Source organism: Saccopteryx bilineata, chromosome 2 (genome assembly GCF_036850765.1).
Source record: "Saccopteryx bilineata isolate mSacBil1 chromosome 2, mSacBil1_pri_phased_curated, whole genome shotgun sequence".
NCBI classification, from domain to species: domain Eukaryota; kingdom Metazoa; phylum Chordata; class Mammalia; order Chiroptera; family Emballonuridae; genus Saccopteryx; species Saccopteryx bilineata.
In genome coordinates, this window is record NC_089491.1 from 282,271,227 (window position 1) to 282,387,453 (window position 116,227).

Consider the following 116,227-nt stretch of genomic DNA (forward strand, 5'->3'; position numbering starts at 1 on the left):
TCCTCCAAATAACGGTGCCGGTCAAATGCGGATATAACAAACTTCCTACACATCACTGAACTAACACACTCAAGTTCTCTCTCCCCCTACTTCCTTCTCTCTAAAAGCAATAAATAATGTCTTTAAAAATAAATAAATAACATGGAATGGGATGCGGCACAGAAGTCAGAAATAGCCTACAAATGTGACGGTGGCTGGAGCCAGACTCGCCCTGAGTTCGAGGGATCAACAGGCCCACCTGGACTTCCTGCCCCACCCCAGGCAGCAGAGCCAGGGGGAGGTGGCAGTCATGCCTTGCCCAGGCTCCATGGCTCTGGAGGAAGACTTGAAATGTGAATCCACTGCCCTGACAAGGAGGAAAGGGTCACTATCTCTCAGTGAAGACTAAAACCAGTTCAGGCTGCAAAGTGACGGCAGTGAGCTCTCCCCAGTGATGACATGTCACAGGAGAGGAAGCAGAAACCTTATCACTTGAGGCACTTAACTGGAGCTAAGGAAAACACACACACACACACACACACACACACACGGAGCACTTTTGTGGCTCAAAGGCATGGAGTTTACATGCCCAAAGGAGCATGAAGAGGTCACAGGCTTGTCAGAGGTCCGAAACAAGTCAGACAGAGAGCCCAGGCCCCACCCTTGCCTGTCTGACTTGCCTTTCAGATCAGCGGCTTACAGCCCACTTAAAAATTCTGAGTTTAAGCATATTCTTGTATTCCTTCATTCTTCCTCAGATCAGACTGAAAGCAATTTCTAAGAAGAGAGAAAAACACCTTTTATCTGCTTATGACAGAAAAAGAGTCAGAGCCCCACGCCATATCAGAGAAGCCTAGGGCAGAAAGAATGGATGTGGGTGTTGTCTGATGTGAGAGGCTGTAGGTCCCATCCTACCAAGTCGGTTACTGCAGAAAGACCAGAAAAAAATGGTGGTCAGAAAGGACAAGGTAGATGTGTTTGGACGTACAGAACAAACTGTATCCTAGTAAAAAGAGACATGGGCATAAATTTGGAAAAACATCTTCAAGTTACTAAACTTGAAGGAGAAAGAAGCAATATGAAAATGTCTAACACATAAGCAAAACAGATACACAGGTCACTTACAAAGGGCAAAAAAATCAAGCTGGTCTAATTAACCATCACAGTGGTCCATACTAGAAGACAGTGGAGAAATGTCTACTAAACCCACAGGAACAGAAGTAAGACCAAAGATTTTTACTGCTAGACAAAGCATTGTCCAGGTACAAATGTGAAAGACACATGTTTCCAAGCTTTCAAGGACCCAGAGAAGACAGCTCCCATTAGAGCATCTTAAAATATACTCCTGGACAACATGTAGCCAACCAAGACCTCAGGAATGGAGAAGCCAAGATACTGGGACTGGTAGAAATTAGTGACTCGATTTAGATACAGAATTAGCACTAAGCCACTGTGAAACAAACTAAAAAACAGGATTCAAACAGCTTAAATTTTGACATGGTAAAAATAATAATTAGCAAAACCCTTGAGTAAATTATTTTTCCATATCATAGTAGACAATCGTTTCACACTGTCTAGCATTAAGTAATACAGTTTTCTAATGTAGTATTTCAACTTGGTGCTTTTCAGAATCCTGTGTCTCAACATTAGGAATATGACGAAGTATTAATAATAACTCTATGGAAAGATAATTATCTGAAGCTCATACTTCTTATCATTTTACTTTGCTTTTAAATTTTTCTGTTATATTCATATAAAAGTCAACTTAATTCCATTATCTGTGTGATGCACAATAAAAAAGACCAACGTTGTAAGTTTGTGAGATTAATGACCTGGCTAGTTTGACACAGTTTAACTCTCTGGGGAAAACGGGTTGTTAACTTACCTCCCACCACTCCCCACGTGGTCTTCTCTGCTAAGGATTCTACTTTCTTGCTGACTTGTACTATCTGTAATCAAGTGGGATTTGAGGAGGATTTGCTGTTCACTAAATAGTTTATGATTTGCTTTGAACCACTTGTTCTGGTTATTCTTGGCAATTTTTTCAGCTGTCGTTTGGAGGGAAAAAAACGTGAATAACCATTTGTAAAGGAGACAGCCCTCATTTTGATTTTTGATCCTATGCTTAAGTGTTTCTCAGAATCTGTGGACACAAATGCGGGGAAGACACTCTCCTAGAGGTACACAAGCTTGAAACCTTAATGACAGAAGAAGGAGAAAAGTTGCCCTGTGTAAAGTTGTTGCCAAGGCCAAAAAAAGGGGGAGGGCATTCAACACAGCCAAAAGCTCCCAGATGACAGAAAATCAGCAAGGGGGACAGACCATGCAGCTAGTCACTGTTGTCCTCCTGTGTATGTCCTCATTTCCATGGACACGTCTTGTGATTGAGAGCACTTTGGGGACCACTTCTCTCAACACTCCTTAGTGGTCTCTTCTCTTCCTGGGACCAACTAATATTCCTAAGGACTCTGTCTCAGTCAGGAATGCTGTGGAAGTCTTGTTCTTGAGTGTAGATTGTTGAGCAAAACCACTTTGAAATAAGTGATTTCTATTAATATATAAACATGTGCATGTATAAATCCTTGGGTTTATAGTTCTTTATAGATCTATTTTTAATTCTGTCCATACCTGAAGGTCTCTTCTACAAAATACCCGATATGATGACAGGGGAGGACAAATGTTAAGTGGTCATTTGGGGCTGAAATAATATCTAGAGAGAAACATAAATAACTAATTGATAGACAATATTAATGGTAATGTATTACAGTCTGACTTCTCTGGGCACATCCTGTTGTTTAATTCTGAGTTTCAGAACCATGGCAATATGTCCTATACCTTCCAAATAAATAAATAATGAGGTTGACTGGACTGTAGGGGTAAACCTAAAATGTAATACAAAGAATAACAAATGAGCCGCGCTATATAAAAAATGTAGAAAACACTGAAAAAACAATTAGCCTAAGAACTTTGGAAAACAGAATTTGAGTAGATACTATAATAGTCAATGGGGGGAAATGTAGCACATGTTGTATTCTAGATAATAAATTTGTTTTGCACAGGGGTATGGGTTAGAAATTCTGAAAATGCCATATGTGTTTTCTAGGATTGAGCAAATAGGAAAATATATGGTGGATAATGAGAGCCAGATCTCTCTCTCTGTCAGAGAAAGGAGTTATAAATGAGGAAAGAGCCAGTCTAAATAAAGGACCCTGTGGTATTGGATTAGAATGGGGGTATCAGTATGAACTCAAGGCCTTTAACAGGTGCCCAATGATTGACAGATAATAGAGAAATAAAGACAATTTTAAGTGCTGTTTCTGTGCTCTCAGCAGGTCCAACCTGCAGGTGCCCTGCAGAGTCACCTTCCTGCGAGTACACTTTCTCTGACCTGAAACAGGTACGCACAACCCTCACTATGTATTACCTATTTATTTGTGCACAGCCACTGACTTCCAAAGACCAGCATCAAATATACACAACTTACTTCTTATGTGAATGGGATGAGGATACACTGACTTGTAATTTATTTTTAAAATTTAAAATGCTATCTCATGTTCAGTCACAAAAAAATTAATAAACAGAGCTGTAGTTTACCTATACCAGGGGTCTCAAACTCAACTCAGCATGTGGGCCGCAGAGCAAGATCACAGCCATTCGGCGGGCCGCACTAGGTCTACAAAAGGCAACTGTTACGCAACACTTTTCTCACTGCAGTTGAAAACAAAAAAAAATCAGTACAACAAGCACAATCGTACATGCAGTTTACTCAGTGTCACAAAACGACCAGAAACTGTAGTTCGCATCACAACTGCTGTTAACTAAGCTAATATCTAGCTAGGATGCTAGAGAAATGAAAAATACAAGTAGGCCCCTACGCTTACTTAATTTTATCCAAAATATTTTGAACTTCGTGGATTAGTCTGCGGGCCACACAAAATTGTTCGGCGGGCTGTGGGTTTGAGACCCCTGTCCTATACAATGAAATACTCGGCAATAAAAAGGAACAAACTACTACCACAATACGCAAGAACGTGGATGAATCTTTACAACATGAAGAGCAAAGGAAGACAGGCACAGACAAATATAGTAATACAGCATGACTGAAAACAGCAGGGCCAGTGAGGCTGCCCCAGAGCCAGGAGGCCCTGAGGACAAGCCCCTCTTAGCTAAGCAGCTCCACTCTGTGCCAGTCTGCTCTGCTCTACTCTGCTTCAGAGATATGCCCCAGTGTGTCAACGACAGTCGTCAGTGTTTGGTGCACAGTGTACTCCAGGAGCCAGAGGGGAGCTGGCTTATATAGACAGAAGTCCTGGCCCCTGGTCCCTGATTGGCCAGAATAGAGCTGCTCCAATTGGTCAGAGCTGTGTAGCTCCAATTGGATGGGGAAAGCCTCAGTCCTATTGGTTGAAATAGGACTCCAGGAACTCCTTTATAAAGGCTGGCTCAGGGGGCAGAAGCATACAGTGCAGGCAGGCAGTTCAGTGCAGGGGCTTCAAGGGGAAGTGCAGTTTGTGTGAGAGCTCCCTGTGCAGCTATGGCTTCTAGGATATACTTGAAAGCACACTTTAGAACAACATTAACATATTTTTTTTCTTTCTGTGTAATGGTATCCCACAAGTTTATAAATCCTATCATGGGTAACCAAAATATTTCAAGTGTTTTCTTGGAAGTAGAGTTGAATTTACCAGATCAAGTGACTTATCTTTGTGTTCTGAGGGGTGAGGAAAATACCTCCTGCTTTTAGACGCCTTTTCTCACCCTCAAAGTTCCACCAGCAGGTAGTCATTCCAAGTTAATGGCCTGATTCTTAAGTTAAAACTATGGCTACTTGTTGGAGAAAGAACACTTCAAGCCACTATTGCTGTCTACACCTTTATATAATACATAGAAATGAGCAGCTAGTATGCAGAAGGTCTCAAGGCAGTTGTGCAGTCAAGCTTTGAATTTGAAGGACACAAGGAAGAAGGCTAAGCTGAGTGCTGGTGATTCAGAGTGAGTATTGGGCAGTGAGATTAAACCTGGCATCTGGGGTTAGGGCGACAGGGCATCAGAGTACATACAATTGCTGGGGACACTGGAGCATGGAGCTGGCCCTATGTTCTGAAAGAGCCATTTTCAAGGTTGAAGGCAAGACTTCTAAACTTGTAGCAAAGGGTTTGAGATTGTCAAACAAAGCTTTTGTTTCCTCTGTAATTACTAAAAATTCTGGGCTCCCCCCAAAATGATAAATTATTGTTTGTGTTAGGAATTTGGGGGTGCCCAGAGGTTGCAGCCCATCTGGCTGAGTATTTCCTGGACTGTATGTGTGTCATTTTGATTTTCTATAGAAGGGCTGTGGGGACCCAGAATGGGTGTCCTTGGGCAGTTCAGAGGGACTTTCTGCCAGTCCAATCAACTACAGCTCTGGCTTAGTTAGCTTGTTTTCAAAGTCATAGGCACAGTTGTTCCAAAATTAATATTTTTGAATCTTTAACACATCCCTGAGGGAGAGCCAAAGGCCTCCCCACCTTTATTCCTTTGCAAAACAAGTCAAGATGAAGTCTTTGCTGATGAAACTCTTGGCTTCCTCTTGCTCAGCTGTGCTTTATCCCTGTGGCTTTCCCTCTTGAAAATCCCAAAATAGTCACATGGGCTGGCCTCCAAGGCTCCAGTTGACCTAGCCTGTCTGGCTGCCTGCCAACAAGGATTTTTCTGAAAATATTGCTTTGTTTTTTCTCACCAGAGACTTGGTTTTTAGTATTAGAACCCATGCAATGCTGTGTCCTTCCCCCCCTTATGATAAAATAACTTATCTCACTGGCTTATATCCCACAGCCCTACATGGAAAAGATAAGACTTGATTGAATACAGGATAAATCCAAATCCCTGGTTCTTAACCATAAGAAAAACCACCCAACACCATGACAGATATGGAGGGGAGGTATGGAGAGTAACAGCCTTTTGTTACAAAGGGAGAAAAGTACAAACATTGTTTACATGCTATCAGTATAGCCGCAGTGAAATTATGTACACCTAGGGGGAAAGACCAGAAGAAAATACAAAAATCAGTGTTCATAAGAGACTAAGGGGATTTTCGGTTAGGAGTTTATCAAAGGTTTTGTCGGGTGAATTTCCTTTGAGAGGTACAGGCAAAATCCAGGTTGAAGAAGGTTAGCAGTGAAGGAAAAGTCAGGGCGGCCTGCTCGTTCAGAGCTTGGAGGTGTACAGGAGAAACGTGCAAGTATGTTTGTATGAAGAGAGGCAGGATCAGGGGATTGGACACAAACCAGGGGAAGAAGCAGGAGAGGGAAGGAAAGGTAGACAATAGAAAGGAAATGAGAGGACAGGGAAGAAGAGGATAGGGGAGGAGGAGGGAGGAAATGGCCGGCAGGATGAAGGAATCAAGGCTCTAGTGCCTTGTATGTAATAGTTACTCAAAACAGGTATTCAATTAAGAGTTAAGGCTATTGGTTGGATACTGAGGTAATCAGGACATGGTTATTATCTTGATGAGCTCATTTTGTTTTGTTTTACTGTGTGTTTTGTGTAAACTGAAAGTAGCTTTATTTTAGTTTTCTGAGTATATACAAATATATTTATGTATACTCCAAAAGCACAATAAATAATTGAGGGAAAAAATCATCTGTTTTCTTATCTAAACAAAAACTAGAGTTAGAATTTCAGTATGTAACCTTCTTGATAACGTCTGCATATATATATGCACACATATATATTGATAATTCATATATCTTTCTAACAAAGGCAGCAACATTTGTAATCTCTTTGTCACTTAACAATATGCCATGAACATTCTCCATGTTAATAAATATCTTTGTCTTTAATTGTATTCTTTCATGTGGGTAACTATAACTTATTTAATCAATTCCCTATTGGGATGGACTCCCGGTTATTTTGAATTTTTAGTTACTATTGAAGAGCCTTGCACATACGTCCCTGTAGAAAAGTCCATAACAATGTGAGAATGCCTGCATCCCCTCATCTTGCCACCTTGGGGTGTCAGCCTTCTTTCTACTTTTTCAGAAGGCCGCTATTGAAATGCACACTCAAAATCTCCCCTTTGTTATTATGTGTTGTCTCGTGAATACATAATTTGTCTTAGAAAGCATCTAGGAACTCCTCTGCTGGATATTCTTAGTATAAGGAAATAAAACTTGACTTGATTTTAGGTTTTTTCACAGGTAGCAGAGGAAGCTGACGACCATCAAGGCCATGCTTCATGGCTCAGGCCCTGATAGCCAGCCTTGACTGGGAGAGAGCAACTAAGCCTCTGGAGATGCTTCACAAATACGCAAAAGTAGGTCTGGAGCAACCAGGGAGTCATGGATTTTTGACTATGTGAGTCTAAAATTATGTCAAAGGCTTTTCTCCTTTACTTAAAAAAAATGATTATAAAAGCATTGTTGTCGCTCAACCATTTAAAAATAAGCATGGAGGCCTAGCGTGCGGAGGACCCGGGTTCGATTCCCAGGCAGGGCACACAGGAGAAGCGCCCATTTGCTTCTCCACCCCTCCGCCGCACTTTCCTCTCTGTCTCTCTCCTCCCCTCCCGCAGCCAAGGCTCTATTGGAGCAAACATGGCCCGGGCGCTGGGGATGGCTCCTTGGCCTCTGCCCCAGGCGCTAGAGTGGCTCTGGTCGCAACATGGCGATGCCCAGGATGGGCAGAACATCGCCCCCTGGTGGGCAGAGCGTCGCCCCATGGTGGGCATGCCGGGTGGATCCTGGTCTGGCGCATGCGGGAGTCTGTCTGACTGTCTCTCCCTGTTTCCAGCTTCAGAAAAATGAAAAAAATAAAAAAATAATAAATAAATAAATAAAAATAAGCATGGAAATCACAAAAGTTCCACTCTGAATTCCAATCTGAGGTTTGGGCAACCATGTAGGTCTTCATTTAATTTCAGACAAATAAACTACAGAATTCTAGCAATTTGTTATAGGCTTAATTTGCAATAAGGAATACCAGTGATATTTCTACCAGTATTTTAGTAGAAATTTAAAATGTACATGTTTAACATTTAGTCACTTCCCTTTAAAAGTAATACCTTTTCAGACTGCGTGGAAAGTGGCCAGGTGCCTAATTAGTTTACTGAGACTCAGCTGTACTGAGTTAGTAAATATCCGTGGCAAGTATTAGTTGAAATATTAGATTAAGAGATCCCATCCCTCAACTATTAGGAAAAAAATACTTGTAAGTTCAGAAAATGAGCTAAGTGGTTTGATAAATTTCTATATAAAACCATTATATAGAAGACCATTTCATTGTTTGAATCCAAATGAAAACTTATTAAATGACTGACGTCAATTATAATTAAAAAAAATGGTGGCAGGGCCCTAAAAAAAAAAAAGACCATTAAATTTACATGTTCTTGCTAACCTACACTGTGATAAGAAATCAAACTACGCCCAAATTTATCTTCCCCTCCCCTTTTTTCTATTTTCCCTCAATCTCTACTCCCTGTTCCCTAGAAATATATCTATTTTTTTGATCTGGAAGAAAAGTTACTGATTATTGAAGTTTATGTGGTTTTTGGTTGTTTCTTGAAGGACTCAAAAATTAGCTAGTTTTGAGAAGGCTATGTAGTAAAAGACAGAATCAAAATGGATAAAATTTCAGTAATTCTAATTAGATATTTGGCCACTCTTCCCATAGCTAAAAGTAGTTATTTTTAAAGAGAAAACAATAAAGAGTTAAAATATATATTTTGAATTTCTACTAAAATGCTGAATGCCGTACTTTATGGGAAAAGATGCATGCTCTCACTATACTGAGTAAATTACTAGCGTCTGGAGATCTGTCATGTTTGAAGTTAAAGCAATAAAACCATGTTCACAAAAATCTCTATGCTTATTTTCAAGAAGTCAAGAGGGAAATGCATTTACATTTTGTTAAGAAAGGGAATGAAACTATTATAGGAAATAAAAGCAACATAAAGGAATGGTTAATACTGAATTCAAATTGTTGGCATAAAAATGAACTACAATGCCTGCAAAGGGCACATACACACTTGGCGCACTCGGGCACTCAGTGTCAGCTGCTCTTGTACATGGAGTCAGTTGCCTGCCACAACCTGGCTACTTACATCCTCCAGATCTGTTTCCTCATCAATAAAGTGAGGACAATAATAGTACCTACTCCTCAGGATTGCTGTGAGGATTAAAGAAATGCTTAAAACAGTGTCTAGCCAGCAGGAAATTCTAGCCAAATATTACTTTTTATTTTCAACTGTTAGTACCCAACATAAATCATCTTGCCTGAATTTTTTACTAGTAGGATGTGTGTGTGTGTGTGTGTGTGTGTGTGTACATATCCTTCTACTAATTAGATTGCCAAAATCTTGGCCAATACAGATAGGGTCTCATTTTCATTTTGTAGCTCCCTTCTTTTCAGCTTTGCACAATAAGCATGCAATCCACAGTCTGTAAGTGCCACTGTTTCCATTAGTGTTTTAGTGAGTTAATATGGAAATTCAAGAGCTATGAGTTCTGGTTAAACTGGACAGTAACAGAAATAGAGAAAACAATTCCTTCTCAGCTCATCCAGAGATGAATAGAAGGAGAAAGTTAGGTATGTCTTGCTTTTACTAACTCTTGTGCTTGAAACTCCTGTCACAGATGTCTCCTCAAACACAAAGGGCTTCCGGAAGGAGGAATGTGGGTGCTCCTAGGGCTGCATCATTCTATGAACAATAGGTGCAGTTAAAACAAAAACAAAACCTTCGATGCTGCAGTTCTGAGGCCATTTGTGGAACAATAATGCCCCCTGTGGGATAGAAGCAAGCCTGACACAATTTTCACTGCACAAGTGTTCATTTCCGCCTCCTCTAGGCAGTGCGAGCTGTTGGGATCCAGCAGGAGAAAGGAAGAAAAATGGAAAACGACGAAAGGTTGTTTCCACTCACAGCTCATGGCTGAGTCTCCATTTTAAAACCCGATCTTTTTTCTTCCCAAATACCCCCACAAGGATCACATCCTCAGTCTTGGCATTTGTGCCACGGTTCCACCCAATGTTCACTCCCCTTTGATGCGACCACTGGACTCTGACACCTGTCACTCAACTAAGAGGAGACATTACTTTCCATAACTCAGATCATTGTTTAACGAGACAACAAATATGGTTCTGTTCATGGGGCTTTAGTCACAAGTCTCTGCAGTGTCAAGAAAGAAAAGGTCCGAGTTTGATACTCTGATGGCAAGCGGACATGAGGATCTTAGTCCCTGGCCTGGAAAATCAAAACTGTTTCTTTGTTTGGGACAGTTTTAGAGTGTTCAGAGTTGGAAGTCTATTACTATCCCTCAGGATGGCACCCTGCAACTACTGGGCATCAGCCTAGCACAAACCCCTTGATGCCACTGCTTTTCCGTTATCAGCGAGCACATGATGACGTTAACTCTAGGCTGGGCTAAAGGTGGCAGAGAAAATCTGGAATTACTTGCTGTCACTGCCACATTTTAAAAAGAAATGTGAATGATAATGGCAGGTGGAAAACAACAGTCATATTATCAAAGAATAGAAGGTGTCTAAAAAAATAGGCCCTTCTGTTTTTTATCTTTGGGTGAGGATACTGTCTGTGACACCTCTTTGGATTGATTTCCTGGCTACAGAGACCAACCCAGTAGGGTGAAGAAAAAGGTGTGTATTTAGAATAGCAGCTACCAATTGTGTGTATGCACAAGAATGGCAGATATAAGGCAGCGTGCGATGTCTTCTGAGTGGCATGAGTGATTAGGGAGCTGGTAGGTTCTAAATATTCTAATCAAGATAAACAGGGAAGACCTACATGGAAAAGCTCAAATTGGAAAGGTGAAAGGTGGCCAATCTGGGACCCAAGCCAGGCTGTGGGAGTCATGAAGACTAGCCATGTTTTCCACTTCTTATTCTCCCAGGCACAGTTGCATTGTCCCGCCTCACTGGTCAGGCACGGTATGTAACTTACATGGAAGAGTGATGGAAAATTGTGTGTGTCACTTCTGGGCTTTAAAAGCCAGCAGAGAATTTTCCAAGCATCCTTTTCCTGTCTCAGCAACTGTGTGGACTAAATGTTGAAAGCATCTCCCAGGCTGGTGTCTGGGTAGCCTGCTGATCCCCAATGAATAGATATATACACACACTTTTATGGTATTAAATCATCAAGATTTCAAGGTTGGTTTGTTACTGCAAAATTACCTAGTTCCTTCTGACAAATACACAGGGTTCCCATGGAATACATAAAATAATTAGCTAATAAAAGTAAAACTAAGGAGGAGAATCTCAAAGGACCTCAAATTAGAAAGCATTAGTATTGAGGGAACTAGTGGACGTTTTTGTTTAGTAAGCTGCTGAGAATGTGTAATGTACAAAGTACATTCATGTATAATGTACAAAGTAAATACATGTTTTATATAATCTATACTATATACAACATATATAATCTACAGTGTATACAGATTATAGATACGTATCTATATAAATTGGCAGATAATTTGGAAAACACTGGGTTAGAAAAGTGTTTCCGAATCTGAGCCATCCTCTCATTGAATGACATGTTGTTTCTCTTGTTTCTCCAATTTCAAAAACACCCCCAATAACAACAGCAACAACAACAAAAAACAATGTAATTTCTCTATTATCACCTTCGTCTGTCATAAACATTCTTTTTCATTCCCAGACTGAAAATTATAGCATCAACTGATCTCTGCTTCTACCTTTTCCAACTGTCTCCTCATAGAGTAAGCAGAGCGATATTTAAATATTCTAGGATTAGCTATTTTACAAGGTAGGGATGGAAGCCAAGAGAGATGCCCTGCCTCCCGCAGGTTCACAGACCCAGGTCTGCATTCTCTACACAAACTCCTCCCTCTGAGACCTCCAAGGATAAGACCCTCCCTGACCTGGAGTGTCCTGATATTTGCTCCTTTGATTATTAAACACCTTGGGGCTTTAGTAGAAAATCAAGGCCCCTCTTTCTCATTTTTCTTTCTTTGTTCCTTCCTGAGGGGAAAAAGTTTAGGATCAATATTGAATACTTTCATTTCTTGCCTAGAAATAAGGACTACTGCCATGAGTCAGAATAAAAGAATGGGTACTTTTTTCTTGATAACTGCACAGGGAGTAGAGATTTTATTTTCTCCTTTTTAAAATTTTAGTAATTTACCTAAATATGACTTTGTTGTTCAAAACAACAGCAACAACATAAAAGTTCATAGAATAAAATAAAAATCCCAACACCCAGAGAAAAACTACAGTTAACAATTTTGTATACTATATTCTTCCAGATATCTTTCTATGCATTTACATAATAAGTTGTATTCTAGGAACAGCATGTGAAAATCTTGTAAATTTGTGTACTACCCACAATATAATCCACTCACCTTCCTAGCTTTCAACCTGACACTCTCTTCCCCCTATTAGAACTGACTTTCTTAAACTCTGAGTTGTGGGAAGTACACTCCTGAATGTCCTATTGTCTGGGCACCTCCTTGGCTGTCTTAGATGTTGTTTTGTATACTTCTCAAGTTCTGTGTGTGTGTGTGTGTGTGTGTGTGCACATGCATGCATGTGCACATGTCTGTGTTTTACAAATATCCAACTAAGCTCTAAACTTTACTGTAGGCCAGACTTGTCTCAATGTATTTATTATTCCCCAGCCAGAAGGTCGGCACAGTGCCCAATGCCAGTTAAACACCGAATGTCTCCCGTGTTGACTTCTGCTTTTGTTTATTCCCTTTCTCAAAAATCAATGAAGCTAAGATTGCACAAGCTGTTAATACCCATCCTGGGTATTATACGGGCTCACGAGATCCATTATGTTTTTGGTTGTCTTGGCATCTGGTCTATACCCAAACAGAGAATGCCAAGTCTGTCCCAGACCATAGTCACCAAGGATGCTTTCCACAGCTGGCACAGAGAATGTGATGTGCTCCCTTGGTAACAGTCATGGCCCTGGAAAGAAGGTTTAAATTTTCATGAGCCAAACAGTTGATTCGAACACCTTCCCACCACTATTAGGTCCTCATTTCTATATTCACACCATCTGGGCCACCAGCATAGACTATACATTGTGACCACCATCAGTAAACTCAGAAAATCAGTGAGCTCCGTCAGATCAAAGAGACCTTAAAGGTATCTTAACCCAGTATCCATCTTCTTTATAGTCGATATATTGATGACTGCTAGTCATTTATGTAATACATTTATTGTTAGGAAGTTTTCACACATATGAGGAATTAAAATCTCCCTTCCTCAAACTCTGATCCATTGTTTGCTTCTTAATTAAGATTTGAAAATTGAGCTCCTTATCATATGTCAGGTTCTGTGCTATGTGTTGAGGCTAAAACAATGAGTGAGGCTTAGCTCCTGCCTTCAACCGCCTCATGGTTGGGTTGGAAGGTAGTTATATAAATATGTAATTAATAGATAGTAGGTGTGTGAAATGATACAGTTTTATATCAAAACAGGATAGAGGAACACCTACCCCAATCTGGGCTGGCTAGGGAAAATAAGGGAAGATTCTTGAACTATGTAATAAGTCTCTCTCTCTCTTTCTCTAGACTAACCTCTCTATAGTTCGTTAAGCATGCAACTATTTAATCAGCTACTAATCAATCCAACTATATTATCTACCAGTGGTTGTCAACCTTTTTACACTAGGGACTGGTAAAAATAGAAGAATTATTTCTGGGACTGCTAAGGCAGAAATCACCCTAAGCATAAGCGAAATTGACTAAGATCATAGGTCTATAATTTCATACAACATCAAGGTAGTTCACTCTTTCATGGACCAGCAGGAAATTTCTGGCGGTCCGTCCACAGTGCAGCAGTCGAGAAACACAGATACAGACCAAACTTCTACAATTGTTTCCATTTTCAACGAATATAATAATCCCTGCTGGGGACATGGTACCAGAATCCTTTCCCCACTGCACTCCCACCTCTGTGAAGAAGCAGTGTTTGAGGACCCTCTCTCCTGTCGTAATACCACATGCCCTGTCAGAATCCCCAATCAAAGGCAATCTGTGCCTCACATTCCACCAAGGACAGTCTCTATTTAAGGAGTGGAAACATTACAAAGAGAAAATGTCTGCTCAGTGCTTGGGAATGGCATGCTTTCATTTCTTTTCTTCCCAGAAGTGACTGAGGGAAAGTCACATATTTTCTACCACAACATCCGCTCATGACGAAGCCAATACTGTTATCAGAACATAGAGCCAGAAAGAACCTGGATCTTTGATCACTTTACTGAACTACCGGACCAACTAATTCTGATACACACTCCCGGGCATGTAAGTCAACATACTCAACATCCTTACTCTTGAAGTCAGTTTGATTTGGGTTTTTTGTCACTTGCATCTAAAAGCATTGTAAGTGTTTAACTCACATAAAGCCTTTATTAAAATGAAGAGATATGATGTCTACATCCCCCCTCCTCAAACAACCAGTCTAACAGTAATAAGAAGGGATGGGCAGTTTCTTTGGTATTCCTTATTTGGGGAAATTAATTATGGTTCCTTGTGTCTAAAGTCACATTTTCCTGGGGAAATGTTCTTGTTTCATGTACAGTACAGCTAACAGTTGGAAGCAATTCAGATCCCCATGTACTGATTACAGACAGCCCTGTGCCCTGCGCGTGCCAGGCAATAAGGTGTGTGCAGACTGGTCCTGAATAAGATACGGCTTCTTTCTTCAAGGAGCTTAAAATCCTGTGGAAATTAAATGTAATATAAGGAGCCTGAGCTTTGGTGTCATATACTCAGTTTCAAATCTCGGCCTGCCTATTACCCGTCTGGCACTATACATATGCTGTCTCATTTAATCTTCACATCAACCGTTAAGGTCATTATTTATGAATGAGGAAATTAAGTTCAAAGAGGTAACTAACTTTCCTAAAGTGACTTGTCAGACACGATGGCGCTGAGAAATGAATACAGGATGGAGTCCAAAACCAGAGGTATAACCAATGTCTAGGTGGGATCTGAATGTACCATTCATCGGCACGCACCCCAGACAGCAATTTATGTCTATTGTAGTTCTCTGTCTTGAAGATCTGCTCTGAAGTCCAAGGTGGTACTCAGTTGGTTTGTGAGGAAGGGGGAGAAAACTCTCTTAAATCAGGTAAAAGCTCCATCTGATGACGATTAGTGCAGAAGGCAAGAGCACTGAACAAGCTTTTCGGTTATCCATCCCCTCAATGAAGATTTGCTATACCTAATATACGACAGGCATTGTGCTGAGCAGAACGAAGAACACCAAGGTTTGTGGGGCTCGGGGTGTGCTCTGAAGGAGCCGTGGCCTTTAAGTGACGAAGCTGCATGTACTAGGTGTCTACTAGCTCTGAGGCACTTTTCATAAACCACCTGTCTTCCTTAAGTGGCACTGTGTACAAATATTTTTGCTCCTGTTCTACAGATGTGGAATCTGAGGCTTAGAAAGGCTACACCCACATCACACACACAAAGTCAAAGTTGGAAAGACAGTCTGAGCCCAAAGCTGGTGCCCTGTGCATGGTGTCCCTCAGTCACACCCATCAGACACCTGGAGTTGATTGAGAGAAGCAGTGTCCAACAGAAGTTCTCTTATTCTCTACTCCAATCACTTAATTCCCGTTCACCTGGGCACCGAGCATCTGCCGCAGTGCTGTGTTCACTTAGGCACTCCGTGCATTTGCATAACGTATTATTTTCAGCTCTGTGGAAGAGCTGGTACCATGCTTTCCAAGTAACTGACCTTGAGAAATCTGAGCACTGGGCTTCGAGTTCTGTTAGCCATAACGGGGAGGCACTCTTGCCTCTCTTGAAGAACTACTGCAGTTATAGGACACAGATTCAACACAAACGTTTTCAACACTGGCTATACAAGCTAGGCACTTCCACATAGGTTATTTTATGACTGTCCTTCTGCAAATTACGAATTTGAACTTGTAGTAAATTGGCTGGGGTCACTCCCATTATAAGTGTAGGTCCAAAACTCAAATTCCAGTTCTCTCTGTCCAGCACAGTTTAAGTGTATATCCAAATTTTCAGTGTCTTTGCAAGGGTATGCCCAAGTTTGGTATACTTTCTGTTCTCCCAGATGTGAATGCTGTTGAGTGTTGTACGGTGAGAGCTACTTTTATTTAAAGCATACACTTCCTTTCTTCTCTCCGTCCACTTCCGTTATGGCTTCTGGAATATTTTACGTCCTTGTTGTCCTGCAATCACTGGTCCTGGCTCCAAGCTCTATCACATAACTATCCCCAGAGGCCATCCCTCACCATGCCTGTCTCTCCGTTAAATTTTCATGAGAAGTGTCTCCTTTGTGGCATTTACCAAAGGGGGGGAGGGAACTTCCAAGTATCTCTAAATAGCATAAAGTCATGCTTTTCTCATAGGGTATTTTTTCTTTTTTTTTTAACTTGTATGACTTGACTCATCAGTAGGACCCAGACAGTTTGCCACATGAAAACTATTTAGCAGACTTTCTTCAAGGCTTTGGTATGACTGAGACTGATTTACTCTCCTTAGCCCCAGGTGATTTCCTGGGGCTACATTATTATTTTCAGAGAAAAGATCCAGTGAGATTTATTTTTAAAGTTAATGTTTCTGATAAAACTCAATAGAGGTAAGGACCTCATTTGGATAAGGCCACAGTAGTTTTAATGCCTGTCACCTTATGAAGTGCTCAACAACAAATTAGAGATTTCTGTATTTCTTGCATACACCTATTCTGCTTAAAGGCTTCAGTGTGGTGACCATTCATCTGGGAAAGGAGAATGTCAATAGGAAAGGAACAGGGGTTGCTCATTGCTACACTCAGAGGCTAAGTGGTTCTGGAGTTCTATCATGGGAAAGTAAGACCAAGACTACCCTCCACTGTGAAAAAGACAAGTAAACAGAAAAGACATCTTAGGCTTTTGAGACCAATGCTTTTAACCAACACCTCTCTGCAAAGGAGTGAAAGCAACGAGCAAGGCGTCTGAAAGGCCAGAGTTCAAATCCCACATCAGCTACTTAACTGCAAGAAGCTTACCATCTCTGGGGTTAATATTCATTACTACCTCACAGAGTGTGGGGGTTTAAGTGGAATAATGCAAGTAAAACACGCAGTGCAGTGCCTGCTAACCCTGAGTTCAGTAAACATTCTCACGCTATTATTATTATTATTACTTTATTTTCTAGACGTAAATCTTCAGTGACGTCTATCTGTTGTAACAGGAGGATAGTTCTACTTGGGGATCCTGTCACCACCTCAGGTTTGAATCCTATACAGCAGAAGTAGAGTTCTCTGAGGTCAAGATGAGAGGACTGATCAGACAAATAGTATCACCCTAGAAACAGACTGAAACTCCTCATTGACATCAACCAACTAGGCATTCTCAGTGTGTGCATGTCTAGGCAATTAGTCTTTGGTCCCTACAGGTGAAGGAGGATAGATTTCCAAAATGCAGAGAAATTGTATCATTCAGAGTTCCAGCATTCACAATCTCAGCATCTATCTTTAGAAAGCACATGATATAAATCTAGTATTTTGAGAGGAAGACAGTTTGGCAAGAAGAATTTGGAAGCCATTGGGTGACAATGGAAGTGGTTTGGAGAAAAGTTGTAAATCGAACATTTGACTAATTATCTAGATTCTGAAACACAGACCTTGCATCCAGAAATCTTTCATTTTAATCTTTTAGTAAAATTTATTAAAGTCCTGTATTTATCTAGCATGGAATTAAGCAAAAGGATGATTGGAAATATCCTTTACAAAGGAGCTTATATGATATTTTAGAATATGAAAAGCATAGACAATCCTAAATTAATCTATAATCCCAGACAATTTTTAGTTCATTTATCAGGTTTTGAAGATTTTCAAACCAGAAATAATAGCCACCATACCCCTACCCCTCAAATTGTGTCAACTTGTTCTTAATTTTGAAAAGCAGAGTTTCTGGTCCAACGAGCAGGAAATAAACTCCAAGCTGAGGAGGGCAGCTGGAAGCTCCTGTGCAGACACCATGGGGACAGGGAGGGGGCCGGGAGCTCCTGTGCTGAGACCATAGGGACAGGGAGGGGGCCAGGAGCTGCTGTGCTGAGACCATAGGGACAGGGAGAGGGGGCCGGGAGCTCCTGTGCTGAGATCACAGGACAGGGAGGCAGCCGGGAGCTCCTGTGCAGAGATCATGGGACAGGGAGAGGGGGCCGGGAGCTCCTGTGCTGAGACCATGGGGACAGGGAGGGGGCCGGGAGCTCCTGTGTAGAGACCACAGGGACAGAGAGGGGGCCGGGAGCTCCTGTGCAGAGGCCACGGGGACAGAGAGGGGGCCGGGAGCTCCTGTGCTGAGACCACGGGGACAGGGAGGGGGCCGGGAGCTCCTGTGCAGAGATCACGGGACAGGGAGCAGCCGGGAGCTCCTGTGCAGAGATCACGGGACAGGGAGGCAGCCGGGAGCTCCTGTGCAGAGGCCACAGGGACAGAGAGGGGGCCGGGAGCTCCTGTGCAGAGGCCACAGGGACAGAGAGGGGGCCGGGAGCTCCTGTGCTGAGACCATGGGGACAGGGAGGGGGCCGGGAGCTCCTGTGTAGAGACCACAGGGACAGGGAGGGGGCCGGGAGCTCCTGTGTAGAGATCACGGGACAGGGAGGGGGCCGGGAGCTCCTGTGCAGAGGCCACAGGGACAGAGAGGGGGCCGGGAGCTCCTGTGCAGACACCACAGGAACAGGGAGGCGGCCGGGAGCTCCTGTGCTGAGACCACTGGGACAGGGAGGGGGCCAGGAGCTCCTGTGCAGACACCACGGGGACAGGGAGGCGGCAGGGAGCTCCTGTGCTGAGACCACGGGGACAGGGAGGGGGCCGGGAGCTCCTGTGCAGACACCACAGGGACAGGGAGGGGGCCGGGAGCTCCTGTGCTGAGACCACGGGGACAGGGAGGGGGTCGGGAAGGCCATCTCCCACTCCACCCTCTTCTGCTCTCTAGACACCACCACTTCTTTTACAATGTCTTAGCTTTGGTACGATATTTCTAAAGGACAGACAACCCCTAAATGCAGTGGCTTCAAGGCACAGTCACTGATATTCATGGGCCTTTGGGGTGGCAGAGCTGGTATCGATGGAGGGAAAGGTGAAGAACTGGGATCAATCTACCAACCTGAATCACCCTCAATCCCCAAAAAAGTCCTTTCACTTGAAGAATTCAAAGTATCTCTATTAAAAGGATTTTTCTTCAACTTTTTATACCATCATTCAAGGTTCTAAATACCTATACTTCTCCCTTAGCCAGAGTCCAGTATTCTCTCTTCTCTCCATTTCTTGCCTCAAACTGGAAACTTTCTCCCTTCCCTCTTGCCTCTGCTCCTACCATTGATCACTTTTTGAGCCAAAAATTTTAAGCTTCTTTGGGAATTGATCTGTATAGTGTTTTCTAAACAAATCGCATTAACATTTGCGGTACTGCCTAAGTTCACTCCCCATAAGTAACAAAGGATATCACACACACAGAGAGATCGATCTGAAATGAGGAAAACTAAATATTGGGCAAGGCTAATCTGAACATCTACATGGAAAATTTGAATACTGACTATAAACTTAAAGGAAATTATTAAGCTTTCGAAGGTCTTAATTACTCCAAAAACTTCTTAAAAAAAAAACAGTTCAAAAGTTCAACTGCAACATTCCACTCACCACCCGTATGATAAGGAAAGAGGTGTGTGGACTGGTCAGTGTTTTGTGTCTTACTTGTACGGGACCCTTTGTCCAGCCTTCTCAGGAACGCAGACCATTAGTGCGTTCCTAGAGGCAGATGAGTGATTCCGGCACAGCTCGCCCTCATCCACCACTGGACAGAACCCAGAGCCTAGGCAACCACGCTGTCAGTCATATAGCCCAGGTGTGTTCTCCATGTCTCTGCCCCTCTGTGTGCACATACGCATGAGTACAGAGAGTCAAAAGTAAATTTCTGCTGTACTTACTCATCATTAATGCCCAATAATGCTCATTAAATTGTACTAGATCAGCCTGATTGCTACTATTGTCATTCAGAACCATGAATCCATCAAGTTTGAGTTGCTATGGTGATATATTGTGCAGCTGCTTTTCTCTTCTGTGTCTAAAACCAAGTTTTAGATAATAGGGGAGAAGCCACTTCTTGGGTCAAGTACCCCCACGCAGTGCTTTTGTGACACTACAGCATTCACCATCCTGTACTGTATTTGTTGACTTGTCTCTACTGGCCACTGGATCATAAGCTCTAGGGGGCTAGCAGGCAGTTTTCTTTGCTCTAATTTTTTTTCTCTTGGTACAGTGTCTGCCATGCATTAGCTACTCAATAAGTATTTACTGCATTGGCCAGTTGGCTCAGTGCTAGAGCGTCGGCCCAGCGTGTAGAAGTCTCGGGTTTGATTCCCAGTCAGGGCACAGAGGAGAAGCGCCCATCTGCTCTCCACCTTTCCCCATCTCCTTTCTCTCTGCCTCTCTCTTCCCTTCCTGCAGCCAAAGCTCCACTGAAGCAAAGTTGGCCCAGGCACTGAGGATGGCTCCATGGCCTTCTCCTCAGGCCCTAGAATGGCTCTGGTTGTAATGGAGCAACGCCCCAGATGGGCAGAGCATCACCCCCTGGTGGGCATGCTGGGTGGATCCCAGTCGGGTGCATGCGGGAGTCTGCCTGACTGCCACCCCCTTCTAACTTCGGAAAAATACAAAAAAAAAGTAAGTATTTACTGAGAGAAATAAACATCATTCTGATATGTTATATAAGACAACACAAGTGAAGCATTCTGTAACTTGTCAATGTTATACAACTATCATTAATTATTATAATCTCCATTAAAAAGATCTACTGACAAAAAGTACAATAAGCCGACCACCGATTACAAATGAGCCAGCCCAGGCAACCTGCCAACTTTGCACATTATCTAATTTGGGGGGTTTATGTTTAGATCTCTGCATGAACGTGTACAACGTGGGCTACAGGGCATACATGCATGGTTCATGGTGGGGGGTGGGCCAGTACTCATGCCTACACACACCCACAATGACAGCCATGTCAGTGACAAACGACCTCTGACTTAACATTGAAATGGTTTCACCGTGAAAGCTCCTCAAGGTTGTGAAATCTAACTAAAATTCAAGTGCAAAATACAGTTTTCCTTCTCTGCATTAAAAAAATATATATATACATATATATGTATGTATGTATGTGCAATGTAGGACCATAATGATTCAATTTCTCTTGCGCCAATCAGGATCTGCCTGTGAGATCCAGACCTGGCACATGGAAATTTCAGCCTTAAGTCAAATATTATTTCAAAGTTAATGACAAAATCTATTTTTGCAGTGGTCTTGTTTAAAATATTTCCCCTTAATACTCTTGAAATGCTGTAATTGAAAGCAGTTATTTGAGATGCCAGTGCATACTTCTTTAATTATGTCCTGGCCCATCTGTTTCCAATGAAAGGGCAGTGTCTGTTTGCAGTTACCAGTCTTATGAAAAACAGGCTTGTCCCGAAATAGATTGGAACTAAAACCAGAAAGCATTTCTTTCAGAGGCATCCTTTCAAGCCAATTAACTTTAATCATTATAGAAATGTTTATTTCCCATCTTAGTCTCTCTTCACATGTAAATTCCTTCAGGGGAAAAGATCTCTTTTTGTGACTGCTTGACTAGTTCCAATTTGGATTAATCAGAACCTGCTGGCCTGTTTATGTTCCAATCGTGAATGCTGGCAGCCCCGTGGTACAGGAGGTGCACGGCTCCGAGCAGAGAGGGCCAGACCGAGAAATGTGGTGTGCACCTACCAGTCAGAGCAAGTTACCTCCGCCTCCCAGTCCCACGCTCGCTCCTGTGCTGTCTTCTAGGGTGGGCACTGGCGAAGCCATGTGATGGGTGGGGGAACAGGAATTCTAAGCCACAGTGTCACTTTGCGACCTGTCTGCTCCCAGGAACCAGACTCTCTCTTGGACCACACATTCCCATGTCACTCTCATAAAAGCTGTCAAAAGCTTGGTGACCTTGCAAAACGCAGCATCTGTGGTGGTGGCTTACAGTGACATTACACTATCTAGGGAAGAATTAATTCTAAATTTCTTCCGTTGTTCAGGAAAATTTTCAACCCACAGGTTTAAAAATAAATGGTTTATGGCAAATTTTTAGCTAGTGCTATCAAGACACATCATTCCTACCAAATGTAAGTCCCTCAAGGGCAGAGATTTGGGGCTGACTTGTACACTGATACATCCCCAAGGCCTAGAACAAATACCTGGTACAAATAGACTCACACTGAATATTTGATGAACTTTTCATTCTTCTAGACAATGTTGAGGTTAACATACAGCAAAGTCTCTGCTCTTATTGGTGTCTTTGAGATGAAAACAAAATGGTCAAAAGACAAGACATGTCAACCGTAAGTGTCATGAGGATAGAAAACAAAGTTATCTCTGTGCCTAGACAGTGTTTGATGCAGTGTCTGGGTCTAAGTTAGTGTTTAATAAATATTTGATTAATTCAGCTCAGCAAGCCTGCATGTCTTGACTTCCACCTCAGAAAGCTACCATTTACTGAGACTTTAATAAGTTTCAGTCACTGTGATGAATGTTTCACACTTATGAACACCACTAATTCTCAGAACAAACAAATACCCTGTGAAGTAGATTTTAAATATCTCCAATGTTGGCCCTGGCCAGTTGGCTCAGCGGGAGAACGTCAGCCTGGCATGCGGGGGACCCGGGTTCGATTCCCGGCCAGGGCACATAGGAGAAGCGCCCATCTGCTTCTCCACCCTTCCCCCTCTCCTTCCTCTCTGTCTCTCTCTTCCCCTCCCGCAGCCAAGGCTCCATTGGAGCAAAGATGGCCCGGGCACTGGGGATGGCTCCTTGGCCTCTGCCCCAGGCGCTAGAGTGGCTCTGGTCGCGGCAGAGCGACGCCCCAGAGGGGCAGAGCATCGCCCCCTGGTGGGCAGAGCGTCGCCCCCGGTCGGGCGAATGCAGGAGTCTGTCTGACTGTCTCTCCCCGTTTCCAGCTTCAGAAAAATACAAAAATATATCTCCAATGTTTAGATACAAAGCTGAAGCTTATATATGGAAAATAACTTACTGGAGATAATCACTTAGTAAATGCCAACATAGGATGAGGAATTCAGGCCCGTCTTAGCTGTTAAGTCGGTGTTCACGCATGCTCTCTACTGTCCCTTACACACTGTTCACACTCTTCTCTAGGGCATGCCTCTAACACAGCAAAGCGCAGGGATTTCATGGTCACATATTGAATACTTAAAAATCTGAAACCACATTATCATCATCTGGAAAATAACAATTTTATTCCCATTTCTCCCTGCCTGGTGTTACACTGATCGAACCTCCTAGTACCAATGCCATCCTTCAACTCTGGCTTCCCAAGGCTAGAGCGTCTGTAGCTTTTGGATCCCATGGGATCCATCCAAGAAGCAGATATTCTCCTGTTTCCCAGGAATCATGAGGGTGAGTGATTTTTTTCCCTTTGTAGTTGAAATGTTATCCTGTCATCCTGTCAGGGTGGATGGACTTGGCAGGCCTGAATTAAAGAAAACCACCCATCCATCCCCCATGTTCTCTTCCTCTGATGATTTAAACAGAAGTGTAACAAAATCCCTTAAACCTTCATAATTGAGTCCCATCCCCAACTTTCCAGAAATCAGACAGCAATTCCTTTGGGAACATCAAGTGAGAGGCAGTATGGGGTGACTCAACAATGGGAAACATGGAAAGGAAAGATGGAAATTTAGGACAGGGAACTGAGACACAGATTATGCAGTGACCAGGCATCTGAACACGCTCATATTAACAAGTGGCTTCTGAAATTCTGTGGTCAAGGAGGAAGCTGGTCTCTGTGCCCTGGAGCCTGGCATTCAGGGGCTATGACTCATAGGCTGGGTCTGGAGCAGACTAATGAGCTATAAACAAACTACAGGCTCTAATTCTGCATTCATGTGTCTAAGATCTATTTGTCAACTGTCCATTTATCACTTCATAACATCAGCCACCACTTCCCAGTTTTCATGCTACCCTAGCAGCAAGGGAAATGGCTCTCTACCCAAAGAATGTTCCATTTAAATTCACTGAGGCCCTGGCCAGTTTGCTCAGTGGTAGAGCATCAGCCCAATATATGGACATCCTGGGTTCAATTCCCAGTCGGGGCACACAGGAGAAGCAACCATCTGCTTCACTACCCCTCCCTTCCTCCTCCCCGCCCCTCCCCCCCACAGCCAGTGGTTCGATGATGGTTCAAGTGTGGCCCCAGGCACTGAGGATAGCTCTGTTGGTCTGAGCACATCAGGCTAAAGCACTAAAAATAGCTCAGTTGATTCAAGCATCAGCCCAAGACAGGGGTTGCCAGGTGGATCCTGGTTGGGGCGCATGTGGAAGTCGATCTCTCTCCCCTCCCCTCACTTAAAAAAATAAAATATCTATAAAATAAAATCATTGAACACACACATATACAAATATGGGATAAAGGTAAGAGCTCCCTCAAAGAAAATAGTAGTGTCAGGCTGGGAAAACATCAGTGAGTTAAAGTGAAAGACACTAATAACAAAAATATCAATAGTAATACCATTTACTTAGTTTCAACTATCGGCTGGAAACAGTGCTAAGAGCTCCAAGTGACTTTATAAGGACCCTTTGCAATGAATATTCTTATTTCAATTTTTCAGATGAGAAAATCGAGGCTCACAGAGATGAACATTTTAAGTGCACGAACTGATAAATGAAAGGAGCAAATTTAGACCCAGCTCTTTCTGACTCCCAAACCTCTGCTCTTACGATATTAATGCAGCATATCTAAGGATATTAGGAAAAAATGTGGGACAGAGAACTCTGTTCGTTGAAGGTAGCACTGAGAAAATAGAGAAGTTAAAAACTCAACATAGGCCCTGGCTGGTTGGCTCAGCAGTAGAGCGTCGGCCTGGCATGCGGGAGACCCGGGTTCGATTCCCGGCCAGGGCACATAGGAGAAGTGCCCATTTGCTTCTCCACCCTCCCCTCCTTCCTCTCTGTCTCTCTCTTCCCCTCCCGCAGCCAAGGCTCCATTGGAGCAAAGATGGCCCGGGCGCTGGGGATGGCTCCTTGGCCGCTGCCCCAGGCGCTAGAGTGGCTCTGGTTGCCGCAGAGCATCGCCCCCTGGTGGGCAGAGCATCGACCCTGGTGGGCGTGCCGGGTGGATCCCGGTCGGGCGTGTGCGGGAGTCTGTCTGACTGTCTCTCCCCGTTTCCAGCTTCAAAAAAAATTAAAAAAAAAATAAATAAAAATAAAACTCAACATAGGATCCTGGAAATATTCCTGAACTAGAAATTAGATTTAAGTTCTATTTTCTGCTACTCCACTAATTACTTTATATCTTGGGTAAGTCACTACCCCTCTCTGGGCTTAAGTTGTATCATCTCTTCTATCAAATTAAGGAGATGAATTTAATGCTGTTAAGGATTTTAGTGGGACATTCTGGTGTACAAATCCCACCCCACCCTTACCTCAGGGCTCTCTGTTGAAGGCGAGATTTGAGCAAAATAGCCTGGCACTGGCTGTTTGGCTCAGTGGTAGAGCATCGGTCTAGATGTTCCAGGTCCAATTCCCCATCAGGGCACACAGGAGAAGCATCCACCTGCTTCTCCACCCCTCCCCCTCCCACCTTTCTCTCTCTTCCCCTCCTACCCATGGCTTGGTTGGAGAGAGGTGACCCTGGGCACTGAGGATGGCTCCATGGCCTCCACCTAGGTGCTAAGAAGCTTGGTTGCTGAGCAATGGAGCAACATCCCAGATGGGCAGAGCATTGCCCTCTAGGGGGGTTGCGGGCTGGATCCCAGTCACGGCACATGCGGGACACTGTCTCTCTGCCTCTCCTCCTCTCACTGAATAAAAAAATAATAATAATAAAGATAATTAAAGTATGCCATGTATATATGAAATTTTTTAAAAGTTTGAAAAAACTGATGGGTTACAAGAGAAATCATTAAAAAAAACAAATCTATTAACAGCTAAATAATGATGACAATACTGAATTTTGGAATTTATTGGGCTATAGCAAATGTGCTACTTATGTAGAAGCAAGTATGAGAAATATTAACCTCCAAATGCAACAGAAATGAAGAAAATTTGAGAACAAGACAATGAAAAGTACCAGACAGGAGGATAGAGAAAATTAATTTTTAAAGAACAAGATGATACACTCTTTATGCCATTTTAAATAAAATACCCAACATTTCCTTTTACTTTAAGAAGAAAAAGAAACAGAAATTGCTGTATGGGAGATAATTTTTTTTTTTTTTTTTGTATTTTTCTGAAGCTGGAAAAGTGGAGAGACAGTCAGACAGACTCCCGCATGCGCCCGACCGGGATCCACCCGGCACGCCCACCAGGGGCAACGCTCTGCCCACCAGGGGGCGATGCTCTGCCCCTCCGGGGCGTTGCTCTGCCTCGACCAGAGCCACTCTAGCGCCAGGGGCAGAGGCCAAGGAGCCATCCCCAGTGCCTGGGCCATCTTTGCTCCAATGGAGCCTTGGCTGCGGGAGGGGAAGAGAGAGACAGAGAGGAAGGAGGGGGGGGTGGAGAAGCAAATGGGCACTTCTCCTACGTGCCCTGGCCGGGAATCGAAACCGGGTCCCCTGCATGCCAGGCCGACGCTCTACCGCTGAGCCAACCGGCCAGGGCCAAAAAATTTTGTTTTTGAGATCTCATTTTTTAAAAAGTCCTCTAACTGTAAAAGAAATATATGAAGAATATTATTGGTGTCATTGTCATTAAACAAACCCATACAATTACAATTTTAGTCCATCTTTTTCTCTCTGTCATCAACATTGAAGCAATTGGCATTACTACACTTCCTTTGTCCTTGACCTTCCTATTTTTTTCTTTTTTTTTTTTCTTTTTTTTTTTTTTTTGTATTTTTCTGAAGCTGAAAACGGAGAGAGACAGTCAGACAGACTCCTGCATGCGCCCGACCGGGATCCACCCGGCACGCCCACCAGGGCCACTCTGCGCGACCAGAGCCACTCTAGCGCCTGGAGCAGAGGCCAAGGAGCCATGCCCAGCGCCCGGGCCATCTTTGCTCCCATGGAGCCTTGGCTGCGGGAGGGGAAGAGAGAGACAGAGAGGAAGGAGGGGGGCGGGGTGGAGAAGCAAATGGGCACTTCTCCTATGTGCCCTGGCCGGGAATCGAACCCGGGTCCCCCGCATGCCAGGCCGACGCTCTACCGCTGAGCCAACCAGCCAGGACCTTGACCTTCCTATTTTTGTTGCTTTTATTATTTTTACTTGATTTAGGGTTATAATACTTATATTGTAATTCCTGCAATTGTTAAATTTTGTTCCATTTTTAAATGGATTCAATACGCACTGGTGCTTGTTTTTGTTTAATTTTACCACAATTATCCATTCTTCTTAGTTTCTTTAAAAATCACTTAGTTGGCTGGTTTTTTATTATTGAACGTTTTAGTCAAGCAATCTTCACTGAGTGCCCCTGGCTGGTTGGCTCAGAGGTAAAGCGTCGGTCTGGCATGTGGAAGTCCTGGGTTCAATTCCCAGCCAGGGCACATAGGAGAAGCGCCCATCTGCTTCTCCACCCTTCCCCCTCTCCTTCCTCTCTGTTTCTCTCTTCCCCTCCCACAGCCAAGGCTCTATGGGAGCAAAATTGGCCCAGGCGCTGAGGACAGCTCCATAGCCTCCACCTCAGGCTCTAGAATGGCTCCAGTTGTAATGGAGCAACGCCCCAGATGGGCAGAGCATCGCCCCCTAGTGAGTATGCTGGGTTGATCCTGGTTGGGCACATGTGGCCATCTGTCAGTCTGCCTCCCCCCACTTCTCACTTTGGAAAAATACAAAAAAAAAAAAAAAGAAATCTTCATTGATCCCTTTACTTTTTTTTTTCCACATATGAGGTGCCTGCGTTTTCTCCTCTTTCATCTGAATTGGCAATTTGATGGGTTAAATATTCCAGGGTTGACATGTGTTCCTATAGAACTTTGTAGATATTGCTTCATTACCTTCTGGATTTTCCCCCTCCTTTGATGACTTGCTTTTTCTGCCAGTATCTAAAGCAATTCCTAGTGACGTCACGGAAATGGCGCCGTGAGCAGCGCGTCCAACAGCTCTCCCCTAAATCACAACAAATTTATCAACTAGAAACAGAAAAATTTATCCTCGGAGCATTCCGGAGTTCCACACAAACTGATAGCGAAAGGACTGTTATCACTTGAATCTGAGAGACGAGGGTGTGGAGGAATCGACCACAGGGACGTTCTTTCAAACCGCAAGGAAGTGCGCCTGTGGTGAGTCAGCCCATATACTTGGGAACCGCGAGCCCCCGCGAGCCGCCGCTGCGAGCAGAGTGGCCGCCGCGAACCGCCGCCACGAGCCGCCACCGTGAGCCACCGCGAGCCGCCGCGCGCGCCCGGTCCGGTTGAGCACCGCTGACGTTCCCAGCGGCCCGCACACTGCGAGTGGGGGTCGCTGGCCACCGGTGCCCGGAGCACCCCATTCGCGCGCGTGCCTTGGGCATTCCAGGTGCCCAGGGCGCCCTGCTGGCCCGCACACCCAGGGGGCTCCATTATCCTGCGCCTGGTGCGGTCCAGCCGCCAGCGGCGGGGCAAGCGGGAGAGGCTTGGGAGATTCTCTCCGTGGGCGGGGCACCTCACCCAGCCATTCAAGCTAACAATCAAGCGTTGGGGGAGGGGCGCGCGCAGGCAGCCTAAAATACCTTCGGAAGCACAGCTGCGACCCAATCACTGAAATTAGCTTAACCCATGAAATCTGCGCACCCTCGGTTCTAATTGATAAGATCTCTCTCAATTCAGCGTTCCAAGACAAGAGGCGTGATATTTTTTAGTGCCTCTCGCTAAAGGGGCGGGGGCAACTTCTGATTAATAGAGCCTCCATATTTAGGGATAAACGCTAACAAGAAGGACTTGGCAGATAATAAGGTCTATACTACACTAGTCGTAAGCAGAGACTAGTGCCTCTTCTTCCCTGCAAAAACAGGCTACAAAGTGTGGAAAGCCTGGGTTGAGAGGTCCAACTAAATGATAGGTGCTGAACAGTCACCTTGACAACAATTGACTCCCACCCCCACCTGATTACACTGGAGGCCCTGACTGTCAGAGCCTTTCCCAAAGCCTTGCACTGAGTGGGGATAGAGTGGGGATTTCCCAGCTCTTTGAGCCTCTTACTCCCCAAGCAGAAGCAGTTGCAGCCTTATAGCTGGATCACCAGGCTGCTAATTCAGAAAGGGGGGACTAGGAGAGAGAATCCAGGAAAGCAAACTCTCTCATCGTTGGACCCTGCAAACGCCAACAAGCCTTTACTTCCAGCAAGACTAAAGCCAATTATATGACATTGCCATAGAATCCCATCAACTGCAAATCCCTACCTAAGAGTGACACAGGGGCAGAGCCTGGGGTACAGAGTCACCGACCAGGAAGAGGGAGAGAAAAGAAAAAGGAAGAAGTTAACCTCTCAAAATCAAGAAAAACCCACAGACTTTACAACTTGATCCACTATTTTTTTTTTGTTGTTGTTGTTGTTGTTTGTTTCTTCTATCTTTTTGCCTTTATTTCCTCCACCTCGGTCCTTCTATTCTATGCCCATCTTATGCTTCCCCTTTCTTGAACTACACTACCCATGAGTGTTGCATTTTATTTTTCTTCTTCATCCTCACCCTCCTTTAAGGTTATACTCCAAAACACTTAACTCTCACTCTCTCCTCTTTTTTTTTTTTTTTTGTCTTGCTTTATTTTGTTTTTTTCTCTTCCTATTTTATTTCTTCCTTCGTTTTTCTCTTTTTCTTATTTTTTCCTTTCTATTCGTTTTTTCTTTTCTCATTTTACTTTCCTCCCATATAATCCTCAATCACGAACAAATTAGTTAATTTGGGACTCAAGGCTTTTTTTTGGCTTTATTTCTCTTTTTTGCTTTTGTTTTTATTTTTTTTTCTTGTTTGTTTATTTTTGTGGCATTTTGGGTCCTCCCAACCCAAGGTCTCCATTGTATTTAGTCTTCGCTTCACTTAATACAACAGATTTTTACTTATTATTTTTATTTTTTCTTCTTTATTATTCTTTTTTGGTCCTTTTTTCTGGTTCCCTCTTATCCCTCTCATTATATCTCTTAGTTGACCATCACATACAAGCAAATCATCTTATGCTTGTCTAAGATTTTCTTCCTCTTTTTTTTTTTTTTTTTTTTTTTTGCATTTAGTAGGTCCCTACTCCCTTTTTTTTGCCCCTTGAACTCTTCATCCCAAATCAGGCCCTCCATTATAGGCACGATATTTCCCTGAGGAGGGGAGAGGAGGGAAAGAGAAGAGAGAAAAAAAGGGGGAAATAATAAATTATTACTGTTTTTTTTTTGTGGGGTGTTTTACCTTTTTTTTTTTTTTTTTTTTTTACTTTTTACTCTTTATTAATTCTAATTAGTGCTATCAATAAGACCACCCTCAGATGCCGATAAGAAAGAGGAAATCGAATATTATGGATACAAAAGAAAGAGAGGTAACACAAATAGATGTGGAAAAATCTATGGAGAAAAGACTTAACATATTGGAAGCCTTGGAGCTAAATGACAGAGAATTTAAAATAGAAATCTTAAAAATACTCAGAGATATACAAGAAAACACAGAAAGGCAATATAGGGAGATCAGAAAACAACTCAATGAACACAAAGAATATATTACCAAGGAAATTGAAACTATAAAAACAAATCAAACAGAAATGAAAAACTCAATTCACGAGCTGAAAAACGAGGTAACAAGCTTAGCTAACAGAACAGCCCAGATTGAAGATAGGATTAGTGAAATAGAAGACAAACAACTTGAGGCACAACAGAGAGAAGAAGAAAGAGACTCAAAAATAATAAAAAACGAGAAAGCCCTACAGGAATTGTCTGACTCCATCAGAAAGAATAACATAAGAATAATAGGTATATCAGAGGGAGAAGAGAAAGAAAATGGAATGAAGAATATACTCAAACAAATAATAGACAAGAACTTCCCAAGCCTGTGGAAGGAACTAAAGCCTCAAATTCAAGAAGCAAACAGAACACCAAGTTTTCTTAACCCCAACAAACCCACTCCAAGGCACATCATAATAAAGATGACACAAACCAATGACAAAGAAAAAATTCTCAAGGCAGCCAGGGAAAAGAAGAGTACAACAAATAAAGGAAGGCCTATTAGATTATCATCAGATTTCTCAGCAGAAACTCTACAAGCTAGAAGAGAGTGGACCCCAATATTTAAAGCCCTGAAAGAGAGGAACTTTCAGCCAAGAATACTATACCCATCAAAGCTATCCTTCAAGTATGAAGGAGATATAAAAACATTCACAAATACAGAAAAGATGAGAGAATTTATCAACAGAAAGCCCCCACTCCAGGAAATACTAAAGGGGGTTTTCCAACCAGATTCAAAGAACAAAAGAAAACAACACCACAAGTAACAGCTCCACCAAGAACACAATAAAACCAAACTTAAACTGTAACAACAAAGGAAAAAAAGGGGGGAGAGGATGGAGATTAACAGTAGCAAAGGATGATGAAGTGCAGAAATACTTATAAGATAGGGTACTACAATGAATATGGTAGGTACCCTTTTCATTACTTAATGGTAACCACCCTTAAAAAAACCACCACAAAAACACTTGACTTAAAAAAGGTAGCAACAGAGGAAAGAAGTATGAAACACAAACAAAATCAAATGATAGAAAAACAAAAGAGAAGAATCAAACTAGATACAAAACTAACAGAAAGCAATTTATAAAATGGCAGTAGGGAACCCACAAGTGTCAATAATTACACTAAATGTAAATGAATTAAACTTACCAATAAAAAGACACAGAGTAGCAGAATGGATTAAAAAAGAAAATCCAACTATATGCTGCCTACAAGAAACACATCTAAGCAACAAGGATAAAAACAAATTCAAAGTGAAAGGCTGGAAAACAATACTACAAGCAAACAACACCCAAAAAAAAGCAGGCATAGCAATACTCATATCTAATAATGCTGACTACAAGACAGAAAAAGTACTCAGAGACAAAAATGGTCATTTCATAATGATTAAGGGGAAGTTGAATCAAGAAGACATAACAATCCTTAATATATATGCACCAAACCAAGGAGCACCAAAATATATAAGACAGCTACTTATTGACCTTAAAACAAAAACTAACAAAAATACAATCATACTTGGAGACCTCAATACACCGCTGACGGCTCTAGATCGGTCATCCAAACAGAGAATCAATAAAGATATAGTGGCCTTAAACGAAATACTAGAACACCTGGATATGATAGACATCTACAGGACACTTCATCCCAAAGCGACAGAGTATACATTTTTCTCTAGTGTACATGGAACATTCTCAAGAATTGATCATATGTTGAGCCACAAAGACAATATCAGCAAATTTAGAAAAATTGAAATTGTACCAAGCATATTTTCTGATCATAAAGCCTTGAAAGTAGAATTCAACTGCAAAAAAGAGGGGGAAAAACCCACAAAAATGTGGAAACTAAACAACATACTTCTAAAAAATGAATGGGTCAAAGAAGAAATAAGCACAGAAATCAAAAGATATATACAGACAAATGAAAATGAAAATACGACATATCAGAATCTCTGGGATGCAGCAAAAGCAGTAATAAGAGGAAAGTTCATATCACTTCAGGCCTATATGAACAAACAAGAGAGAGCCGAAGTAAACCACTTAACTTCACACCTTAAGGAACTAGAAAAAGAAGAACAAAGACAACCCAAAACCAGCTGAAGAAAGGAGATAATAAAAATCAGAGCAGAAATAAATGAAATAGAGAAAAACTATAGAAAAAATCAATAAAACAAGGAGCTGGTTCTTTGAAAAGATCAACAAAATTGACAAACCCTTGGCAAGACTCACCAAGGAAAAAAGGCACAGGACTCAAATAAATAAAATCCAAAATGAAAGAGGAGAGATCACCACAGACATCATAGATATACAAAGAATTATTGTAGAATACTATGAAAAATTATATACCACCAAATACAACAATCTAGAAGAAATGGATAAATTCCTAGAACAATACAACCTTCCTAGACTGAGTCATGAAGAAGCAGAAAGCCTAAACAGACCAATCAGCAGGGAGGAAATAGAAAAAACTATTAAAAATCTCCCCAAAAATAAAAGTCCAGGCCCAGACGGTTATACTAGTGAATTCTATCAAACATTCAAAGAAGACTTGGTTCCTATTCTACTCAAAGTCTTCCAAAAAATTGAAGAAGAAGCAATACTTCCAAACACATTTTATGAGGCCAACATAACCCTCATACCAAAACCTGGCAAGGATGGCACAAAGAAAGAAAACTACAGACCAATATCTCTAATGAATACAGATGCTAAAATACTAAACAAAATACTGGCAAACCGAATACAACAACATATTAAAAAAATAATACATCATGATCAAGTGGGATTCATCCCAGAATCTCAAGGATGGTTCAACATACGCAAAACGGTTAACGTAATACACCATATCAACAAAACAAAGAACAAAAACCACATGATCTTATCAATAGATGCAGAAAAGGCTTTTGATAAAATACAACACAATTTTATGTTTAAGACTCTCAACAAAATGGGTATAGAAGGAAAATATCTCAACATGATAAAAGCCATATATGATAAACCATCAGCCAACATCCTATTAAACGGCATAAAACTGAGGACTTTCTACCTTAAATCAGGAACAAGACAGGGTTGTCCACTCTCTCCACTCTTATTCAACGTGGTGCTAGAAGTTCTGGCCAGAGCAATCAGACAAGACAAAGAAATAAAAGGCATCCATATCGGAAAAGAAGAAGTAAAAGTATCACTTTTTGCAGATGATATGATGCTATACATCAAAACCCCCAAAGAATCCACAAAAAGACTACTAGAAACAATAAACCAATATAGTAAGGTCGCAGGATACAAAATTAACATACAAAAGTCCATAGCCTTTCTATATGCCAACAATGAAATATTAGAAAACGAACTCAAAAAAATAATCCCCTTCACGATTGCAACAAAAAAAATAAAATACCTAGGAATAAACATAACAAAGAACGTAAAGGACCTATATAATGAAAATTACAAAGCATTGTTAAGGGAAATCGAAAAAGATACAATGAGATGGAAAAATATTCCTTGTTCTTGGATAGGAAGAATAAATATAATCAAAATGGCCATATTACCCAAAGCAATATACAAATTTAATGCAATTCCCATCAAAATCCCTATGAGATTTTTTAAAGAAATGGAACAAAAAATCATCAGATTTATATGGAACTATAAAAAACCCCGAATAGCCAAAACAATCCTAAGGAAAAAGAATAAAGCTGGGGGCATTACAATACCTGACTTTAAACTATATTATAGGGCCACGATAATCAAAACAGCATGGTATTGGCAAAAAAATAGACACTCAGACCAATGGAACAGAATAGAAAGCCCAGAAATAAAACCACATATATATGGTCAAATAATCTTTGATAAAGGGGCCAACAACACACAATGGAGAAAAGAAAGCCTCTTCAACAAATGGTGTTGGGAAAACTGGAAAGCCACATGCAAAAGAATGAAACTCGACTACAGCCTGTCCCCGTGTACTAAAATTAATTCAAAATGGATCAAAGACCTAAATATAAGACCTGAAACAATAAAGTACATAGAAGAAGAAATAGGTACTAAAATCATGGACCTGGGTTTTAAAGAACATTTTATGAACTTGACTCCAATGGCAAGAGAAGTGAAGGCAAAGATAAATGAATGGGACTACATCAGAATTAAAAGTTTTTGCTCAGCAAGAGAAACTGATATCAAAATAAACAGACAGCCAACTATATGGGAACTGATATTTTCAAACGACAGCTCAGATAAGGGCCTAATATCCAAAATTTACAAAGAACTCATAAAACTCAACAACAAACAAACAAGTAATCCAATAAAAAAATGGGAAGAGGACATGAACAGACACTTCTCCCAGGAAGAGATACAAATGGCCAACAGATATATGAAAAGATGCTCAGCTTCATTAGTTATTAGAGAAATGCAAATCAAAACTACAATGAGATACCACCTCACTCCTGTTAGATTAGCTATTATCAACAAGACGGGTAATAGCAAATGTTGGAGAGGCTGTGGAGAAAAAGGAACCCTCATTCACTGTTGGTGGGACTGTAAAGTAGTACAACCATTATGGAGGAAAGTATGGTGGTTCCTCAAAAAACTGCAAATAGAACTACCTTATGACCCAGCAATCCCTCTACTGGGTATATATCCCAAAACCTCAGAAACATTGATACGTGAAGACACATGTAGCCCCATGTTCACTGCAGCACTGTTCACAGTGGCCAAGACATGGAAACAACCAAAAAGCCCTTCAATAGAAGACTGGATAAAGAAGATGTGGCACATATACACTATGGAATACTACTCAGCCATAAGAAATGATGACATCAGATCATTTACAGCAAAATGGTGGGATCTTGATAACATTATAAGGAGTGAAATAAGTAAATCAGAAAAAAACAAGAACTACATGATTCCATACATTGGTGGAACATAAAAATGAGACTAAGAGACATGGACAAGAGTGTGGTGGTTACCAAGGGTGGGGGGGGGGGAGGACATGGGAGGGAGGGAGGGAGAGAGGGGGAGGGGGAGGGGCACAGAGAACTAGATGGAGGGTGACGGAGGACAATCTGACTTTGGGCGAGGGGTTTGCAACATAATTTGACAAAATAACCTAGACATGTTTTCTTTGAATATATGTACCCTGATTTATTAATGTCATCCCATTACCATTAATAAAAATTTATTAAAAAAATAAATAAATAAATAAAGCAATTCCTTAAAAATAATTTTTTTTTTAGTTCAGTAATTTAACCAGGATTCTAGACAGCACTGATTTTGTACCATTTTTTCTCATGTATGCCAAGGGCAATGTCAAGCCATAAGTCCAACCCATTCTCCACATCAGGAAGCTTTTTGTTACGTGGTACACCTTCAGTGAAGGTCTTTATCTCAAGGATGGCAAGGGCCTCCAGTGGAGACTCCATGTGTCCTTCCTGACTGTCAGCCTTGCTCTACTTGCTCAAATCTCTCCTCTGTGATTACTGTGATGTCTCCCCCATGGCACTGATTTGGTTTGTAGCCATGCCTATTCCTTTCCTTGGCCTTCCTAATCTATCGATGAATTCTGCCAGGCTGTTATTTTACTTTACAGTCTGTATCATGGTCCCTACAATGTCCCTTTCCATCCCCTTCTTTGGCCCCCTCCATGGGCTCCCATGGTCACAGAGTCGCTTTCTCCAGTCAAGCACTCTACAGCACGATACCAGGTTCTGACAGCAGAGAGAAGCCAGGCGGCAGGCTTCCCCTCCCATGACACCTAAAACTGAATGAAAGTTATTTCTGAAAAGCAGAAACTCTACATAAAACATATATTGTGTGTGTGGTTAATAAAGATGAATTGTTACATCATGAGATGGTGTTAGCCTTGGTCCTAGAGGTAAAGGGGAAACACTCAGAAAATTGCCATGTCTATTCCAAGCAGAAGTACTTAAAAATTAATTTAGATAAAGCATTATATTATCTGAATTTCATAGTTGCACATTGGTCTATATAGCAAGTTACCTGTTTCTAAAGAGAAATTATGTAATCCAATAGAATTTCTTTTAACTCAGTTAGTCCATATCTATCTAGCTCAGGTCAGATCCCCTCAGTTGAATTTCCGTGAATGCTATGCTTGCTCTCCTCTCGGTCCACTCTCACTGAGGAAGTAGAAACCTCGCCCCAAGTCACAGCTCTGCTGCAGTGTGGGCTCCAGCCACCCCCGGCCCCGCCCCACCTATACACTTGACCAGCTGTGTCCAGCCCTCATCTCTTCAGCCTCTGATCCTTTGGCTTTGCAGCCCAGTTGCTATTACCTGCTTTAGATCCCTCTTTGTTTTGACAACTTATTTGGACCAGTTTCTGTGTCCCACCAATTTCAGTCTGTTTCACTCAGTTGTTGACTTCTTATAATCCATTCTATTTTGGCAACTGCAACTTAAAATAAAAGACACTTTGGTAAAAGACTAGTCCTGAAAAGTTCACCAGACTGGGAAACTATACCTTGACCTCCTTACCAGTATATAATGCACTATGTTGCAGGGAGACATAAAATGGCAGAGAAAGACCATGTATACTGTGGACTAAACACGCAGCGAGGCCTCTTGGTCCTTGATTGTTTATGCCCTCGAGCTTCCCCTAACTGGAATGAGCTAGAAAGGCTGCCCGACCCAGAACCCTTCTATAAAGTTCCTACAGAACATACCAGGAGAGGCCAGCACATAACTGAGTACCAGCATCAGTCCACAGTTCTCAGAATGGATTACTTTCCAAACAGTTCAAAGAGATTTTTTTAAACAGGCAGACAGACCTGCACAACTGGTAAAAAGTTGGTATCAAAGGCAGATGATGGATTTGAACAGCAGTTTGCTATATTTCTATGCTTTGAGTGACAGCATAAGTGTCCTCCTGTTATTCTTGGCAAAGCAAAAAACTCACATTTTGCCTTTGGTTGTTTTTTTTTCTTTATTATTTTTTTGGTAATGCAGTATTTTCCTAAACTGAGAAAAAGCATTAAATCACCTTCTCAACTGCTCTGGCCAAGGAAGAATTCCCTATGATAAGTACTCTGGGACTTCTATGAATGAAGGTGACAACCTTAAACTACGGTAATGCTCTCACTACTCTCTCTGGGACATGTCTCCCAAATCCAATGATTCTTATTGTTAGGTATTTCTTTCTGGTTCTGATTTTCCTTTCTTAATTTCCAAAATTTCTACCCATATTTTCCTGAATTACATCTGCCTATATCATGCTATAATCCTGATACAAGGTATGGCCTTCATATTAAGAATGGCACTCAAACATTTCCCTCAGTTAATGTACTGGGTGTGGGGCTAATTGTGTACAAGGGCCTGGGATGTTATAGAGTAGTGATGGGCAATCTTTTGAGCTTGGTGTGTCAAAACTCGCCAAAAAAAAACGAGCATAACTCAGGTGGTGTGTCACTTCGAGAAAAAAACATAACTTTGTGATATTTATAGTTTAAATAACAAAAATGTATAATTGTAATATATAACTGTATTTAATAAACCAAAAACTAATTATTTAACTTACCTGCTTAATGACTTCTTTGTTCATCTGTCAGGCAGTTTCTTTTGTTGGTCTTGGTATCATTTACCTTGAACTAAGATAAGTGAAGGGGAGGGGAAATTCTTTAATTAACCTGTCTATTAGTGACTTTTTTGTTGCTGAATTTCATTGGCTAAATCTTCAATTGAAGGTTGGTATTTTGTACACTTCAAGCCCAAGCAAGCGCTACTAACTTCATCTGTCAATCTGTTTCTTTTGTTGGTTTTGATATTATTTAACACTGAGAATAAGGTCTCACAAAAGTATGTAGAGAGAAAAATTGTGAGTAAAGCCATTGCTGTATTTTTCAGGATGCTAAAAGTGTCTGGTAATCGGTTCCAGGCACTCCAAATTTCCTGTTCGTAGTGGCACTCCTCTTGATTCTCCAAGCAGCACCTTTCCAGATTCTCAAGCTTTGACCTAAAGTCGACAAACACCTGAGCCCAGATGCTGTCTTGAAATTATGCAAGTTGAATCTTATGTAAATTAAGATGGCTGCTGCTATTTCTAATGGCGGGAAATGGCACCCATAGCACAGGCCCTCGCCTCTCTCAGCCTCCTCCTCACTTATCTCAGTAATGATGGTCAATTAGAAATCCACGACACCCCAGAACAGTAAATTGGATGATGGTTGCTGTGGTTATGTGGTTGCTGGTAATGGCGATCACAGGGCCCCCAGAGATGCGTCCCCCGCGGCATTCCACTGCTCCCTGCTCCGCCGGCCGGAAGTGAGGTCAAAGATCCCCTAACAGCCTAACCGGAAGTCCCAGAACTAGACACTCTGTGCCGTAGTTCTGTTGTTTTGGCCTACAGACCTCCGGCACAGAGTGTCTATACTACAGCAAATGGTTTGTTCTCGGCTACTAAACCTGGCCGTGCAGGAGCCAAGGATGAAACGTCCTTCTCGGCATGTGGCCCCATACTTCTCTGGTATGCAGCCACATGTGGCTGCGTGTCATTGAAAATGGCTACGCGTGTCAGTGCTGACACGCATGGCATAGGTTCGCCATCACGGTTATAGAGTCTGACTTAGGACTTCCTAACCTCCAAGATGTGACATCTGTTCAAAGTAACATTAGATGACACCTTGAAAGGAAAATAAAACATCAAAAGGCAACATGGTGGATGTGTGTATGAGGACAGTTACAACTCTTCATTGTGGTGGGGACAGTAGGTCACCAACTAATTAGCCTACCATTTATTGGGTCTCTATTGGATTCTCAGGCTGTTCTAGAAGGACTTTCCATCAAACCTGGCATATTTTTCGCTCCTGTGTGAACTCTGGTAGGTGCTTAGCTCATAGCTTCTCAGTAGCTCTTCTTCCTCCAGGAGCTGTCCTTTCTCCAACCTTGTAAAACGCTGCCCTGAGCATGTGCGGCTTAGGATCTGGCCAAAATTTCAATACGGATTTCTGGTGCTGACAAAGAATGATATCCACCTTACCACTCCTACTCAAAATTGTACGAGAGAGCCCAGCTAGTTGAATAAGGCAAGAAATGTAAATAAAACACATATATCTTCAACAGGAAGATATAAAACAGTCTTTTTTCACAGGTGAGATAAACATGTGCATAGAAAATCCTAAGCAATCATCAAACAATCTATTATAACTAGTATGTAAATTTAGCAAGGTCACAGGACATAATTAAAATAAAATTCTAGGCCCTGGCCGTTTGGCTCAGTGGTGGAGCATCGGCCTGGCATGAGGAAGTCCCGGGTTCGATTCCCGGCCAGGGCACACAGGAGAAGCGCCCATCTGCTTCTCCACCCCTCTCCCTCTCCTTCCTCTCTGTCTCTCTCTTCCCCTCCCGCAGCCGAGGCTCCATTGGAGCAAAGATGGCCCGGGTGCTGGGGATGGCTCCTCGGCCTCTGCCCCAGGCGCTAGAGTGGCTCTGGTCGCAACAGGGCGACGCTCCGGAGGGGCAGAGCATCGCCCCCTGGTGAGCAGAGCATCGCCCCCTGGTGGGCGTGCCGGGTGGATCCCGGTCGGGCGCATGCGGGAGTCTGACTGTTTCTCCCCGTTTCCAGCTTCGGAAAAATGCAAAGAAAAAATAAAATAAAATAAATAAAATAAAATGCAATTCTAACTCTAGATACAAACAATAAAATTTGGGAAATAAAACTAAGAAAACAATCATATTTACAATAGCTTTCCAATCATATAATAGACTTATAGTCAAATATATATATAGACATACATACATATTGCTAACAAAACTATAAATATTTTTATCCAAAAAAACCCAAAACACTAATTTTAAAAGATATATGCACCTCTATGTTCACTGCAGAATTCTTTAGAATAGCTAAGATATGGAAATATGGAAGTACCCTAAGTGTCCATCAATAGACAAGTGGATAAAGAAAAAGTGGTATATATGTACAGTAAAATATTATTCAGCCATAAAATAGTACAGAATCTTGCCCCTTTGTGGCAACATGGATGGAGCTAAAGGATATTAAACTAAGAAATGAAATAAGTCTTACAGAGAAAGACAAATGCCCTATGATTTCACTTATATGTGGAATCTAAAAAGCAAAATAAAAGAAAACTAGAAACAAATTCATAGATACAGAAAAAAACGATGATTGCCAGATGGGAGGGGAGTTTGGAAGAGGAGTAGAAAAGGTGAAGGAATTAAGAAGTAAAAATTGCCAGTAATAAAAAAAGTCACAGGAATATAAAGTACAATATAGTGAATATAATCAATAATATTATAATAACTTAACTATTATAACCAAATGTGAGCACAGCAAAACATAACTTGGCTTAAGTCTATAAGGGTAAGGAAAGTGGGTTTGTGTGGTGATACTGGTCACCATTTTCTGTGAAGCCCAAGGACCAATGATAAGACAGTTTTCATAAAATTGCAAAACTTGGGAACTAGTATCACCTGCTTTTATTCCTTTCTTTTACTGGAGAGAAAGCCGGGGCCCAAAGAGGCCAAATAATTTGCTAAGAACCACATAGCTGGCAATCAATCAGTCCATAGAATCTAGATCTCAAGATTCCAGTAGGACAATTTAGGTGTTTCTTATATCCCAGAGTTGTATCTATGGGGAAAGTTCATTCATCCATGAAGCCAAGTATGAATAGAGCTATAGGTATCTTGAGATTTTCCTAAAAATTGGGAAGCAGAGAAAGGAATCATTGCAGTGGGCTGAGGAGGTCTAGAGCAGACAACCAAGCCTGGTGAGCAGGAAACAGACTCATTCCCACCACCCATCTCTTCGCTTCGCAGGGTCACGTTTCCAAAGGATTTTGTAGGTCAAACCCTAAGCAGTAGTACCTATAATCCTCAGGTCTCTGCTTTCCTTCCTTAGTGAAACTTTATGGCTAATGAGACACCCCCTCTGAATGGTCACTCTGGGAACTCAATAATGACAGTTGGACTGGGGTCTGGATGGAGGCATCACAAAATATCATCTATTTGCCTTAAAATAAGGAAAACATTTATTTGAGAGTGTCCTAACTGTTCATGAAGAACATCCAAAGTAAGCACTATCGTTACCAAAAACAGTTCTCAAGAAGGGTGTATATTTCTTGTGCTGCCAAGAACAAAGCTTTAATCTGTGATGCACTTGAGAACTAACGTGGATTTCAAATACATATTCAACTTATCTCTTAATGGGTCAGTTACTCTTGGGAAATGTCAGTGGCCAAACTGAAGGAATGTTCACAAGAAAATTAAAAACTGAAGTCATTATTGAAAAATATTGTCTTTGAAATGACCCGTTAATCAAAATGAGCCTTTACAAAAGTCAGTCAACCCTTTTTATGTCTCCTCACCATGTAAATTGTTAATAGAAAGAAAACTCTGAAGCAGTTACTCCTCTTAGAGCCCATGTGCATACAGGGAAGCATTTTGTAAACTAAGCAGTAATTTCAACAAAGTAGTTTGGTGTCTTAAAAACATTTTGCAATAGCAAATACGTTTGCCAAAGAACCACTGTTCTAGCAACAACTGAATTCCTATTGTCATCCCCTTGACATCATATCTTGCCTTATGCCTTTTCACATATTTGTGGCTATTCTTTGCTACTATACTAAAATTTGATAAGAGGTGATGAATTAAAGGTTAATTGCAACGTGAAATCTGAAACCGAATCAGCCAACTTTTCACACTGAATTACACTGAAATGCACGTGTCTGTCTTGCAGTTTGAGATCTTTTACTCATGCCGGACTTCGGGACATCATACATTGGTAATTTGGAACCTACTGGCTTACTGAGTTATGCAAGTCTTCCAAAAGTTGACACAAAATCACATGTATTAATAGCACCACCAATTTCATCAGAAAAGTCTTTAAGTTTTAAGAAGCTATTAAACTCATGGTGGTGGATAAAATTTTCCAAGATTCTAATTTTCTCCTGAAAACTTTGTTTTTTTTCATTGGTAACAGATACCTGTGTTCCCGGAAGTGACAAACTTACTTTATTTGTTTTTGAGAAAATGCCAAACACCCAAGTCTGAATAACCATAGTGTGTAATTCCTTCTTGCAAGAAAATACATTTCACAAATAAAGTGGTGAGTTTCTAACTAATAGGAATACACAACTAAATGAATAGGTAGAGAAGATGTGGTATATTTGCAATATACACACACAATGGAATATTATACAGCAATAAAAAGAATGGAATCTTGCCATCTGTGACAAGATAGATGGGCCGAGTGGGTATTAGATCTAGTGAGGTAAGTCAGACAGAGAAAGACAAATACTGTATGTCACATCCTCTTTGTGTGTGTACTATCTGAGTAGGCAGAATTCAGAACTCATTCTCCCAGAAAATGAACTCATGTTTTAAAGGCCCATTGGAAATAGTTCGTGAGAAACACTGTGATGAGTTAAGTGTAAGTGAGTAAGAAGTAGAAGGATTGGGTTTCCCTGGAAATACACGTGAGCTGAAAACTGAAGGGAGGAAAAAATTTCCATCCAAGGTCCATAAGAAAGAATTGGAATGTGTTACCAAGAAATGACAACCTGTTTTTCCAACACTCATTTGAATTCCCTGCCTTTCCTTTTCAGGCACTTGACAAAAAATATTTGATACCCAGATGCTTTCTTCCACCCTGAAGTGAGACTTTATTTCAATGAACTAAGGATCCAGGCTTTCTCCCCATTACACAAACTAAGGGGGCAACTACAGTCATGCAAGTACAGCCCATGGAGCAGGAGGGACAGGCAGCATTTGAGGCTCTAATGAGCCTGTGATTACCAGCTTCTCACGGGCCCAGTGGATTAGGTTACCATTCAGAGCTCACAGGCAGAAGTTTCCATCTGCAATAAAGTCTGCTTTCCTGCAGGTAAAAATGGGGGTTATGGGGGCGTGGTGCATGAGATGAACCATTCGCCTGCTGGTTCTCTTGAACCTTATTCTTCATTGAAAGTTGGGTCCTTCCTTTCACAAATGTTATGATAATGGAGAGAAGAACAATGGCTCCCTGGGTTTCAGTAACTAAATGATGCATCAGTTAGCTTTTGTGATGTTACAAATTGCAACAAAATTTAGTAGCTTAAAATAACAGTGATTTAGCCTGGACTGTGGTGGTGCAGTGGATACAGCATCAACCTGGAATGCTGGAATGTCACAGGTTTAAAACTGTGGGCTTGTCCAGTCAAGGCACACAGGACAAGTTATCAATGTACAACCCAAGTGAAGCAATTATAAGTAGATACTTCTCGTTCCTCCCTGACCTCTCTCCTCTCGCAATAAAATCAATGAATAAGGTCTTTAAAAAATCCCAATGATGTTTTTTTTTTTTCAGTATCTTTCTTTGGGTTCTTGGGTCTTGGCAGACTCTACTGGGGCTTGGTGGGCCCTGGGCTGTGAGTTATCTCTCCTGTCTTATCCTTTCATTTCTCTATGTTCTAAATTATGTATAATCAATTGTTAATTATTTTGTATAAAGGGAGCTATTTTGTCTCATTTTTTTCTTTAATGTTTACGTAATTAAATTCATGATGCATGTAGCTTTGCATTCTGATTTGATATAGTGAAAATTACACTGTTAGAGTTTCTCCATCTTTGAAAATTCTCCCAAACATAATTTTAGTAACTGCATAATATTATTTAATTTGGGGGTATACTTCATAACTGAGGTCATCATTTTTCTTTTATTGACACTGGCATTATTCCTGTTTCACAGTATAAATGTGAAATTTATATACCATGATGAATGTCTTTGTAAACAACACTTTGAAGGAATCTCTCTCTGTAGATCTCTTAAAGTGTGACTGTGGTGTTGCAGGCTGTGAACTCTTCCTTCAGACTCTTGAAGTTTCTGAATTACCTGGCAAGAGGGTCCAAATACGTGGTCCCTGCAGCAGCGAGGGCGGCCCCACACAGTGCCCTCCTGTGGTGCCTGTGGCAACTGCATTTTGATAAGCAAAGGACAGAGGAGTGTTCTCCGAGAACAGAGAAGCAGCAGCTCTGAACTGCTGGAGGAGAAATCAGCCCCAGGAAGAAGAAGAACGGGATGACAGTGACCTCTTGCAGCAAGCCCTCCCTAATTTCACCTCTGTACCCCCCTCTTCCAGAACCTCATACAGTGTCACACAGGTACGTGGTGGAAATCAATTTGCATGAGTAAAGACTACTTTTCCAACCTTGACTTTATTAGTAACAGCTTCCTTACAATTAAATTTCACTGAGTTCTGTGTTTCTATCAGTTTGGATTTTGTATGTCTGAAAGTGATAAAAACTTAACAGTCGATCAGAAGTTCATTTATCTGTGTTTACAAATAAAGACCAAGGTTGCCAGGTCAGTTCCATGACCATTGAAGCCCTCAGCCCAGGGCTTCCACCTCATTGTCCAGTCCAGTCTGTAGTGATCCTGTCCTGGCTGCAGCCAATAGGGAGGGGAGAAGGGAAGACAAAGCCAGCCTCACTATTCAAGGATCATTCCAAGAATTTGCACATGGACCCTCATGAGGAATACTAGGAAATGTAGTTCTTATTCCAAGTGGCCATGTCCTCTAACAACTGGGAAGTCTATTATTATTGAAGGAGAAAATGGCACAGTATTTATTAATTTTTTAAAAGTTATGAAAGAATATTCTAAGAATACATTAAAGAAAATAAAAGGAGGCCCTGGCCAGTTGGCTCAGCCGTAGAGCGTCGGCGTGGCATGTGGGGTACCCGGGTTCGATTCCCGGCCAGGGCACATAAGAGAAGCGCCCATTTGCTTCTCCACCCCCACCCCCCCTCCTTCCTCTCTGTCTCTCTCTTCCCCTCCTGCAGCCAAGGCTCCATTGGAGCAAAGATGGCCCGGGCACTGGGGATGGCTCCTTGGCCTCTGCCCCAGGCGCTAGAGTGGCTCTGGTCACAGCAGAGCGATGCCCCAGAGGGGCAGAGCATCACCCCCTGGTGGGCAGAGCATCACCCCTGGTGGGCGTGCTGAGTGGATCCCGGTCGGGTGCATGCGGGAGTCTGTCTGACTGTCTCTCCCCGTTTCCAGCTTCAGAAAAATACAAAAATACAAAAAAAAAAAAGAAAGAAAGAAAGAAAGAAAGAAAGAAAGAAAGAAAGAAAGAAAGAAAGAAAGAAAGAAAGAAAGAAAGAAAATAAAAGGATATGAAAAACTTGAAGAAGAATGGCCAGCCAGAAGAAAATGCATAGCTTGCATCTTGGGATGTGCCGTGAGATATTTCTAGCAAGGACTTCTGAACATGGAGTTGAGTAAGAAAAAGGGAATAAGTATTCTCTACCTCCTCTGGAGGCTGCCAGGTCTCCGACAGCTCCAGCTTGGAAAAGAAGGCTCTGTGATTTGGAGTGAAATAAGTTGTGCTACTACATGAAATTGGACAATTTAAGTTACTAAATTGTGATAGCTCTTCTACTTTAAGTATAGACGTTTTTTATTATTGATTTTAGAGAGAAAGGGAGAGGGAGAGAGAAAAAGAAACATCAATTTATTTATGCATTCATTGGTTGGTTCTTGTATGTGCCCTGACCAGAGGTCAAACTCACAACCTAGTTATATCAGGATGACATTCTAACTAACTGAGCTACCCAGTCAGGGCCTAATGTGATTATAGAACTTTTTAGGACCAACAAGAGATCAGAAATGTCATAGATGTGTCTGAGGGTTTTATTCAGGGGCAGGTAAGAGCTTTCCTACTGAGCAAAGTTAACAGGACAATGAGAAATAAAAGTAAAGATCATTTGTGATTATATTCCATGAGTGCTGTTTATACAAAGCAATGGGTCCAATAACTATCTCTCTGGGGTTGTTTTCATGTTTGTCTTTTGTTTGTTTTTATTTTTTTGTTTTTGTGAAGATTATATTTTAAAAAGGAATGTAAGAAGGCAGACAAAACAGGTATAAAGAGGCATTAAATGAATGTTGGTTTTCTTCCCTTGATTCATACTGGTCATTCAACAAGTATGCATTGAATTCACACTATTTTCTAGTTACAGCTTTCAGAAGAATAAAGACAGAAGGGGTAGGGGTGAGGAGCAAACAGTAGAGATGAATTTGGGGAAAAAAATCTAAAGTGTCCTTCTTTAATGAGAATTCAGTTTATCTGACTTACTTTCACCTGGGGGCGGCTGTTGACATTTCAATCACAATTTTCAGGAGTAACTCCAGCACTCAAGACTTGGAATCGTAAGCACATTTCATTAAGAGAGTCATCCTACACTATATGCCTTGAATTTTCTGAGCTTATTTAGTTATTTTTCTGTTAAAAGTGATGTCAACCCAAATGGGTCCACACACAGATATGACAGGGTCTGAAACCATTTCCTGGGGGTAATGGGTTGGAACTTCCGTTTTCCCCAGTAATATGGCAGACTTCACTTGCCTTTTCCGCTTTCCTGGTTATACTCTCTAATGCCTACAAATGTTACCTTTAGTGACACCTAGTGGCTCTTTGTTGTAATGAGCACACTGTTGGGCTTAGAAGCTTCTCCCGTCAGGAGGGGCTGTTTAGGTTTGCTTTTCATCTTCACCCTCGTCAAAAAGTCATGTGAGAGAAATGACTTTGTACCACAGCAATTCAGATTCTCCCACTCCTACCTGTCAAAGAGAATTTGATGTCTGTGCTACCACATTATTGAGAGGATGTCAAAATTCTCTGGAAGAGAGGTGCTATGTTCTTACAATTGGTTATAATTATAAAGCAGCTCCCTCCTCCTCCTTTGGAAGCTATGGAGATATTACAAACCAACAGTGTCAGGGGAAAGAAGAGAAACAATGTCAAAAGTTTCCTTTCTTTGGCTGGAGCACAGAAATACTACTAAGAATTTTAGAGAGGAAGAAGCCAATGAATCGTATTTTTTGGTCTGGTTTGAACTTGTGATTATTTAAAAGTAAAATGAAAACCAGAATTTGACATTCCACATTTGAAAGCCATTTCAAGATCATTTTATAACAGATCCAGTTGTGGTTCAGCACTTATTTATCTCACCCTTGTCTTTTGTTTTCACTCCACCCATAGAGTTTTCACTCCACCCATAGATTATTTTTAAAAAATGGACAGAGTCCAGTGAATTCCCAGAGAATAGAAGAATTCAATCCAGTAAGATGTTCTTTCTTCCTAAGAAAAGAAAAGGCACAAAATTTATATAGCCAATACTCATGTGTCCACATTTTTTTAAAATAAAATATTATAGAAAACATTACTTTTTTCCCATTCCTATCATTTATCCTCCCAGACCATGTTTTGTAATAATAATTTATGCTTTATATATGCCCATATCAGAAATACTTTCTGTGTGTTTTCATTACATAAATATTATTATATTGTGGGTATCATTCTACTATTTGTTTTTTATTGCTATTCATGTATAGATATATAACCTTAGTCCATTATTTTAACTACTGAGTTCCACTGTATGAAGAGATTACAATTTTTGTGTTCATTATCCTACTATAAAAATGTTTTCCAATACCTTTTTCCTATTAAAAACAATGTTGTGTAAGTACTTTGGTAATGGTGAAGCAAGAACTCTTAAAAAAATTTGTTCCTCCATAAAAGCAATGAGAACACTGGAAAAATTGTCAAAATCAACATTTTCAGAACTCAGGGGAATTAATCAAAAGTTTACAAACATCTAAGAAATGTTTACTTTTAAAAATGACTGAAAACCAACAGTTGCTATGAAAATCAGCAGCCTACCCACTGTTAGAGAGGGAAGAATAGATTTATAGCTCCCCCAAATCCTCCAGGGAAGCATCACTATTTGACTTGTTGTCTCCTTGAAAAAGCACCATTCCCAGGACTCGTTTTTATTTCATATTACTCAAAGCTCTTCCAGGGAAAATGGGCCTATTCCCAGAGAATTTGTCAAAACCAACCAGTGGCAACTGTTTAAAACTGCAGCTGCCTGAGGTAGCAAGACCAGTTTGGGCAAATAAAAAGCTGGCCAAAAAACTTAAAAGGAAAAGTTAGGGAATGTGATGGCAACAGGCTTTGAAAACTCACATATCCCTGGAAATCTAGGAGTTATGCACATGTGCAGGGTTCTATTCATGACAAGAAAAGACCTGAGAAGGTTCAATCTCTTATCTCTGGTTAACCTTGAGGTTCTTTACAATTAGGAAGCAAAGGCTAGGTCAGTGTTATCAGTTGCTGGGAGTGTAAAAAGCATTCTACAACACAAACACAGTGCCCCTTGGCAAAGGCTGGAATACTTAGAGGTTCAAAGCCTTCAAGGAAATCTGCCATATTAGTAGCTAACTGAACAGAAAATTCAGTGGACACCTGTGACAAAGGTTATAAACTTTACAAAATTAGTTCAGTTAAGTCACTACATCCACAAAATAAAACCAACAACAACAAAGAAGATCTACAAATGGCTAATTAGGAGATGACATCAGAGTAATGGTGCAGTAGGAAGCGATACTGATAAATCTCCCCCAAAACTCAACAAGATCTTCAACCAGAAAAAGAAAATCCTATCCTTGGAGCCTCCAGATGTTTCCCAATACACCCGAAGGTATGGTTGAGCGAAAAATTGGCTAAATATATAATCAAACCCCGAAGGAAATAGGGAGTAAGAAATGCGCCGCCTTCCTCACTAACCTAAATAGGACTGCTTTCACTGGAAACTGAGGCGGGCAAAGGGAGTGAATAGATCCAAGCTGCGGCACAAATGGCCGAACCAGGCTGTGGCACGAAGATCCAAGCCGAGGAAAACTGCCTGTGGTAACCCAGTCAATACAAGCTAACACTCGCACCAAACCCAGACAAAGAAAGACAAGTGGGGCAGCCATTTTCCCCAATCTCCTAGTCGGCGTGCGCAGATAGAGGGCGAGAGATTCCTCCGAGTGCCTCAGCAGTGGGCACCCATGTTATCCCACAGAGGCCTTTGTGTGGGCCAAGGCGGAATCTCGGGCCGCCCCAGCGCCCTGAAAGGGCCGCGCACAGGGAGGGAGCGAGAGCCAATTCCAACGCTGGAACTTTTCCGTGCGGGAGGGGTTTCACTCAGAGGGTGAGGCGGCTGGCCTGATATCCTGGTCGGTGCACACGGAGAGTGGGCAAGAGATTCCTCCCAGCACCTCAGGAGTGGGAGCCCGTGTTATCCCACAGAGGGGCAGAGTCAGAGGCCTCTGTGTGGGCCAAAAGCGGAATCTCAGGCTGCCCCAGCGCCCTGAAAAAGCCGCGCACGGGGAGGGAGTGAGACCCAATTCCAATGCTGGAACTTTTCCGTATGGGTGGGGGTTTCACTCAGAGGGTGAGACGGCCAGACTGATATCCTGGTCTGCGCGCGCAGATAGTGAGCGAGAGATTCCTCCGAGTGCCTCGGCAGTGCGCGCCCGTGTTATCCCACAGAGGGGCAGAGTCAGGGGCCTTTGTGTGGGCCAAAAGCGGAATATCCAGGCCGCCCCAGCACCCTGAAAAAGCCGCGCACGGGGAAGGCGTGAGAGCCAATTCCAATGCTGGAACTTTTCCGTGCAGGCGGAGGTTTCACTCAGAGTGTGAGACTTCCAGCCTGATATCCTGGTCTATGCACAGATAGTGAGTGAGAGTTTCCTCCCAGCGCACGGGGAGTGGGCGCCCGCCCGTGTTACCAGACAGAGTGGCAGAGCCAGAGGTCTTTGAGTGGGCGGAAGCCCCGCCTGATTATGCTAGCAGCTCTGACTGACTGAGCCTTACCCAGAGCCCTGTGCTGAGTGGGAATAGAGTGGGGAGTTGCCAGCTCTTTGAGCCTCTTACTATCCAGGCAGAGGCAGCAGCAACCCCATAGCTGGATTATCAGGCTACTAATTGAGGAAGGAAAGACTAGGAGAAAGGCTCCAGGAACACGGACTCTCTCATTGGCAGAGCCTATAAATGCTAATGAGCCTCGACTGCCAACGAGACTGAAGCACAATACATGACATCGCCATAGAGACTTATCAACTGCAAACCTCTACCTGAGCGTGCCAAAGGGGCAGAACCCAGGGTACAGAGTCACTGACCAGGAAGAGGGAGAGAAAAGAAAAAGCAAGAAGATAACCTCTCAAAATCAAGAATAATCCGCAGACTTTATAACCTATACCCTTTTATTATATTTGTTCGTTTGTTTCTCTTATCTTCATTCTTGATTTTTTTTTTCCTCCTCCAATTTGGTCGTTTAACTCTCTGCCGGTCTTACTCTCTCCTCTCCTTAAACTACACTACCCATAAGTGTTACATCTCCCATTATCTTTTCTTTCCTCTTCCTTTCTCTCTATGAGGGTTGCACTCCAAAACCCTTAACTCTCTCTCTCTCTCTCTCCTCTTTTTTCTTTTTTCTTCTTTTAGTGGTTCCCTCTTTTTCTCTCTCTCTCTCTTTCTTTTCTCCCTCTATATTAGTTTCTTCCTTTCTCCTTTACATCTCCTCTCATTCAAACCTCAATAACGAACAAATTATCTTATCTGGGACTCAAACTTATGTTTGTGGCATTTTGGGGGATTTTTACTTCACCTTTTTAACTCACTCCCATCCCTGGCTCTCCATTTTATCTTGTTCTTGTTCCACTAAATACAATAGTAATTTTTTAATTTGTCCCCCCATTTTCCTGTTTCCCTCTTATTCCTCTCATCAGAACTCAGTCAACCAACACCTAAAAGCAAATCATTTTATCCTTGACCCAAATTTTTTCCTTATTTGCTTTTTGTGGGTCCACACCCATTTTTTTCTGGGGTTTTTTTTCCCCTTTATTACTTCTCCCCAATTCAGGCCCTCCATTACAGGCATTGTTTGTTCTATTTAGTACAATATAATTCACAGTTCACCACAAGATTTTCTCAAGAAAGAGGGGAGAGGAGAGGAGAAAAAAAAAGAAGGGGGGAGAATAATTTCCTTTTTTTAATTTTTATTTTATTTTATTTTTATTTTTTAATTATTAATTTTTTTAAAAAAAACAACTTCGATTTTTTATTTTTTTAACTTTTTATTCTTTATTAAATCTCATTAATACTATCAACAAAACCACCCTCAGATGCCATTAAGGAAGAGAAAATCGAATATCATGGATACAAAAGAAAGAGAGGTAACACAGCTAAATGAGGAAAAATCTATGGAGAAAAAATTTAATATATTGGAAACCTTGGAGTTAAGCGACAGAGAATTTAAAATAGAAATCCTAAAAATACTCAGAGATATACAAGAAAACACAGAAAGGCAATTTATGGAGCTCAGAAAACAACTCAATGAACACAAAGAATATATTTCCAAGGAAATTGAAACTATAAAAACAAATCAAACAGAGATGAAAAACTCAATTCACGAGCTGAAAAACGAGGTAACAGGCTTAGCTAATAGAACAGGCCAGATAGAAGGTAGGATTAGTGAAATAGAAGACAAGTAACTTGAAGCACAACAGAGAGAAGAAGAAAGAGACTCAAAAATTAAAAAAAAAATGAGATAGCCCTACAGGAATTATCTGACTCCATCAAAAAGAATAAAATAAGAATAATAGGTATATCAGAGGGAGAAGAGAGAGAAAATGGAATGGAGAACATACTCAAACAAATAATAGATGAGAACTTCCCAAGCCTGCAGAAAGAACTAAAGCCTCAAATTCAAGAAGCTAACAGAATTCTGAGTTTTCTTAACCCCTACAAATGGCTAATTAATAAATAAAATCATGCTCAACATAATTAGGAAAATACAAATTAAAATTACCATGAGATACCACTTCACATCCACTAGGTATACAGGTAGCTATAATAACTTTTTTAAACTATCAAGTGTGGCAAGCGGGGGGCGGGGGGGGGGGACTGGGATCCTCATACATTGCCAATGAGAATATGAAATGGTGAGGCCACTTTGGAAAGAAGTTTGGTAGCTCCTCATAAATTTAAAAATAAAGTTATTATATGAAGCAACAATTCTACTTCCAAGTATCTACCCAAGAGAAACAAAAGCATACATCCACACAAAACCTTGTACATGGATGTTTATAGACGTATTATTCATAACAGCCAAAAGTAGGAAACAGCCAAATCTACATTAACTAATGAATGTACAAACAAAATGTGGCATATTGATACAATGGGATATTATTCAGCCATAGGAAGGAAGTATACTGATCTAAGCCACAACATGGATACATTTTGAAAATATTATATTAAGTGACTGAAGCCAGTCACAAAAGACCATATATCGTGAGATTCCATTTATATGAAATGTCCAGAACAGGAAAACCCTTGGGGACAGAAAGTAGATTAGTGGCAACCGGGTGCTAGGGCAGAGAGAGCCAGAGAGTGATTGCCAATGGGAACAGGATTTCTTTGGGGGCTGATGAAAATGTTCTAAAATCAGAGTGTTGATGATTGTACAGCTCTGTAAATATATTGAAAACTACTCAGTTGTACACTTTAAAAGGATGCATTTTATGGGGTGTGAATTGTACCTTGTAAAAAGAATGCTACAATGAATAACCTTACAATATGTCTCGAGCACAAATTGTACAAATTTTTCAAGTCTATGGACCTGCAATTGGAAATTCTGGGGTGTAGATTTTTAATTTTATTAGAATTTGACAAATTGCTCTACAAAGTACCTATATCCATTTATACTTCTTTCAATGGTATGAGAAAGTTTGTTTCTTTCTACCTTTCCCATCATTTAATAGATTTTCAAATTTTTATTTATATTTAGCTATTATTTCTACTTACTTGTTGTGAAATGGTATATTTCATTGGTTTGCATTTCCATAATTCCAAAGGCAATTAAGCACCTTTTAATATTTACTGACCATTCAGTTTTCCTCTCCTGTGAATTTTCTATTCACATTCTTTGCCCACCTTTTATCAGGCTACTGGTTTGCAGAGCTACCTGTCAGACCTGGTAACATATGAACCAAAAGCTTTTCTCCTCAGTAGTCTCAGGTCAGCATTAGTAGCCACCTGAGCATATTAGAACCTTCTAGGCAGGAGCCACATCCATTCCAGAATGGAATCTTTGTAATATGTGGTTGCCATGACAGGAGACAACATATCAAAGGATTCTGGTAGTTGACAGAGGATTTTACCTTTGGCCAAGAGGTACAGATTCTCGGCACAACACGCCTCGCCAATAGGCACAGAAAAATCACACACAAGTAAGTGATTTTCCTCCTATTACTCCTTCAGTCAGTCAAAAGTCCATCTCGGTTAAAAGAAATAAGTATGGATATACTAGAACTTACCTCACCATGGACCCTCTTCTAAAGTTCTTACCAGATTTACTGATTGGAAGAGTTTATCTTTGTTAACCAATCTCCTAACTTCATGTCTATTTTCTACCATCTGACCACATCCCTCTGTCATACAGACACTTTTAGTACATGTGTTAACTTATGGAAATCCAAACCACTCATAAGTTGACACCTACCAATGTTTGGTCTTACCCCAAGCACTCAAGTTCTAAAATTGAACTCCCTCCAGAAAATATTTCATTTTCCTCAATGAAGCTGAATTTCAAGAAGTCTGGAAATAGAAAATTTCATCCGGAGGTAAAGAGCTTGTGAGACTGAACAGGTTGAATCTCAATTAAAAAAAAAAAAAAGTTGGTCATAATTTATTTATTAAAATAAATCATACATATGTAAAAAAATATAGTATAAAAAAATTGTGTCATGGGGAAAATTCTAGATCGGTTCTAAAATTTCTTCATGTATATATTTAATTCTTTAAGATTTTTAACTGAATTCTGTCAACAACCTAAATAACCTTAGGAGAGGTTGGTGGGTGTCAAATGAGATAGCAGGCCATGACAGCCACTTGATTCCAGCCATGTGAATTAATACTGCATCCTACTTGTTTAAAATCCTAAACAGAGCCCGACCTTCTGAACCATAGAAACTATCAAATAAAAATAATTTTAAGCCATTAGAAGTTTGTGACAATTTGTTACACAGCAACAGAAAATTAACATGATCTATGTACCATGCAACATAGTAGCATCAAAATTGATATAGCAAAACAACACTATAGGGAAGTTGCTGATTTATGTGCTAACACAAAATACTCTCTTGCAGAATTAATAGTAGAAGACTAATTTACCTCTATCAGCATGTCATCAAGGACTCATAAAACAAATTCAGGTCATGGTAGAGACAAAGGTAAGTGTCCTGTATGGTATATATGTACATGTGTGAGAGAGACCCATATATCAATCTCTAGTCACAAAAACAAAGAATATATCTTGTTTCTAATGTCTACAAAAAGGAATATTTATAAAGGATAATCATATATGTTAGGCTAGAAGTTTCTGTATAAATCCCAAAATGCAGAAAGAGCAGAAATGTTCTCTAATCACAATGCAAAAAAAAAAAAAATCAGAACTTATGAAACAAGCACAAATAAAAAACCTACTACTTGCCGTCTAAACTATTCTATTTTAAGGAATTCTTGGGTCAAAGAGAAAAAGAATGAGCCAGAAGAAATAAAAATAAATGAATCAAATATCCAAAACAAGAAGTGAGAAATAGGAAAACAGAATAAATTCAAGAAAGGCAGAAGGAAAGAAAGCCGACATTAAAAATGAAGCCAAATTCTTAAATTTGCTAAGAAAAAAATTGTAGGACTAATGAATTAATTTTCAAATCTGATACTTTCTGTAAAACAGCTACTGATCAGATCAAAGGGAATGAAGAAGACATGAGAACTAGAGGCAAGGAGGGATCCTGACTGGATCCTGGAACAGAAAAAAGACATAAGTGGAAAAAACAAAAGGAATCCAAATAAAGCCTAGGGTTAATAAAACTGTACCAACATTAATTTCTTAGTTTTGACAAATATGCCATGGTTAACTAAGATGTTAACATTAGGGGAAACTGGCAGTGAGGGGTGTTGAGAACTCTGTTCTATCTGTGTAACTTTTCTGTAAATCTAAAACTATTCCAAAAATTTTTTTTAATTATTAAAAAAATATATTACAGCCTGACCAGGCGGTGGGACAAATCAGACTGGGATGCAGAGGACCCAGGTTTGAGACCCTGAGGTCGCCAGCTTGAGCACGGGCTCATCTGGTTTGAGCAAAGCTCATCAGCTTGGACCCAAGGTCACTGGCTCAAGCAAGGGGTTACTCGGTCTGCTGAAGGCCCACGGTCAAGGCACATATGAGAAAGCAATCAATGAACAACTAAGGTGTTGCAATGAAAAACTAATGATTGATGCTTCTCATCTCTCTCCATTCCTGTCTGTCCCTATCTATCCCTCTCTCTGACTCTCTCTGTCTCTGTAAAAAAAAAAAAAAAAAAAAAAAAAAAAAAAAAAAAAAAAAAAAAAAATTACAGACTCTGCTCTGTTGGCTCAGTGCTAGAGCGTCAGGCCGGCGTGTGGATGTCCCAGGTTTGATGTTGTACCACTGAGCAAACCAGCCAGGGCCTCTTTCTATTTTCTAATAATACTGGATGGAATGTCCAGAAATAGAAAATGATAATAGTAATAATGATTATCTTTGTCTTTTTCTTTAATAAGAATGTTTATAATTATTTCCTTATTACATCTGGCTCAAGCCCTGGTTGGTTGACTCAGTGGTAGAGCATTGGCCTGTCATGTGAATGCCTCAGGTTCGATTCCTGGTCAGGGCACACAGAAGAAGTACCCATCTGCTGCTTCTCCACCCCTTCCCCCTCTCACTTCTCTCTCTCTCTCTCTCTCTCTATCTCTCTCTCTCTCTCTCCCTCTGTCTCTACCTCCCTCTCTCTCTCCCTCTCTCTCTCTCTTCTCCTCCTGCAGCCATGGCTCGATTGAAGCAAGTTGGCCCCAGGAGCAGAGGATAGCTCCATGGCCTTTCCCTCATGTGCTAAGAAGAGCTTGTTGCTGAGCAATGGAACAATGCCCCAGATGGGCAGAGCATCGCCCCCTAGTGGGCTTGCCGGGTGCATCCAGGTCAGGCACACATGGCTGTCTGTCTCTGCCTCCCCTCCTCTCACTGAATTAGAAAAAAAAAAAAGAATTACAGTAAAAAAAATAGATTTAAAACTTTACCAGAATTTTTTACCTCAGTAAAAATTATTATGTGAATAATCCCCCCCCCTTTTTTTTAGCAATTCATGTTGAGAACTGTGTTCTAGGTTTTCTTTTATTGAACCATCCTTGTATGTTTGGAATAAATACAACTTGGTGATAGTGCAGTGTTCTTTAATGTGTTTCTATATCCTGTTTGGTAACCCTTTTGTTAAATGCTGTGCCGTCATATTCATAAGGACGCTGCCTGAAGTTTAAGTGTATGTGCACTGGACTTTGCCATCAAAGTCACACCAGCTTCAGATTTGGGGATATGCCCAACTCAATGATAAGAAATTAAGTGTATTTCCTTTTAACGGGTCTGTTTCTTCTCCCTGACTAGCAGCGAACATTAATTTCCAGCTTCTGCAGTCCACTGTGAAGTGGCAGCAACTGGTAAGCTATATTCTGTAAGGAAATTAATATAACTGAAATCTCTTGGGGGGGAAAGATTACTTGTTCACTCCATCACAAGGCTGTCATAATTAAAGTTTAAAATACGTGTGTGGGGGTGAAAGTGAAAAAAATGGCAGTTTAGTTAAACACTGCTTTTAGCTTTTTTTTTTTTCCCCTTACAAAGGCATGTTCTTTTTTTTTTTTTAATAATTTTATTTTTTTAATGGGGCGACAACAATAAATCAGGATACATATATTCAAAGATAACAAGTCCACGTTATCTTGTCGTTCAATTATGTTGCATACCCATCACCCAAAGTCCAATTGTCCTCTGTCACCTTCTATCTAGTTTTCTTTGTGCCCCTCCCCCTCCCCCTTTCCCTTTCCCTTTCCCCCCTCCCCCCGTAACCACCACACTCTTATCAATGTCTCTTAGTTTCACTTTTATGTCCCACCTACGTATGGAATAATGCAGTTCCTGGTTTATTCTGATTTACTTATTTCGCTTCATATAATGTTATCAAGATCCCACCATTTTGCTATAAATGATCCGATGTCATCATTTCTTATGGCTGAGTAGTATTCCATAGTGTATATGTGCCACATCTTCTTTATCCAGTCATCTATTGACGGGCTTTTTGGTTGTTTCCATGTCCTGGCCACTGTGAACAATGCTGCAATGAACATGGGGCTGCATGTGTCTTTACATATCAATGTTTCTGAGTTTTGGGGGTATATACCCAGTAGAGGGAATGCTGGGTCATAAGGTAGTTCTATTTTCAGTTTTTTGAGGAACCACCATACTTTCTTCCATAATGGTTGTGCCAACAGAGTATGAGGGTTCCTTTTTCTCCACAGCCTCTCCAACATTTGCTATTACCTGTCTTGTTAATAATAGCTAATCTAACAGGTGTGAGGTGGTATCTCATTGCCGTTTTGATTTGCATTTCTCTAATAACTAAAGAAGATGAGCATCTTTTCATATATCTGTTGGCCATTTGTATTTCTTCCTGGGAGAAGTGTCTGTTCATGTCCTCTTCCCATTTTTTTATTGGATTGTTTGTTTGTTGTTGAGTTTTATGAGTTCTTTGTATATTTTGGATATTAGGCCCTTATCTGAGCTGTTGTTTGAAAATATCATTTCCCATTTAGTTGGCTTTCTGTTTATTTTGTTATCAGTTTCTCTTGCTAAGCAAAAACTTCTTAGTCTGATGTAGTCCCATTCATTAATTTTTGCCTTCACTTCTCTTGCCTTTGGAGTCAAATTCATAAAATGCTCTTTAAAACCCAGGTCCATGAGTTGAGTACCTATGTCTTCTTCTATGTACTTTATTGTTTCAGGTCTTATGTTTAGATCTTTGATCCATTTTGAGTTAATTTTAGTACAGGGGGACAAACTGTAGTCCAGTTTCATTCTTTTGCATGTGGCTTTCCAGTTTTCCCAGCACCATTTATTGAAGAGGCTTTCTTTTCTCCATTGTGTGTTGTTGGCCCCTTTATCAAAAATTATTTGACCATATATATGTAATTTTATTTCTGGACTTTCTATTCTGTTCCATTGGTTTGAGTGTCTATTTTTCTGCCAATACCATGCTGTTTTGATTGTCGTGGCCCTATAATATAGTTTGAAGTCAGGTATTGTAACGCCCCCAGCTTCATTCTTTTTCTTTAGGATTGCTTTGGCTATTCGGGGTTTTTATACTTCCATATAAATCTGATGATTTTTTGCTCTATTTCTTTAAAAAATGTCATTGGAATTTTGATGGGAATTGCATTAAATTTGTATATTTCTTTGGGTAATATGGCCATCTTGATTGTATTTATTCTTCCTAACCAAGAACAAGGTATATTCTTCCATCTCATTGTATCTTTTTCGATTTCCCTTAACAATGGTTTATAGTTTTCATTATATAAGTCCTTTACATTCTTTGTTATGTTTATTCCTAGGTATTTTATTTTTTGTTGTTGTTGCAATTGTGAAGGGGATTATTCTTTTGAGTTCATTCTCAAATGTTTCATTGTTGGCATATAGAAAGGCTATTGACTTCTGTATGTTAATTTTGTATCCTGTGACCTTACTGTATTGGTTTATTGTTTCTAGTAGTCTTTTTGTGGATTCTTTGGGGGTTTTGATGTATAGCATCGTATCATCTGCAAAAAGTGATACTTTTACTTCTTCTTTTCCGATATGGATGCCTTTTATTTCTTTGTCTTGTCTGATTGCTGTGGCTAGAACCTCTAGTACCACATTAAATAAGAGTGGAGAGAGTGGACAACCCTGTCTTGTTCCTGATTTAAGGGGGAAAGCCTTCAGTTTAGTGCCATTTAATATGATGTTAGCTGATGGTTTATCATATATGGCCTTTATCATGTTGAGATATTTTCCTTCTATACCCATTTTGAGAGTCTTAAACATAAAATTGTGTTGTATTTTATCGAAAGCCTTTTCTGCGTCTATTGATAAGATTATGTGGTTCTTGTTCTTTGTTTTGTTGATATGGTGTATTACGTTAACCGTTTTACGTATGTTGAACCATCCTTGAGATTCTGGGATGAATCCCACTTGATCATGATGTATTATATTTTTAATATGTTGTTATATTCGATTTGCTAGTATTTTGTTTAGTATTTTAGCATCTGTATACATTAGAGATATTGGTCTGTAGTTTTCTTTTTTTGTGCCATCCTTGCCTGGTTTTGGTATGAGGGTTATGTTGGCCTCATAAAATGTGTTTGGAAGTATTGGTTCTTCTTCAATTTTTTGGAAGACTTTGAGTAGAATAGGAACCAAGTCTTCTTTGAATGTTTGATAAAATTCGCTGGTATAGCCGTCAGGGCCTGGACTTTTATTTTGGGGGAGGTTTTTAATGGTTTTTCCTATTTCTTCTCTACTAATAGGTCTGTTTAGGCTTTCTGCTTCTTCTTGACTCAGTCTAGGAAGGTTGTGTTGTTCTAGGAATTTATCCATTTCTTCTAGGTTGTTGAATTTAGTGGCATAAAGTTTTTCATAGTATTCTACAATAATTCTTTGTATATCTATGGTGTCCATGGTGATTTCTCCTCTTTCATTTTGGATTTTGTTTATATGAGTTCTTTCTCTTTTTTCCTTGGTAAGTCTTGCCAAGGGTTTGTCAATTTTGTTGATCTTTTCAAAGAACCAGTTCCTTGTTCTATTAATTTTTTCTATAGTTTTTCTGTTCTCTATTTCATTTATTTCTGCTCTGATTTTTATTATCTCCTTTCTTCAGCTGGTTTTGGGTTGTCTTTGTTCTTCTTGTTCTAGTTCCTTAAGGTGGGAAGTTAAGTGGTTCACTTGGGCTCTCTTTTGTTTGTTCATATATGCCTGAAGTGATATGAACTTCCCTCTTATCACTGCTTTTGCTGCATCCCAGAGATTCTGATATGTTGTATTGTCATTTTCATTTGTCTGTATATATCTTTTGATCTCTGCACTTATTTCTTCTTTGACCCATTCATTTTTTAAAAGTATGTTGTTTACTTTCCACATTTTTGTGGGATTTTTTTCCTCTTTTTTGCAGTTGAATTTTAGTTTCAAGGCTTTATGAACAGAAAATATGCTTGGTACAACTTCAATTTTTCTGAATTTGCTGATGTTGTTTTTGTGGCCCAACATATGGTCAATTCTTGAGAATGATCCATGTACACTGGAGAAAAAAGTATACTCAGTCACTTTGGGATGAAATGTCCTGTAAATGTCTATCATATCCAGGTGCTCTAGTGTTTTGTTTAAGGCCACTATATCTTTGTTGATTCTCTGTTTGGATGAACGATCTAGAGTCGTCAGCGGTGTATTGAGGTCTCCAAGTATGATTGTATTTTTGTCAGTTTTTGTTTTAAGGTCAATAAGTAGCTGTCTTATATATTTTGGTGCTCCTTGGTTTGGTGCATATATATTAAGAATTGTTATGTCTTCTTGATTCAATGTCCCCTTAGCCATTATGAAATGGCCATTTTTGTCTCTGAGTACTTTTGCTGTCTTGTAGTCAGCATTATCAGATATGAGTATTGCTACGCCTGCTTTTTTTTGGATGTTATTTGCTTGTAGTATTGTTTTCCAGCCTTTCACTTTGAATTTGTTTTTATCCTTGTTACTTAGATGAGTTTCCTGTAGGCAGCATACAGTTGGATTTTCTTTTTTAATCCATTCTGCTACTCTATGCCTTTTTATTGGTGAGTTTAATCCGTTTACATTTAGTGTAATTATTGACACTTGTGAGTTCCCTATTGCCATTTTATAGATTGCTTTCTGTTAGTTTTGTGTCTTGTTTGATCCTTCTCTTTCATTTTTTTATCTTTTGTTTTTATTTGGTTGTATTCCATACATCTTTCCTCTGTTTCTATCTTTTTTATCTCATATGCTTCTGTGGTGGTTTTTTCAATGGTGGTTACCTTTAAGTAATGAAAAGGGTTTCTACCCTGTTCATTGTAGCACACTATTTTGTGAGTACTTTTGCACTCCATCGTCCTTTGCTACTGTTAATCTCCATCCTCTCCCCCCCCCCTTTCTTTTTGTTGTTGTCACAGTTTAAATTTGGTTTTATTGTGTTCTTCTTGGAGCTTTTACTTGTGGCTTTGTTTTTTTTTTGTTGTTGTTGTTCTTTGTATCTGATTGGAGAACCGCCTTTAGTAATTCCTGAAATGGGGGTTTTCTGATGATAAATTCCGTCATCTTTTCTGTATCTGTGAATGTTTTTATTTCTCCTTCATATTCGAAGGATAGCTTTGATGGGTATAGTATTCGTGGCTGAAAGTTCCTCTCTTTCAGGACTTTAAATATTGGGGTCCACTCTCTTCTAGCTTGTAGAGTTTCTGCTGAGAAATCTGATGATAATCTAATGGGCCTTCCTTTATATGTTGTATTCTTCTTTACCCTGGCGCCTTGAGAATTTTTTCTTTGCCGTTGGTTTGTGCCAATTTCATTATGATGTGCCTTGGAGTAGGTTTGTTGGGGTTAAGAAAACTCGGAGTTCTGTTTGCTTCTTGAATTTGAGGCTTTAGTTCTTTCCACAGGCTGGGAAGTTCTCATCTATTATTTGTTTGAGTATGTTCTCCATTCCATTTTCTCTCTCTTCTCCCTCTGATATACCTATTATTCTTATTTTATTCTTTTTGATGCAGTCAGATAATTCTTGTAGGGCTATCTCATTTTTTTTTATTTTTGAGTCTCTTTCTTCTTCTCTCTGTTGTGCCTCAAGTTGCTTGTCTTCTATTTCACTAATCCTGCCTTCTATCTGGCCTGTTCTATTAGCTAAGCTTGTTACCTCGTTTTTCAGCTCGTGAATTGAGTTTTTCATCTCTGTTTGTTTTTATAGTTTCAATTTCCTTGGAAATATATTCTTTGTGTTCATTGAGTTGTTTTCTGAGCTCCCTAAATTGCCTTTCTGTGTTTTCTTGTATATCTCGGAGGATTTTTAGGATTTCTATTTTAAATTCTCTGTCATTTAGCTCCAAGGTTTCCAATATATTAAATTTTTTCTCCAGAGATTTTTCCTCATTTAGCTGTGTTACCTCTCTTTCTTTTGTATCCATGATATTCGATTTTCTCTTCCTTAATGGCATCTGAGGGTGGTTTTGTTGATAGTATTAATGAGATTTAATAAAGAATAAAAAGTTAAAAAAATAAAAAATTGAAGAGTTGTTTTTAAAAAAATATTAATAATGAAATAACAAAAAATAAAATAAAATAAAAATTTTAAAAAAAGGAAATTATTCCCCCCCTCCTTTTTCCCTCTCCTCTCCTCTCCCCTCTTTCTTGAGAAAATCTTGTGGTGAACTGTAAATTATATTGTATTAAATAGAACAAACAATGCCTGTAATGGAGGGCCTGAATTGGGGAGAAGTAATAAAGGGGCAAAAAAAAAGAAAAAAGAAGGGGGTATGGACCCACAAAAAGCAAATAAGGAAAAAATTTGGGTCAAGGATAAAATGATTTGCTTTTAGGTGTTGGTTGACTAAGAGTTCTGATGAGAGGAATAAGAGGGAAACAGAAAAATGGGGGGACAAATTAAAAAATTACTATTGTATTTAGTGGAACAAGAACTAGATAAAATGGAGAGCCAGGGATGGGAGTGAGTTAAAAAGGTGAAGTAAAAATCCCCCAAAATGCCACAAACATAAGTTTGAGTCCCAGATAAGATAATTTGTTCGTTATTGAGGTTTGAATGAGAGGAGACGTAAAGGAGAAAGGAAGAAACTAATATAGAGGGAGAAAAGAAAGAGAGAGAGAGAAAAAAAAAAAGAGGGAACCACTAAAAGAAGAAAAAAGAAAAAAGAGGAGAGAGAGAGAGAGAGAGTTAAGGGTTTTGGAGTGCAACCCTCATAGAGAGAAAGGAAGAGGACAGAAAAGATAATGGGAGATGTAACACTTATGGGTTGTGTAGTTCAAGGAGAGGAGAGAGTAAGACCGGCAGAGAGTTAAACGACCAAATTGGAGGAGGAAAAAAAAAATCAAGAATGAAGATAAGAGAAACAAACGAACAAATATAATAAAAGGGTATAGGTTATAAAGTCTGCGGATTATTCTTGATTTTGAGAGGTTATCTTCTTGCTTTTTCTTTTCTCTCCCTCTTCCTGGTCAGTGACTCTGTACCCTGGGTTCTGCCCCTTTGGCACGCTCAGGTAGAGGTTTGCAGTTGATAAGTCTCTATGGCGATGTCATGTATTGTGCTTCAGTCTCGTTGGCAGTCGAGGCTCATTAGCATTTATAGGCTCTGCCAATGAGAGAGTCCGTGTTCCTGGAGCCTTTCTCCTAGTCTTTCCTTCCTCAATTAGTAGCCTGATAATCCAGCTATGGGGTTGCTGCTGCCTCTGCCTAGATAGTAAGAGGCTCAAAGAGCTGGCAACTCCCCACTCTATTCCCACTCAGCACAGGGCTCTGGGTAAGGCTCAGTCAGTCAGAGCTGCTAGCATAATCAGGCGGGGCTTCCGCCCACTCAAAGACCTCTGGCTCTGCCACTCTGTCCGGTAACACGGGTGGGCGCCCACTCCCGGGGCGCTTGGAGGAAACTCTCATTCACTATCTGCGCGTGCAGACCAGGATATCAGGCTGGCAGTCTCACACTCTGAGTGAAACCCCCACCCGCATGGAAAAGTTCTAGCGTTGGAATTGGCTCTCGCTCTGTCCCTGTGCGTGGCTTTTGCAAGGCGCTGGGGCAGCCCGAGATTCCGCTTTTGGCCCACACCAAGGCCCCTGACTCTGCTCCTCTGTGGGATAACACGGGCGCGCACTGCTGAGGCACTCGGAGGAATCTCTCGCTATCTGTGCGCAGACCAGGATATCAGGCCGGCTGCCTCACCCTCTGAGTGAAACCCCCACCCGCACGGAAAAGTTCTAGCGTTGGAATTGGCTCTCGCTCCCTCCCCATGCGCAGCTTTCTCAGGGCACTGAGGCGGTCCGGAGATTCCGCTTTCGGCCCACACAAAGGCCTCTAACTCTGCCTCTCTGTGGGATAACACGGGCACCCACTTCCGGGGCTTTGGAAGGAATCTCTCGCCTACTATCTGCGCGTGCCAACCAGGGGATCGGGGAAAATGGCTGCCCCACTTGTCTTTCTTTGTCTGGGTTTGGCGCGAGTGTTAGCTTGTATTTCCTGGGTTGCCAGAGGAACAGTTTTTTCTCGGCTTGGATCTCCGTGCCACAGCCTGGTTCGGCCGTTTGTGCCACGGCCTGGATCTATTCACCCCCTTTGCCTGACTTAGTTTCTATATTCTCAGCTCCCAGTGAAAGCCGCCCTGTTTAGGTTAGTGAGGAAGGCGGCGCATTTCTTACTCCCTATTTCCTTTGGGATTTGGTTATATATTTAGCCAATTTGTCGCTCAACCATACTTTCGGGTGTATTGCGAAACATCTGGAGGCTCTAAGGATAGGTTTTTCTGTTTCTGGTTGAAGATCTTGTTGAGTTTTGGGGGAGATTTATCGGTATCGCTTCCTACCCCGCCATTACTCTGACGTCATCTCCCACAAAGGCATGTTCTTGATTACCCTCATGTGCCCCTAGAAATGACCTTCAGCACTAACTCAAAAGGATGAAAGTTTGCCCCATCCCACTGTTTGTCCCACTCTCTCCTGACTTGTCTGCTGCAATGTTGCATACCCTTCCATCACCGTGGTGGAAATGCTTCCCACCAAACTGTGTCAGAGTAATGACCAACAGGAAGAGGACAGGAAGTCATGCTGTGGGCAGATAAAATATATGTACTTCCCAATTCACAGCCACAATGCCACAGAAGTAAAGGTGAGTAGAGCTGTGAGAGAGGAAACAGTCCAATAATAGCAAGAATAGCTAACCCTTATATAGCATTTACAGAACGTGCTAGACATGCTCTGAGTGCTTTAAATGACTAAACCCACTTAATCCTTACAACAGCCTTAACAGGATAAGAAATTCCATTTACTCCACTTGGCAAGTGAGGAAACTGAGATAGGCAGTGACCTGCCTATGGTCACCTAACTGCCAAGTGCCAGAAACAGGGTACAAACTCATGGACTCTGGTTCCACACTTTCCTATGTCAGCCCTCAAACCAAGCCTCTCGCCTGCCCTGGGAATGGAGGGTGACCTGTGAATAAATTTTGAAGTTGAACATTTAATAAACAGAATTCAGTATTAAAAAATAAGGGTGATGCTGTTTTACTAATGAAAAGAGATGGAGAATCAGAGGTTAGTAAGGAAGACAGTTACTTAGGAGGGACTCCAGGGTAGGAGGTTGGCAGAGAAGGGAGAGACAGGACTTAGAGGCAGCATTATACAAAAAATATAAAATGATTTTTTCTAGTCTTTTCAGCCAACAGAGTGTCATTATTAACTTTCCTATATAGCACACTCTATCTCTGGAAGGATGCTCAGGAAACCACTTACAATTGTACACTCCAGGATGGAAACTAGGGTATGGGAGCTGGCGAGGTGGAGGGACCTGGAGACTTTGTTCACTGTTTTCCCATTTGTACATGTCTGTGCACTGTTTTTTGTGTTTTGTTTTCCTGAAGTTGGAAATGGGGAGGCAGTCAGACAGACTCCCGCATGTGCCCGACCGGGATCCACCCAGCATGCCCACCAGGGGGCGATGCTCTGCCCATCTAGGGCGTTGCTCTGTTGCAACCAGAGCCATTCTAACACCTGAGGCAGAGGCCATAGAGCCTCAGTGCCCGGGCCATCTTTGCTCCAATGGAGCCTTGGCTGCGGGAGGGGAAGAGAGAGACAGAGAGGAAGGAGAGGGGGAGGGGTGGAGAAGCAGATGGGCACTTCTCCTGTGCGCCCTGGCCGGGAATTGAACCTGGGACTCCTGCACGCCAGGCCGATGCTCTACCAAAGAGCCAACCGGCCAGGGCCTGTGCACTTTTTTTTTTTAATGTTTACATAAAGAGGCCATAATGTTTTAAAAGTGTATTGAAAGAGATTCTTCTATAGACAATCTAAGTATTATCGCTGGGTTAAACTATGAATTGGTGGCCCTGGCTGGTGGCTCAGTGGATAGAGTGTTGCCCCAGCATATGGATGTCCCGGGTTCAATTCCTGGTCAGGGCACACAGGAGAAGTGACCCATCTGCTTCTCCCCCCACTTCCCTCTTTCTTCTCTCCTTCTTCCCCTCCCACAGCCAGTGGCTCAACTGGTTCAAGCATGGCCCCTGATGCTAAGGATAGCTTCATTGGCATGCATCAGCCTCGGGCACTAAAAATAGCTCGGTACTCAAATACTGGCCCCTAGATGGGGTTGCTGGTTGACTCTTGGTCGGGGCACATGCAGGAGTCTGCCTCACTCTCTCCCCTCCTCTCACCTTAAAATAATCACACATTTGTATCTAAATTTACAATAGAAGAACAAGTAAAAACGTTCAGAACTACAGTATGAGAGTGCACTACCTACTTACACTGGTTCAGGTGGTTTCTGCAGTAGTGGCAAATGGTTTATCTAGCTTTGGGAGTGGCAGGTGAATTTATTCTGAGTGCAGCCTTCAGCTCTCAATATCTAGCCTTGGCACGACACCATCAGCAACAGCATCACTATGTTCAGTAAAACCCCAGTACAGACAGCAAGCCTAGCAGGTAAGGGCGTGGGATATTCACCCCAACTCAGATACCCCACCTCACGGCACTTGTTGATATTTTGCTGTTGTCTAGATTCTAGTGATCTAGAGAGGAAGGGAAAAGGTGCAGGCTTGCATAATATGCTAGAGGGCCAAGCTCGTGGCTCCCTTTGAGCACTTACCAGGATTGTTTGGGAATTATTAGAAGGGAGTCCAAATTCTCCCAAAATAATGATTATGATGATAATCCCATTTTGGCCCAGGCTAAGGTGGCATCAGACACACACGATATGCATGTGCTTTGAAACATTGGAGATTTTAAGAAATGAGTGAAATTGGTATGACTCCAGTTTTTCTAGCCAAGAATGACAACAGCTATTGAATAAAAATATCAATGATATAAGCTATATATAAAAAGCAGATGATCAGCTTAGAAAAGAAAGCCCAAATCATAAATTTAAAAGCTTAAGGCCCACCAGACTGGTCCTAGAACCTAGCATTATTGGACTATATTACCAAGGACAGGTTTCCAGGATTATGGCCATTTTATTATTTATTTTACTATGAGTTTCTCATAAAGATCCATAATGACAAGGGAGTAACTAAAAATAAGATAAAAGAGAAACTCAGCCACAGAATAGAAGTTAAAGCCAGAATGATCAGACCTCCCCAGACACCAAAGAATTCCTGGGAATACTGGAGAGCGTGTTCTATGTCCCAGACAGTAACAAAAAGCCCAATTGGGGAAAGCAGGTGAAATTTCTGGCTAATGCCTACAACTTCATAGAATGACACCCCTGGAGAACCAGTCTATACAAGGTCGCCATCTCTTACTGCTGACCAGTGTGCATAGGCTTTTGGCACTAACAAAATGAGCAATAATATGGCATGAGGGAAAGCCTGGGGACAAGGAAGGACGCTCTGTGAATCAGTGACTCAACAGAAGGTGTGATGGGGAAGTAAAAGGGACAGAATCATAACCCTGTGGTGCAGCTGTAGTGACGGATTTGGCCCCCTGTAAAAAGACAAGCTGGCTAACAGATGGGAAGCAGAGGTCCATGTTATTATAGAACAACTGAGTGATACTAGAGCGCTGTGCAGAAGTGACCCTGGTGAAGAACATTCCTCATAAAATCGTGTCTGCAAATGCTACTTCTATAAGCACAGGGGTAAGCTATAAAAAGCCAGCACTTAGTATCATGGGTTTAAATTGCACTTTGCCTTGTCTCAACACTTCTACAAACTCTTGGGCTTTTATTCCAGTCCAATATGGTCCCATTAGTACAGTCCCACGATGCCCTGAATCTTCCAGGTCTGTTACCATGGATTCTTCTCTTTCTCCTGACACAGGAGTACAAGGCTGCCAGTCTATGTGATGTATATGCAGGCATATTAAGTTATCAAGCCATCATTCTGTCCATAAACTCCAGGTAAAAAATACTATAATATATAATTCTCTCTTGCTTCACTCACTGTCTTTAAAATGTAATAGAGGAAAATCACAATTGTGAAAAATAAAGAAAAGGTATTCCAAATTCCCCCATCCTAACTCAGCAAGCATTTCTTTCTTGTGCTCTCTCCCAAACTTTCTATGTTGCATGGAGAGGCAGGCACTTAATCCACTGCACAATCATAAGCAGATCGCACACTCAGTTTTCTCTAACACCTTTGGATTTGGGCATTAGTTCTTAAGTTTTTCTTCTTCTTTGTAATTATATTGATATTTTCATTTTAATGATGGTACATAGACTATTTCCCAAGTTTTAAATTTTTCTAAATTATGTTTTACTACAATTATGAGACTTCGTACCTAAAAGGTTTCATCTTCTCTGAAATATTTCTTCAAAACACCCTGCTACGTGCAGTTATTGATTTAGATGACAGGCAACCAGAAAAGTACCCTGCTGCTGGCTGACCCTAACAGTGTGGTCCTCCAGGACCACTGCTGAGACCTCCCTTCTGATGACCCAGCACGGTGGGACAGACCATTCTGGTGGGTGACTTGACTTAAGGGATCCCCATCAGCCTGACCACACCCTCCTTGGAACTTGCTGTCCAAGATTCTTCCTACCCAAACCCTCCTGTCTTCCTCCTCCCCTTCTCCTGGAGACTGCCTGCACCTCCAAATCTTTTTTTTTTCCATCTGCTTCCTCTGAACCACAACTAATACAGATGGGATGAAACTTGTTGGGGCTTTTCATAAAAACTGTCAATTTGCTGCCCAGAAGAATTGCACTTAATACTAATTGCTTGTTCAAAGCCTAGTTACCTAAATTTACATATTTACCTACTTTTTCCTATTTTACTTTGCTAAAAATTTGAATAGGTTCAAATTTTTACCTCATTGTTTTTTTAATTTATATTACTTTCAACATAAGCAAGATTCAGTATTTTTATACATTCATGCATTTATGAATTATCTCATGTGGGAATTTTTTCACATTCTTTGGATTTTAGTAGTAGTAGTAGTATATACTTAATTAGCTTCTCATGATGTTTTTATGGTTTTTAAAGTTGCCCTCTTTTATCTTATTAGAATTGATTTTTATAGTCATGGCTATATTTTTTCTTTTATTTTTGTATGATAGCTGATTAAAAATTAATTCTACATCTACTTTAATATCATGTTCAATATTTCCTAGTTACTTTGTTACTTGATTTTTGTTACTCTTTAGTCTAGAAGTTACTTTTATTTATGAACTAATTTGAGCTTCACAATTCCGTCCTGCAGACCAGAAGCTGACAAACTATAGCCCATGTGCTAAGTCCTGCTCTGTTTACAGCTTCCTAGTTTTGTACATCCTGAGATATAAGAATGTTTTTCACATTTTTAAATAGTTGGGAGAAAAATCAAAAGCAGACTATTTCAGGCCTTGTAACTATTATATGAAAGTCATAAACAAAGTTTTGTTGGAAAACAGCAATTCCTGTATTGTCAACAGCTGCTTTTGTGTTACAGCAGTGGAGCTGGAGTAGACGGAGGCCAGCAAAGACTCTGTCATTCCCTGGGTCATCACAGAAAGTGTCTGCTGACTCCTGATACAGACAATACTTATGTAAAATCCTTCATTTCCAATAGCATGTTTAACCCTTTGAATGTTTTTCTGTAGTTGTCTGTCCAATGGAATCACTATGGGTTTAAAGGGTTCTGAGTTGTGCAGTATCTTGATGGGAGTGCTAGACTTATGAGCCTCCCTGTGCAATAAAATCATGAACTATTGATAAATACACACCCACATCCATGAGAACATGAGCAAGTAAAACTGGAGAATTTGCAGCAAGATCAGTGGATTGAATAAGGGTCGAGATTCTGGTGGTGGTATTACACTACAGCTTTTGGAGAATGCTACCACTGGGGGCCACTAGGGACAGTGCACACACAAGTCTTCCTGTATTATTTCTTACAACAGCATGTGAATCCACAAATATCTCAATAGAATATTCAAGTAAAAAAAAAAGAACAGGTGGTGATGAGATTACAGTTTGACCCAATATAAAATACTGTCACAATAAATTTATGCCACATTTGGCCTGGAAAGGGAAATAAAGTGTTTATCCATGCGTTTGCTCTTCCTATATTGGGGCATTTTCTCCTCTATTCCATTAGAGTTTGATTTCGGTCTCACCACTGCACAGTTTTGACTTAGTGCTGTTTTGTGATAGATTCCAGTATCTGATTGAGCTAGATCTTCCCTATCTTAGTTATTGATCTTTTTTCAGCAAAGTAGTCTATGATAGTCCTCTCCCAACTCATTTTTCCAAATTAAGTGTAAATGTATTTTATTAACTTCTAATAAAAATATTCTCCAAATTGTAGCTGCAGTTTCAGAGTTTGTAAAATAATTTGAGAATTGACATTTATAAGTAACCTTCCTATTTATAAAGATATATTTTTATTTATTCCAGCTTTGTGTTATGTCTCCCTTGAAAGTTTAAAGCATTTTTAATATAGATTCTGGACATTCCTAGACTAATTTATTAGTTACATTGAATTTTGGTTTCTGTTCCATTTTATTGTTTGAGAAGCAATTACTGATATTCTGAGATGTCAGGTGGAGGGGATGTTTATCCTGTATTTGACTGAACTTACCAAACATTTTTTTAGATTATGTCTTATTAGAAATACAAGAAACTCTAACACAATATTTTAAAATAAGAAACTAAACCCTTATGCTGTTCCTGTTAATAAAAACATACTACTTCTCATTTAGCAATATGTTTGTTCTCGGTTTAAATAAAACCTTTCAAGGAATTTTTTTTCTTAGAAAATGATGTTGAGATTTATTAAATACGTTTTCAGATTTGATTAAAGGACTATTTCATTATTTAATCTATAATAAATATGTATTAATAGTTTTTAGAATATGGGGCCATTCTTACTTACATTCCAATGATAAACCATGATTGGTGGTTTTATATTACTTTCACTATTTTTACAAATCATTGTTTTAAAAACTTAAACTTTACACTCTTAAATAAGTTAATATTTTTAAATTGTCTTTATTAAAACTCAATTTGAATAACCCACTATAACCAGATCTCTGATTTTCATTCATTGGTAACTTTTCTGGATTTATAAACTCATTTGTTTTAAGATAGGGTGGGTGAGTGTGTGTGTGTGTGTGTGTGTGTGTGTGTCTTACCTATTATAGTTGAATTAACTAGAACTTAGAAAATAATACTAAACAAATAAAAATAGTGATTAAGTGTGAAGATTTTTGAATAATACAGACTAAGCTTCTGGTATCAGCTCCACCATTCACAGGTGTTGTGATTTTGAAGAAGTTATTCAACTTCCCTAAGTCCTAGGTCACTTATCGGTAAGATGAGGGTAACAATGGTATTTATCTCCTCAGTGTTGCTGAGAAGATGTACTGAGAAAATAAGTATGCAGAACAGGTAAAATACATAGCACCTGGTGGTCAAGTCCTCAATATCAGTGCTTCGTAACCCAGTCTAATATTCTTTTAAGAATCTAATGAAACTTTTGGACTCTTTCCCCTCAAAATACACATAAACACCTATTTAAAAATTGCATCTTATTTCGGAAGGTTCATGGGAAAGGCAGACCCTAGACTAGGATGCCTATGCCATATTTTAATTTTTGTTTTGTCTACATGTGTTAAAAATCTCCCACATAATACTTTTCCTGTATTTTTTCTTATTTATTACAGATTTTGCTCTTCATAGTTTGGCCAAGTAGTGTTTGGTTCATAAAGCTTCACACATATTATATTTTCATATATGGCTGTATAATTATATAAATCAATCTTGTTTCTTTTAAACCCATATAATAGTTTACTTCTTTTTTTGACTAATGTAGTCTTTCTTATTATTCAATTCTTGATTCCTAATTTGTTTAATCTTTATTTGAACTTGCCACAGAGAGTCATTATACTTATGATCTCCCCTTTTTCTCATTTTGTAATGTATTCCTTTTGTTTATGTCCTTCATTTCTTAGGTTTTATTTTTAGTCCTTTTAAAATATTTATGCTTAGCTCCTGACCGGTTGGCTCAGTGATAGAGCATCAGCCAGCATGTGGAAGTCCCAGGTTCGATTCCCAGCCAGGGCACACAGGATAAGCGCCAATCTGCTTCTCCACCCTTCCCCCTCTCTTTCCTATATCTCTCTTCCCCTCCCACAGCCAGGACTCCATCGAACCAAAGTTGGCTCAGGCACTGAAGATGGCTCTGTGGCCTCCGCCTTAGGTGCTAGAGTGGCTCTGGTTGGAATGCAGCAATGCCCCAGATGGGCAGAGCGTCACCCCCTAGTGGACATGCCAGGTGGATCCAGGTCAGGCGCATGTGGGAGTCTGTCCATCTGCCTCCCTGTTTCTCACTTCGGAAAAATACAAAAAATATATATTTATGCTTAGTTTATTTCTTTCATTTTAACTTTTTTGTGTGTGTGCGACAGAGACAGAGGCAGAGACAGAGAGAGAGGGACAGATAGGGACAGAGACGAAGCATCAATTCTTTATTGTGGCACTTTAGTTGTTCATTAATTGCTTTCTCATATGTGCCTTGACCAGGGGGCTACAGCAGACTGAGTGACCCCTTGCTTAAGCCAGCAACCTTGGGTTCAAGCTGGTGAGCTGTGCTCAAACCAGATGAGCCCGTGCTCAAGCCAGCAACCTCAGGGTTTCAAACCTGGGTCCTCTGCGTCCCAGTCTGACACTCCATCCACTGTGCCACCACCTGGTCAGGCAGTAAGAAAAACTCTTGATAGTATTTAAGTATTTTTAAGTACTTTGAATCCTCTAATTTTAAAACTAGATTTCTCACTGTAATTATAGAATGAAGCATATAACCTTTTCATATTTTAAAACTTTCTATGGCTAAGTGTATGATAAATATATGTCAGCATTCCATTGTCTCAAAAAAATCCTTGTTATTTCACTTAATACAATTTGTTATATGTATTATACATATAATAAGTATACCTCTATATTAAAATTACATATCTCGTCTTTTGCAGAATTATTTTTACCTACTACATGCTAATACTTGAGTGTTTAATCTTTCCTATAACTGTGTTCCCATTTCTCCTTGTACCTTTAATAATATAATATACATTTTAATAATCATATTTAATAATTTCTAAATTCCAGTTCTATGTGATTTTGGATATTTCATATTAATAACAATGACTTTTATTATTTTATAACAATTGTATCTATCTCTCTTAATACTCTCCAATTTGAATTAAACATTGTGTCCTATTAATATGGCCCCTGATTTTTTTCTGACCACGTTTAATATAATGTCCCCAAGCTTTTATTAGGAGGCATCTACTTTCTTGTATTCAATTGCAATTCTGGAAATTATACTTACAAATATATATATTGCCTTTTGTGTACTGTTCTTATCTAAGACTTATTGCTTCATTAAAAAAATTCCCAAGTAACTTTTTTCTTACTGTTTTTGCTGTTCTTGTTACTTCATTTCAATCTTTGAAACAAATATTTAGCTCAGAAAATTTAACAAAAGTTAACTCATACAGAAATTTAGTGAGAAAGGTTTATTATTCTTTCTTCTCAAGTGCCTTCCTATTCCACCTGGTCATACATTCTAGAATATAAGAATGAACTTACACTAAGATGTCACTTGTTGTCATACACATTAGTAGTTTAATAACTGCTCTTTTGGAAACAAACTATATGCAAACCAAAACAAACAAAATACTTGCTAACAATTGCCCAGGCTGATACACAGACTTGCGTGTGACTTCCACCTTTAGTATGGCCAACGTCTGACTTTCAGCCTTCTCTTCACACTTAACATTCAACGATATTTGTCCATCAGCAGTTATGCATGGCATCAGAGTATCACGCTATTTCCACAATCCTTGTTCATGATCTGGACCACTTTAGCATTTTTTGAGGACTGGAGATATGTTTTCCAAATACACTGAAAGACACTGTTTTCTATTTCATCGAAATCTTCATTTTGCATTTTCTTAAACCAGATCGTATATCCCTAGACAGTAAATACTTCCTACTGAAAATTCAACTGGAAACTTTTGACAGGTAGCTCTTCAGAGTCTGATAATCCATTAGAACCCATGAATCTTCTAGGATTTGAAAATTTCCTAATATATTCCCAGAGATTCCATTTCAAACAGTGAATCTCAGATATTTAGAGTATCTTGTCAAGTAGAGAAAGGAGATTCTGAGTCCACACAAGATTTCATACCTTACCATCTAATATCACCATCTTTTCAAAAATAATTATTTTCATCTCAAAAAACAAAATCAGAAAGGACTGTTATCTGGGATCTGGGTCACATACACCAAAGGAATAACAACTGTATCACAACTTATTCTTCTAGCTGTTGATGGGCGGGTCTCTTTTGCCATCAATTGGAAGATCCATTCCAATATCAGAAATACTAAAATGTGAGAAACACAGTATCATGGGTTACAGAAAAATGTGGGCATAATATACTGCCACTGCCTAAAGCTCGCATGACTTTGTACAGCTGGCTGAGAATGAAATCACATTACCTGATTATGTCTATAGAGAAAAATAGTCTGATTTCCAAATAACTGATTAAAGATGATTTTTTGCAAAAAAAATTCATCCCTTTATATTTAAAGCACCATCGACTATTTAAAACCAATGTGTCATGTATTTAAAACCAATGTGTCACATGAAGGCAAAAGCTATTCTCTCTTATCACTACAATTAGGTTACATTTGCTTTCTCTTCAATCTAAAAATGACATCTTTTGCTTGCCAGCTTCCTGGATCCCTTACTGCAATATGAAACTCAGTTACAGTTACTTAAGTCATCCTTTAAAATGGTATTTGCTATACCAAGTCTGGACAAAGTGGAAGCAATGGGGGACGAAGATGACAAGGAGGACCTGGAGGTGAGAGTGTGCTCCCTTCGATCGCGATGAGACATCATCCCACGCACGGCAGTCCCACGCACAGCAGTCTTGTGCAGTGCCCCTCCACAGGTCATGATCTTGCCGGTTTTCTCCTTCACTCTTTTTAGATACAATAGATACATAGCATTTCCCAGCCCTGATCTATACCCCTGGACTCACAAATTTTCCAACCTGCGGGATTTAATGGATTTTATAGGTTTCATAGGGACCAAATGGGTGAACAGATTTTTGGTTAATTGGTTGAGCAAGGACAGAAAGTTTCCTGGCAAGTTCTGGAAACAACAAAATGTGAGCAGAAAAAAGGTGGAGGTGGGAAGAGTCCCATAGTAAGACCAGGAATGCCTGTGGTCTGTTTCCTCAGCATAGCTGCACAGTGCACAGAAATGCGCGGCTTATGGCACTGGGCGCTTTCCTCACCAGAGCTAATGCCCTCCCTCCTTACCTCTGGTTTCTGGGAAGAACTCAGGACACCAGAATACAAAACTATGAACAATGGGGTAAAATTTTATGTAAGGTTAGCTGGCTGGTCATACAATTTTTTTGTTTCTTAGGAATTATACCACAGTATTATAAAAATATATGAGAACACTCTTCTGATCTTAGTGTCTAAAGACCTCTACAAACTTCAACTTTTAAAGGTAAAGTAAAGGGGAAATTAGCAATTTGGGTTTTGTGTCATCGATCTGAGTACACTGTACTTAATTTACTAGTTCCTGTTTGCCATACTTAATATCTCCTTCAAATATCTGGTGGCTGAAAAAAAAGTTTTTTCTTCCTAAGGTATGCAAATATCCCCTGAATTAAATCATTTCCCTTTATCTGAATTAATTCTTTTAAGAATTAATTTTGGGAGGATAGGGCATCAACAGACACCTGAGAAGCCAAGTGCTATGTGGCCATAGAGAACAGGATGACCGGCCTAAACTACATTTGGGTCCTTATAACGGTGAACCACACTTTGATAGATCTCTATGCACACTCCTCCCTAATCACTCCAGGGCTAGGGAATGTGTGAGCAGCCTATCTTCACAGATACTGTGGTATCACAAGGAAACTCTAACAATCATCCAAAACACACATTCACAACCAAGACCTCACTGTGTCTCTGAGGTCCCAGCCAGAGACAAGACTTCTCAGGACATCGTATGGTCTTTAATTTTGCATTCCTTACATGACGGCACCAGGGGGCAGCAGTCTGGAAATGAGAAACCAGACTCACTTACCCTACCAGGAGCACCTGTGAGTTGTCCAAATCACAAAGCACATTCAACCAAAGAAGCAGAATTGATATCTATGAGGACAAGAAGGACTGTCAAGGAAAAGGAAATCTATCTACTGAACTAATCGGTGCCTAATTTGACCCAAATGTTTCCAGTGCATTTTAAAATTGTTAACTTCACAATTTTTAAGTCTCCTTCTTGCTCCATGACTACAACCCTCGCCCCATGCTGCTTACTAAGCAGTACTCTACATCAGACACTAAGATGAATACTTACTACATGGGTTATCTTGTTTAATACTTAAAATAACCCTGTGAGGAAGTAACTAGTATTTCTCCCACTTTACAGCTAAGGAAATAGAAGCAAAGAGAGGAGCAATAATGCATGCAATGCTAATGAGGGAAGGAGCTACTCTAACTTGGGAGCCTGTTACTTAACTACACTGCTCACAAAAATGAGGGGATATTTTATATAAATGCGAACCAATAAAATATCCCCTCATTTTTGTGAGCAGTCTATCTCAGTCTTATACCTTCCTCGTCTAGAAATACTCCTGGTTCTCAGAAAATGCAAAACCTGACCCCTGGAAAAAGTAGAGGCTGCTGACCCCCTGAAACTTAGAGACTCTTCTGTCCTAGGAAATAGACTAGAGGACAGGTTTCTACAACGGGGGCTAGTGGACGGGAAGAGGTTTGGCCAACCACTGGTGTAAACACTACAGACTCAACAGACTGCAAGTCTGCTGATGGTACTTAGCCTGTGAAACGCACAGGCTTCCTTCCCATCCCCGGGTTGTCAATGGGCCACTGCACCTAACAGTTTAGGACCGACAGGTAGAAGTTATAGCAAGATAGACTAGAATCAAAATCTGCAACAACTTGTTAACTGAGCAACCTCCAGAAATGTACTCCAGAACAGTGAGCCAGGAAACACCTGGGTGGTAAATTTGGAAAGAAAATTCTGAGATGAAATGACATTTCAGGATTATAAAACATTTTAATTTTTTGAAACTGAAAATCAGATCCTGTGATTTAAAAAATATGTAAGAGAGAATATGTATTTTAGAGGAAAAAGAAGAGGAGAAGCTCATGATGATCCCTTCATCGCCTCATGGTGATCTTCTCATAATGCCTGGCAACATGACTATTAGAGTGGACATTAGTAAATACTTGTTGGGTAGAATTAAATAAAATAAAACCCATTTGTAGTTATTATAGTAGAAGAAGGAGTAAAAAGTAGATAGTAGCATCCTGGCCAGGCATTGTTTGTTCTTTTAATAAATATAGGTTAGGTGTGAAATAATCACAGACCGTGGCTGACCCCTTGACATGGCCAAGTTCCCTCTGCTTTGGAAATGGAAACACCATGATTCTAGGATGGCTCTTGTGTTTTCAACAGGAAATGATTGTGTGGATGCATGAAGACAGTTTCTACCTGCAGAAGAGAATTATGGTGACCATCAACAGGGTACTAAACTATGCATCCAGGAAAGCCACGGGATATGTAAGTCACAGAACACTTTCTGGCCACTTGCTTCTGAAGAAGGCGTTTCTCTAGTGCTCTTTTCCAAGACGTGGGTTTTGAGAGCATTAAATGCCTCCTGGGTATGATTGTGCTGGTAGGTTGGGATCTTAGGAAAGAACTTTTGTCAATCAGTGGAATTACTCAATCAACTGATTAAGATGCCTCATGCTTTACACCAGGGGTAGTCAACCTTTTTATACCTACTGCCCGCTTTTGTATCTCTGTTAGTAGTAAAATTTTCTACATGCCCACTGGTTCCACAGTAATGGTGATTTATAAAGTAGGGAAGTAATTTTATTTTATAAAATTTATTAAGCAGAGTTACAGCAAGTTAAAGCATATAATAATAATCACTTACTAAGTACTTTATGTCAGATTTTCGCTAAGTTTGGCAGAATAAATCTTTATAAAATAACTTACTATAGTTAAATCTATCTTTTTATTTATACTTTGGTTGCTCCACTACCGCCCACCATGAAAGCTGAAATGCCCACTAGTGGGCAGTAGGGACCAGGTTGATTACCACTGCTTTACACCAACAGTATGAGTATGGTAAAACCAGGTTTTTGCCCACTGTCTCGATACTTCTCTGTAGACTACAATCAATGTTAGTTGTAACCTTATAAAGTCTTCCATCCCTACTTGGCTTCTTATTTCTCCTTCTTATATCATATTTTTAAACCATCATTTATGTTAAATTTATACAAGTGATTCTTGAGTACTTTCATTAACATATGCTAGAGATATAGCCAAAGTCTTTATTCACTACCCTCCCTACCCTGATTCCTTCATAGCCAAGTCGAGTGATGGGTGGTGTGCCCAGTAGCTTTCAGACAGACTCCCACATACACACATGGAGACATATAGCTTTGTCCCTTACTGCTTCTTTACTGAGGTTACTTCATATTTACCTACAGTTCTGCAATTTTCTTTTTTCATACACAATATATCCTACAGGTATTTTTATAGATTTGTTTCATCCTTTTAACCACAGCATATACTCCATAACTCTAATATATTATAACCTCCTTAACTATTCTTTAGTTGATGGATTTTTCAACTGAATAGTTTAGTATATTCAGGGTTTTTTTTTCCCCCTCCACTTCAAACAATACTAAAATGGTCATCTTTGTGTAGGTATGTATGTACTTATATGTACTTAGAAAGGAAACAGATCAGAAAGAATGAGGAGGTGAGAGTTGAGTGATGCCCAGCTGGCCTCCAGTCTGCATTCCTTGAATATTGGAGTGCCCATTTCCTCCCACCTTCACACACACTGGGGTGTTCTCAGACTTTTCCATAGCTGCCTCTCAGGTGGAGAAGAAATAGGTATCTCAAAATTGTCAATATTTCTAGGGTTTTCTATGTCCTGAGTGAAATCCTTGCCTGCCTTTTAAATTATCTATGAATATGTCTCTCTCTTGTGGATACCCAGCCTCTCTCGGTTACAGTTGTAAAGTCCATTGTCCCACACACACAGCCCAACCCTCCACTGTGAAAGTGCAGATGTGTAAATTCACACGTGCAGCAGAAGGCTCTCACACATCGAGTGTTCCGAACTATCATTGAGATTTGTCTGAGAAGCCAAGTGGGCATAGTGATCACTCTGTTCTGCAATGTTTGCTAAATGCCACCAGGTGGAAGCAGACCAGCATTTTCCAGAACATGGAAACTAGTAAGAGCTCATAGTAGTAGAAGCATCAAGCTTTACCATTAACTTTCTCTTTAAATAATGTCTTCTAAAGAGGGCTAGGTCGGTGAAATTAATGAGTGTGAGGAAATAAGCATATAAAACAAAAAAATCAAAAATATTATTAATAAATAAAATATTTTAAATATTTTAATATATTAAAAGCTGAGCTTCTTACAGGCTTGATCTCTGTATCTCTATGATGCAAATCAATGAAGAATTATTCTGTTCTTCTCTATTCTCAGAGTTTCATTCTTAGAATATATTTCTCTACTTTATTTCACACTAGATAAATGTGCATGTTCCATGTCTGGGGGTCCTGGCAGCAGAACTGTCTCTTTTGTGTTCCCACAATGATCCGTCCATCCAACAGCTAGCGTCCAAGGGAATGTACTACCTCCTCTGCATTGCACAGTGTCAGAAGGGTAAGAAAGAATCATCACCTTCTCTAAAGGATACTAAGAGTCTGCTACTATGATCAGAGAAAAATCCAACAAAAATAGAAAGCAGAAAACTAGTAAGAGAATAGGAATGAAGCTAAAAGCAGACTCTTTGAGAAGATCAGAGTGGTAAGTCAGAGAGAAGACACAAAGTACCAATATTAAGAATGAGAGAGATGATGTCACTAGAAATTTTATAGGCATTAAAAGAATAATAAGGGATACTATGAACAACTTTATGCCAGTGAATTTGACAACTTAGACACATTGAAAACACAAATTATTAAAGCTCATTCAAAAAACAAAACAATAGATAACCTGAATACTCTACAACTCTCAAAGAAAATGAATTTGTAGTTAAAAGCCTCCTTACAAAGAAAACTCCAGATGCACAAAGAAAACTCAGCAAACATTCAGGAAGAAATTATACAAATTCATGCAGAAATGTAAAGATAAGAGAATACTTGCCAACTCATGATTCTGATACCAAAACCAGGTAAAGACATTACAAGAAAAATAAAAATCTACAGGCTAATGTTTCTCAAGAGCACAGATGCAAAAATTCTTAACAAGGTTAGCAAATCAAATACTACAATACACAAAAATAACAATATACCATGATATAACAATATGTCATATGGAATTTAAAGAGTGAACCTATAGCTACCATTACACTTAACAGTGAAATAGTGAATAATTTTCCAAAAAAAAAAAAAACAGAAAAAAGACAAGGACAGGCCCTGTCACTGCTTCTATTCAACACTGTGCTGAATAGAGTCCAGAAATAGAACCACATACATATGGTCAAATGAATCTTGACCAAGTTTCAAAGGCAATTCAGTGGAGAAAGGATAAATTACATAAAGGATGTCTAAGAATTTGGTTATTTCATATGGTACAGGAGAAAAACAAGACATCTGTGAGGGGTGAGCACACAATGCAGTATAAACATGGTGTATTACAGAACTGTACACTTGACACTTATTTAATGTTATTAACCAATATCAGCCCAATAAACTTAACTTTAAAAACTGGTTACTTACAGATAAAAAAAAGAACTTTAAGCTATATCTCATACATGTACAAAAGCTAATTAAAAATGGATCAAGGGGCCTGACCTGTGGTGGCTCAGTAGATAAAGTGTTGACCTGGAACACTGAGGTCACCAGTTTGAAACTCCAGGCTTGCCTGGTCAAGGCCCATATGGGAGTTGATGCTTTCTGCTCCTCCCCCTTCTCTCTCTCTCTAAAATGAATAAATAGAATATTTTTTAAAAATGGATCATGGGGAGTGATGTAAGAGAAATGGCGCCGTGAGGAGTGATACCAATAAATCTCCCCAAAATTTCAACAAGCTCTTCAACCAGAGACAGAAAAATCTATCCTTGGAGCATCTAGAAGTCCCACACACTGAACATGAAGTACTATCAACAAAACCACCCTCAGATGCCATTAAGGAAAAGGAAATTGAATATCATGGATACAAAAGACAGAGATGTAGCACAAATAGATGAGAAAAAAAATCTATGGAGAAAAAAATTAATATATTGGAAACCTTGGAGCTAAATGACAGATAATTTAAAATAGAAATCCTAAAAATACTCAGAGATATACAAGAAAACACAGAAAGGCAATTTAAAGAGCTCAGAAAACAACTCAACAGGCCCTGGCTGTTTGGCTCAGTGGTAGAGCGTTGGCCTGGCGTGCAGGATTCCTGGGTTTGATTCCCGGCCAGGGCACACAGGAGAAGCACTCATCTGCTTCTCCACCCCTCCCCCTCTCCTTCCTCTCTGTCTCTCTCTTCCCCTTCTGCAGCCAAGACTCCATTGGAGCAAAGTTTGCCCGGGCACTGAGGATGGCTCTGTGGCCTCTGCCTCAGGCACTAGAATGGCTCTGATTGTGGCAGAGTGACGCCCCAAGATGGGCAGAGCATCGCCCCCTGGTGGGCAAGCTGGGTGGATCCCGGTCGGGCGCATGCGGGAGTCTGTCTGACTGCCTCCCCATTTCCAACTTCAGAAAAATACAAAAAAAAAAAAAAAGAAGAAAACAATTCAACGAACACAAAGAATATATTACCAAGGAAATTGAAACTATAAAAACAAATCAAACAGAGATGAAAAACTCAATTCACAAACTGAAAAACAAGGTAGCAAGCTTAGCTAATAGAACAGGCCAGATAGAAGGTAGGATTAGTGAAATAGAAGACAAGCAACTTGAGGCACAACAGAGAGAAGAAGAAAGAGACTGAAAAATTTAAAAATAATGAGAAAGCCATACAGGAATTGTCTGACTCCATCAAAAGGACTAACATAAGAATAATAGGTATATCAGAGGGAGAAGAGAGAGAAAATGGAATGGAGAACATACTCAAACAAATAATAGATGAGAACTTCCCAAGCATGTGGAAAGAACTAAAGCCTCAAATTCAAGAAGCAAATAGAACACCGAGTTTTCTTAACCCCAACAAACCTACTCCAAGGCACATCATAATGAAATTGGCACAAACCAACGACAAAGAAAAAAATCTCAAGGCAGCCAGGGAAAAGAAGAATACAACATATAAAGGAAGGCCTATTAGATTATCATCGAATTTCTCAGCAGAAACTCTACAAGCTAGAAGAGAGTGGACCCCAATATTTAAAGTCCTGAAAGAGAGGAACTTTCAGCCAAGAATACTATACCCATCAAAGCTATCCTTCAAATACGAAGGAGAAATAAAAACATTCACAGATACAGAAAAGATGAAGGAATTAATTTATCATCAGAAAACCCCCACTCCAGGAATTACTAAAGGGGGTTTTCCAACCAGATACAAAGAACAAAACAAAACAAAACCACAAGTAAAAGCTCCACCAAGAACACAATAAAACCAAATTTAAACTGTGAAACAAAAACAAAGAAAAGGGGGGGGAGAGGACAGAGATTAACAGTAGCAAAGGACGATAGAGTGCAGAAGTACTCGTAAGATAGTGTACTACAATGAACATGGTAGGAACTCTTTTCATTACTTAATGGTAACCACCCTTGAAAAAACCACCACAGAAGCACATGACTTAAAAAAGATAGCAACAGAGGAACAAAGTATGGAATACAACCAAACAAAAACAAAGGATAGAAAAACAAAAGAGAAGAATCAAATAAGACACAAAACTAACAGAAAGCAACTTATAAAATGGCAATAGGGAACCCACAAGTGTCAATAATTACACTAAATGTAAACAGATTAAACTCACCAATAAAAAGACACAGAGAAGCAGAATAGATTAAAAAAGAAAATCCAACTGTATGCTGCCTACAAGAAACACATCTAAGCAACAAGGATAAAAACAAATTCAAAGTGAAAGGCTAGAAAACAATACTATAAGCAAATAACATCCAAAAATAAGCAGGTGTAGCAATACTCATATCTAATAATGCTGACTACAAGACAGCAAAAGTACTCAGAGACAAAAATGGTCATTTCATAATGATTAAGGGGACCCTGAATCAACAAGACATAACAATTCTTAATATATATGTACCAAACCTAGGAGCACCCAAATATATAAGACAGCTACTTATTGACCTTAAAACAAAAACTGACAAAAATACAATCATACTTGGAGACCTCAATACACCGCTGACGGCTCTAGATCGTTCATCCAAACAGAAAATCAATAAAGATATATTGGCCTTGAACAAAACACTAGAGCACCTGGATATGATAGACATCTACAAGACATTTCATCCCAAAGAGACAGAGTATACATTTTTCTCTAGTGCACATGGAACATTCTCAGGAATTGACCATATGTTGGGCCACAAAAATAACATGAGCAAATTCAGAAAAATCGAAATTGTACCAAGCATATAAAGCCTTGAAACTAGAATTCAATTACAAAAAAAGAGGGAAAAAAACCCACAAAAATATGGAAAGTAAACAACATACTTTTAAAAAATGAATGGGTCAAAGAAGAAATAAGTGCAGAGATCAAAAGATATATACAGACTAATGAAAATGACAATACGACATATCAGAATCTCTGGGATGCAGCAAAAGCAGTGATAAGAGGGAAGTTCATAGCATTTCAGGCCTATATGAACAAACAAGAGAGAGCCCAAGTGAACCACTTAACTTCACACCTTAAGAAACTAGAAAAAGAAGAACAAAGACAACCCAAAACCAGCTGAAGAAAGGAGATAATAAAAATCAGAGCAGAAATAAATGAAATAGAGAACAGAAAAACTATAGAAAAAATTAATAGAACAAGGAGCTGGTTCTTTGAAAAGATCAACAAAATTGACAAACCCTTGGCAAGACTCACCAAGGAAAAAAGAGAAAGAACTCATATAAACAAAATCCAAAATGAAAGAGGCGAAATCACCACAGATATCATAGATTTACAAAGAATTATTATAGAATACTATGAAAAACTATATGCCACTAAATTCAACAATCTAGAAGAAATGGATAAATTCCTAGAACAATACAACCTTCCTAGACTGAGTCAAGAAGAAGCAGAAAGCCTAAACAGACCTTTTAGTAGAGAAGAAATAGGAAAAAACTATTAAAACCCTCCCCAAAAATGAAAGTCCAGGTCCAGACAGTTATACTAATGAATTCTATCAAACATTCAAAGAAGACTTGGTTCCTATTCTACTCAAAGTCTTCCAAAAAATTGAAGAAGAAGCAATACTTCCAAATACATTTTATGAGGCCAACATAACCCTCATACCGAAACCTGGCAAAGACGGCACAAAAAAAGAATACTACAGATCAATATCTCTAATGAATACAGATGCTAAAATACTAAACAAAATACTAGCAAATTGAATACAATAACATATTAAAAAAATAATACATCATGATCAAGTGGGATTCATCCCAGAATCTCAAGGATGGTTCAACAGTTAATATAATACACCATATCAACAAAACAAAGAACAGAAACCACATGATCTTATCAATAGATGCAGAAAAGGCATTCAATAAAGTACAACACAATTTTATGATTAAGACACTCAACAAAATGGGTATAGAAGGAAAATATCTCAACATGATAAAGGCTATATATGATAAACCATCAGCTAACATCATATTAAATGGCATAAAACTGAAGGCTTTCCCCCTTAAATCAGGAACAAGATAGGGTTGTCCACTCTCTCCACTCTTATTTAACGTGGTGCTAGAGGTTCTAACCAGAGCAATCAGACAAGATAAAGAAATAAAAGGCATCCATATCGGAAAAGAAGAAGTAAAGGTATCACTTTTTGCAGATGATATGATCCTATACATTGAAATCCCAAAAGACTCCACAAAAAGATTACTAGAAACAATAAGCCAATACAGTAAGGTCACAGGATACAAAATTAATATAGAAAAGTCCATAGCCTTTCTATATGCCAACAATGAAACATTAGAGAACAAACTCAAAAAAATAATCCCTTTCACGGTTGCAACAAAAAGAAAATAAAATACCTAGGAATAAACATAACAAAGAATGTAAAGGACCTATATAATGAAAACTACAAAGCACTGTTAAGGGAAAAAGATACAATGAGATGGAAAAATATTCCTCGTTCTTGGATAGGAAGAATAAATATAATCAAAATGGCCATATTACCCAAAGCAATATACAAATTTAATGCAATTCCCATCAAAATTCCAATGACATTTTTTAAAGAAATGGAACAAAATATCATCAGATTTATATGGAACTATAAAAAACCCCAAATAGCCAAAGCAATCCTAAAGAAAAAGTATGAAGCTGGGGCATTACAATACCTGACTTCAAACTCTATTATAGGGCCACGACAATCAAAACAGCATGGTATTGGCAGAAAAATAGACACTCAGACCAATGGAACAGAATAGAAAGCCCAGAAATAAAACCACATATATCTGGTCAAATAATTTTTTATAAAGGGGCCAACAACACACAATGGAGAAAAGAAAGCCTCTTCAACAAATGGTGCTGGGAAAACTGGAAAGCCACATGCAAAAGAATGAAACTCGACTACAGTTTGTCCCCTTGTACTAAAATTAATTCAAAATGGATCAAAGACCTAAATATAAGACCTGAAACAATAAAGTACATAGAAGAAGACATAGATTCTAAACTCATGGACCTTGGTTTTAAAGAGCATTTTATGAATTTGACCCCAAAGGCAAGGGAAGTGAAGGCAAAAATAAATGAATGGGACTACATCAGACTAAGAAGTTTTTGCTCAGCAAGAGAAACTGACAACAAAATAAACAGCCAACTAAATGGGAAATGATGTTTTCAAACAACAGCTCAGATAAGGGCCTAATATCCAAAATATACAAAGAACTCATAAAACTCAACAACAAACAATCCAATAAAAAAAATGGGAAGAGGACGTGAACAGACACTTCTCCCAGGAAGAAATACAAATGGCCAACAGATATATGAAAAGATGCTCATCTTCATTAGCTATTAGAGAAATACAAATCAAAACTGCAATGAGGTACCACCTCACACCTGTTAGATTAGCTATTATTAACAAGACAGGTAATAGCAAATGTTGGAGAGGCTGCGGAGAAAAAAGAACCCTCATTCACTGTTGATGGGAATGTAAAGTAGCACAACCATTATGGAAGAAGTATGGTGGTTCCTCAAAAAACTGAAAATAAAACTTATGACCTAGCAATCCCTCTACTGGGATTGCTAAACTGCCCCTAAAACTCAGAAACATTGATACGTAAAGACACATGCAGCCTGACCTGTGGTGGCGCAGTGGATAAAGCGTTGACCTGGAAATGCTGAGGTCGCCGGTTCGAAACCCTGGGCTTGCCTGGTCAAGGCACATATGGGAGTTGATGCTTCCAGCTCCTCTCCACCTTCTCTCTCTGTCTCTCTCTCCTCTCTCTCTCCCTCTCTGTCTCTCTCTCTCTTCCTTTCTCTCTCCTCTCTAAAATGAATAAAATAAAAAATTAAAAAAAAAATCCTCAAGGGTTGTAACAGTTACAACTCTGTTTAAAAAAAAAAAAAGACACATGCAGCCCCATGTTCATTGCAGCATTGTTCACAGTGGCCAAGACATGGAAACAACCAAAAAGCCCTTCAATAGAAGACTGGATAAAGAAGATGTGGCACATATACACTATGGAATACTACTCAGCCATAAGAAATGATGACATCGGATCATTTACAACAAAATGGTGGAATCTTGATAACATTATACGGAGTAAAATAAGTAAATCAGAAAAAAACAAGAACTGCATTTTTCCATATGTAGGTGGGACATAAAAACGAGACTAAGAGACATGGACAAGAGTGTGGTGGTTACAGGGGGGGGCACGGGAGAGAAAGAAGAGAGGGGAAGGGGAGGGGGAGGGGCACAAAGAAAACTAGATAGAAGGTGACGGAGGACAATCTGACTTTGGGTGATGGGTATGCAACATAATTGAATGACAAGATAACCTGGACATGTTTTCTTTGAACATATGTACCCTGATTTATTGATGTCACCTCAGGCCCTGGCCGGTTGACTCAGTGGTAGAGCGTCGACCTGGCGTGTGGGGGACCCAGGTTCGATTCCCGGCCAGGGCACATAGGAGAAGCGCCCATTTGCTTCTCCACCCCCCACCCCCTCCTTCCTCTCTGTCTCTCTCTTCCCCTCCCGCAGCCAAGGTTCCATTGGAGCAAAGATGGCCTGGGCGCTGGGGATGGCTCCTTGGCCTCTGCCCCAGGTGCTAGAGTGGCTCTGGTCTTGGCAGAGCAATGCTCCGGAGGGGCAGAGCATCGCCCCCTGGTGGGCAGAGCGTTGCCCCTGGTGGGCATGCTGGGTGGATCCCGGTCGGGCACATGCGGGAGTCTGTCTGACTGTCTCTCCCCGTTTCCAGCTTCAGAAAAAATACAAAAAAAAAAAAAAAATGATGTCACTCCATTAAAATAAAAACATTTTTTTAAAAAGATACAAAAACAAAACAAAACAAAACGGATCATGGGACTAAATGTAAAACCTAATGCTAAGAAACCTTTGTACCTTGGATTAGGCAAAGATTTCTCTACTATAATATCAAAGCATGGCTCATAAATTAAAAAAAAAGTAAATTAAATATTTCTGCTCTTTGAAAGATACTGTTAAGAAAATAGGTAAGCCATGGACTGGGAGAAAATATATGCAAGTCACATATCTGATAAAAGACTTGTACCCAGAATTTAAAAAGAACACTCAAATCTCAATAAGGGAGCAGACAGTCAAATTAAAAGCATAATAGTAAATCTGAACTGTCATTTCACCAAAAAAGCACAGATGGCAAGGAAGCACAACAAACCACATTCAATATATAGTTAAAAAGAAATGTAAATTAGAACTGCGGTGAGTCACCACTACACACCCATCAGAATGTCTCAGATCGAAGGGAATGACCATCCCATGTGCTATTAAAGACGGGAGGAACTGAGGCTCTCCGACACTGCTAGAGGAAATGTGAGATGGTACAAGTCTGGAAAATCTGCTGGCAGTATCCTAACAAGTTAAACACACATCTACAATATAATACAGTTATTCTACAATTTAGTGTTTACTTAACAGAAATGAAAACAAACATTCATGAAAAGGACTTGCACATGAATGTGGATAGCACCTTTATTTGCAGTAGCCACAAACTGGAAACAACCCAAATGTCTGTCATTCAGCAGATGAGTAGAGAAACATGCTGGTCCACACACACAAAACAGAACAGCGTTCAGTAAAGAGGAACGAACTAGTGATACGTGCAACGGCACGGGTAAGTCGCACATAATCTTGCCGAGTGAAAGATGCCAAATGGCAAAACAAAAATGACTCCATTTACATCAAATCAGAAAATATAAACTCAACAGAAAGCAAATCAGTAACTGCCTTTGGATCAGAGGGTGGGTCAAGGTGTGAGGGGTCACAAGAGGGCACTTTCAGGGACAGGACTGCTTTGTGTTGCTTTACTGTGGAAATAGTTTCATGAATATACACATAAAAACTTAGCAAATTGTAGATTTTACATATGTTATATGTCGATTACATCTCTATAAAGCTGTTAATCAACAAAATCATTTAAAAACCCACCTTCTCTGGAACTAAAGACACCTGCATCTGCAGCTATGTCTGACCACTTTCAGTCCTCCTGCACCCACAGCCCTTGTGAACTGCCACTCAGCATGCTGTCCCCCACTACCACCTCCCCAGTGGCTTTCCAAGTGCCCCCAACACTGCATGTGAGGACTGAATGTACTGATATCTGGCCAACCTATTAAAATAATCTCTGCTCTTCACTCAGATGTCACTCATAGAAGCCCCTCCTAAACACTCGATAAACTTTAGGTCAGTGCAGTCACATAGTTTATCTGACCAAACTATATCTAGGGCGTTCAATATGCAGAAAACTTTCTATCGCCAGAACTGGGACAAAGAGAAAACTGGAAACACTGGTAGTGATATCATAGAAGGAATGAGGGATAAGGCAAAAAGAAAACAAACTTTTCTTTCTTACAGAGAATATTGTACAAAATAAAATCATAAAGCATAGGAGTAACTTCATCCTGTCTTCTGATTCTGATGCAGAATTACAACCCATCATCTTGAAAAAAGACAGCACTGAAATTACTCAGGTAACACAGACTGTTTTATCCTATGGCTTTTGCTTCATTTGTATTATTATTTTTGTGATAATTCATTTCAACAAAATTTATATGTTAATAATTTTTGTTTTACATATGTGTATACACACAATGTAACAGCATTCAGTATACACACACACACACACACACACACATATATATATATATATGGAATAAACACAAGAAATATACATACACACAAAAGAAGATATGGCTCATCCGTCTTCCTTTTTTTTTTATTAAATTTAATGCAGTGACATTGATAAATCAGGGTACATATGTTGAAAGAAAACATCTCTAGATTATTTTGACATTTGATTGTGCTATGTACCCCTCCCCCAAAGTTAAATTGTCTTCTGTCACCTTCTATCTGGTTTTCTTGTGCCCCTCCCCTCCCCCAACCCCTCTCTCCTTCTTCGCCCCATCCCCCCTCCCCCCAACCCCCACCCCGTTGCCATTACATTCTTGTTCATGTCTCTGAGTCTCATTTTTATGTCCCTTCTATGTATGGATTCATATAGTTCTTAGTTTTTTTCTGATTTACTTATTTCACTCCGTATAATGTTATCAAGGTCCATTCATGTTATTGTAAATGATCCGATGTCATCATTTCTTATGGCTGAGTAGTATTCCATAGTATATATGTTCCAAAGCTTTTTAATCCACTTGTCCTCTGATGGACACTTGGGCTGTTTCCAGATCTTCTCTATTGTGAACAATGCTGCCACAAACATGGGTGTGCATTTCTCCTTTTGGAGCTGTTCTATGGTGTCCTTGGGGTATATTCCTAAAAGTGGGATAGCTGGGTCAAAAGGCAGTTTGATTTTCAGTTTTTTGAGAAATCTCCATACTGTTTTCCACAGAGGCTGCACCAGTCTGCATCATCCGTCTTTCTTAATTGAGAAATGCATAATCATGTAGTTCCTGCTCACAGCTTATAGTCTACAGTCCGTGGATAGTCCCCTAACTCTAAAAAGGGATTGTTTGAATTGTATGTTTTGTAACCCACTCACAGACATGTGGTTTTTTCTCTTCCTCCTTCTTAATCCTTCTTTGGGAAAGAGAAAAAGGCCACACCCTTTCCTACCCTATCCTCCTCTTTGACTAATCACACTTGTTTCTGACCTAAGCAAAACCATTTGCAAAGCTGAACGGAGCTTTCAATGACTCACACATGGAAGTAGCCGAGTTGGGGTAAAATCAGTACTTTACAGTTCCTCTGAAATTGAATGCCATGGTTTTCTACCTCTACCTGCCCTGCCCTCAGAGCTGACTCACCCAGATGAAAATGTTTTCATTGCTTTAAAAAGAAGAAGAAAATAATTTAGCTTGAATTTATAGCCATCTTAATACCAACATAATTGTAAATTATAATTTCTAACATTTTTTTTTAATGGAGGAAGAGGCCCATAGCAGCACAAGTGCCTAGAGCCCACAAAAAGCACATGGCCCTGCTTAGTCCTGCAGCTTCTCCATGACAACGGAGGGTAGGCTGATGCAGGTAAGGCCCCGGCTCATGGCTCTCTTTTGGTTTCAGAGTATAGTACATATCTTACTGCCATCCCTCCTGACTGACTTTGTGTGGAGTCTCCTGTTGAAGCTCTTTGTACCTGATCACATAATTGCAGAGAAGGCGGCCACCACGCTGATCCAGACTCTGGAATACCACTCCCACAAGGTCACCAAGGTAAGACACTTGACGATATGCAGGGGGCCCACAGTGTGCCCTCTAAAGTGCTCCTGTTGTTACGTACAGCTACTTCTTTTCACATGTAGCCCTTGCCATTGCATCATTACGTCACTAATTCAAGGAGGCATTTTTGTGAAATATTTCAAGCATACAGAAAAGTTTAGAAAATAACATAATGAACATTTCACCCACCACTTATACCAGGGGTCCCCAAACTACGGCCCGTGGGCCACAGTCGGCCCCCTGAGGCTATTTATCCGGCCCCCGCCGCACTTCTGGAAGGGCACCTCTTTCATTGGTGGTCAGTGAGAGGAGCATAGTTCCCATTGAAATATTGGTCAGTTTGTTGATTTAAATTTATTTGTTCTTTATTTTAAATATTGTATTTGTTCCCGTTTTGTTTTTTTACTTTAAAATAAGATATGTGCAGTGTGCATAGGAATTTGTTCATAGTTTTTTTTATAGTCCCGCCCTCCAACGGTCTGAGGGACAGTGAACTGGCCCCCTGTGTAAAAAGTTTGGGGACCCCTGACTTATACCATACATACGTTGCCATATTTGCTTTAGATTTTTAAAAGAAACACATTAACAACAATAAAATAGTACAGCTATAATTGAAATCATCCTCATAACCATTAAGCAACGTTTTCAAGGCCCCACAGCTTGCTGTAGGGCTGGCCACCTGCTCTGCGGGACCAGTGCAGAACTAAATGTGGGGCATCTTGTTCAAAATGTAAGGAAAAAGTACCATTAACTGTACAAAGACATGAAGTTCTCTTCCTTCCTCCACAGTCTCTCTCTCCCTCCCCCAATTTATCATGGTGATTTTTTTTCTATGTAGTCTTTCTAAGTAAAAAAACAACTAAAATTTTAAATTACTAGTGTGAATTTTACCGTCCATAGTCATATTCTGCAATGCCAATTGCAGATGTCAATAGAAGAGCATTTAACTCAACAAAATACTGCAATGCATACCTCTTACATGCAGGTTTTTCATTCTTACTGGAGGAGTGGCAATACTACACACAACTCGATTGCTTTTATTTCACTTCTTGTCATTCACACTTTCCATTAACATTCACCGTCTTCAGCTTATTGATGAGAATGAAAAGACGGAAAAGGATTCATGGGTTCCCCATCCTTCTCTTGCCTTCTGTGTTATCACTTTCACCCAAGTGCTTATCTTCTCCTCATTCTGATTTCCCATGGAACTCCTACACACCACAGTTTACAGAGAATAATGGTTTACCGTCTCCCGTTTCATGTTCACTGTGACACATACGTGGTGGGAAGAATGTGCTACTTAACATTTCACTTTTTTTCTTTCATTTGGAATAAAGGATTGTGCACAGATAATTGAATTGTATATGAGGCAATTACAACGAATTATTAATGTACTTCAACTTTTCAGCTTACAATTTCTAAGGAGTATTTTTAAATTAAAAAGTAAGGTGATCTGGGTGCATTAAATCTGATGTTGACTATATAAGCATTGATTTGAGACAGATTCCCAGGTCTAGCTAGTACTCCTATTATTCAGGATTGAATAAAAAGGGGTAAAAATAAAACTAAAATGAAGCCCATAAATAGAAATTTCAAGATTATGACTCAGTGTGTACTATTCTGGGCCTCCAACACACAGTTCACCTGTTCAGTATGTAGATTCAAGTCTCCAATTGTAAAAAAAAAAAAAGTATATAGCTGCATTGTGATTCTGTTCCATTATTCTGACTTTCTTTTTAAAAGATTGAATTAGCCCTGGCCGGTTGGCTCAGTGGTAGAGCGTCGGCCTGGCGTGCAGGAGCCCCGGGTTCGATTCCCAGCCAAGGCACACAGGAGAAGTGCCCATCTGCTTCTTCACCCCTCCCCCTCTCCTTCCTCTCTGTCTCTCTCTTCCCCTCCCACAGCCGAGGCTCCATGGGAGCAGAGATGGCCCGGGCACTGAGGATGGCTCCATGGCCTCTGCCTCAGGCGCTAGAATGGCTCTGGTCGAACAGAGCAATGCCCCAGATGAGCAGAGCATTGCCCCCTGGTGGGCATGCCGGGTAGATCCCGGTCACGCGCATGCGGGAGTCTGACTGCCTCCTCGTTTCCAACTTCAGGAAAATAAATAAATAAATAAATAAATAAAATTTTAAAAGAATTAAAAAATTAAAAAATTTTTTGAATTACATGTTTTCTATATTTACCTTAGATGTCTTACATAATAAAGTCATCTACATTCCCAAAATAAACCTTTTCTAAAAATGGGTATTTTTCATCAAATGCACAGGAAGGTTTATTCCCCATACAAATAAACATTTTGCATTGAGTGATCACACGTATAAATAAGCTCTCCACTGTTTATTTTTGTGTTCATTGCTGCCTTGGTTATTCTGAGAAGGGCTGAATTCTTAAGTCCACAAAAGGCCTTGGGTTAGCAGGGGACTATGGAGCAGGAAACCCCTGTTGACCTGTGAATTCTTTTGCCAGGTGTCTAAGATTCTGGATGCTATTTACAAGGAACTGAGTGGGAACTCGACTCACATTATGAAGCATTCTATGTTGCGGATCATCACGTTGTTGACATGTACTTCACCAAAGAAGGTCATCTATCAGCTTATGGACTACCCAGCAGACAAGTAAGGCCCCCGCACCCTTCCACAAGGGTTTGTTCAGTGTCCAGAGTCAGACAGACCTGGGCATGTCAGGTCTGAAGGCACATTAGAAGAGATCAGTGAGTGACATCACTCTACTTCTATAGTTTGTACAATGGAAAGGAAGGTATTACTTCTCTAGCATTAATGGTGTAAAAGGCAGGAAGTGGTATTATGGCATGGATCCAGGCTTTGGAAACAAAGGAATCTGAATTCTGTCCCAGCTATGCAAGTTTCATCAACTCCTTGATCCTCAGTTTCTTCTTCTGTGAAATGAAGTTCTTCTCACGTATAAAGCTGCCACACGGGTTCAATGAGTTAATGTCTGTGAAAGGGCATCGAGATCAGCAAAATGCTCAACCAATTCTATGACTGACTTTCTCTTTCCAACAGTAGGACTGCATTTATTTAGGAAGCTTAAAACTCAGTAAGAAAATTGAGAAAAATCCCTGAAAACTAAACATCTTCCTAAGTCTCAGTGTTCTTCATTCAAGAACTAAGCACCCACCATATGTAAATATTACCAACCTTCCAGCATTTTGCTGAGGAGAGGAAACATGCCCACGTGGGTGGAAGGTCACAGTCCAGTGAATCCAGCTCAAACAACATGCATCGAAGAGGTACAGAAAGCAAGATGATTAGAGTCGAGTGACCTTAATTAAAATACTCCCCAGCAGGTCTTGTGCAAACAGTAAGTAAGACAGAAATGGTGAGGCTTAGGAGGTAAGCTACATCAGAAAAACAGAAGGAAGACCTGATCAGTCACCGGTACGACCAGGAGGTAAGGGAATGGCGTGGGCTGGGAGATTTCGTGTCCGTGCGGTGTTAAGCATGGTTCTAAGAGGCAGGGGCAGTTGAGAAATGGGTTCTAGGGAACGGGGTCTGGCCATGTGCCGGGAGACCAGGCCCTCATTTAGGAACCCAAATGCAAAGAGGCTGAGCAACAGGGTTCAGAACCCAGGGTGAACTGACGAGACAGCAGGAGCACACCAAGCACAGAGGTACGTGGCAGTTTTATAAGACGAGCAATAGTAAGAATCATCTTGAAGAGGGGCCAGGTATGTAGGGAAAGAAGCCATGGGCCAGGAGGTTGAGAAGCCAGGGTTCTTCTGGTCACACCCATGTCACTAACTAAATGTGGGACATTTGGCAAAATGACTCACTCCTCTGAGCCATTCATTTCAATATTTTAACTTTTTTTTTCTTTTTTTTACAGAGATAAAGAGAGAGATAGACAGGGACAGACAGGAACGGAGAGATGAGAAGCACCAATCATTAATTTTTCGTTGCGCGTTGCGACATCTTAGCTGTTCATTGACTGCTTTCTCATATGTGCTTTGACCGCGGGCCTTCAGTAGACCCAGTAACCCCTTGCTCGAGCCAGTGACCTTGGGTCCAAGCTGGTGAGCTTTGCTCAAACCAGATGAGCCCTCAAGCTGGCGACCTTAGGGTCTCAAACCTGGGTCCTCGGCATCCCAGTCCAACGCTCTATCCACTGCACCACCGCCTGGTCAGGCTCAATTTTTTAACTTTACATTTAATTTTCTAATCTTTTAATTTATATAATGAGTTTTTAATTTAGTTTTTACCTGGTTTTTTTTTCAACCAGTGTATTTATTTACATGTTAATTAGTATTTCCATACCAGTTTCTAAATATTCTATGATCCCTGGACAAACCAGATCACAAAGTGGGGGGGGGGGTGACAGAATATGGGGGTTGGGAAGCAGAAAGCTGAGCGGTTCATGACATTGAGCTGAACAGACATCTAAATGGGAAACCAACCTGCAGGCTATGCAGACTTTTTATTACTGCAAAGTTTCCTTTGTTTTCAAAGACAAAGGACTCAACAGGATCACTTGAAAATGGGATTAGCTTGTTCCAGATTTTTCTACAGTGTCTCTTTTGCTATGGAAAAATGTAAAACCAAGACGGTTCTGATTCCTGTCCCACGGTTAAGTAGGACACGAGGAACGCACGATTCTCATCGTTCGGTGGGTTGTGTTTGCAGCACTTTGAAACTGATGTATGATGCAGCCGGTTCCGAGTCCAGAGTGGCCCCCCACGTGCTGGAGACAATCCTGTTGATACTGAAAGGAAAGCCTGGGGAGAACAGCACGGACAGAAGGCGCTTCTCCTTCGATGATACCAACATGATGCCCGTGGCGGTAAATGACACAAGTGATGTTGTCTTCCTGGTCGGGAAACTTCCTGCCTGCCCTTGCGCTCCGCATGCTTCCTTTAACAGTCTGGCTCTCCTTCATGCATCCAACACATGTTTATTACTCCCTGTTCATGACGCTTATGTGCTGGTGAGGCACACAGACGAACCAAAAACTGTCATTTGTGAGATGATAGAAAGCTTAGAAGAGAGGCAAAGTGTTGTGGCAGAAAGAAAGTGATAGGGAGGGTTCAGGTGAGTTGGTCCAGGAAGGCCTCTCTGCGGAGGTGACATCTAATCAAAGACCTGAATGAGGTGAGGGAGTGATCCTTACAGGTATCTGGGCGACAGGGTTCTAGACAAGGAAAAGGGCAAAAGCCCTGCAGTGATGGGAGCTCATCTGGTATGTCAGCGAATGCAAGGACAAACAGTCGGGATGGAATTGAGCAAGGGTGACAGTGTAGGAGACAGCAGTCCCCAGCTAATCGTACACACTTTTATAGGCACTGAAGGCCTAATGTCATTTGTGTCCATCATCACATACCTAAAGACTAAAACCACCATTCCTGGGAGTAAATTCAAGTCTTACAGAGATAGAGAAAAAAATGGACAGTGCTCCACTAACATGAGGCTGTGAGATGTGCTTCTCTGGTGTGACCAGTCAGGGTGGCAAAAGCTGTGTTAGTGAGCTGGCCCGCCTCCGTGAATATCCTACTGCCCTGGATGGTTTGAGCGCAGGCAGGACCTGGTTATAGGTAGGACTAGTCTTCAGGGCCACAGACAGGGGCCTCAGGATTGATGTCCCCCTAGGGACCAGCTTGCTTCCTGCCAGTTTGGCAGTGGGGATGGGGGAGACAGAGGGGCAGGGAGTGCTGCCCCTAGTGCTCTGGGAGCTCGCTGCCATGGAATGCTTGGCCCATTCCTGGCTCAAAGCAGCCACTATCAGGTGAAGGAATACACACGCCTGCTTCAGGCTTCCTTCACAGAAGTGGGGGTGGGTGGCAGAGCCCCCCTACCCCCTTGACTGGCTCCAGAAAGAGATGGTGACATTCTTGACTCTCCTTCCCCCGCAGGCGTGCCAGGTCCTGTGCACGTTGCTGCCCATGGATTCCTACAAGAAAGCAGTGAGCCAGTTCTTCCCGCAGCTCCTGATGGCCCTCATGTTCCATGCCTCCTACAGCAGCAGCATGCAGCTGGTGATGGAGAAGTGCCTGTTGTAAGCTGGCAGGGGTTCGTTCAGACTGAATGAGGGGTAGCTTCCTGCCGTCCCTGTTCGACTCCCTCAGGGTCACGCAGAGTCTTCACAGTCCCAAGCGCGGTGCACTGGTTTATTCGAGTTTTCCTTCCTCTGAAGGGTGGAATGCCTTCAGCAAAGTCCCTGCCCTGAGTACCTAGAAGTTGGCTGGGACCTTCAATGAGTGTGGGTGCAGTGTGTAACACACCACTTCCACGGGACACGGCTTCTCCTTGACTGACAGGTGGCTACTGGAAGGCGGGGTTGGGGGGAGCGCAGGCAGCAGCATGAGACCCACGCCAGACACAGACACAGTCAGGCTCAGCCCTGAGCTCTCTGATGGGCCCCAGGGCCCCAAGGCTCTGTGGTCTGGGGCTTGTGAGAGCAAGTGCTTAGTCGGTCTATATTGGGTGAGAGGCAGCACCTCCCTCTGCCCCAGAGAAGACAGTCAGCCCTGCTGCTGCCTGGGAAAATCTGGACCCAGCTGTCTGCTCTTTGCACTCATCTAGCATGGACTTCTAGGCCACGCAGAACAGGACAACACAGTCAGTCCTCCTCAGATATTTAATCCACTTTCTGTCTTCCAAGCATACCCAAGTAAGTGAGAATATGTGCTCTTTATTTAAAGCATCCAAGGAAAAACATCAACAGACAGCTTGAGCAAGTGGTTACATCATTTAACATCTTTTGCTACTAAGCTGTTAAGAAGCTGCTCTGGAATCAATCCTAGGCTGTACATGCTACAATTTCAGCTGAGGCCCACATCCCGTGTCCCGTTAATCAAGAGAGAGGAAGATCCCTTAGCAGTCTCCTTCCTTTTAAATCTCTCCTTTCCCCAACCCAGCATCCTTCTCAGGATGGCATAAAAAGGTGGACCCCATGTACTTGGTTCTGTGAAGGCCATAGTCAGGTGATGACTCAGCTCTCCCCTGGGGCCTTAGCTACGCCCAGGATGCCCTGAGAGTTCTGCTAAACTGCTCCGGACTGCAGCAGGTAGATACTGCTCTAAAGAGAATGCATTTCTGGAACCAGGACTCCCAGAAGCTGTTTGACCATCACCAAAGGATCTGCCTCATTGCCAAGTAAGGCTGGGCTCTCTCTGTGCCGGGCCCTGGGGCTCGGTCCCACCCTCTCCATCTTTCTTTGGGGAGGCCACGTGGGAACACAATCAGTATCCACTCCAACTTCCAAATCTCTCCTTATGATGTCAATTGTCATGTGATTCCCACTTCTCCACTTACGTGGAGGGGCTTGCACTTTGGGATAAATTTTCCTTTCCTTGTCCTTGTATCTGATTTCCCTCTCTCCAGATGACAGCTTTCCCTTTCTGACACAGACAACTAAAGCAGAATCTGAGTTCTCTTTCCTCTGTTGCTCGTGTCTCCTGCTCAGTAGGCAATAGACAGCGACTGCTGTGCTCCCTCTTGACAGAGGTTTGATAAAAGCCAGTGCTCAAGGAGACAAATTTGGGAAAGAACAATGGAAGAGACATTTTGGTTTTCTTGTCCTACAAAGATTTTTCTTTCTCTAGGCAACCTGTTAGTAAATAGCAAGCTTGTGATCACAGGGATCAGATCTGCTGGTCAAGAACCTGGATATATGGTCTTGACAAGACAGGCCATGGAAATTGTGGCAGACCCAGAAGGTTCATTCCCATTGGTCTCTGGGCTCCTGGTGCTTTTAAAATGGCACCTTATATGCACGCAGATTGCAGGAATATATATTGTTTTGTGAAAGTGTAATGTGTCTGCACCCTGCAAAGGGCCTCCAGTTAAGAGCCACTCTATCCTTAGTAATTTTGAATCTTCATACTCAAAGTGTGGTCCACAGACCACTGGCCACAGTAACACCTGGGAGTTAAAAATACAAAGTCTTGTGGCCCACACCAGACTGACAGAACTAGAGTCTGCATTTTAGCAAGATTCCCCTGGTGATCTGTACGCACGTTCAAGCTCCAGAGGGACTCATTTAGACCAGTGGTCCCCAACCTTTTTTGGGCCATGGACCAGTTTAATGTCAGAAAATATTTTCACGGACTGGCCTTTAGGGTGGGACGGATAAATGTATCACGTGACCGAGACAAGCGTCAAGAGTAAGTCTTAGACGGATGTAACAGAGGGAATCTGGTCATTTTTTTAAAAATAAAACATCGTTCAGACTTAAATATAAATAAAATGGAAATAATGTAAGTTATTTATTTTTTTCTGCGGACCGGTACCAAATGGCCCATGGACCTGTACCAGTCCGCGGCCTGGGGATTGGGGACCACTGATTTAGAGGACCAACCTGGAGTCTTCAAATGGCACCTGTCTCACGTTATCGTTGCCAGCCCTGCCACTCCTGATCTGATCCAGGCCAGTATGCCAGATCAGCTGGGGCCAGTGCCCAGGTGTGTAAAGGAGAATGGCTCAGTGAATCGGGGATCGCCACCTCTTCTCCAAGGCAACCCAGAATAGCACCAGACTCTCTTCCTTTTATCATTTAAAGGAAAGACTTGGTCTATGACCACAAAGGTGACCAGTGTGGCCATCTGGATTTGACAAGATACTTATTTTCTCTCCCTCTGGTCTGGACCTGATGGGAGGCTGTGGTTACCTAGGGTATTCTGTTCCATGGCACTGGACAGCAGACAGAATGGTGACCTATGTATATCTACTTCCCCATGGTCTTTGTAGAGTTTATACTGAGGCTTCTGTCTACTATGGATTAGGAAATACTAGAGACTATCTTTCTTGTCATCTGGATGGTAGAAAAGATAAAAAGAAAAACTCCCTCTTTACTATGATTAGCATTTGCTGAGACAGAAAGTGTTATCGTCTCTGCTAACTTGGTGCCTCCTGTCCTTTCCAGAATCCTCATGGATAATAAATTTCCACAGTTTCCAGAAACTCTGCAGTATCTCTACGTGATCTCAGTGCAAGGTCTTAAAAAGTCAGAGGACAATGTGGTGACAGTGATTTTCCTCACTGAGGTGAGTTTTACTAGGACACTGAACAACTGAGTTCTAAGTCCCTTTCCTAACCCAAACTTACCCAACACGCTGACCTTCTATCTCCATCCCTACAGAATTATCATACCATGAGTTAAGACAGTGATTATTTGAGGTTGAGGGAGAAAGGTGGAGGTAGACCTGAGTTATGGGACGGTTGAACCCTCAGCCCGCTCCAGGAGCTGGCTTTTGTCACTTCCTAGAAGGTGTGGTTGTGTACAAGCACTCTAATTATTTTTGCAATACCAGTTCATATATCTCTGCATGCTTGTTAACATATATCAAGGGGTAATTGAGTTCACTAAAGGAAGTAGGTAACAGCTGTAATGCCAGACTAAAGCAAATTGAGGAAATAGTTTTGGCTCTAACTTTAGTTTTTGCTAAATAATTCACTACCTAAGCAGCCATCATTTAGTTAATAAGCATTAAATTCACTACTCACTGGTGATACTACCTTTACTAATTTTATTATTAATTTCAGATAGATACACACATATTATTAGGTTCTGTCTCAGGCTACTCTGTTAGGTTCCACTTATTTTTCATTCTTGTGGAAGCCTTACACTGTTGAATTATGGCTGTTTGCAAGTAAATTTTAATATTTAGCAAAGCAACTTCTCCACAACTCTCCTTTTCAAAATTTCTTTTGTCCTTCCTATATATTTGTTCTTCTACTTAAATTTTAAAATAAGTTTGCCAAGTTTAAAGAAAAAAACTTTCACTGAAATGATTATTGTAATTGCATTAATGCTATGAGCTTCTCAGGAATATCTGATATTTTTATATTTTCACTTTTCTATATTTTCTCACTTTCATATAAATTGCACATATCAATTTTGGAACTAAGGAGTTTATAGTATCTTAAATTTTTACTGTAAATGCATCATTTTTATTTAGATTTTCAAGCTCATTGTTGCTAAAGTTCAGGAAAATTAAACTATTATCTTGAGTTCAGCTACTTTCCTATGTTCTTCTTATATGACAGTAATGCTAGTAGTATTTTAGTTGACCCTCTTGGTTTTTCTAGCGACATGATCCTAATGTATGAAAAATAAGGATAATATTGTTACCTCTGCTAAATCATTACTTTTATTTTCCTGAATCATGTGTTTTTGCCTTGGCCATTAAAGTTCCATTTTTTTAATATTCTGATGTCTCCTTTGCCCACTTATCTATTATGACCTTCATGTTTTTCTCAACACATTATGTAATTCTCTCTCCCCTCTCACACACAAATTTGTAAAGGATAGCAAGTAACTTAGGAACATAGTGCTTTGACTATATATCCTTAGTGAGATAGATATATTTTAAGGACAAAAATCTTTTTTAAAATATTCACTTTTACTCAGGAGGTTTATTGATAGTGTATGTGAGAGCATGATTTTAAAACTATGCCAGGCATTATAAAGCAGAAAGCAGATAAGTAAACACATTGGTGCTATTTGGCAGCAAGGTTTCCCGGGAAAGAAAAGATGAGGCAAACATAAAACTATAAAGTTAACATAAACTGTTACATTATATTGTTATATTTGAATTAAATATAAAAAGATTGTCAAAATGAACTTATGTCTAAAAATAAAGTATTTCCTAGCTCAAGTGAAGGCTCAGAAGACATGATATGCCAACAATGAGTACACTCTGATACCCACTTAGCAAGGTATCTCAACACCATTACTCACAAAAAGGAGCCTCATCTCTTTAAAAAGAAACAAATGAATGATTTCAAGGGGCAAGGAAAAATAAGATGAGCCTGGGACATACAATTTTTCCACAAAGAAGGGCTCAAAGGTAGATGGGCCATGTCAAAAGGACATAAGAGTTAACTTGTAGGGGCTCCAGTGGCCAAATTTGAGCATCAAAAGAAATGATAATAACAAATAATTATAATGTTAAAAAAAATTAATGCATAAATACTAGGTAATACTCAATATTGGAAAAACAGAGAGAGAGAGGGAGAGAGGGAGAGAGAGAGAGATCAGCTAGTAAATGTAGAAAGAATGCTAGAAGTAAAAAAAAAATCACCATTTTGCAAGTCCCAATGTAATAAATAAATGAAGAAAAAAATCATTAATAATTTTAAAACCATTAAGTGAAAGATTGTTGGAGAACACAATACTCACATGGTACCGAATTACCACCCCACAAATTAGTTACTAATTATGAAAGGAAAATGTGACCTTCCCATGTGCGGGTGGTGATATGAGCACAGAAGAAGTACATGTGGGAACATGTAAATGTGTCTGGAGTTTTTGTGTGACTTGTGTTCCAGTTTCACTGACAATGTTTTGATGTTTATGCCTGAAGCAGAAATTGAACACTGGCCTTGACTCTGCTCAGCAACGCACTGGCTGTTTTCTTTCAGCTTCTGAGTAAATTCTTCAAGGACCCATTCCCAAATGAGTTCTTGGCTCTCTTCCGGAAGTGGGTCAATGACACCAATCCTGAAGTCAGCAAACTGAGCCTGCAGAAAATCGCCGGCATGGCACCAGTTATAAACAAGGTGTGCGTGTGTGTGTTTTGCGTCTGCCGGCCACCATCCAAGTCACCATCTGAGATGTGATATTGCTCAGTACCCTTATGATATCAATGAGGAATCTGGGTTGACTGGAAGGAATGTGTTGAGTCAGTGGCTTTATCACCTAAGTTATATTTTTCCAGGAAGTCATTCCATTGCACTCAGAATTTATCAGCATTGCCCTACATGAATACCTTCTTATACTCTTAACCACACACGTAAGCTAATTTCCCCTCCAACATACACACAGTGCATGCAAACTATGTAATTACCATCTCTGAGCTTTTCCTTCATGTTCCGTTTCTCCTTTTTCAATGACCACTTCAAGTCAAATCCGACTGACCATTCTGATCTCCAGTGGCCTTTTCCCTGAGATACACACCAGCTACAAGCACTTTGCTTCCACATTTTACATCAGTGCTGCTCCACCTATAATTCTGTACCAGCAGCATCAGCATCTCCTGAGCCTTATAAGAAATGAGGTCTGCCAGGCCCTGGTCCAGGCCTATGGCATCAGAAATCCTGGGAGTGGAGCCCACCCATCTGCGCTTTCAAAAGTCCTCCAGGTGGTTCTGATACAAGGTTAAACTTGAGAACCACTGTCTTATATTGATTCCCGCTGAGTCATGTGACTGTATCTTACCTTCCAAAAAGATTGAACCTAGGTGTACCTACGGTATGTTTTCTAATTCCCTCATAAATTTCAAAGTACTCTGCTCAGTGCTGAGAGTCTCGCTGTTCTACAAATCATTATTGATTTAATCTAATAACAAATCCTTGTTTATTTATTAAGCATGATCTCTGAAAATTTAAAGCCAGTCAGAGGGCACTCATTTTGCATTTAGAATGAAATGAGCCATGGTCTATTTGCTATAAATAAATCATACCTGTTGATGTATGTTCTTTTAGTAAACAGAAAGTCATCACCTTGTCTAGTGCTCTTCCCAATGTTATTAACACCTGAAGGGAGATTCTGTGTCAAGGTTACCTAGGAGAGTAAAAGAGAATTACTGTACTGAGGTTTCACATACTACCTATTGGTCAAGACTCAATCTTCCTGCCAGACACCAGCAGCCTCTGCCTATTATTTTGGCAAAGAGTGTTTATTTCTTTTACTTTTCTTTTCAGCCTGTCTTTTTCTCCTTTGGTGTCTACTGTTCATGCTTATCTTTGCCTTAAATTCTGTTTGTCTCTGATCTGCAACTGACTCCCATGACCTGGGTCCATACCTCAGTGGCTCTTATGTCCAAACAGGTCACCATCACCTAGTTTAGAGGGCATGCTGGCAGGGGCGTGTTGCTAAATACAGTATTTAACAATCAGTTCAATGGAAATAAGACCAATTTCCCTAGTGTAAATATTCCTGCCATGGCTGACTTCAAGCTATCAAAGGGACATCATTAAACATGGAGTTAGGAAGTGATCTACCATAGCACATACAGATATAAATACACGTAAATGATTTCAAGGGCAGATAAGAGTAAAACATAACACAATAAATGAGAAGTGATAAGTTTTGAGTATTCTATTGTTTTTATTTATTTCTAAATTTATGAAATCTAATATTTTAGTAGTGACTTTTACCTAATGCTCGGCTTACACAATTTTTTACAATTAACTCTTGTGAGCCAGCTCCAGCACACCACTGTATGCTGCCCAGACGCAGGGGTATGCATGCCAAATGCTAGCTCAAGTCTCCTTCTCATCCCAAAACCCCACCACTTTTCTCCTTTTCTATGTAGATAAAAAATGTTGACAGCTTATTATTAGCCATTCTGGATGCCTTCCTTTCCAAAGAAAGGACTGTTGTAATTGTGGCCATGCTAACCTTTCGAAGACTTTTAAACAAACTGGACAAAATTATCTACTCCACCTTGTGCACCAGAATCATTTCCAGCTACTTTCCTCTGATGAATCACGTGAGTTACACCATTAGATGTGTGAGAGCATTAGGTTTTACAGCTCAGCTGAAGCCCCAGCTGAGGCAATGACACTGCATCCCAGAACAAGGCAGCGGAAGACAGTCATTCTGTGCAAAACCACCATTTCTTTTTGAAATGGCAGTAATAGCCAGGTTAATACTGTCCTTTATTTTCATACTATGAGAATCTGGAAAAGTCTACCCATAAGAAAGGAGACTCAAAGAACAGCTAGTGTCCTTGGAAAAAGAGAAATTATAGCTTAGTGGTTATATGTTGGTTAACCCTGGAGTTGGATTTCCTGGGTTCAAATCCTGTTCTGCTTCTTACTAGCTGCGATATCTTGAGCATCGTCCAGCCCCTCTGACATAGGGTTAATGATTACTGCTTTAGGATTAGACTTTGATAACCATTTCATCATTACCCCTGGGGAGGAACATATGAAACCACACTAGTCATTTGTATTTTGTTGGGAATATGTCCGAGAAAGGAAAGGAAGAAATAAAAATGAAATAAATCATAAACATTTCTTGAAAACTGGATCGTGATATATTTTCAAAAATTGACCTCTTCCTCTGACTTACAGTTTTTCTCTTCTAGAATCTTTGTACCCCAATTACCTTTCTATATGATTCAGCCCCTCAGTGTGTCAGTCTCCTACCTGTAAAACTAAGAGTGCAGCAAGTGTCTTGTGGGGAGTGGAGATGATGTGTACTGCCCCAATGAGTTTGTTATTATCTTTTACCTTTCAATTAAAAAATATCTCATGAGAAAGTTGTGTGTTTTATTTCTTTATTTATTTATTTTCATTTTTATTTTTTTTACAGAGACAGAGAGAGAGTCAGAGACAGGGATAGATAGGGACAGGCAGACAGGAATGGAGAGAGATGAGAAGCATCAATCATCAGTTTTTTGTTGTAGTACTTTAGTTGTTCATTGATTGCTTTCTCATATGTGCCTTGACCGTGGGCCTTCAGCAGACTGAGTAACCCCTTGCTCGAGCCAGCGACCTTGGGTCCAAGCTGGTGAGCTTTGCTCAAACCAGATGAGCCGCGGCTCAAGCTGGCGACCTCGGGGGTCTCCAACCTGGGTCCTTCACATCCCAGTCCGATGCTCTATCCACTGCGCCACCTCCTGGTCAGAAAAAATGTGCACTTTTAAAATCCTCATTTTGTATGCTAAACGTGTTCCAGACAAGTTGAATGACAGTAATTTGTTTTAATAAGCAAAAACACTGGTATGCCATAGGGAACCTATTTTTAAAGATTTTTGTAATGAGTTCTTTGTGAACAAGAGAATTATTTCATACTGAATTATCTTGCCAAAATTTGTAAGTTCTTAATTATTCAGATTTCATTGAAGAAGAGCACAATATTATTAAATTGTAGAAAGAAGAAATTTAGTGGCAAAAATTATTTTTATAAGGACATAATGATAATTGTAATAATAATAATAATGGTTAAAATTTATTGAGCATTTACTATATACCAGGTATAATTCTAAGGAATTTACATGCATTATCACATATAATTCTCTAAGCAATTCTGTTATTATTATTCAGGCTACCTATAAGAAAACTGAGGCAAAGAAAAGTGAATTTTAGCCAAGTTCACATAGCTAATAAGTAGTTAGAATACCTATATAAAAAATACTATTTTCAAAGTAAAATCAATTGGGAAAAAAAATAAACTAAATAAATTATCAAACCAAAAAAAAAAAAGGAAGGAAAATTAAAGAGAATAGAAAGGCACCATCAGCCCACAGATGAATGCAACTTGCAGGTATGTTAAGGTTAGCTCTCAAACAAAACAGTTTGATATTTTTAAACTGGGAGATTGCTCACAACAATCTGAGTTGTGAATGAAATGTCAGAAGATCTAGGAAAGCAGACCCCACAAACCCACTTGGCAACAGTCTGCAGGGGCTGGGAGCCCTCTTCAAGAGAGACCAGGGCTCTCTTCTGTCCCCATCTCCATAATCTCCCTGCTCTCCATAAATGTCAACCACCTTGTTCATTTACGTCATCATCCAGCCCCTCTGACATAGGGTTAACAATTACTGCTTTAGGATTAGACTTTGATAACCATTTCATTCATTACCCCTGGGGAGGAACATAATGAAACCACACTAGTCATTTGTATTTTGTTGGGAATATGTCTGAGAAAGGAAGAGATAAAAATGAAATAAATCATAAACATTTCTTGAAAACTGGATTGTGATATATTTTCAAAAATTGACCTCTTCCTCTGACTTACAGTTTTTCTCTTCTAGAATCTTTGTACCCCAATCACCTTTCTATATGACATAAGCAAGCCCTGGGAAACCTGGTTTTGTGTCAGTATGCGGAGAATATTCACAGGCCACTCTCTCTACAAAGGCCTCGAATATAGCATGCTTGTTACGCCAAGCATCTTTATAGAAATTATCTCCAAGTTAAACAGATCATTGCAATTTCTATTTTTAAGACGTTATTAAATACTGTCTCCCTAAATTTAAGAAGTTTACTCTTCACAGGGGAATTTTTTAACGTAATCTGAATTTTGGTAAGCAAATCTTATTTAAAATCAAGCCAAGAACTGACTACATAGATAGATCCAAGGTGAAGCTCTTCTAAAAATAACATAATTCATATATATGTATATACACCTACACATATAGAATACATATACTCCTGTAGTATATATACATATACATGTATGAATATATAAGCATACATCACACTGTTTTAAAAAAATAAAAAGATACCCTAGAAACATCCTCAAATGAGGCTTTTCCGTGCACAAATTCCAGACTGATGGAGACATTCAGAGTATGGCCATCCAACACTTTGGTGAATTACTGAGTGACATGAGTCAGTACCGATGGATGCTGGCTGACATCATGCTCAAAGCCCTGGTGCCTCTAATGCTGTTTCTGGAGGACACAGAGATGAAAGTCGTCACAGTAAGTCCTGCCATCTTGTTTTTCTTAGGTTTGCAGACACACACAGTGTCCTATGTAACATGAATGAAGAGACCTTCACTGACTGTTTTCTACTTCACAGGCATGTAAATATACACTGAAAATCTGTATCACCCAATTAAATTGGCCAGTATCACATCTGCTCTTGGACCAGTATTACAATTTTGAGCTGGTGGTGCGCAGCCTCTGCAACAATATTGTAAGTGGCCCTTTGGTGTTTCCTACATAAATTATAGAAAGAACAGTAAAGGATCTCTAAAACAGTGGGAAGTAAAGGAGAGACAAGGGTGAATCTCGAAGAAGGAATACAGAGAAAAAAATAATAAATGTGTGGTTACAGCTGGGCTTGAGACCAGAGAAAATTAACATTTTACACTTCCTCTTCCTCAACATTGATCCCTTCTCCCTCTAATCCACCCACATGGAGCTTTGGGTGAGTACAGAGGTAGGAACAGCATTTCAGATCACCAAAAGAACTGGGATTAGCTGGTCACTGCCTAATCAGCTGGTCCTCCAAACACCAGCATGCATTGTAGTGACAGATGGCAGAACGCAAACTGAAGGTTGGAAACAAAAGGTTGGGTTTGGGAATCACGCAGTAAACTGAATAACACCTGCAAGCACAAGAATAAAATTCATACATAGAAATCTCAGGTTTTAATCTGGACCTTATCTGCTATAAGCAACCAAGTTCCTTTTTTCTGGAAGCCTCTCTGAAAGGGGCAAATGTGCTTTTTCAACAACTGAGTGTTTTTCCCCATTTTTATTCTCAGTTTATTTCTCATGGGAAATACATGACAGATTTGATATCTGATACCTTAGGATTCCTGAAGAGCTCAAGACTGTATCAGAGGAGAGCATCTATTATTTTATTAGGTAAATAAAATTCAATTCTTATTTCCTAATTTGTCTTAAAAGGTACAGCTGAACTTCTTCCTTGAAAAAAAATTATAAATATTTTTTATGATGGACAGCACCTGTCCTGGTGATACCTATGATGAACAGAGGGTAATAATATGTGTGATTAGAATAAAGTTCTATTTTATAACACACAGTGAGTATAGCTGTGTGATTAAATTGTTAGACAATATGTATTCAACAAGGATGATTTCAGAATGTAAGAAGATTGCATACCATTGCTCATTATTCCCCTTCGCTGCTTAAAAATCACTACCCAAGCAATAAGAATAACACCTCAAAATACAAACACCAGCTTAGGCATCTGTAACCACAACTATAACAGATGAGGAAGAGCTATCAAACCCAGTCAAGTCAAAAAAAAAAATTATAGGTTTAGGGGCAGGGCAGGAAGATTCTAAGAGAAGACAACTAAAGTATCAATCTTAGACAAATCTGACCAGCTTTTTTTCCCCCACTAGATTCTCACCATAAAGATCAAAATTAATAACCCTTTATTTAGAATGACTGGAAGTGGGTCCTCAACTTAGTAATGAGATTTTCACTCGACCCTATTTGGCACCAAGGAGCAGCAGGGACAACAAGGAATAGAGAAATGTACCGTCTCATCATACTTGTACAGAAGAGATCATCAGTCAGAGTAAACATGGACTGAATTGTGACCGGCACTAAAGCTCATGGTCTGTGATCAGAGAAGAGTAAAGGAACACATACGTGTGTGTACATACACACACACAGAAAATCCTGTGTCATGAGGACTTTATTTAAAACCAGAAAGAATTCCTGCTACTCTGAATTCTACCAGATACTTTCCACAAAACATCCTCCATACATAACTATTGCAAGATCTAAACATAAGTCATTTTTTAAAAAGGAAATGGTATGATCTTTCTACAGAGGAATTTCCAAGGGTAAAGGAGAGGAAGGAAAAAAGAAAAACAAATTTTATACAATGTTTTGAAAGAGCAGATGAAAATCATAATCTCCATGACTCTAAAACTTTTTGAAATAAAGACCTAAAGTATAAATACAAACACACAGTCAATATATGATGGGATAGTGGGAGCACATGAAAAAGGCGCATTCCAAGTATAGGGGCCACATATATGAAGAAATTTACAGCCATCACATAGAAAACTGCATTGCCACTACCAGAACAGAAAATATACAATATATTGTTGAGGAACCTGCAAGGGACAAGGAGTGCAGGATTGCAAAATGTTAACAAAATGAAATAAAAACTAGCAACAGTTTGAAAAAGTAAGGAGCAATGATAGATATGGAAGACAGATGAGAGAGATGCAAATATACACAAATGAAGAAAAGAAATAATGAGAACAGAAAAAAGGAATAAAAGACATGAGGCAAAAAGACTTGTTAAATGTAGTGAAATAAGTAATTTTTCAAGAAATATTTTATACAAAAGGCAACCTTAAGACATTCACTAACAAAGTATGGAACTTCAGAGTTCAAGAAGTCTTTGAGAATTTAAAAAAAAAGTCACTTGTAAGTTAAAAAATAAATAAATCTGGCATTTGATTTCTCCACTTCAGTATTCAACTCTAAAATATAGTAGAATGCCTACAAAATCCTAAGTGAAATAAAAGCATGACTGGAAAATTATATCCAACTATACAGATAACAGGAAAACATTTTCAAAATCACAAGAACTCAGGATAAAGCACTGCAATGAGTCCTTCTTGAAGACATCGTTAAAGGATAGACTTCAGCCAACTCAAGAATAAATGGCTCAACTATTGCAAATGAAACACAGTACTTACCTAATTGGGGGACTCCCATCTTCCCATCCAGTCACCACTGGTTTTTGCTTTTCTCCAGTCCTCGATAAACTGACCTCAATGGTCTATATCCACACTCAAGCTCCCTTAACAGTTTGCCTCCAGGCTGGTACAGTATTTAATGTACATTAGTGCATTTAATGGGCAAGAGTATGCTTAATATTCAGTAATAATTGTGACAATGTTACAAATTGTCCCATCAAGAATCACCACTGAACACCTATTGAGAAATACTGACCAAGAGGTTCAATGTCACTGTAAATAAAAATGCCAACAGATAATTTCACAGATCCTAGCAAGTGTATTCTAAATGTGTGCAGAAAAGGGAAAGACCAAGATACTTCTGAAGAAAAAATGTGGGCTACGAGTCCCACCAGATATGAAGATCAATTATAAAGTCATAAAATGTGGAGAGTCTGCTACTCACTCAAGCAAAGATAGGTAGACGTGTGAAACAGAATAGAAAACCTAGCAACAGACCCACACATGCACACTGGCCTTGCAAAGCAGCAAGAAAAGGAGAACTTTTTCTCGTAATGGTGCTGGGTCAATTACACATGTTCATGAAAAACATCTTGAACCTATGGCTGCATGCCATACAATTCCAGTTGGAGTTACAATCCAAAAGTGTGAAAGGGAAAACCATAAACTTCCAGAAGTGAATAGAAAAGAATGAATCTTTATGACATTCTTATGGCAGGCAAAGATTTCCTATCAGGACCCCAAAAATTTACTAACCATAAATAAAAAGACAATAAACTGGACTATGTTAAAATTAAAGACTTACGTTCATCAGAAAATATATAAATGTAAAATTTTAGCCACGGGGTAGGAGAAGATATTTGTAAGGGTGTGTAACAATAAAAAAGATGATTATCCAGAATTTGTTTTAAATGCCTCCAAATAAATAAGATAAAGACAGGTAACTATATATGAAAACAAGAACGAGACTTATTTGAATAGGCATTTCACAAAAGAAATATCCATAGGCATTTCACAAAAGAAATATCCACAAAAGAAACATAAAAATCTCTTATGAATCATCACCCAAAAAAAGCAAATTAAGAGATCACAATGTGATACTACCACCAAGGCCATGGGAATGACTAAAGGAAAAAGACTAACAATAACAAGTGGTAGAGAGGGTGTGGAGCATCGGAAATTTTCATACACGAATGGGGGGAGTAAAAGTGGGTACAACCACTTTGCACTGTTTGGCAATAACAACTGAAGGTGAATGTAAGCATATCCATTCATCAGTAAACTCACTCCCAGTTATCTTTCAAACATCAATGCATACATATGCATACCAAAATTCATATACAAGAATGCCCATAACCTTATTCATAATGGCCCCAAATTGAGAACAACACATTGACTCTCATTAGCAGATGGATAAAAAATGCTGAGTTCATAGGATGAAATCTCACATAGCAGGGATCAGCAAACTCTTTCTGCAAAAGGTCCAATAGTACATATTTGAGGCTTGGAATACCATATGGTCTATGTCAGCGATTTTCAACCCGTGTGCCACAAGAATTTTTAAAACATGCAATATATAACTATGTAGTCAGGAGCACTGACCTCTTTTTCCTTAGAATGTCAAATTAAAAAAATGACAACAGCCAACACCACAATAGCCATCTGGTGTAAATGAATCAAAATTATACCTATTTTTTTTTTGTCAGATTGGCAAAAAATATATTTTGGTGTGCCACATAATTTTAGTAATTAGGTTTGTGTGTGCCAGAGATGAAAAGGTTGAGAATGGCTGGTCTGTGTCACACCTGCTCCCCCCAACTGACGTGAGTGAAAGCTGCCAGAGCGGATGTGGACACATACGCGCCCAGGAGCGTGGCGATGTTTCAAGAACACTTCATGGCCACCCTCTGCCCTGTAGCAATGAACTACTGCTCCAGTCGGGCACACGGAGGAATCTCAGATAATATCGAGTAAAAGGAGGCAGACACAAAAGAATGCATTCTGAAGGACAGAGGAGCAGACTGGGAAAGAGCATGAGGAAAGTCTGGGGTGCTGGTCATGTTCTGTTTAGTGACCCAGGTGGTAGCTGGAAGTGTCCACTCTGTGGTCACTCATTGACCTGTGCAATAAGGACATGTGCGTGTTTCTACGCATATATCTTTTCAATAAAGAGTTTTATTAATAAGTGAGAGCACTAAAAGAGAACCCAAGGATAATTCAGGGATGCTCTGCTTTGAAAAAAGCAATGAAAGGAACTAGGTAATCAGGAAATGTATTTTCATAACGTATTTTGGGGTTTTATTTTGTACCTAGGGTACTTGGCAACACTGGGTAGCCATTTACTGCACAGAGATGACACTGAAGTCATGCTTGAGGGTGAGTGTTGATGGTATAATGAAAACTTCTTGCATAGGTCTAAATAAACCCATTATGTGTGATTCTATTTACATGAGTTCTGTAACAGTGCCAGGGACGGAAGAAGGGTGGTGGTTATGGGGGAATTAAATAAAGAGCTGGGTTAAGGGGCATCCTTTTTTCCTTTTTATTTCTCTTCCCTCTCTCCTCTCCCTCCCTCCCTTCCTGAGACTTACCATCCTAGAGCCCTCAGGAACAACAGACAGTTGAAAACTGATTCACTCATTCATCCAACAGATATTTTTTTTCCAACTGTATTCTAGCTGCTGGAGATACAGCGGCAAACAAAATAACGTCCTGGCCCTCATAGAATTCCAGTTTTAGGAGATAGCAATGTACACCTGCACCAGAGGGATTTAAAAGAAGGGTACTGTTTATTCTATCAAGATGTTTGGATCTCAGCCCCCCTTTCCCCACTGGGGTCAGAATTACAAACAGGTAAGGTAGAACAGCTTTAGATTTCCAGCAACACTGAGTGGAATGTATGGAGATTTCCCACAAACCTCCTGCCGCCACACATGTGCAGCCTCCTCGTTATCAGCACCCCGCCCCCGCACAAGACGGTACATTTGTTACAACTGATGAACCTGCACTGACACAATTATCTTCCTCCCTTTTCATTCACTTATTTATTCTCTCATGTACTCAATTCCTATTTATTGACTGCCTGCTGAATTCTGTCTCTCAAAACCTTTTTCTTTTTTCTCTTCTCCTCCTGCTCCTTTCCTATATTTTTTTCTAAATCTGTCCTTTTCCTAATATTTCTTTTTAAGAGAGATAGAAAGAATTTCCCACAAGCCCAGGATCTGGAAATAATGATATTAGCATAGTGTGTGTGTTTGTGTGTGTGTGTGTGTGTGTATAAAATCCCAGACATCTTTAAAGAATATGTTATTTACATAGTTATTTTTCAAGACAATCATAACCTTTTATATCTTTGCTTTTCATATATCATAAAAATCTTTCGTGCCAAGAATTATGGATCTAGATCATTATATTCATGTGTTTTGTTTCATTTTTTATGATAGTCCCAACTTTTAAGTAGTTCCCTATTGATGAACATTTAGACTGAGTCCAACTTCTTTCCTTATTATGAGCAGTACTGACCCTCTTCATGAATATATGTTTATGCTGTCTAGAAGAATGCTCAGCACATAACAGACACTCAATAAATGTTTAGTGAATATTTCCATGTTTCTTTTTATGATGTTTGGATAAAGCTTCTTGGATGCTATTAGGAAAAGTAATGAAAATGGGGGGCAGAGAAGATAAGATGGGGTTGCTCAGAGTTAGAGCTTCTCAGGCTCTGAGAGAGATGTCTTAAACTAAGAGCCCTTCTGCCGTTACAGCTGTCAAGCGAGTGCTTCGGGATTCTGAAGACCCTGTGATCAGGGACTTGGCAGAAACAACCTGCAAACTTCTTAAGGAAGTAGCCCATAAACTGATCTCCTCAAACATTAAACAAAGCTTCCGAAGATTATTTAAATGTATGTACATCAAAGAATTAAAGCCTCTTTATAATTATAACTCATCCAATGACCTCGTTCCTACGGAGATGGCAAACAGGAAGAAGGATGAGGAAAGCCTCACTAAGGAGAGTGATCAGGACACTCTGCGTAAGAATGAGGGTCCATGAGTGCCTGGGAGCACGGCTCAGGAGACTGGTGAACCCATACTCCCTCTTGATAACTCACAGATGCTTTTCTACAGGATGCTGGGAGCCCTCGTGTTCCTTAATTGTCTTCAAATATAGAAATCTGTTGCCTCTCCAGATCTGACAGTGGTCGGAAGCTGAAATTCATCAAACCCATTAATAAAATCAAAACATCATAAAAGCAATGTGTCTGATGAGAAGCTCTTAGAACTTAATGCAATATATAAGCATCTATGGAACACCTTCTAAGGATCAGACACTGTGCTAGACAGTGGGCATACTTGGAGAACAGACAAAGTTCCACTCCACAGGAAGGTCACAGTCTGGTGACACTCAATGTGGCTGTTTCCGTCCTACTGAGATGAACGTTGCCAAGGCAGTGTTCACAAAGGAGGGACTGGGACTGGCAGGGCAGGCAGGTAGGGAACAGGGAGATGTGTGCCAGGTAGAGCCACTGAGGTGTGCAGAGTGGGGGGTAGCTGGAGAATTTGTTGTGGACACAAGTGGGTAAGATGGGTACTCAATTTATCAGAGTAATCAGTTCGTAAGTTATATAAATGTCTAATCAGGGTTGTATATCTGAAACATATTATATAACAACTATAACAAAAATTATTAAAAATAAAAAGAGTGGGGAGAGCTGAGACCCAAAGGGAACATCACGCTGTGCTTTAAACTTCTTGAAATGACAACTGGATAGTCAATCACAGTGGCTTTCCATTGCCATCATAATCCAGTGTAAAACATGGTTCAGGTTCGTAAGAAAGCAAATATAGGCCCTGGCCGGTTGACTCAGTGGTAGAGCATCGGCCTGGCATGCAGGAGTCCCGGGTTCGATTCCCGGCCAGGGCAAACAGGAGAAGCGCCCATCTGCTTCTCCACCCCTCCCTCTCTCCTTCCTCTCTGTCTCTCTCTTCCCCTCCCACAACCAGGGCTCCATTGGAGCAAAGATGGCCCGGGCACTGAGGATGGCTCTGTGACCTCTGCCTCAGGCGCTGGAGTGGCTCTGGTTGCAACAGAGTGACGCCCCGGATGGGCAGAGCATTACCCCCTGGTGGGCGTGCGTGCCGGGTGGATCCCCGGTCAGGCGTATGCGAGAGTCTGTCTGACTGCCTCCCCGTTTCCAACTTCGGAAAAATACAAAAAAAAAAAAAAAGAAAGCAAATATAAAAACGTTGATCTTTAGCGGCCTCGCTTCACTTAAGGGTCCAGATCATTTTACACACACCCCCACCGCTGTTTCCCCATCCCAGCATAACCCACAGGAACTGCAGCCACAGGAAATGACTGAGTGAGATGGAAGCCCCCTCCTCTGCGAATTCGAGTGTAGTGGCTTTGCAATGTGTCAACGTGGAGTTCATGCACAGTCCCACTGCTCTGTGGGCTCCCTTGCTGGTGTGGGGCTCCATCAGCTTCTCTGACTTCTGGGCCAGGTGGGTTTATTTCTGCTAACAAAGGACACACTGGTGGCTCCTGTTTAACACCCACAGCATCAAAATCATCC

At 40.3% G+C, this 116,227-nt stretch overlaps 1 protein-coding gene across 1 annotated transcript; it reads left to right on the plus strand.

The window, feature by feature from the left end:
- Positions 1-54,601: 54,601 nt before the first annotated feature.
- Positions 54,602-114,705, plus strand: MROH9 (maestro heat like repeat family member 9). The gene is made up of 21 exons (XM_066254487.1): positions 54,602-54,650; positions 56,885-56,937; positions 68,331-68,410; positions 75,223-75,355; positions 75,928-76,014; positions 77,995-78,099; positions 80,100-80,235; positions 89,796-89,842; positions 91,389-91,538; positions 94,014-94,162; positions 96,188-96,344; positions 97,411-97,550; positions 98,513-98,653; positions 100,422-100,542; positions 102,923-103,060; positions 104,818-104,994; positions 107,785-107,937; positions 108,038-108,154; positions 108,729-108,831; positions 112,968-113,030; positions 114,419-114,705. The coding sequence occupies exons 1-21, from the start codon at positions 54,602-54,604 to the stop codon at positions 114,703-114,705; spliced, it is 2,586 nt and encodes an 861-aa protein (XP_066110584.1).
- The last annotated feature ends 1,522 nt before the right edge of the window (positions 114,706-116,227 follow it).

Bases quoted from the DNA above. Each gene is read 5' to 3' on its own strand.
- MROH9 (XM_066254487.1), top strand. From the start codon at position 54,602: ATGTCATCAAGGACTCATAAAACAAATTCAGGTCATGGTAGAGACAAA. The intron at 76,015-77,994 runs GTAAAGTAAAGG...TGTTTTCAACAG, and splicing joins ACAAACTTCAACTTTTAAAG to GAAATGATTGTGTGGATGCA. The intron at 91,539-94,013 runs GTAAGACACTTG...TTCTTTTGCCAG, and splicing joins ACTCCCACAAGGTCACCAAG to GTGTCTAAGATTCTGGATGC.